At 37.0% G+C, this 121,896-nt stretch overlaps 1 long non-coding RNA gene across 3 annotated transcripts; it reads right to left on the bottom strand.

The window, feature by feature from the left end:
- Positions 1-13,292: 13,292 nt before the first annotated feature.
- LOC147601611 (uncharacterized) lies at positions 13,293-62,516 on the bottom strand. 3 transcript variants are annotated; one of them, XR_015257771.1, is made up of 4 exons: positions 62,344-62,516; positions 37,239-37,346; positions 18,425-18,524; positions 13,293-14,247 (listed from the first exon to the last, which is right to left on the bottom strand). It is a non-coding gene; the product is annotated as an uncharacterized LOC147601611 (long non-coding RNA). The 3 variants fall into 3 exon arrangements; XR_015257769.1 differs by lacking the exon at positions 37,239-37,346; XR_015257770.1 differs by lacking the exon at positions 37,239-37,346 and having other exon boundaries at positions 13,293-14,236.
- Between the last annotated feature and the right edge of the window lie 59,380 nt (positions 62,517-121,896).

Below are 121,896 nucleotides of genomic sequence, written 5' to 3'. Positions count from 1 at the left end.
CTCTATCAGGTCTCCCCGGAGCCTCCTCTTCTTCTTACCAATAACACATTATTTTCATACAAACATGCCATGCTATTTTTTTTTACTTCATGGGACTAATTTCTCACTGCAGATGTTTTTTCTTATGTTGAACCTCACACCCATAGAGACTTAGGCCACACTACTTGCTGTACGTCTGTCTTAAATTATTCTGTGAGGAGAAATTAAGTGCTTGCTTAAGTCTTCATCTTTGGGACATTAGAAGCATTGAAATTCACTAGCTTTATTGGTACAATGACAATGTGTGTTCTTCATATCCCTAAAAGAAAAGTTCCACAATTTTTGCTATTTTATAATTAATTCTTGGGTTGATACATCTATCCTAGTAATTAAATTCTGTACTTGGTTGCTGTTTCCTCAGTAGTCCTTTGTTTTGTTTTGTTTTTTAAACATACCAATGCACTTTGTTAGTCCCTGATTCCTTTTTTTTGTTAGACCATATATTGTTTTTATTCTTAAAATTGCAGTTCTGCAAGGCCTCAAATTCCTGCTTACCTTTTTCCACTGTGAGTTTTCCCTGGGGACAGAGGAACCATTTATTCCACGTAAAACCAAATCATGTGCTTGATCTTACTTTGTAACTACTTGGTAGCAGCCTATCAGTATCTGGAGTATTTCTTTGCATTCTTACCTGTGATAAAATATTCAACCATCTTCTTTAAAGCTTCTTCTTTAAAGCAATCTTCTACCTTTTTCATCTTCATGAAGGCAAAGATGGTATTCCCTGAAGACAGCATGAAGAAACTATTGCACTTTGGGTTTTTAGGATCCTAGCTTCTAATGTTCATCTTTGGCTATTAACTTTTACAAAATAACTAAATCTTGTCATTAGGAAAAATGAGGTCCTTCATTAACACCGTGACATGTAATTTTGCTTGAGCAGATGTCGTGTTATCTGAAAGAGAATGATATTCTGCTGCCTTTTGTTTTGACTAAGATGGATACAGCTGCTACATTTCAGTTTGTGGCAGATTTTTTTGGGAATGATCAGTGTAGGCCTGGCCTACGTCTCGTTAATGAGCCACATACAGAAGATTTGTCTGTTATTCTTACAATACAGCATTGTGCCTGCCACTGTCAGATTTCTGTTAATGCAGTCATTCTGTGCCTCCTTATCAGTGATCCTGATACACAGCAGGGTGATGAAATCTGAAATTAATTCTGCCAACCAAGGGTAGAAAGAAGTACAGGTTTCCGTAGTTTTGGGACATGAACATATACTCCGTGCAGCACATTCTAATGTATTTCCTTTGGTTGTATTCTTACTATAGCCAGGAATTGTATTATTTGCCTGCAGTAAGGAAGGTTCCTCGTGAGTGTAAAATATTTAACTGCCTCTAAGGAATTAGAAGGGTGTGTCTGATATTAAAAGAATAATTTAAATTTTGGATGGGATTTCTAGCCAAATGTCATCTGAAGAAGTACATTTCAGATCTGCTTTCAAGATCTACTTTACCTTTAAAGATAGTTTGGTGTGTGACTATTGAATGACCTTTAAAACTAAGCAAATGTATGTTTAATGCTGATTGGACTGTAATACTTTGTCAGAAAGAAAGGTTGAAAAGTTATTACTGGAATTTTAAAAAGGTATTTAGAACAGAAAATGAATTATTGAAAAAAATTAGATATGTGCAAGTGCACACAAAGTTATTGTTTCTACTCATTGGCCAGCCTTCCTGTGAAAGCAATAGAATGAGCTAGAAAACCCTTTCTCCAGGATGAAGTGAAGCACAGCAGGTCTATGAGAACTCCAAAAAATAGATGTTCACTTGCATCATTGCCACAGTTGTTTTTTTTTATATTACTTCACAGAAAAGCTTACTCTTCAATCCTCTCTTTTGAAATCCAGAAGTTGGTTGACTTCATGCTTTCATGATTTCAGGATCTATCTACTTTTCCTTAGAAGCATCCTGGCATCAGTGTGTAGTCATTATAAGTTCCTATGGAGCTCAAATCGTTTCATCTCCTCCTCTGATCTCTAAGCTTTTTAAGAGCATCTCTGGATACCACCATGATGGCATGTTTCCCAAATGTGTGTTAATTCTGGTGCCATCTGACTTGGATGAACTTTGGAGGTTTTTTAATCATTTCAAAATATTATCTGTGGTTGGTAGGGCTTAACACTTTCTTGGTAAGAATGACATGAGCCAGTACAATGTAGGAAAATGCACACTCCTTCCATTATTGAGAAACAAATCTATTTTTAGCATCCAGAGTAACATTTATCTAAACCAGAAAAGTAGTCCACATTTTTCCTTTTTCTCTTTTTGAAAAGTTTCATGCAAATGAAATGAAAAAGTAATTTTTAGACTTTCTGAGCTAATGTTATTCTCACAGTTACCCGCTGAAGAGCCTATGAGATCACCACACCTTGACTTGTTCAATTTTTTTTTCTATTTTCTTTTCAGTCAGAATCAGTGTTATGTTAGGTAATGTGAAATGAGAACTTACATATGCAATTCAAGGCAAGAACAATGCCTTCAAACTTTTGATAGTTTACTATTAGCATTTACCTGACATTAATTTGCTACTAGAACTGATATGATACTGGCATGGGGAACTCCTGCAAGAGACAGCAAGTTCTGAAGATGATCATAAAATAGTTTATTAACACATGACAATGCATACATTACGAAGGAGAATAGAAATTCTACTGGTAATATTCATGGCAAAGCTTTGTAACTTAGACACCTCAAATAGTATTTCTAGGGTCATTAATTTGAATTACTTTGGACAAAATAATGCACTACACCATTTATAGTTAATCACTATAATGTAAAGACAACTTTTTTAGTAGAACTGCACAAGGCATAACCTGATAGACAAATTTATAGACTTGGTTTTTTTTCACATTGAAAGCAAACTAAGTATGAACATGAAATGTTTTCTAATTTTAGTCTCCTTACTGCAGGCAAATGAAACAAACTGCTGAGAAGGTAATGAAAACAGATTACTTAATGGTGAAAAATCTGAGTGTCAGTCTTTCTCTACCAGTGGTGCCACTGCTGGAATTTAATGGGGTGGCACCAGTGTGTCTGAATGAAGATTTTGATCCTAGCTGTTTAAAAATAGGGTTGAATCTAATAAGATTTCCTCAGTACTGCTAACATTTTTTCTTTTTCCCTTTTTTTTTTTTGCTAGATTGAGAGTACAAAAATAGCAGAACTCATTATCAACAGGAAGAAAACAGAATTTCATCCCAATTTCAAACTTCCTACTCTAGCACCACTTACATCTCATGAGAGTCTATAGAATTCTGGAAGAATGTTAAGAGGAAAATTTGTGTCAGATGTTGTTCTTATCTTCATGATGTGTCAAACAGATTTAACCTCCTAGCATTTTGGAAGATTAGGGGAGGAAAATTCGTCCCTGCTGTAGAGACAATGTGCTTAAAATGACCAGGGATCACTGAAGCGTTTTTCTGCACATGCAAATTTTATCTCTCCCTCCCCTTTATAAAAACCTAGGTAGGTTCAGGAATTATTCCAGACAAAAAAAAAAAAAAAAAAAAAAGAGTAAAATACATGTGATGGAATAGGCAGATGGGGCTGCATCAGTTTTTACAGGAAGTTCTTGGTTTTAGGGCAGGAGCTTTCTCTGTCTGTGTCCATCAATTTCTACACATATTTGACAAATGCAGAAGTTGTTCATTACATATCCTGTGACTGCTTAGCCTATTGGGATGCAGTGAGAATTAGGTTGAGAGTAAAAACAAAAGCATGATATTCCAATGCGTTTAAATTATTACTCCACATAAAAAAGCAATAGCAGAATAACTGCAGGAGAAGGTCTGGTGCACCCTGTTCTAAATTAAGACTAATAATTATGAGTTTATATTAGTGCAGTAGTGTGAAATAAAAATAAAACCAAGTTTATGATTAATTTTGAAAATAGCATTCTTTCTTTATACATAGCCTTATAATGGCATTCTTTAAAGATGAAGTTATTTCTAAAACATTCAAATAATATAAAATGTATGTATGAATCATGTCTGAACTGTGGGTATTTTAATTTGATATACTTTCTCTTAACTATTTCAGTGTCAGTAGCTGTTTATATTAAAGATCACAGTATTTTGTATCTCAACCTACATTATTGTACCTGAACAGAACTTGTCTTACACCTTCAAACAGGAAAAGGGTTTTAAAAGATCTTCCATCTTAAATCTTATTTTATTTTTACGTATGAAAATTAAATGCCTGCATCACTGGCAAAAGCTGGTTGGCAAATTATTATCCAGCATCAGAGAAGGGACCCCATCCGTTTTTCTGTAACACAGTCTAACAAAGCAAGCAGTTGAATCTATCTCTTCCTAAAATAAGAAGAGAGAAAATTTCCAGGAGCCGTTTTATGCTGGTGGCACAACATCTAGATGTGAAAGAACTTTTTTGCATGGATGGATGGATAGATATAGTGAAGAACCATCACCCAACCTGCTCTTTATCCAGGGCTCTGGCAATTGTTCGCTTTTACCAGTCCCTGTCAGGGGGGAATAAGGTCAGGAGTTGACTGATGGCCCAAACTGTGTATTTAAAGGTGATCTAGACTGCCACACAATATTTACATGGTGAGGATAAAAAAGATGACTCAAACCTTACCTGTTTCCCATCTCAAATCAAAACTTTCACAGCTGGCCTGGTAGCTGGAGTAAAGATTAGTCAAGTTTTTACAAATTCTACACTTTAATAACCTGAGCTTGAGCAGTTAATAAATAGAGGATAATGGACAAAATCAAAATGGGATCCTCAAATTTAGAGTATCTTGCCAAAGTAATATTTCCACCACGGAATACAGCGTGCAGTGGTCAGGCAGGTAAATATGATTTATATTGAACGTAGCAATAGACCTCCTAATCCTGAAGCCTAGGTGCTTGCCCCAGCTGTCAAATGAGTCATGTAGCTGCATTCACCGGCTCATGCAGCTTGAACAGTATGCTTCAGAAACACAGGAGCTCTTCTGGATGAAGCTTAATATTCCATTATCTACCTGTGTGCACATCAAACGCAAAATAAACAGTCCGGTAGCGTATCTGAAATTCTACTTGGATATATTTTGCTGTGTTTCTCAGTCATGACAGAGACCTTTTATGGGAGAGAAAAATGAGCTTTTTAAGACCCCAGAAAGAGAGATTTGTTACATCCAAAACACAGAATGACGAGACAGAAACAAGTGGCCTACTCACTCAGGCATAGGAAAGCAAAGGATGTAAAATGTGCAGTGGAAATGTAATGAATTCCTCCATTACAAATTATTGACACAGGGAAATGTTTTTGAACATGAATTTTGACATAGAAAATTGGATGGATTTTTTGTTTGTATGTTGCATTTATTGAAAATGAAAAAAGCTCAGTGACAGCAGTATATAAATGCGTATAGATATGTTGCCTAAGGTCTCAATTTTTCTTGTCTTCAGTCTTTTTTCTCTCACCCCTTCCTCAGCTAGATAGCCAGGGTTTCTGCTTGCTAGCCTGAGAAATCCTTTTCACTCATACATCTTCTGCTTGTCAGGAGCTTTCCTCCTGTTAGGCTGTGCTATTTCCTGACATGCTAGAATCACTGGCTACTTTTGTGTTAAAAAGCAATAGCACCTCTTCCCATCAACATCTCATTGCAGCTGTGACACCAGCTTCCTGAGTAAGCAGGAAAGTTAAGTGATCCAAGTAAAACTTTGTAGAATTTGCAGTAGAAAAGTGCCTTGATATAAAATATCTACCAACAAACTGAGGGTCACTGGTGGAAGCCTGACCTTTCTCAAAAAGAAGGGACCTCATAATAAAATCTGAAAAAGGGAATTCACTGTACATTAAATAGCTAGAAGATAATTAGCTGTTTGAGGATCATGTAAGTATATGATTTAGTACCTTAAAACAAAAAAAAAAAAGTGAGCGCCACATACACAAATAATATAATAAAGTATATATTTGACTTACAAGTGCATCTGTACAGGACACAAAAGTATTTGTATTCCATATTGTGGAGTTTTTTTTCTACTGAAAGACTGTTAATACCAAGTAGAGATCTTTGTAGATTCAGAAGTGAGGTATACGCACATTACTTGCTTCTAACCAGTTTTGTGTAATACTGTACGAGGACTGATAAAAAAACCTGCTGAAATTAAAAGAGAGCTCCCCATCAGCTACAGCAGGCTTTGTGTTAACAGCCTATTGACTATTTTCAGGTCAGGGAGGAAGGAAGGAGGATCCAGGGTGATATTTTCAAGTCACTATGGTCAAATGGAGTTTTGTGATTGCTTTGAAGGAGACTAACATTTCCCTTTAGGACTGGATTTTCAGCTGGGTAGAGACAAAAGCTGCTTTACCAATCCAAGGTGTCAGAGGTGACTTTCAGAGCTACTTTGTATATTTATTGTTTTCTATATGCATACAAATACATTTAACTTTAGCAAGGTCAGTTTTTGCATATTTTTTTGACTCAACAACATTCATTCTGCAGAATGCATACTATTTTGGATTTTATCTCTGTTTTCTAAGCCAAATAAACTTTGCTTCTTTTAAGCAATCTTGACTATATTAATTTTCTTGGGACTAATTAGTGCATGTAACTTCCAACAGAGAAGAAAAATTAACTTCTTATTTCTGGTGAGAGGTGTACTTGGATGTTCTGTCTCACGCTGTCAGTTGAGGGACCATACGGTTCACTTTCAAGTGTGCCCTAAGCCTTACGGAAACCTACTCAGCAGAACGCTGTACACCGCAGCGGTACCACTTTGGGCAAACAAGCCTGTTTTTTTTCGCACTGGTGGCAGTCTATAGCCCCATGAGCACAGCATATTGCATCTGCCCAGGCAAGTAGAGCAACCTGCACTGCCCTCTGCCTTGTGAATTTATGCAGTCTAGAACATACTTAATGATTTTAAAGGGCAAGATTGAAGGGTTAAGACCCTCTTTATGATGTTTTTCTGATTGGAAGAAAAAAGAGCTATGGGAATTATTTTTTTTTGCATGTTTGTACACTACAAAATACAAGTAGGATGAAGAATGTACATTATGAATAAGAAGTTACTTTTGTACAGCTATGAGTATAAAATACTTTCTACTAAAGTGTGCACATACATGCACACATAATACATGCTTTATATATAGATATATGGATGTTAAATATTTTTTAATATTTGCACTTCAGGTGGTATGTTACATATTAATACAGTGACATGCATGCAGCCACTACAGAGCGCTCATCTCCTCTGGCATTTAAATGGCATACGCTCTTCTCTCCTTCGTATGATGTGTCCTTTTGCAGCTGAATCTGCTCAGGGAAGTCAGTTCTTAAAAGAGAGGCCATCACGTTGGGCAAGGAGTAGGCAGGATTTCTAGGGCTGAGCTCTGTGTCACCGGGGTTGGACAGGGGCCAACTGAATGGTGAGCCGCGCCAAGCTTCCAAGCCCTTCCAGCTGCACTCACATCTGTGCATCATTAGAGCAGCGGAGGATACTGCAGTCATCCAGGGGCTGTTTGTGAACAGCTCTCTAAATATTTTACTGCCTAGAAAAGAAAATTTCTCTTTATCTCCTCTCCACTGGGTTCCCAGGTGTGTGAGGTGCTATGGCAGTGATTATGCTCATACTGCACATGAGGCAATAAGCCTATTTCTTAGTGTGTTTTAATATTCCATGTTGGTATCCCAGAACGCTTGCAAAGCAAACCTTGCTGGTGTTTACATTTATTTCTCCATTCTTCCATAAAGATTATGATTTTCTAAGTAAAGGAAGACTCTTTATCAACACTCTTAAATACATCACCACTATTTTGTTGACATGTCTTTTGCAATGCCATAGAAGTGCTTACTTGAGAACTGAAGTGTGGGGATGTTACTGTACGAATGGCAGAGCTTTATTATGAAATACTAGTTTCTTTCTGTTAATATTTTCTATGAATACTTAATACAAGCATAAGCTTGGTTTAATCTGTCTATTTGAATTAATAGTAAAAAGGCATCTATTTGGGTATTTAGAAGTTTAACAAGTGCAATAAAAATAGGCATCATCATATTCAGTGCATTTGTATGAGGTATTGTTACCCTCATTTAAAATGGAAAGATTTTATATTGTGGCTGAAAATTAGAAGTAAAATCTTGGCCATACTGAATGCAATGAGAATTTACTGTTGACTTAAATAGAGCCAAGATTTCTTTTGGAGTTATTTAAAAATCATTAGTGGAAGCTTTTGCAAAGTGAACTAGTGTTTGCTTAATCCTTGTGTTTTCAGTGGAGAAACATATTTATGAAACATGCATGAGATGTCTGGTTCTTGGCAGGAAGTGTCCTGGCTGCTTTTCGCTGCAAAGCTTCTCAGCCTTGGCAAAATAGGAGTAACAAGCTTTAAACAGATTAATAGTTTATCTGATTCAGTGATCATCTTCCTTTAGGACAGAGTTAAAACCATTAGAATCCTTTTCTTGATATCACTCAGAAAGCAGTCACTGAGAAGTGAGAAAGCTGCATTTAGTGCAGATGTGCTGTCACTGAAATTAATGCTTTTGGGTTTTACGGTGATGTACTTTTTGTGTATTATTCTAGGGTAGGTACGTAGCCCTGTTTTTGCTAGTAAGTATATATAGACTATATCTATGAGGATTTGTCTTGTGATAGCTTTTCTTGTGATATTCTGAAGGAGGATTTTGAAATATTACTTCTCACTATCTGGGGTTTTTTTTTCAGTTTGTTAGTTGATTTTTTTTAATTTTTATATTCAGAGATATTGCCTGTTTAAGAAACAGTAACACATGCAATCTAGAGGGAAATGACCAGTTGTGAGAATCTCTTTTTTTTATATATATATTTTTTTATTTGGTAAGTATTCTCTGAATACTCTTGTGGTTCTTGACATCAGAGATTTAGAGGATACATCTCTTTTGTCAGCTGCTAAATTCTCCTGAATTTCCCTCCTTATTATGTAGTGTACTATACAGTTTTAGAAATTCCACACTCCACCAGCAGCTATAAATCTTTATCCCTGTGTTTATTCTAATCTGATTATTCAAAGTCTCAATTTTAAACATGTGCACTATGATAGCTGCAGGATACAGTGCATACTCCTAATACTAGATTGGCCTTTCCCAAAGAACATGCAGTCTGAATAAATAAGATAGAAAGGAGTTGGAGAAAGGGTACATGTTAATCTATAAATGAAATAATGATTTTGTACAAGAGTACATAACCATACTTTCATTGAATGTATTGCTTCACTTCCATTTACTTTCATTTATTGGGCCTGCCATATGGCCACACTTTTTTTTCACAGCCGGTGATATAATCTGCTTTTCTGTGCCAGTGTCCTAGCCCTTGAGGTTGTTTATCCCTGAAAAAAAAAAGAGAAGATCAAACTTGTAATCCACTGCAGCAATAGTCTTCCAGACTCAATCAGATTTCATGTTAATCTCCTTGACAAGCATGAGTGTAGCTTCCTGTGCCCAAAGAAAAGCTTAGAGTTCACTGAATCTCTGGTTCCTAGCATAGCTGGTTATAATTCTCACTTTTGAACTCTGAAAGCTGAAAACACAGCAAGTTGGTCCAATTTATTTTTAACACTGGAACTGATAAACATTCATAAAATTACCTCAACCCTAAACTCAGCAATGCAGCCACACTGGGGATAAAAAAAAAGTTGGAAAGATACATTCAATCAATTTATATACAGATCAACGTGATGAAGGGAAGAAAAAAAAAAGGAGGGGAGGAAGAAACCTGTAATTATTTTATTGTTTTGTTTTGTACTTGATTTTAAGCAGTTTCAAAATTACCAGCCAACCGAAGTCCATCAGACAGCATAGACGTTGAACAAGGTTTCTAGACCAGTGCAGGAATAAAAAGGGACGCTATATAAGAAACTGCGACCTTGTGGAGTGCTTCCATGTGAAGGCTAGGCTCACCACAAGCCCTAGGGCCTGTCTGATGTGTGTCATATACACCATGCCCTCCACACACATGTCTTTGTAAGAACTACATGTCCTATAGGTTAGTCCTAATGCAAAGTAGGTGCAGGTGTGCTTAGAATCATCTATATGTGACCCCTCTTCCCATTTTTATTTCTGATTCTGTCAAGCATAATCAAGTTTGAGGCAAGGATGAGTCATTTAATTTCTTTATGAATCCATTAACAGCCAAAATGGCCGTTCCTCTGAAAAAAACTGAAGAGAATGGAAGGAAACATGGACATCTCTGTGAAGATGTCACTGTCTGTCAAACTAAAGCCTAACCACATAATTCGAAAGAAAGTTTGTATGTAGCTAGAATTCTTATATCCCTGTCTCATTAAGTGGGATTAACTATTGGTGGTGGTATTAATGAGGGAATCCAAAGTTGAATACTTTGTAAAATAAATTTAAGTAATTGACCTAATAAAATGGAAGGTCAAATAAGAGTAAACATTTTGTTAGCCAGAGATATCTGACCATACTCCCATCATACTACATCAAGGACTACAGGAATATCAACCTCCAAAATTCTTATAGACTCACTTCTCCTGTATTGTATTTTTTCCTATCCCGAGCAAGTCCTTCTGTGAGTAAAATAAAAGCTATTATACATAGGTCAGCACAAAATGTTCAAGTACTAACAGGAACTTTGTTTTCCTTCTGAGCTATAGAGAAATACACTTACTATAGAGAAATACACTTATTATTGCAGAAAAAAAATGAAAACCCAAGTCTTCTGGTGAAGAAAAAGATACAAAACATTTCTTGCAGCATCTGTACTGTCTACTAGGTATAAACTGGAGTAGCTAATAAATTATGGGAAAGGTTGAGAGTAATTTGTCAAGGGTTCAACAGAAATAGGAAGTTGATTATTTCTCCATTGGCCTTATCTACTTTAACCAAGGTACAGAAAACCAAAGTCGTTGTAAGAAATCCCAAAACTTGGTACTTGCATGCAGATAGTCTTTGCCCTTATCCATTGCTAGAAGGGGGAACTAAGAAGAAAACTACAGGATAAGAAGTGCTGTTGGATACCCGGCCAGGCTTAAGGGCTTGCTTTCCATCTCCTGTGGCTGCCAAGATAGGGATGAAAAAATGTGATAATTTTTTTTTTCTTTTCAATGACTCTTCCGTTTTACAAGACAAATGGAAAACTTGAAAGCCGCTCGGTGTGTTTTCACTCCTTTATGTGAAATCCCAAGGGATCATATGCTGAATTTTAGTTAAGCAATTCTTTTATGTATATTTCTTCCTGGTAAACTTAAGAACAGTGGTTTAAAGGAATATAAAACTTAAACTTTTGATAATTTCTTTTGGTACTTTAAAGTACTCCTTTTAAAACTGTACCTAAGACAAAACAGGAACTATATTGCTAAGATAACCTTAGCACACAAGCTTACCAAATTGTTTGAAGTGTGTTGTTTTAAATATGATTCAACACAAAATAGTTATATACTAGTAATAATTGGGGCTTTTTTTTATGTAGTAGTTGTACTATAATGTAACTGATGACTATAATTAAATTTATTAAGAAATTCTATTATTTCGGTTCTCTCTAGTTTCCAGCAGTTACTGATATTTCTTACTTGACTGTATGAGTATTCTGTGATCGGTATCTGCCTGGATCGATTTTATCTATATATTAGGACAGCTCACTTCATTATATGCTTATGTAGTTCTGTGTGGCTCGATAAAATACTACTTGGCTGAAAACAGTAAAACTTGCTGATCTAGTACAGACCTCCAAGGTCAGTGGAATCAATGAAAGGCATTATCTTTACTAATTTCCATTTTGATATTAGAAGAAGCATTTTTAAAAATAGCAAATGTATTCTGTTAACTTTCAATTTAAAACTCTATCATGATAGAAAATGTATATGGATATCTTGCGATTAATGAACATAGTGTATATACAACATTTGGGATCCTGGATAAGTGCCTGTAGCTGAGGTTCAGGTGAGCCTCGGTTCTGGAAATGGATAGAGCTAGTAGCACATTGTCTAAAGAGAGAACACATCCTTAAATTAAACAAGTGGGCACCTATTTAATGTGAAATGTTATTTTCTGACTTAGATTAAGACAGCTCCCCATCCTTCTGCATCTTGGTTCTGTCTCAGTACAACTTCTTTTCCCTGCCAAACAGCAGCAGATGCTTATGCTGCCCAGATACACTCAGAGCTTCCTTTTGTTGTTAAGCCTAACACAGATCCAGAGGCTCTTAAGGGTCAGCATAAAAGGTTAAGAGATCCTGTAAAGCCCTAAAAGGCTCCTGCATCGCAGTTTATAATCAAGCAGGAGCAGGCACAACCTTCTGGCATGAAGCATGGCAGAGAAGAACTGAAATGAGCAGCCTAAAAATTGGGTGATGAGTGACCTAAGGAGGACAATGGTCTCCAGTAACTTGGGTGCACTTACACTATCAAAATGATTGTAATCTTTATTCATTTTAAATGGATTTGATTAACTCAAATTAGCTAACTTAAAACACTGGGAATTTTTACTTAGACATCAGAGCTTGCATTAAAATCTATAGTTAAGCTACTGTTTCCACTTACATTTCTGACCCAATTAAAGCATCATTGCTTTATCTTCAGTGCAATTTCACCACTGCTTTTAGTGTAAGTTTGACTTGTCCTCAGAATATTTTGAATAACCTCCTAATTAGGCCAAGATGACCTACTTTGAACTTAAAAATATAAACTTTTTTTTTTTCTAAAATAAAGCATTTCTCTTACTGTGAGCTAAATGTTTAGAAATTGCTTTAAGAACTGACTGGGGCAGACTAGAAATAGATCAAATTTAGCTTCCTAGCAAGAAAAAAAAGTGAAACATTTCACAGTTTTTGAACCCACTTTAACATAGAAAATTATATGTTTTCAGGTTGTCACATTCTAAGGCATGTGTTTCTTCTGTGGTAACACATTTTATTGCATTTAATATGCAAATTGAGCAAAACCAATTTGGTAGTAGTACTTAACGATAAGGAATGATGATAAGGTGATTTGGGAAATAATTTAATCAGTGAGAAACAAAATGAGTAGAAATGGAAATAAATGTCAGAATTAAACTATCTCAGAAGGAAATACTATAGTTTATATATAAACTCCGTTGTTTGGTGACTGTTTTGGAGCTAATCTGGCAGTTTTGTAGCTACCTATCTGCACCACTTAGAGCATCCTCCTACCAAAGCTCTTACCAAACTACATCAGCACTTTTGTTAGAAGACCTTCGAGGAGCTTTTAATTCATTTGTAAAAAATTATCTCAAGATGAAAAATGTCAGAAAATTTAAGTCCAGAAGCAATACTTTCTGTTTGTTAGTTAGTTTGTTTATTTAAATGACAAATACAGAAGAGGAGGAGGGAAGTCAGCTACTTTAAAATCAGGTGAATTTTGAAAATATTTATGGAGAGCTTTATTGTCTGAAGTGACTTTTTTTTTCAGTTTGTAACCAGGAGTATTATTTAAGAATAATAAATATATTGCATGAAGAGAGAAATAACTGAGATAACAATGTAATCCAATTTAATAAATGTAAAACAGCATGCACAGCTTCGCTTCTATCACTAGCCTCTCTGAAACCAAAACATGCACATGCGTATCAATAGGCAAGTTATTTGCTTTGGTGTGTTGTCACAGGATCAAACTCTTTAAGTCTAGCTAATGTGCAGCTAGTTCCAGCTACAAATTTAGCGTGACTATTTGACAAAAAGTCTTTTACCATGAAGCACAATGTAGCCCATGAATCCCATCATTCCAGTGGCAAATCAGCAGCACCTCAAGTATTTGTAGAGGTTTGTGGTGAATCACAGACTAGGGAACATGATTATTGAGCATGGATACATTGAAACGGCGTGGAACTCACTCTTGCTGCTCACCCAAAATTGCCTTCCAGATGTCTGCACAGTTGACCAAGAAGATTGACTTTGATTGCACTTTCTCCTAGGTACTTCACATGTGAAATTCACAATCCCATTGTTCAGTGCACATGAAGCTGTGCTTGCTTGGATTTGTCTGGTGTCCCAGACAAGACAGTCCTGTTCTCTGCAAAGCTTTCTGGAGGAGCAACACTTTGGAGCTCGTGATATTTTCAGCAGAGAGCAGAGACCTGAGCAAACAGCAGCACAACAGACATTATCTCCTTCCATAGCTGGGGTTTCCTCAATGCCGTACACATCCCTCTTCCTCTGAGAAATCACAGGTGCCTTCCTGTTCTCCACTTCTGAACACTTCCAACAGATAGCTACAGGTTTCTTATGAAGTATCTGCAGATGGACTATTAGAGAATGTTAGGGACAAGAGCAGGCAGAGATGAGAAGAAAAGGCGATGGACACTTGCTCTTATTTATGCTTCCCTCATTGGCTCTATTTGCTGAGGTCCACATTACTCCCTTCCATGATGCAGTTGGATGTATGCATCTTGCTGCAGAATTCACATTTCACTGCATACTAAATCTCTGATTCCAGACTTCCTAGTGACTATGGTCCTTTCTTCTCTCAGTTGTCATAGTAAAGGCTGATGTTTATTTGTTACTTTTTGTACACTGAGGCTTTTCACCCCTGATTTGTTCTTTTTGTTACTATTTCCTTTTTTTACGCCACACTGAAAATTAGTACTCTTTCTCCATAAATTTTCCCACTCCCATCACTAAAATGCATTGTAACACTAAGACAAATACTGTATTTTCAGAACCAATTCACCAATTTTCATTTTTCCTTCATTATTTTTCTATCTATCTCCTCAAATTTCAAGATGTATGCGTGTGTGCATATGTATATATATTCTGGAAGTGACTATAATACCACAATGGCAAATACTTAAGCAACAGCTTATAATAGCTCCAAAATTCTTGTAATTAGCTATAACCAACAGAAAACAAAGATGAGCTTACCCAGTTCTACATTGCCAATACAATAAACAGTGCTACTGTGGGACTTGTTTGTCATGGCTGACAGGAGACATCAAAAAATAATATTTGAAGGAAGGACAAAATAAAATTCCTTGATGAATTATTCCTTATTTTATGAGAAACTATAATAAAATTCTGGTGAGGCATTATGGTATCACTAGTTCAATTGTTTAAATTTATTTGAGTCTAACTATTGCAGTCTAACTATTAATGTTTAACAATCCCACCTAAATTTTCAAAGCTTTGCATGCAGCAGAGTCTCACTACTCTTGTTAAAGTCAATGAAAGCAGTGTTTCTAAATCCCAAGCAGCTCCTTGGAAGTTTAGCAGTTATGTCAGAAATCCTAAATTTTTGTTAGGGAGTATGATTGCATTAGAACACATTAGGGAGATCATGGTAGCTTCATAGAAAATCTCAGCATTTTGGAAGGAAGAAAGGAAATAAGTCAGAACTACAACATATAGAAGAATTCCAGGGTTCTATATAAGCAGATAGATATTCCATATATAGTGACATTATAGCCACATAAGAAATGGTATAATAATTTGAAAAAAAACTTCTAATAAGCAGTGCTGAATATTTTTTCAGTCTTCCTCCAGCTATTCTATCTCCCTAAAAATTATTTTACTATTTATTTAGCTCTTAAATAGCATGGAGCAACTGTAAGAGTAATAATAGTAGTACTAATAATAACCAAGCAAGCTTGCTACACAAAAGATTTCTCCTTTTTTTCTCAAATGTAGTCTTTCAAAAGATTTGCATGTCAAACAATAGGATCAGTCAGACTCTCTCTCTTTTAAGACTGTTGCAAGGATCTAAGGAGAAGATGTGGGAAAGGTTACAGTCAGATGCTCTGCACTAAGGCAACGAGACAGAGAATTAGCTTCTGGGAAAATAATATCTTCCTTTCTCTAATACAATTCCCTACTCACTGTTAAAAATGACTTTTTCTGTGATTCTGAAAGTACTCCATTAAAATCCACTTATTCCAGGAGCAATTGGTTTGTTTGCTAAACATTAGTAATAAATATTCACATTTAAATAAAAGGTCCCTAGCATTTTTGAACTGACAAGTATAAAGGAATAAACACAATAAAAGGAAGTTTTGTGAATAGTAGAATTATTAAAGCCTCAATGTCTGCAGATTTTGATGTTATCCCCTAACTTAAGCCCAAGTTTTCCCTCATCTCATGACATCCACCAGAAGCATGTGCTGTGGCTAGCCGGGACATTAGATGCATACTGTGTCGCTGGTTGACTGATTCCAACCACGGTTCATAACTTCTGAATTTCTGTCTCTCTTTATATCAGGGATGCATATTTGGGTCTCCTCCTTCCAGTTGCCAATTTTAATGAAGCTTGTAGTAACCTAATCAGAAAACCAGAAACCACTGTCTTCTGTCTCATAAAAGTGAGTCAACAGATTTACGTATTGTTAGGGAAGGAGAGATGGGCAGATGCAGAAACAAAATCTTAATTTGTTTTGCATAAGAAACCTTAATTTCCTTTCAAAAGCTGATTAGAAAAGAAAGAACAATCAATTACCAGATAGATTTTATTTATTTTGGCACAGTTTAAGTTCAGTCAGTCATGATGGTACTTCTTAAGCATCGAAAATATGTCAAAATGTTTCTCATCAGTGGGGAGAGTTTACTAGATTTGTATTATAAAGTGGGAGTAGTATTAAGAGCCTGTTACTGTGTGAAATTGGCTTTACTGGAGGATAACTCCATGTTTTACAGAGTTCTCTGCCCCAATGAACATTTACCTCTAACTGTTGATGTCATTCACTCAGCTTTCAGGATTACATGTAGCATTATACTGCTTATAGTCTATTAGCTGTTTTCCTGGTGATCCCTGATTCTAATTGGTGCCATAAATAAGGCATCAGACCAATAGATATGGAAGAGTTATGTCAGAGAAAAATAGTTCCTGCATGAGCAAAATTCTCTTTATTAGCTTCTGATGGCTCATTACTACAAAGTACTCTATTCTATGTCAATGTACTACTGAGATAATTAGTATTTTAATATTCTAATTCCTTTATCAAAATAGAAATATTTAGCCAGTGCCCAAACTGTAAATAGAGATTTGTTGCTGTTGTTCACATAATTTCTTTACTAATTTTATGTATAAAGGTCTCCTCTTTCAGTACCATGTTAAAAACATCCATCGTGGAGTCTCGCAGGATGCAGAACTGCAAAATCTCATTCTCAGGGCAGCATACAGCTTTTAATCTTCCTGACCTCCTCCTTCTTTCAAGAAATACTGAAAAACATTGGGAAAAAGTGTAATTTAGATCTGTAGTACTTTGGATTTATGATATTGATCATGTGAAACTTTTTTCCTAGCCACTAAATTAGGATAAAACAAGGATTATTCTAACAGTGCCTCTGCTATAGTTAGGCTTCCAGATAGAGCACTGGGAGCTCAGTACACAGAATAAGAAGCAAATACTGTAGACTAAGGAAACTTGGCAAAATCAGGTGAAAGTACTTGACAAGGTTATGGTTTGAATGAATTTATTAATCTAGATTACTTAATTAGCATTAACTGTCTTTAGTTCTTTAGACTGCAGTTTTATTCTTTTTTTGCTAGTTTTCCACCTGTACATTGCAGCCTGTGCTGTCTTTGGTCTCCATATCCTTAGAACAACTGATGCTTCCTCTTCCTTGTAAAATAATGTTGACAAAAATACACCAAAAAAAAAAAAAAAGATAAGACTTTCTCTTCAATGTCATTATTTTCTGGATAAACCCTTGCACTGAGGGTACGGACTCCATATGGAACTTTTAAGGAAATAGTCTGAAAATAAGCAGCATTGGTTGGCTGAATTGCTGAGTTGCGAATGACAAGCCTCAAGTATTGCAGTTTGTCAATCAAATCAGACACTGTTTATTTGCTTTTTCTGTAGGAATTGCTGTCAAGTATGAAAGTAATAAGTATGGAAATTACAGGAACAAAAGCATCAAGTGCTAAATAAAATAAACATTTTGCATCAAGTCTGAGAATCTCTACACAAAGGTCTGACACGCTTCTAATAAGTCCATTTTCAGAGGTAGGAGATCTCAGCTAAAGGAGTCGTTGAAGTCAGCCAAGGAATGCTAAATTTTGTTGTAGAAATCAACACTATGTTTCGTCCATATCCATCCAAGCTTTCTACTGTTCTTTGGAAAAGTAGTAAAAAGTGTAAGAGGTAGTCTTTATTGAAACTTGAGGGCTTTAAAGAGCACAGTCAAATGCATAAATCAAAGCAAGAATAAACAGGAAGTCCAACAGACAGCTGTTGGGTAGTTGCATTGCACGTTAATGTAACTTAAGTGATGGTCATATCAGTGCTGCTTGGCATGGGCCTAAAAATCAAATTTCTAATCAAATTTCTCCTCTAGTTTTAGTCAGTCATGAAGGATAGGGCTTCACAAACATGTGTTGTGATACCACAACAAGATTGTTTTTAACTCCCTAAGCACACTCATAAACTTAGTAAGTAGTATAGGGTCAAATCCAAAGCCAAACTGAAATCCAAATGGTGCATTTCTTACCTTTAGCTCCAACACTGCAAGCCAGAACCTCACCTACAATTAATTATCATAGGTCTGATAAATTCACCAGGTGAAGATCTTCCTTTTATTCTTTCTGAACCTGGAACACAAGTCATAAATTTCTTTGCACTTCATTCTTTACGGAAGTAAAGTTGTATTTGAAACAGAATCATTGTACTCTCTTAAGCTTTTCATCAAGTGTAGAGATAATGCCTGTGCAATATAAATGTGAAGTCTACTTTACAAAAACACATAATATAGAAACACTTTTTTCTATTGAAGTTTGTATGAAGAAATAGTATTTTTTATTAGACTGTAATAAGTTGGAAAGGAACAGGTATTTTCAAGCAAGTGCAAAGACCAATAGCAACTAAATATGCTGAATTACTCCAAGGCCATCATCCTTCCATATACAATTTTCAGCACAGAAACTGGAACCTACATTGGTAACACTGTGTGTGCATGAGGCCTCCAAATTAACACACGCACCATCACAACACTAGCAGCCATCAAGTTATACTCAAAAGCTGTGATGTGCAGGCCACAACCGCACCACCATCCTCACTGTTATCCTTGCCCTACTTTTATCCAAAACATGCAGCTACAGCAGTACTATAAGAGTATTTGTCCTTTATCAGACAGAAAAAGTGTTCTTGCCCAGAAGACTTATAACCTATATGAAATACGTAAGAGGGATAAGAAAGGATATTTAACAAGGGCGATAACTCATCCTCTTGCTCACATGTTTACTGATAGTTAATATGAATGCTATCAGTGTTTTTTGATACTCAGATGATAGATAGGCTGGTATTTTTTGTTCTTCTAGAAGAAATAAGTCTTTATATGGTGGTATTTCACAGACTTAGAGAAACATGGCACAGCTGTGAGACAAATTACCTTGGGAAGCATATAAGCAATAAAGGCAGAAAAACTTCATACAAAATACAAACAAAGATGAAAGTAAGAATGCAAAGTTTTGCACAAAGACTTTCACAGATCTTTGAAGTGTTAATTAGTGTGAATAGATGTATGAATAGTTTTCCTCATTCTGAGTTCTTGTTCATACGGTATTAAATATTTGGATTTTAATAGACAATTATGGGTGGAATTGTAATCATCAAAAATAACTCTGGCAGGGGCAAACCTTGGGGCTGCATCCAGCCTGTGTTTGGAGTATCAAAGGAGCAAATATCCTCAGTTAATTTTTATGGTCCTTTCACTCAATTTTCATGCCCAGCTGTTAGCCAGTGGCTTGATGTGGTATAAACACCTTTCTTTGGCAGACTGGGTGCAACACCTTTACGGCTTTTTAAACCCACAAAGATCCTCCGTGATGATTCAATGCAGCCCACACACTTAAGTCTTAAATATGTTAGTGAATTAATGCTAAATGACTGTAGCATAATCAAAATTTTATGTTTGTAGTGTATGATTTTCTTCTTCTCCAAGGTTATTACAGTAGGGCAAGTACTGTAAGCCATAAGGGTATACAAGATAAGTCATAAGTCATATGGGCCAACAAAGGCAAGACTTGGCCTTGCCTTTGACAAAGGTTGTAAATTTGACAACATTGATCTAGACACATGGGCACAGCTATTATTTAACTCAAGTACATCTCCTGAAAGCTCTACAGGGGACCACTGGCTAAAGCTGTTCTTTTCTGGCAAAGTCTTTGAAATAGGGCAGCTCTGCAATTACTCACTTAAAGGTAGTGTAAGGTGTACCCAGACTGAAATTCACGCTGCAGCATGCAGCTGTGCAGAAACAAACCCAGAGACTTCATTTTAACATTATGATTGAGTTTATTCTGCACCAGTGAATACCATTACTCTAAGCGTGCTTCCAAAATCCTGTTTATAGACAAACGCGTGGGGTGTTTTTAACTGAAAAGCTCTAACAGAGGAAAAGGAGCTGCAGCAGTCAAATAATGAAAAACCCAAATAGATATCTTGTTTATTCTTGTTATAATTGGTCCCCTGTAGTGTTGCTAATAAAATAACTGACAGCTAGAAAGCAAGTGAAAAAACAGAACATCCACTCTTTTCTTTGCAGCTGCTTTGAAAAGGCCCTGGGCTTGGATGATGAATTGTTGCTAAGTGAGAAAAGAGTTTTCCTTTAAAACACCAAGCCTTCCTTTAAGCTTTTATCTGATGTTCAGGCAGAAACATTATGTGCAAGTTGTAAAGCAAAAAATTCATGTAAAGCACTAATATGTTTGTAGATCAGGGGAAAAATTGGACAAATATGTAAATACCCTAACACTTATAACACAGAGCAATTCACTTCCCTGTCATGTTTCAGAGCTGATGCTATGTGACTAGACTTAGTAATTAACACAATGAATCAAATAGCGGGGATGCCAGCAGAATTTCCTTCTACTTGAGAAATGCAATATATGCTTTTATAAAGACTTCTTCTATATATATTTATATAAAGCTATTTAATAAAGGAACAAATAGAAATAAAACTGAATGAGGCACAAATTTTTCACCTTACAGTCCTGGACGCAACATGAGAATGATTATGAGTCTTGGATTACTTCTGATGTCTTAGAAATCTAGTGATTAGTTTGCTACTTTCTTAAAAAGTTACTGAAATAAGGCTTCATGCAAAGAAGGGTGTTTTTTAGAAAACTTGTCATGAGCTTAAATAATTGTTTGGCAAAACAAAAAATACGTTTCTCAGTCCATACATCCAGCAGACATTGACAAGTCTAATCTTTCTGATTATATCTTCAATAAATCTTAATTTTAGAAAAAAACCTGCCATTTCAAAGTCTTCTTTTTAGGTAGCAGAACAATAAAGAGGATGATGGAATTCCTATTTCATAAATCATATTGCAGAACATATATCCAGCTTAAAAAGAATGTCTTCAGTAATATTTTTCCAATCTTGTTTCAGATGGATGAATTCTTTAAAGACATTTTTGTATCTTGTAATAATCTAATGGTTTCCCTATCTGTTCAATAATTCCTATCTATAATTATACCTCTCATGCCAAACCTTTTTCACTTGAACCTTTATGAAATTCTGTTTTTACTGTTCCTAAAAAAAACCAGTGCTCTTAACAGTGTGACACATACCATATGTCATGCCTGGAAACCTGTAGGTGAGACTATTGCTGTGCCTTAAATGTTTTTATTACTGTTTTCCTAAAACTTTCAGCCTAGGATCCAAGTCCAGTATAAGCACAGTGGTAGAATGATACAACCCTTATTTGCTTCATTTTGAGGACAGCCCTCAATGTCATTTCTTCAGCTTCTCACATACCACAGAAATAGGATAGCCTCTTATTTTCTTTCTATGTTTAAAACCACTGAAAGCAAACAAACAAAAAAAAAAGCCCCATGAAAATTCGTGGAATAGTTTACACAAAAATGCAAGTTTTGCAATACTGGGAATTTTTCAGTGTGAATAGGTTTTGATGGTTTCCCCAGCCTGAGTCCTTATCTTAGTTGCACCATATATTTGGCCATTATCAGACAGAACTGTATGACTTGAATATATTTGAAGGAGCTACAGCTCAAAGAGAATCAAGGCATCTTGATGGCACGTAAAGTGGCATGATTGCCAGATCTGGTTGCCAAAATGCCAGCCAGTGATTTGGCTCAAAATAGTGCATTTTCTTTCTTCTGTTCCCTGCAATTATTCTATTGCTAATATTCTGGTATACATTAAACTAGCTTAGTGATCAATATTGCCTTGATATCAAGATTGCTTATATTCTCCCTTGGTTTCCTAATGTCTAATGTATGTACACCTTATAAGGGAGTTTATGTATACACTCAGGGAACTGACCCTTTGGAATGGGGCTGATGTAAAACATATGGTTTTAGCTGAACTGTACCTTTAGTTTACTCTTATTGTTGTCTGAAACTGCTTTTTATGAGCTGCTCTCCAAGAATTATTCCATTACAAGGTTTAAGACTACAAAAGAAAATTCCTTAGTCATTAGCAGAAATATGGAAATTAGCTTTGGCTTGCATCCAAGTTGACAAGTTAATAAATATTAAAAGCTAAAGAGAAAAATAAGAATTCTTGACTCATTTAATTCTAAATGATATAGCACCTTTTACATCCTGGTTTTATACTATGCCTTGGGAAATATTCACATGAAATATTAGGTAGGGTTATTTTGTACTGTCATCTTTAAAATACACTGGTTTATGACATATTATGTCCATGGAAAATGGTAATAGCCATGAGTCAGAGAATTATTTAAGGATATAGTTCACTTCTGATGGGACACTTAATTTCAATGTTACTATTTTGGATCTAAAATTGTTTTTTGATTTAAAACTAGGCATATGCATTTTGCAACAAATAAACACAAACAGCATTTATATTTAGGTTTAATTATAAACCGAAGAGTCAAAGCTAATCTTTTTTTTTATAAGCAATAGAATACCGCACTAATCCCAGTAGCTGATGTATAACGTAAGAAACCCTTAATAATGGAAATTAAAATAAATAAATGTCCAGCTTGCCTGCTTAGGAGAAGAGGTTAATAAATCTCAATGCAAATGCATTGAACTTCATACAGAGCTGTACCTTAGAGACTGTACTGTTGAAAAGGTATATGCAACATTTCATAGTGTTTGTATTGCATTTCTTCAAGAACGCAAATCAGAAGGGAATTTTTAAGTCTGTTCTGATAGTTTGAAAGTTCTTCTTCATTTTCTTTTAAATGAGTTTACCTGCATTTTCACATTAGGTTTCCTGAATATTTTTTCTCTATAACATTTGATTATATGTTGTTCGTTTAATCTATTTATTTGCTTTTTAAACCTAAGAAAAGAAAACATCCTTCCCATTTCCTCTTTTTATCTTCTCTAATACTCAACTCTCTCTATATATCTCTGCAGTATAGTACCTATGCATACTATTTAGAACACGCTTTTTTCTATACAAACAACTCATGTTTAATATAAATGAGCTCAGATTGATTCAGATACAGTAGGAGCTAAAGAGTGATGGCTGATGCAAACAGGAAGGGTGATTAGTATTGTTCTTGCTGCATGATGAATCATGCATTAAAACAATGAATTGTCCTTTGGGCTACGAAACACATTAGCAAACAACATGATGGCAAATATATAATCTTTTATCTGATGAGGACAGTATACCTCACAGAGGATGGTAAGACTGGAGAAGAACAAGCAGGATTATCAATGGGATTTTTGGAAGCTGACTGTGTGGAGCAGAACAGCTGCTTGGTCTCTGAGACATACTGCTCGAAGTAAACCTTTTACAGTGATCTCTCTTGCCACTTCTTTTTGAATAGTTACATTTTAATCATCATCATTATCATTATCACCACCACCACCTTTCTTAGATGAGTGAAGGTCAAATCAAATCAATAAAGGTTGGAGGCTGGAAAAAAGCAGTAACTCCCTGGTGCCAGTCTCACAGATGAAGCAGCAGTGATCTTTCAGAGCAGTAACCCACATCTCAAAGTCAGCCTCTAAAAAGGCAGCATCTCCCCTGTTTGACAATCCTGATGCTCTTGTTCTCTATCCTCCAAGTCTGACATGCTTCAGTGGTAAATAGTTCTGAGGTCACAGCATGCACCCCCTCTCTCTTACAGTAGTACTTATGGGAGAATATGCTTTGGAGGCCACTGTACTACTAACTGTTGAATTTTTCAGTAACACATTTATGACACATAGCAAAACATGCCTGTAAATGAAACAGACCATGAACACCTCTCCAACTTCAGGCCACCTCTCAGGTTATGGGTCACAACTTTACAGCTAAACTACCATTTCAGAACAGGTTGGCTGCACGTACCACAGTCCCTGGTGCGACTGTTCCCTGGCCTGAGTTAAACCCAGTACCACGTCTAGATGTGGCCGAGAGGGTGCTGAAGCAAAGCTGCACCTTGGACTTCACTGGCAATGTGACAGCACTAGCACGCACTAGTCCATAAACCCTGGCCTGTTTGATTTGTCAATGTAGTTTTCTTCTCCTATGTCTGTTGTCTTGTCTTAAATAATAATTTCCTCATATGAAAAACTGCTTTCCTTCAGTGTTTAGCAAAATGGGCTATGCTACTACTGCAGCTAATAATTATTTTTATATTAGCCTGTAATGGAAATAGTTCTTTGGCAATATTTTAGTAAATTTCCTTTATATTAATATATCACACTGCTTGAATATCGCAAATTACATTTGTATTTATGAATAGCTTGTGGGCCAATTTCATTGGCAAAAACCACCTCCAGCACAAATGCAAGAAAATAATAGAATAAACAAAGTCTTTTACCTTTAACTACTGTTTCCAGTGATCTGGTGGGCTGATGACAGGAAAAATACTTATGTTGACACCTCCTGAATGTTAATCAGCAGTTCTAATTGTATCTTGGTTTTATGAAGAGTTCAAGTACCTTTATTTTTTATTTATAGATGCTGTGATGTACCTGTTCACCAGTAGGTGTTCAGAACTATGCCAGAAATTCACATGCAAATGTAGGGAAGTAAGACTTTGGATAATGAGGAACATAAAACATGGTTATAACTGCACAATTTTCACTTTGCATAAAAATAATACCCAACACCCGACCACAATTTTAAAGCTCTCTCCATTATTCCATCTGAATAGATAATTTACTTTGGTGTTAGGCTATTTTTCGCCCAATCAAAACTAATCATCCCGATCAACTCTAATGACATAATGTTTGAAATAGGATTATTTTGCTCGATATACTGCAGGGCATTAAAAATTATATTTCCTTCCAGGCTAGACTACATTAGTTCTTGTTCACTTGCTTAATTTCAAGGGAAACTTTAAGGAAACAGGCACTAATTCTCATTTAATTGGAATGCCAATAATCTCAGCTCTGAAGTACTTCAACATTTCAGCTTTCAGCAGTAATTTTCAACTTTTCATGATGACTTTTTGTGTTTAAGACAGATAATGATTTTTTTTTTCCATATCATTGCTGTGTCTTTAACAGAGATTTTTTTTGGTGGAAAAAAATACTTTCAGAAATGTTTGAAGTGTCACCGAGTGGTGCTTTCAAAAATTTCTAAATTGCTCTAAAAAATCTGATTTATCATATGCATACCAAGAACACAAAGAACGACAAAAATTACCATACTGAATCCCAGCAACATACAAGCTACTGCAATACATGTCCAACAGGTGCCAGATGTGTGGAAGTTAAAAAAATCTTACATTTAGTATTCAAGCCTCTTTCTTCATTATGGGCTTCCGTTAAGACTGAGGAATCCAGGGTTGGTCCTGACTTTCCTCCTCTGCTCTGAAGTCATTTACTTTTTATCTGTCTTGCCTGAGACAGCTGTTTCATTTCACCGATAGATGTTATGTCACCTTACAGCTATCTTGGGCTTCTTTCACTTTATGAGGGCTGTTTTCCTCTACACATTTTCATTTCAACTCTTGTCTTCTTATATAAATGATGAGCTCTTTAAAAACATAGTACTGTTATCTATTGGCACAGATCAAGGAGTGTCTGCAATCCACAAATGAAACTGGTATGTGGGTTGTGGTTATCTCAACTCTATTCTATTCTAGACACCAGAATCATAAACTTTGATATTTCACAGAGGAAATGAAATGGTCTTATATTTTATCTGGCACAACTGTACCCTCATTTGTTTCAATTGCCTCAAATTACACTGGCAATATATACTGTTAGTAACAAGACCAGTTATATCAAAGATAATAATAAAAATATATTTGTTTCAGATTGAAGTGAATTTTCGATTTGGTTGCTTTCCAAAATAGAGCAGTAGTAGAGGAATTATATTAATCTGCACAATTTAAGCTTTAATGGACTAGGAAACATGCTTTTACATTAATATGATTTAAACCTAAAGTACTGCAGTTCTATTAAAAATAAATCAAGTTCTGCATGCACGTCTGAATAACCAGAGTTTTTACAACTTGTATTGCTTTTTCTTTTCTCTAAAAGAAGAAGACAATCCTGAAGGGATTGACATGGGGACTGCAAGCTGCGGTGAATAATGAAAAACATATCTAACAGCTGAGGTGTAAAGCAAGTGATCTGAGTATAATCATAGAATCATAGAATAGTTTGGGTTGGAAGAGACCTTCAAAGGTCATCTAGTCCAACCCCCCTGCAAGGAACAGGGACATCTTCAACTAGATCAGGTTGCTCAGAGCCTCATCCAACCTGTCCCTGAATGTTCCCAGGGAAAGGGCATCCATCACCTCTCTGGGCAATCTATTCCAGTGTTCTACCACCCTCAGCATAAAAAAAAATTTCCTAATATCTAATCTAAATTTAGCGCCCTCTATTTTAAAACCATTACCCCTCAACCTATTACAAGAGGCCCCGCTGAAGAGTTTTTCCCCATTTTTACTATAGGCCCCCTTTAGGTGTTGGAAGGCAGCTAGAAGTTCTCCCTGGAGCCTTCTAATCTCCAGGCTGAACAGCCCCAACTCTCTCAGCCTATCCTCATAGGAGAAGTGCTCCAGCCCTTTTATCATCTTCGTGGCCCTCTTCTGGACCTTCTCCAGCTGGTCCATGTCCTTCTTATGTTGGGGGCTCCAGAACTGGACACAGCGCTCCAGGTGGGGTCTCACCAGAACAGAGTAGAGGGGCAGAATCACTCAGAATCAGATGCAGAACCAGGGGCAGAATCAGAGTGTCTTTAACACACGTCTGCTCTCAAAAAATATGCAAGGAAACTACACTAACTTGTAGGATTTGTCCTTTTTTTTCCACACCAATTGGGTCTTTTAATGCCTGATTCAAGCAGAACATCCAGAATCAGTGTAGAAGTCAGCACACATTGGCCATGCTCTGTGTCCATACATGTTTTTGGGCCTGTTTCTATGTGGGTGCTTGGATACACAGCCTTACTCTTCTTTATGTTGCTCTCTCCTTGCCCAAGTTTCAGTACGAACCCACTGGTTTGCTCTGTCTGCTGCAGTTAAGAGGCCCTTTTCTTTATGCAGGAGAATGAAAGAATTTCCAAGGGCTGTGGCAGAAAACTGGAGAGGGGAGATCACATCAGTCAGGTTGCCAAAGTTTTTGATCACAGGGAAGAGTGTAATAAGAACAGCAGGAGGGAAGAGAGCAAACAGGAACTTGGATACTGTAGTTTCATTTTGGAAACATCATAATTTTTCATGATTTTTTTTTCTGATACAGCTTCTGTGGAGCTACAAATGGGAAAATTGCTAGTATGCTGAAGAGTGTAAAGCAGTAAAAGAAAACAGTGAAACTTGGCTTCCAGGAATCAATGGAAAAAAAACGATGGGAGCTTATCTTAATTTGACATTGATTATTAAATGCAAGCATCAGAGAAACTAAAGGTATGTTGAACTTCACTGTATAAACAAAAATCTAGTCTTTATTACCTTAAATATGTGGGAAATTGGACCCATGGCTTTTAGAATAGTAAAATGCTGATGCTGGTGGTATAGCAGTATATTTTTTTGCTTCTTATTTGAGGACTATTTTTCTACTTCAGTATTAAATCATTTAATGGTATAATTTATTTTATGTATTAATATGAAGGTCATAAGTATAGATACATGTTTTATTAAAACAGCTTTTATTAAGTTATAAATTATATTGAAATTTTTTTTTCTTTCATATGGACTTCATAAAAGTTTCAGTTTTACAATGCTTTGCCTTTACTGAATCTTTAGTACTTGTCTTCCACTTCTAGAGTGTGATGAATACAGCTTCACTGTGTCCTGAAGTACACTTAAGCACACTGTAAGTGGGTATGACAAGCTCTAAATATTCAGTAAGTATCTTAATTATAGGACTCTACAGAAAAGAAAAATCCAGATGTTAAGACAACAATGCTACGGTTATAAAGCCAAGTGTTTGAAAGTAAAGATACTCCAGTGTGCAGCAGAATTTATCACTCTTTCTGCTAGTGATGATATTTATTAAGCAATTGAATAGTCCCCTTTTCTAACAAGATCTGTGCTCCTGTGAGCAGTGGTGTTGTAACCTATTGCTTGAGCAGTCTCTGGAAATAAAAATAATTAGTAACAAACTAAACACAATTCAGTCATGTCCGCTGTTAATAGTCATTCCTGAAGCTTAGCTGATATTTCAGCTAATGTGATAGTACTTTTGCACCTGAATTAAATACTATTTTAAACAAGAGAAGAAAGAAAACAGGTTCAGTTGATGAGTAATCGGTAATTAAAAGACTGTCCTAGTTCATGAATGACATTTGAATGTAGATATGAGGTTTGGTACCAAGTGCAGCCAAACACTCTGGGAGAAGAAATTTTTCACAAAGTGTTCACTACTAGTGATTAATGAAAGATAAATGTTATGTTCAGAATATTTTAAATCTTCAGAAGTTCTTATGAATATTGTTTTAATAAGATTTAATCTCCAAGTTTAACTGTTAGATAACCTTTTCCTCTTTGGAAACACTAAATCAGTAGAAACTCCCTTGCCTAAGACCTGGCACTAAAATTGTTCAGAAACAGTAAATGCTGCAGTAATTGCAACTATAACTACATGAATAAAAGACCTTAGGTGCGTGAGAAGATAGGATTTCTGAGTTATCTTCTGGCCACTCAAATACTCTGAGCATCTTGAGGAGATAAAAGCACACATAAACCGAGTCGTTTGGTCTCCAGCACAGCTGGGCTGAGCACTGGGGAAGGAGTCTAGCTGGGACATATTTCTGATCAGGTCATTTGATACGAAATGCTAGAGGTAGCCTAAAGTTGTGTTTATTGTCCTTCACATTCTGTTTCTTCACTCATTGCATGGATTACAGCTTGACCATACTGGAGGAATTGAGACTTCTTTCTGCTACTTTGCCAATATGTTTATCATGTTTTATTTATATGACTTACATCCCTACCCTGGCAACTCTTACTTCTAAGACAAAGAAGAGATGGCCTAGTAACCTATTTCTTCTTAATGACTCTGTGTGTTAAATGCCAACTATTTTAGTTATTACATGTAAGTTAATATGGACAAAGAAGTAAGCAGATTTAGGACTTTCATAGGTAAAACTTGGAAAGGGCTTACTCAGAAAATCAAACCAATCTGTACTTTATTTTGTAATAAATGTGAATGCAGAAATTATTTAGGCTGAGAGAGCACTCTCTAATGAAGTGTCATTAGCTGTGTATTATATAGCCATACTGAGGATCCAGAGGCTGGATCTCAGACTACAAGAGACTGAGCACTTCGTGATAATTATTTGGCATTTTCTCTGTCTCAGGCAATTGTTCTCTTAGGCAGTAATTAATGAAAAGTCTATTTAGGAATCACAAGATTTTAATATAACAATGAGTATGTAGTCCAGCTTAGGGTATAGCACAGATGCCTCAAAATAATTTGCTTTAACAGATAGCACCTAGACTCAATGCAGAACATTTCAAACCAAGTTGCATCTTAGTCTATGCTTCTAGAGTACTACTTACACTTTAATAGACTGCCAAAAAAAGTACAATCTGTACAAAAATGTACAAACAACAAAAAGTAATCTCTTACTGGCATCAATGAATTTTGGATTAGAAGTATTTGATTAGCAGTTATTCACTTGATCTGAGTTTGGAACATGAAATGATGATTCAACATAAAAGAACAATTTAATTTCTTAAAAGCTCAGCACATACTTAGCATTAGTCATGTAAAATTTACATGGAAAGAATTTTTTGTTTGTTTGTGGCAGGATAATTTCCTGTAGCCTAGATTTCTTTGTCTCTTAGAATATATTAATGCTATCCAGTTAATTTTTGTCATTAAACCTTGAAGAATTTACTAAAAGGAAAAAATTATAATTCTATCCCTTACACAGAATTGAAAATTTGCTAACCTAAGATTAGGTAGAGCACAGTAGCATGTGCACAAGTACTTAATTACATTAGTGATGCAAATGTTTTGCAAAATTATGGTTTTGTAAACACAATGATCTTGTTATTGTAGAGAATTTGTCATAGCTGCAATGTGGAGGCTCAGAGTCTATGAGAAATGAGTCACACTACCATGTTTAGTGCCTAAAACAAGGATTTCTTTAAAATCCATTGAATCCCCAAAGTAGTATTAAAAAATCACTATTTAATTTTACATGGTAGATTCTGTTAAAAATCTATTCTGATTTTATTCTTGTTCCGTATGGATTACTTTAACTTTAGCATATTGTAACTGCAGTAATTTTTTCCTAGCTAAGCTTCTGGATCTTCTAAATCCCCAACAATGGAAAACACCTGTGAGTATATAACTAATTTCACACCTCCTACACTAAAACTTGGAATATATATTCACGCATTTAATTTACAAAATATTAGAAAATATATGATGTGGCGTGAAATATACTTCAATGAATAGCTAGGATTCTTAGGAAATAGGGGATTATTTCACATTTACACCTGGCAGATGATAGTCTGCATCTTGAAAATTGGTGCTTACGTGTCTAAAATATTAATATTATTTTCTATCCATCTGAAGCCGTTTACTCAGTTTCTTACATAGGTATTTTAACATGAAAGTGTTGATTATAATTTGCTATTAATAACACTACTTTTTGCTTTCTTTTTTTTTGGGGGGCCGTATTTTTTGAACATGTCCATATTTTTGCTGGATTCTGTGGGAATCTTAGGTGAACAAACATAACAGATCTGACAGTAAAATACTTATATTGCTTAAATACAAAGTATTATTGCTTGATTAGCAAATAAGAGAATCTGAAAATAATTCTTCTTTAATGACCTTCATAACAGCGTGGTTTTTGCCAGGGGCAGCCATCCCAGTCTTACAGCAATCAATACCCTTCTCTCAGGGAGCAGAGAGGGCTGGCTGCTCCCTAAGGAACAGAGGGCCGGGAGCAAGTCATGGTGTGAGAGGCATTTATGTTGTGGAACATGTAAAAGAACGTGAAAAAAAAAAAAGAAAAATAATATTTTTTAGGTTGAAAAATCATGTTCACAGAAATTAGGATGCACTAAGATGCGTAGTTGCTTGTGCAAGCCTCATTCCCCTTCCCTGTGTGAGCAGGCTGTGCGCTGAAGAAAGCCAAAGTATTATGTAAAAATAGTCTGTAATCAGTTAAGCCATCATAAGATTTTTACATAAAGAAGCATAGAGCACATATTTAGCACATCTTAAACACGGAACTGTGATTTTAAGAACTAAAACGCCATTGTTTGCACCAAAAGTTAAAGTGTTATTTCTTAGTTTTCTTAAAGGAAAGACTTCATAGAACTCCACAATCCTATTTTTCCTTATTTGAGCTTTAAACCTCTGACCCATTTGTGTTGAGTTTCAGCATTCTAACCATGTGCTAAGGGAAAGGTGGAATTTCACTATGTTTTGTAAGGAATACATTAGAATAGCCAGAACTTTAATAGATACCTTTTATAACTGTAAATCTAAATAAAATTATTTTTTTTTTCTGAAAGGATAACAAGCCTGGGTTTGTGTCCAGAAACACTATACATCCTCCAGCAGTTCATGGCATCTCTGGTATAGCATATAATGAGGAGACCAATTCTGGAACATTTGCTGGGAAGATGGCCAAAACTTTTCTGAGGAATCCAGCCACTGCAGGACAAACCATGATGTTAACCATGTTTAATAAATAAATAAATAACACCCCTGCTAAACATTAATCTAATTTCAAAGTAATTTCTTTTTTTTTTTTTTTTTGTCATGGATTTTCTCTCTCTTGATTATTGTCTTTACATCAAAGAAGACATAAAAAGGGCACAGAATATTTTATAATGGAAAACCTTAAACTACTCTCACTCCAAGTTTCCTTATGATATATGTTGGTCCATGTAGATATAGATGCATATATCTATATACATGCATACATACATACATACAAAAATGCACGCATGCAGTGCCAGATCCTCAGCTGCTGGAAGTAACAGTTATTACTTACATCAACTTGATTTGTCACAGAATGAGTATGTGTACCATAAGGACTTATACAATGTCACAAGTATAAATAATAAAAATTAAACAATACTATCCTGTTTCTGTATTGAAATCTAAATATAAATGCATATATATATCCACATGCAGACATATAAAAAAAATATATATACACAAATATGAAAGAGACTGGTTTGCAGCTATCTGTCCATTTATCTATGTAATTTAAAACAATTTCTTTAATACCATGATGCTTTACTGCCATGAAACTCATTTCATATTCCATCAGTCCCTTTGAAAATGATGAAGTGAGATCATTTACGCTGTTCTTGTTAATGGGCTGGGCTTTTTATTCTTACTACAACAAAATGAGAGAATAGCTTGGCAAATTCATATCCATTACTACAACAGATGTACTGCAGTGATACTAGTCAGATCATGTTTAATACTTCTGCTAATAAAGAAAAATATTCTGTCATTTGATGAAGTCTGAAATGGGAAAAGTTGGGGTATTTTTTTTCTGTTATGCAAAGTTTCACGTTCTGACTGAAAGTACTCCTGACCTCCAAACTTAACATCTTTTTGTGAAAACTCCTGGAAAGTTCAAGAATGCTTAGGCACACATGGCTTTGTTTGGGACTTGTGGAAGTCTGAAGATATCTGCTTTTAGCATAAGGTTTAATTAATAATACTTTGCAGGCATCCAAATGTCTCTAAGCCTTCTGCAAAATTTAATTAATACTTGTAACAACCTGGAGAGGTAGTCATGGAAGATAAAGAAATTCTTTCACATGAACAGAAATGCAGCTGCCCTTGGACTGGCAGGAAGCAGCTGTTTAACAGGAGGTGGAAGCACAATTTAAGGCTGGAGATGAGCTAAAAACACAAGGAAATTTCTGTAGTAAAGGTCTGAGGTTGGTTGAAGGGCAGACATTGTGGTGAATGCTTTGTTGACTATAACATGATTCCATATGCCTGGCTTATGATAACTGTAGTTTGTTGAAGATTAGATTAGAGATCTAGGGGATTAGAGAAATAGACACTTTACTAATGGATGCCTTCTATGTACTTAGAAAGACAGATAAATAATTAAATTAATCAGATTCAAACAAAATTATATTTTTATAAAAATGATGGGCTAAACTGTACTTCTCGTTTCTCCAGCATAAGCAAAGCATCGCAAATCAGAGCAAAGCTATTCTATTAGTTCTGGAGTAGTCTATTGAGGATGCACGGAGGAGCAGAAGTGGTATTTATTTAAAATAAGGCTGTCATTTTAGTTCTCAAATAATAAGATGTCGACATAAAATCAAAATAAGGTAATTTCCTATTATAAGGATTGCTGTCAATAGAGGTACATTAAGCATTTTGAAGGCCTTGTTTGTAGGAGTGACTGGAGGTCTTTAGACAGGTAAATGTGTTCACAGAGCAATCCTCTGCATATGCACTTTGGAAGTGATGGGCATGTATGTTGGAGTTATGAGAGAAATTTCTGTATATAGAATAGTCTCTTTCCAGAGTTTCTGGCAGTGAAAGGTTTCAAGAAAAGTGGCTTGTCAATATGAAAAGACAGTCAACACCCACATGTTTTTATCTGGATTAGAGAATTTGCCTGTACAGTGCGGGAGACTCTCCTCCCACAGCACTGGCTGGGGAAATTTTGGAGATTTACAACAGTCCCAGGCCCATAGCCTGTACCTTTGAATGACTCTGGCTGTTGATGTGGCTTTATTAAAGCATCCATTGTAGTCCACTTTCATTAGTGCCATATTAAAGGCTTAGAAGCTAATACAACTTTCCATTTTCTGCTGTTGTAGTTCATACAATATTAATATATTAAATATCATTACTTTCAAATTACCTGTGATGAAGGGAGTCGGCAACATTCCCCTGGGTTATCTCCTTCATTTAAAGAAACCTGCTTCTACTGCAGAGTTGTAGTGGCAATAGTATTTTGACAAACAGCTATAAACCAGGAAAAAGTCCTACTTTCCAGTTTTAATCCATCAGGAAGCTTTTAGGGATTCATCTTGTCTGAAATATTCATAGGCAGCAAAATATCCTGAATGCCCTACAGAATTTGTGCAGAGTCAGGCAGGTGATTGATAGTGAAGTTCTGTTCTGAGTCACTCACAGTATGTAATTCTATTTGTCTTGCCAAACACTAAAGAGCAAGAAACTCATAAAATGTAAAGGTAAAGAGGGCTGTATTTTCGCCCATTTAAGAAAGAACCTGGTGTCTCCACTTCACTGTACTTCGCTGAATGTAACAAATTTCCATTAAATCAAAGGAGAAAAGCACAGTGTTCCTAGCGGAGCACTTAGAAGCTGTATTAGGCAGGTGTCATTTATGGTATCATATATATTTGTGTATAAGATTTCAAAAAACTTCTGTACAATTTTACATCATAAATGTCTGAGATAAATCAATAGATAGCTCTCTCACTTTATTTGTAATGACATTGAAAATATATTGAAGATTCTACCATTCAGTCCTTAAGTAAAAAAATCCAGCAATCCCAATACTCCACTAAGATACCTTTACGTCAGTAAATACTGTCTTAATTTACCTGGTTATACTATGACAAAGGAGATAATAAAATACGTACATCAAATTTAGTTACCTACTTTTATTAAAATGCCACGTGTGGGTTTTTTTAAAAAAATATTATTTTCAAGAAAATGCTGTTCATATTTACATGCTTTGTCATTAGTTTATTTCCATCTCTCTACTATTATGTAAACTTGTAGGGAAAGATTCCTGCACTGCTACAAAAATATAAATTAAACATGAAGTGGCAGCTTACACTCCGCCTTTCGTTGTTTTTCTCATTTTAAGCTAGGCTATCAAACTGGTTGGACATTTTATACAGTGTTTGTTTTTTTGTTTTGGCAAGTGTCCATGTAACTGCTTTCCCAGTGGACCTCAACTGATAACATGCAACCATCTTTCTTTCTGTTGAGTCCCACTGCATCTCTGTGAAAACCTGTTTCGACAGAACTTGTACAATGTTCTGCTGCCAGGACACTACTGGGAATAAAACCCAGCCATCCCCAGAAGTGATATATGTGCTCTGTATTTTCAGAGCTGGACACACTCAGCACCACATTCACTGGGAAGAAAGCTATTCATGCGATAAGGTAAGTGTCCCACATAGCGTCCTTTGCAGCCATCAAAGGTATTACAGCTGAATTGTCTGTCTTTTGCCACATTTCACCAAACCAGGAAATTAATGAAATACTGGTAGAGATCTTCACTGGCTTCCTCAAAAATTCACAGCATTCCCCAAGGAAGCGGACTAGGAAACTTACTGCTTTCCCTACCACTTTAACACTAATAAGGTACCCAGTGACAAACAGTTGGTTTGTGCTGGATATTACTACGTACCACTTGAACACAAGGTGAGAGGGACTGAAAACCCTCCTCCAGTCTCCAGCAGGGAAAAAAATTTCCTGATCGCAGCTGGCAGTCTGCATGTCATGGACATAATCTGGGAGACCCAGAGTTCAAACCTGTGGAAATTTGTTGGCCTTGTCACCAGGAATAATATGTATTGCTGCATTAAAATGTGTCCCATGTTTTCTAAGCATGTGTGTTGTAGGATGTGGGAAGGGAAAAATATGCATGCTTAGAGACCTCTGTTTTAGACTGACTCCATAATTTCAGCTATTTCACCTCTTCTGAGGGCAACTGACTCTGTGAAAGACTGCAGGATTTCCTACTTGCTCTTAGGATTTGTCATGTTTGGTTTCATTCTACTTCACACAATGGCTATGTAATGCAACAGGAACCATATTTGTTCAAGACTGAAAATGCCTCTATACAGAAACAAAGCAGGCATTTAAAAATGTGCTTACAGTCGAAAACTGATCGTGTAATCAAGATAAAACCAGTTGTAGCTGGAAGTTGGTACAGAAAAAAGGGAAATAAAAAGAAAAAGCAATGAAAGGCTTACCCACCCCATACAGAGGGAAAGTCAGATTAGAGGTAGGAAGGCAAAAGAGGGAAAATTAAGAACACAGGAGTGCAGAACAACACAAAAACCAACTCTATCTCTGTAAAACAATTATTTCTTATTCAGCAGCATCTTTTTGTTGCCATACAATATTTGTTCTTGGACAATATTAATCTCTTAGCTTGTTTATTGACTAATACCCTGTTTTTTTTTTAAAAAAAAACAACATTATTTTACTTACATCTTTTTCATTATTTGCCTGTTTTGCCTGTTAAATGAGTGGAGGAGAGGGTGAGATTTTCTACTTTTATATAGAACAATTTTATCTGCTGGTAAAATTATGCATGGGAGAAAACGGCTCATAGAATTGCCACAAATTACGCACCAATTCATCCTCCCAAATGTAGTCTAGATGAACCAACAGATATACTATAAATTCAGACGTGTCTCCACATGCAAGTCTGGGGGTTTTTTTTTTTTGCATTCTTATTCCTCAAAGCCTCATTGAAATCAGTAATGCGAGCATCCTCTTTCAATCAGCAGCAAAGACAATTGAAAAAATTACAAAAAACAGTAAACTGTAAAAGTAGGATTAGTGCCTTCTGGCAAGATATTAATGGTTCTGATTATACTCATGTCTCAGTAAAGAATCAGTGGGCCAGATCCTCCAGTGGGCCAGATCCTCAGCTCATATGAAGTGATGTCAACAGAGCTGTGCTGCTTTAATATCCTAGGTGATGATCATACTCTATTTAGGGAAAGCGACGTTACATCCTTGGTTCCAGAATCTAATTACTTGGAAGTGCTGGGGAAGAACAGAAAAGTCTGTTACTTAATAGGTCTCTGTCTGAGCAGATGAAGGGCTTATTGCCTGCAATTAGTGCTCTAGAGTGCACTGTAGTTAAACAGAAGGATACCTGTGAAAGGTGCTGTTGGCCAAAAATAAGTCAGCTGGTTCTCTGCTTAAAATGTGGAAATAGAAAGAGGGATAAAACTCACACTCAATATTGCCTAGATTCTAGGTCCCATCATTAAGCCCATGTAACTTCTACTCTGTGATCAGGCTGATGGTTGAAACTCTGCTTAATTCCAGTGTGGCTGGTACCACTGTCAACAGAGAGATACAGGCTGTGATTTCTGTGCTCTGGGCAAGTGTAAAGGAAGATGGAGTAAATGCCTTTTGAAGTCGTTTTTGTGGGCAAAACTGAATGGTAAAAAGGTTAATTATTTACACTGTCTGCCAGCACTGTAAGAACAGCATGTGTTCAGAACGGGAGTCAGACTCCTGCTGAGGAATATGATCAAGATAAAACAAATGCCAAGAGACTGATAAAACAATGCAAATGACAGTACTTGCCTAGCTTGGTAGAGCAGATGGAACAAGATAGAAATACTAATAAGGTGAGGTCATTCTATGAGGATGTCACCATATGGAGGCAAGAATATTAACAACAAAGTTTGAGAAAGCACAAAAATGGAAATATCACATGAATCGAATACATATTTACATAGAATGAAGTTATAGATAGATAGATGGCGAGATATTTTGACGAGTACTTTCATGAAGAGCTCAGTAAAGGTGATCAATCATTGGCTGAGCTCACTGTTGAGGAACTGAATTTTGACAAGTTCCAAGAGGCATAATGAATATTCAAACAACAAATCTTCTACTATCAACCCACTGAATTCCACTGAAGTATTAAACACACAAAGGGAGAAGTTGAACAAACTTTTGTTGTTTGGAGGTTTGAGAAGGACTTCTCAAGAAGAGGTGGCTATATACCAGTTTTTGAAAAAGGAAGACGAAGTGGAAAAAGTGTGAAGGTATTCTGCTCCTGTTTATGCCTGATAACAGCCTACCTCTGAGGTTCTTTTTCATTACTGATTCATCCTAGAAAGGCAATGTAAGTCAGATCACTGTAGAATCAATATAAATTCCAGCAGAAGACATTAAAATTCAGCTAGTACTTGAGAAAAGAAAGAAATATAACCAGAATATACACATATTTTTATATCATTTTCAGAAACAGGTAATAAGGTCCCATGCAATGACCTGTGAAATACAAAAAAAAAAACTTAGAAGCTCTTAATAAAGTCATATTATTGCCTTGGTTTTTTATCTTTGGCTCAAAAAAAAAAAAGCTGCAAAAGCAAGGAGTAGTATTTCTATTTCATTTGACAGCTGGTTGTCATATTTTTGACAAGCCTAAATAGACAGTCATAACACCCAGTTTCAATAATATGATCATTTGCTATCTAAGACCATTAATTATTAAAATTGGTGAGAGAAGGAGTCTAGGCATGGCGAAAGAGCTCAAATACTTCTCTGTCTGTGGAGAATTATAGCTCTATTTAGCTACTAAGAAAGACCCTACTTCAGTTGTACCAGGCCAGGTGTTTCAGATAACACAAACTTGGTCACTTGGCTAAGGAAGGAAAGTACAGAAAACTACATGAAAAAAAGGAACTTGATTTTTTTTTGTGTCCACTAAGGCAATATGGGGAGACAAAGTTCTAATAAGGAGTGATAGGAATTGTATGTGAATCCACACGTAGGTGAAAAAGCTCAGATGGAATAATAGAAAGAGATTAGATAAGTGCCTTTTAGGATGGCTGTTATGATAGTCTTTGATCCCATGTCCACTGAAGAAAAGGATGAAGGGAAGGGCTGTATCTAAAAGCAGCAAATATGAATGACAAATAATAAGAAAAATATCCCAATGTACTCCAGAAGAAGAGAGAGTCAGTCTGTGAGAGAGGTCGTATAAGGCCTACAGAGCCAGGTTCTCAGTGAAATGTGAGTTTAAGCAGGCCTCAGGCATGGTAAATAAATTTTCTTTGTATGTGCCTCCAACATTAGGAACTGAATGTCAGGCTGATGAGGGGGCTGCACCAAATGTCCTGACTTGTGTAAGAAGTCTTCTCTGGTAAGGGAACTTTCTTGAGACAGTAAATAAATGTGATTATAGTGACTAAACACAGAACAACTGATCTTAGCCAAAATCTAGCTATTGACTTAAACTTTGCTAACTGCTTCGTGAAATATCCATGATTTTTCGTCCTCAGATGTTGTTTGGAAGTGTTTTTCGGTACTGTCTAATCAAGTGACACTCATATGCGTATCCTTGTGCAATATTTCTGCCTTTGTTCTATTACCACAACCATCATCAACCATATCACCTACCTCTGTTGTAATACTTTTTCAGTGGAGATATACATATTGCACATATACTTTCGCAGAACTTCTTATCCCTTACATTTAAAAAGAAAAAAGGTAGTCTCTCATTTCTCTTTTTGAACAGCCTCTTTTCTTTTCTGACAATGGCTGATACAGAACAAAGACTGCCTTCTCGTAGAGCTTTTTTTTTTGCTTACCACATTATTCATAGCTTCCCTGTTTTTCACCTTCGGTATTTTAAAAGGCAGAAACTGAACTGCGTTCAATGCATTTTATTTCATCTGAGAAATAAAGAAATACAGGGCTGAAAGCTGAGAGACGGACAAAGGGTTATTGGAATCTATGACTCTACTTGCAGCTTTGTCTTCTGTATGGCTTTCCTCTTAATATTAAAAGTTAATCATTCAGTAAAAAGTATAGCAGAGAAAAAAATACTCAAAAGTAACTTTTGCTATATTTGATAAATATTATAACTCTAAGATGTGCTGTCATTTTATAAACCTATGTGGAGGACTATTTTGACTGCTTTTATATATACGGTTTGACAAATAGATATGTTTATGTCTCTGTGTATACAAACACATTACAGAGTATAATTTGTAAAAAAAGAAATACAGTCGCCACATACAGGGCCTTCGTCTCTCACTTTAAAGTTACTGCTTTTTTAACTCTGTGGAGCTATTTACTTTGAAATTGTTACAAATAGAAAAAAACTTTTTCTGATCCCGATAACTTGCATTTTGTGTTTGGTATCTGACAAATCCCTTTCCGATAGTTTTTCTTGATGTTATTCTGCCTCCAAATACAGAGAATGTTACAATTTTTGTCTGACTTACAAGAGTTTAGGAATGCGTTTTCACTTCCTTCCCAGGGGGCATTGTTATCCTTTAGCAACTCTATTGTCTGATGTAGCAGAAGGAAGCTTACCACTTTGATGTGAATTCCTTTTAAAGCAACACAGAGTATTAAACTAGTGATAAAAAAAAAAAAAACCACAGCGCCATTTCATAGAGCATTCAAGAATTCAGCTTCAGGAAAAAAAAAATCATACTCATGGCCAAAGGATAGAATAGCAACATTAAATTTTATCTTTTGATGGGTCACCTAAAAATTTGTGATAGGAATGGCAGCATAACTGAGAGCATATTATCCTTATAATTAAACTGTGATTCACCTAGTAAAAATTTTTTTTTCTTAAAATGCACACAAATTATCTACTTCAGTTTAACTTTGAAAGAGAAAGATGACAAGTTAATGGGAGCTACAATAACACTTCGGTTGAGACTTAATTAGTGGGAATCATCAGACCTTTCATTTTGCATGTTATTAATCTTTTTCTAGTGAAATTGTTTTAGCAAATCACGTTTTACAATTTTCCGCTTATGTTTGGAAGCTCAATTGAAATTCTCTGGGATTAAGTTTGTTGCTCTGGTTTATTGTCATGTGTGGATGAAAAGTTAAATCACACACAGTTACCACCTACTTTGGCACAATTGTATATGAAATGCTTTTGAACAGAAAGACCAGAATTAGCATAACTACCAACTAAGAATGAAATGAATTCTTTCTAGAAGGATACATATTGGCACCATCATGTTTTTCTGCATTGCTTGGACTCAGTAGTAAAGCTTAACTTCTTGGAATGTATACAGTGCAGCCACAGAAAAAGAACTATGTAAATGTCTATGTCTGTGCAAAAATCTGCTCCTGAAAACCTTCCTTGGAAATAAGCAAATGTTAGACATGAAATCTGACTGAATGGTTAGGCCCAGGGGGAGTTTGATCAGCAACATAAAGTCCAGTTTGGAGGTCAGTCACTAGTGGTGTATCATAGGGACTGATACTAGGACCAATGCTGTTTGACCTCTTCATTAATGATCTGAAGGATGGGGCAGAGTGTACCCTCAGCAAGTTCACCGATGATACAAAACTGAGAGGAATGGTTGATATAGGAGAGAGTCATGCTGCCATCCAGAGGGACATGAGCAGGCTGGTGAACTGGGCTGACAGGAACATCTTGAAGTTCAACAAAAAGAAATGCAAATCCTGCCTCTGGGGAGGAGTGTGTACCATTGTGTGCTGGGGCCACCCAGCTGGAAAGCAGCTCTGCAGAGAAGGACCTTGGGGTCATGGTGGACAGCAAGCTGTCTGTGAGCCAGCAGTGCACCCTCACTGCAAAGAAGCCCAGCAGCATCCTGGGCTCCATTAGCAGGAGTGTTGCCAGCGGGTCGAGGGATGTGATCCTTCCCCTCTACTCAGCACTGGTGAGGACACACCTGGAGTGCTGGTTCCTGTTCTGGACTCCCCAGTACAAGAGAGATATGGACTTGCTGGAGAGAATCCAGTGAAGGGTCACAAAGATGATGAAAGGACTGGAGCATCTCTCCTGTGAGGAAAGGATGAAAGAGCTGGGACTGTTCAGCCTAGAGAAGAGAAGGCTCAGGGGGGATCTTACCATTGTGCAAAATAACTGATGGGAGACAATGAAGAAGAGGGAGCCAAACTCTTCTCAGGAGAGCCCAGTGATATGATAAGCAAGAGTCGCAAATTAAGAAATGCGAAAATCCATTTGAACACAAGAAAAAAACTCTTTACTGTAAGAGTGGTCAAACACTAAAACAGTTTGCCCAGATAGGCTGTGGAGGATCCATCTGTATAGATATTCAGAAGCTCTGTAGATGTGGTTCTGGTCTACCTTCTCTAGCTGACTCTACCCTAGCAGGATGGTTGGGCTAGATCTCAAGAGGTCCCTTCCAATCTAAATGGTTCTGTGTTATTCTCTGCAATTTGATGGCATAGTAAGAATTTTGCATTGCACCATTCGTTCAGTGCTATGGATCAGTAATAGTTGCTTCAGAACTTATTTTTATCTTGTTAATATTTCTGGACACCTTCCTCACCCTCTCAGTTGACATACTGTGGGTTTTACCAGCCAATTCAATGGCAGCCATTGATACTGAGTCAAAGACAAAGGGACTCCTCTGTAGACAGCTAATCCTAAATCTGTGAAACCATGTCTCATGCCAGGGACAACAGACATTCGTTTTCTAAATGAATATACCTCAGAGCTGAACTAGTGATGCTGTATGCCCTTAGCCATGGGCGTAAGCATTGGGAACAAGCTGCAGATGTGACATTCCTGGCTGGGAAAGCAACAATTGAAATGCACATTAGATATCATATTCCAACCCTTGGCTGCTTAAACTCATGCCCATCTGTCAGTATGGCAGTATGCCGGTTAACAGTGCTATATGCAAATTTTTCAGGTCTCAGGAAAAACTAGAGATACACTTGGGTTGGCAGCTTGTGCATGACACTAAATATAATATCTTCTGCAGGAGTCACTGCTTGGAGGATGGCTTGAATATGTCTGTCTGCCTCTTCTTGTGATTTTTGCTTACCGGCATAAATGCCAAAGATGTGATAGACAAGGAGAGAAAACTAAGAAAGACTTTGGGAGCAGTAGCTGCGAGAAGGACAGTTTGCATTTTGTGTGAAAGTGTGACGGTGTGAAAGATTCTTTAAGACTGCAAGCAATGTAAAACACAAGGTTTGAGTTCCAGGAGTATACAGAATATTTTCTTCAGAAGCTGAATGTACAGCATATACTTCTATGAAAGGATTTCAGGACATGATTTCAGCTATAAATATTCCAGACTAGCTCTCAATGCTGCTTTGTGCAGCTGAGAACTTAAGCTGCAGTGCAATGAGTGGTATCAAGCTGTGATTGTTAAAAAAATATTTTGCTAGTCAGCTTTTTTGTTATCTCTTTATACAGATAAATTTCAACCTGCTCATGAACTGTTTGCTTGCTATCGATAGCATTTCAGAAGTAAAGTATCCTTTAACAGAGAGAGTCTGGCTTTTGCTTCTTGGTATCAGCTCTGCTACAGCACGGAAATTAGGTTCTTAACATGTTTTACTAGAGATGAATTTAAAGTTTGGCATGAACTGAAGTGCTTTGTTGAACTAACACTGTGAGCATAATCTTCATAAATTGCTTGCATTAATCAAAAAGTGCTAATTAGTAAATAAGCTTCATTTTTGAAAAGGCTGCATTCATTTATGAAGTTAAAGAAAAAACCTCTTCCCCCTAAGTGGCCTGTGTAAAGAGAATGACAGATCACAGCCCAAATATTGAGGAGAGCTAAATGCTGCTCCTTATTAAATGTTTGCAACAGCTAGATCTCACCGGGAGGAGGTGGAACTGCCTAATGCTCAATTATGCATTGGGTGTTGGATTCTGTGCAGAAGCAGGGCAAAACAGGATTTGAACCAGCAGCATAGCTGTTGAACTTCATGGAACATTGTTTCTTCTGTACTTTTTCTTTTTCATACTATGAAGCTCTAGCAGAGAGACTCAACCCTTATCTGTCATGATTAAATGGATCATGTCCATTTGAGCCCATGGTCAAAACCTGTTGTCTGGGACCACTGAAAAGAACAGACTTTATTTCACTTGAATCTGCGGGTATGCGAGCTCCATGGAAGCAGGTATTGTCATGTTCTGTAAGACTGAGGCAATAGTATAAGTGTCCACTGCTCTTCCATGTGTGAAACAGCCCTACTTATGTGGAGCTGGAGGAAAAGTAAGGACAAAGCACCAGAGGTGCTTCCACTGTTTGAATAGTTTTGCATCAAAAGGCTGCAGGTAGAAGACTGACAGTGAACTGTAACCATGGCGATGCCTACCAGTTTTTCAGTTTAAAAACAAAAAAAAAAAGGAAAAAAAAAGTATTTATCTTTTAGGAAAATTGCTGCAGTGACAGCATCAATCTGCTGGTTGATCCACTTTTCAGCCCTGTGCGTGTGCATATTTTCCACTCAGGATGCAGGAGGAGCTTGCACATACAGTCTCTAAGCCCTTGTGTAGTTAAGCCACTGTCAGTGTGGCCAATTTAGAATCACAGAATGGTTTGGGTTGGAAGGGACCTTTAAAGGTCATCTAGTCCAACCCCCCTGCAAGGACCAGGGACATCTCCAACTAGATCAGGTGCTCAGAGTCTCATCCAACCTGGCCTTGAACATTTCCAGGGATGGGGCATCCACCACCTCTCTGGGCAACCTGTTCCAGTGTTTACCACCCTCATTGTAAAAAAATTTTTCTTCATATCGAGTCTGAATCTGCTTCCTTCTATTTTAAAACCATTACCCCTCATCCTATCACAAAAGGCCCTGCTAAAGAGTTTCTCCCCATCTTTCTTATTAGCCCGCTTTAGGTACTGGAAGACCTTCCAGAGATGGCTCTATATGTGAATGGTGACATGACACAGTTGTGCCAGCAACATGGGATTTCAGATGGGGAGTGGATTTAGTCCTTCTTGTTCTTTAATCCCAGCCTCCCCATCCCCTGTTTACATAGCTTCAGCTGGTTGCTGTATTAATTAGATTTGGCAGGTAGGCTCTGGGAATTGGAGAGGAGATGCCTGCCATACAGTAGAAAGGATGTAGGTATTGGCAAGACTGCAGCAGGAGTGGCAGACAGGAGCAAACGAGCAGGACAGACACCTTCAGCTCACCCCAGGAAAACAGTGTGTGAAGGACAATGACATTTTCATTGCAATAGGAGGTGCCTGTCTGCTTGTCCATCTGCCTACACGTTGCTCTTTCATTACTCCAGTGAATGGTGAGAGGAATGCTTTCTATATTTGATACATGAATTCTCACATCCACCCCCCCTATACCCCAGAGTGGAAATACTTATGTTCCCATTTTATAGATATGAAAGCTGTGCTTTACACTGAAAAGTGAGATACTTGCAAAATTTGCAGTAGGAAATTTATTTTTGAACAAATTAAGCTCTGCAGGGAGTCCAGTATGTATGATCTAAGCTAAGCAGTCCACTCAAATAAGTACTGATTTCCCAGAAACATTTATAATGAAATGATTGGAGAGAGAAATAGAATTTCTATCTGAATTGTTCATCCTATTGCCACTCAAACTATTATTGAACTGTTCATCTTGAGACTTACCAACAGATTTGACAGGAAATACTCTCCCGGAAATTTTATGAGATCCTCATTCTTCCTGCCAGAATGTGAATATTAAGTACATAAAAGTAAGCCTCAGCCTGTAGCTTTAAATATCTTCCACCTTTTTTTTTGTAACTCTTTGAGATGCACATTTACTTCCTATCATCAAACTTCTATTGTCTTTGATAGTAGTTTTCCCAAAATAAATCAAACCCTGCTGACCTTGACCAACACAAATTTTCATTAGAAACAATTGAGTATTTTTTTTTTAAATAAAAAAATCTAAGCAGGATTTGTCCCTCAGTGTTTGAATGTATGAATTTGAAACCGTTTTATAAACAGTAAACAGAATAACTTGAAAAGAAAAAAATTGTATTTGAAAAACAGTGATGATGATAATGGAGATAGTTTTAATCATGAGATTAGATTTTTTTTTTGCATTATTTATGGTCTTTTAAGATCATACAGTTCAGTTAAAAGATTCTAAACAGTGATACAGCAATAATTTAACAATGCAGATGTGTTGTTTTTATTTTGTTTATGTTGGAAAAAAATCAATGAAAGAAAAAAATGAAAGAAAAGGCAGATTTTTCTTTTACAGGAATGACAGATGATTTTATCTTTAATTTAGTGCATAGTTTTCTGCTTAGTGTTTTTAGAACCTGAGTTTTAAAACACTGTAAAATATAAGTGAGACTAGGTGAGCCTTCAACTATTGCATATGTCAACACAAAAATAATAAAAAATACAAAATAAAAAAAAAATAAAATAAAATCACGTTTTCAAAGGAACACCAGAGAGCTTTCTGTGGCAGTTAGCAGCTACATAAAAGCATTCTTTTGCAGATATTATTGTTGATAGGTTTGATATACAGCATGGTTTGTCTGAGCCAATGGGATATTGTCCCCTTAACAAATCTCATCATGCCAGCAGTGTTGCTTCTATAGGATGGCTTATCAGCTCCAACCAGAGTCTGCTATACTTGCACTAGCCTTCATAGCCTGAGAGGAAAATAAATTGTTCCCAAGCAGTTAATAAGAAAGAATTATTGTGAGTGAGATGCATGACATTATGAGAAAGCATGGTGTTTTACTGACTAAATGTTTCTTTGCAACCATTCTCATTTCCTCTCACTTGGCAACATTCCCTCTTCTCTCTCCCTCCCTCCTGTGAAAAAAAAAACCCACCTCGGGTTCAGTGTAAACAAAATGAACATTTCATTTCTGGAACAGAGTCTCTTTAAATACTGTTACTGATGTGCTGTTCTATTTCAAGAAGTGTACTTATGACATTTTCTCCTCTGCATTTTAATATAGACATTGGAGCGGGCTGGAGAAGCATTCCAACATTGCCTGTGTTATGACAACATGCATCTTCATTTTTGCTATCTATGCAGTTATAAATGAGCATATAGAAATATATTACATAGTATGTGAATATTAGATCGGAATACAACTCTCCTTTTTCTGTGGGTTAGCAGAGCCACTCCTGGAAAATTGGGGAGTTATAGTCCTGAGGATAAGCAGTTTATGGGCCAAATGCTTCTCACTTTACTTAGGTAAGTGGGTCCATTTAAATTAATGGACCAACACAGGTAATAACTGTGAGTGGCATTTGGTCTTTTAGTCAATTCCTCGCAGTCATCTTCTAAGAACAAAAACCAACGGTGTCTGCATTAAACTGTGAGTGCATATGATGGCTAATAAATACAAAGGGAAACATAAGCATGCTGTCATATAGCTTCACTGTCTTTTATGGTGGTATGTTCGTAAGGTCTTGATTAGCCAAGCAATTAAGCATACTTTTAGCTTTACATCCAAATCATATTTTAGGTAAGGACAAATGCAAACTGTTTGCTTAACTGTGACTTTATCCAGAGCAAATAGGGAAATAAGATATTGTATTTTTAGTTGCATTTGTACAATTCTGACTCTTTGTAATTCAGCCATATTCTCATTTGTTATCCGAGTGCTGTCATGCAGGGTGTATCAGAAAGAAATGAGAATTCTCATGCAGAAACCACATCTGAGGGAATTGTTCAGTATTTTATTGCTTTGAAATGGAAAGTGACTGTGAAGATCAAAGTACAAGGGAAAAACACTGATAAATACAACACTATTACAACTCCTGAATGTTCTGGACTTCCTTAGTATCTGTAATCTGTGGATCTCAAAACATTTTCAAATATTATTTAAACCTTTTAATATGTTTGTAGACATAGTTACTTAGGTTTATAGGTAGATAATACTACAAGCAGAAATGATCACCTAGTCCGCGAGAGGCACTAAATGACACAGCTGCCTATGTTAGCAGGGGACTGACTGAGGCAGTACCGCACAGTTCTGCAGATTTTTGAGACCACATGGTCCATTTCCAATATACCTGGAGATTGAACTTGTACCCTTCTTGTCAGTATTCCACTTTCTTTATCCTGGCTTTTGTCATGGTTAGATTTAGAGCTTGTCAAACTCACAATGGAAATTTCAAAGATCGTGAATTAAAACAGATTTCATTGTTTTAATGCAAATCTGTATAGATTCTCCTTTTTTTTTTCCAATTAATATTGGGTTTGTCAAGACAATATGAAAAATCAAAGTCTTCTTAGGACATGCAATAATTTCACTACAATATTTTGATAGCTCATAGGCAACTTTTGACAAATTCAAATTTCTCAAAATCAGCTCAACCAAAACCTCCTTTGACTTCAATTTAACAGGACAAGAAGTTTCTGGTCCCTTTTCCAGCAAAGCAGCTCACTATATGTATATAAATGTGTACATATAATATTGAAGCATTGCACCAAATGTGCGTAAGTTCACATACTTTTCTTAGGAGTCTAACTGAATCTTACCTTTTCTCACTATATTTAAGAAAAGAAATTATTAGATGTCTTAGGAGATTTGCAGAAACAGTAATCACACAGTGCACCAAATCCGCATGTGTTGGTGGAAATAGTCACAACAAAATGTATTATGTAGAACAACCAGGTGATTTGATTAATTTCTATTCAAAATAGAAAAAGAGTAGGAAGATTTATTTCTTTCTACTATGCTGCACTACTAAAGCGAGTAAGAAGAGAAAGCGAAAAATGGATAAATTTATTTCAAATAGAGATTGAGACAAGAAACATTCACAAATTTGTACCCATGCTGTTTTCCCAGAGCTTCACAACTAATTGTTTTGCAATTTTCTTTTGTTCTTATGTAGGCCATCCTCCATATGGCTCCATATGCCTGAGTTTTTTCACCTTGAATTTGTTCTTTGTGTTTTCTCCTCACCTACACATAGCCTTTCTTAAAAATTGTATCTGAGAACTTTAGATTTCTCTTCCTTGTGCTATTAACAAAATATCAAAAATTATCTGCATTAAAACACCTTCAAAATAAATTTGTGGTTTAAAATGCATGCTCGGTCATTTTGCAGAAATTTGCAGTCCAAGTTAGTATACATCAGCATATTTCTAATTAATTCCACTCCCTGCTGATTATTGAGTATTGCCATGTCCAGTTCAGAACTTTGAAACAAAATGCACAGAGTAACTAGGAAATCAGTGACCGCCTGAGACGATTTTCATGCAGAGAAACATCTGGCGCCCTCATGGGAATACAGTTGCTCTTCTCACTGATCAAACTGTGATAGTTGTGCATAAGGGAAATGGAAGGGAAAAAACTTACAAAACAATGGATACAGTTGAATGAGATATTTTCTAAGGCAAAGGACTAGCTTCTGGCTAAGCTAAATGATAATCTCTTGTCCTAGAGAAACAATTGCCTTTAGCAGACTCTAGTAATAGCATAGCTGGTAAAATCAGCAGTCCTAGTAGGCAGGTTTTTTATTTATATCTCACTCTTAGGACTGGAACAATGTGACAAAGTTACTTCAATGTTGATAAAAATATTGATTTTTGTCTAACTGAGGTAGCCCAAATTTCCCTGGGAGGAAGAAGTGCACTGGACCAAGCATAGGAAATGTAATTCAAATCTTAATGTGAATGCTGAAGAAACAAATCCAACACTGGAAAATAAAATACCATTTAAGTCCCTTGTGTGTTTAGAGTCGCTGTGTTTAAGTCTTATCCAAATTGTCTTACCTGTGCTTAGTGACTGTGACAATTAAGCTTAAAATTAAACATGTCCAAAATAATTTGGACACATTAAACAGGGGACACATTATATGGGTGCAGCTGGTGAAAGTATATTCCAGTGGAACAAATCTGCATTGCAAGGCTGTACAGTTTTCCAGTAAGAGAATGAACTGCAGGATGTCTCAAAGCAGAAGAAGGACAGGTCTGGTTTCCATTCCCTATTGGAAGAGGGGATATTGTGAGAGCAGGTCTTAGAACCGATTCTAGCTCCCTGGTGACCATCAATCCACATCAGCACATAGACAAATGCATTTGTGCATACAATTCAGCAAATTTTTATCTATCAGTACTGGGAACAAATTAATATTAAAAGCTATTTAAGAAAAAAAATATATTTACTTGGGTCTGTCCTGAATAAGAGTGCTAGCTTAGATAAGGGCTCAGATTTACTATATATTTAATAGTAGATAACCCTAAGGGTGATAGCTGATATCCTCCATTAATAAGAAACTCTTTGGTTGCAGAAATATTCATACTATGATACAGAGCTTCAAGTGAAAAATCAACTTACTTAATAAAACATAGGTCTACCTTTTAAACACAAAGTTTTAAGAACAAAAGCAACTCTATGGATATTGCAAAAATGTATACAGCATTTAGTATATATAGTTTCTATTAAAGCAGCATAAAAAAAAAAATTAAGAGATGTTTCAGAAACTTCCGTCCCAGTTCTTGCAAGTGGGTAGAGCAGTATAAACTATTATTACCACTCAGCAGGTGACTGGCACCTCCCTGCAAAGCCACAGGAATGAAACACAGGGAATTTACCCTATGTCATTTAGTATAAATTTGGCCTAATCCACTCATATATAACAACTTCAAAGTGTATCAGAAGGAATCATCTCAGCAGCCAGCCCTGGCATTCACTTTGTTGGTCTAAAGCAGGTATTGAGCTGCAAGTTTGTGGTTGCATGACTGCTATTATTTTCCTTGCTTGTTCTGGACACTTAAATCTCAAAGCACCAGCTGATCTGCTGGGTTTGGCACAAGGTTGTCTGTACTGCTATTTCTTCTTCCCACTGTGCAACCCCGTTTTATGTCCAGGTAACTGCCCATTTTATGTGCTGAATAAGGCTCAGGGCCCATGGAAAAATAGTATGCGGTTACCTAATTTAAGACTATGCATAACAGCACTTGTTGTCCGCTACTTCTATAGGAAAATGAAGTCCTTTTGCCTTGGAGAAACACTACAGTATAGCTGTCACAGAAAAGACTGTTTAGTGGAGAAGAGGGATGATCCAGCAAGACTAAATACTCATTACCTAAATGATCTCTTGCCATGGTCCAAACAAATATTAGTCTCTTAGATTGTGTGTGGATTTTTTTTAATCACCTCCCCTTCACATCAATTGCATAGCTCACTAAAGTTTTTAATTAGCTCACTCTTCCAAGCTTTCTTTCTAGTAATTTTTATTTGATTTGCTGAACTTTGTTAAATGTGCTAATATGTGACTTACATGCCAGTTACAAGCTGCAGCCATCAAAACCTGAACCCAAACAACATAACAGAAGCTTATTATTAAGTTCCTTATTTACTGCCTGCCGGATGTAAAATACCATCTATCCTACTTTTCAAATTAAGGCACATATAATTTTCTTGCATACCTTTTCAGACTGCTAAGTGTCCTCCACCTGAGCTAGGCAATAATGCTAATCAAGCTAAGGCTTAGGCTTAGACTCACAACACTTGTCGGCAGAATTAACAAGGAAACTTAGTTTTGGCATTTCTTGATTTCTAAATTTTCAGCCTGAATATTCCTTTTCTTTTTTCCTTTTGAATTTAACTTTTTTTGAATCATTTCTTTTCACCTGAATCGGCTAATCTGTGGCAGCTATTGCAGCTATTGCATCTCTTAGTTGCCCTTGATAATAATAGCTGGTACCCAGGTATGTATTTGCATAGTGAATGATCTGACATCACTTTACTGATGCTAGTTTATGCCAGCTAAGAGTCTGGCCTACTACTGCCAGCTAGGAATGGACTAATTTATTTGCTCTGGCCTGCCTTCTTTGCTTAATAGTAACCCTTGTTCATAATACTAATGTACCATCTCAAAACTTGCTGAAGCAAAAAAAGTTTAATAAAAAATACTTTTGCTCACTGGTGACATCTGTCTGTAACCTTCTCCAGAGGCTGTTCAATGTGAAGCCTGTAGTACCCCAATAAAATTATTTTAAACTCTTCTTTGTAGAAAATAATAATATTCTGTATTTGCTTAGAAACCTCGCTTATCTTAGGGGATGCTAATTAAAAACAAGTGATAAAATAGTAAAGGATGAAGAAAATAATAATAAGAATGGAAAGCAAAATAAATGGTAAAGAAAAAGACGAGGACTTACAGGAGCTTGGTCGTATCAAAAGCAAGGTGAAAAAAAAAGAAGAGCGGAATGAAGAAAACAAAATAATTATTCATTGTGCTATTGTGTTTCTGCATGAAGGAACAATATTTAAAGCTCAAGAGTGAATATGTTTTAAAGATTACGAAATTAATGTCAGAATGGAGACTTATGTTTTTAGTACAATGTTCTCCTACCCTGGGAGTTGGAAATGTAGAGTGATTATTAGCAAGGTTTCTGTTTTTGTTGAGCAGGTATCTTCTATTATTACTTTGTTCCACTATATGATCATTTTTTTTTTGCATAATTTAGATCTGATATATGCAAGTGCCTCCATTTTGAAGAGACCATATGGAGAGCTCCATGAGTGTCCAGGGAACCAGAGGTATGCAATGATTAACCATGGTTTCTGTTATTTGTTGAGCAGATGAAAAGAGCTGGGAAATAAAAGGCATTTCATGATGGTTTCTATGTCCTTGTACTGTCCTTTGTTTGGTTGTGCTGCACTAAGAGGGAAAAAATGGCTAGTTTTAATATAGCAAAGGAAATTGCATAGCCATTCACAACATTCAAAGTCAGAAACAAAGGAAAAGAAGGCACTGGAAGAAAATGCACTGATCTATATAATAAGTCAGTGATGATGAACTGCAGGAGAAAAATATAGAGATAGAAATGTATATATTTTCTGGATCTGTATTTTACTGGATCTAAATTATGAATAAACAGATAAAAGGAGAAAAAAGAGAAACAGAGAGGGAGAGATTCAGAAGACATGAAACATAATTTCAAAATCTAAAGAGAAAAAAGTATTTGTAAGACTATCTCTAAGATGTCTAAAATTTGTTAACCTCTGTTTAGTTAAGGACTTAAATAAATCACTTTTATTTATTTTCTCTTTCAAAAGAGAGAAATACAGCATGGTAAGATTTTTACTTCATATGTCAATTTAACATAAGCTAATGTATATACATGGCCTACATTTTAGAATATGCAGGTACTGGTATTTTAAGTTTGAGTACTAACATGGTAACAGAAAGTCTACAATCAGATCATTTCCATAGACTTAATTCATCATATTTGGCTTTATGTAATGCAGCACAAAGCATGAACAACATAGGCTCTACTTTGGGATTATCTTGAAAGACCAAAAACTGGCTAGCCCCACAGCTATGGGCATGTTATGTAGCTCTTTGACAGGCTGGGCAGATAGTAAGCACTGGTGACACAACTTATTGAAATCATAATCAGTGCCACTGTTGGTGATTCGTTGTGCCTAAACCACTTCCTGCATAGTCCAGATGGAAAACTAATGCCATTGTTATGATCTGATTTTGGATGAGGGGAAGGGTCCTTTGCGTTCTAGGTGACCTCGGACAAGTCTAGGAGGCTAGGGGCAGCTAGACCAACCTCTCACTGAAGGTTTGACCACCTCAAGCGAGATTAAGACACAAACGAAGTCAAATGCTGTGCAACTAGATTTAGTTTTATTATAAAAAAGGTGAATAATAGTAGCAATAGGACAGAGTGAGAAGAAAAGGTGGAAATTAAGCAAGCATTCAGGATAGATTTGCCATGGATCCATAGCATCCTGGGGGTCCAAATCTCTCGGTGCCATCCAGAGGGACCTTGACAGGCTGGAGAGGTGGGCCTGTGCAAACCTCAAGAAGTTCAACAAGGCCAAGTGCAAGGTCCTTCACGTGGGTCAGGCCAGTCACAAGCACAAATACAAACTGGGTGAACAACGGATTGTAAGCAGTCTTGAGGAGAAGGATTTGGGGGTGTTGGTTGATAAGAAGCTCAACATGAGCCGGCAACGTGCGCTTGCAGCCCAGAAAGCCAACTGCGTGATTTTCCCCCTCTACTCCACTCTCATGAGACCCCACCTGGAGTACTGCATCCAGCTCTGGAGCCCCCAACAAAAGAAGGACATGGACCTGTTGGAGAGGGTCCAGATGAGGACTACAAAGATTATAAGAGGGCTGGAGCACCTCTCCTATGAAGACAGGCTGAGAGAGTTGGGGCTGTTCAGCCTGGAGAAGAGAAGGCTCCTTATTGCAGCCTTCCAGTACCTAAAGGGAGCCTACGAAAAAGCTGGAGAGGGACTTCTGACAAGGGCATGTAGTGATAAGATAAAGGGTAATGGTTTTAAACTCAAATAAGGTATGTTTAAATTAGACACAATGAAGAAATCCTTTACTGTGAGGGTGATGAGTCTCTGGAACAGGTTGCCCAGAGAAACTGTGAATGCCCCATCCCTGGAAGTGTTCAAGGCCAGGTGGAATGGGGATTTGAGCAACTTGCTCTAGTTGAAGATGTCCCTGCTCGTGGCAGGTATGATCCTTAAGGTCCCTTCCAACCCATACCATTCTATGATCTATGATTCTGTGATTTTATGACCTATGTAGCCCACTGCTGTTGCTCCTATACAAATGAAGGTTTTAGTTTATGTTCTCAAAATGGGAGATATTAATATCTTAGGCTAGAAAATATAAACAAAAGGTACAAAGAGACTGAGTGAGGTAAATGAAATTATTCAAGTTAATTTAGAAATTGGAGAGAGAAGAGAGAGAATATAAAAGTGAAAATACCCCATGTAGACATTAATTGTGTTTGATAACATGAGATGAAAGGAATAATTATTATGAGTTTGTTGACAGAGCAAAAGTAATAAGGATAAATGGTCATTCTTAGCAAAATGAGAAATTACATGTCTGTTGTCCTACAGGTTAGACCTTGGACTCAGGTTCAATATGATTTTTTAATAATATTCAGTACAGAGTTTAATACTGCGATAGTGGAGACAATAGTATTTAGGTTTATTAAGACTTCAAAGTCTTGAAGGAAAGAATTGAGCCTCATGTAACTCATGAGGGTTAACTTGAAATAAACTTATATTTCAGATTTCATAGGGAAAAAACATTCACAAAAAGCAATAGGTTATGAAACAGTTGCCATTGTCAGACACTGTCCTCACTAGAAGGCATTTGTTTGTTTGTTTGTTTATTATGTCGTCATCGAACCTTTGTTGTCTCTGCCACTTCCTGAGTAATTTATGAATCATCTGAACAGCACAGAGCCCTTCTTAACTCCATTGGTAATGCCTGCTAATACAAGGACTGTCCATTTTTTCCTCCTTTTTGTTTCCTTTTTTTTTTGGTATAATAACCAAAAGCTTAACTACTATAGTAGTATAGATCTTAGCCACTATATGGTAGATGTCCCTTGAATGTTTCCATTGGCTTGCAGCCTCTAAGTACTTTGCTAGCATTCTATGCTGCTTTGAGCTTTGACTTTTTGAAATGCCCACACTAGAACAATTTTAGGCAAGTGCAAAAGCAGAATCACACTCTCCAGAGAACTTTCCAGTCTAACCAGTTCCTTAGTGAGTTTTGAGGACCATTTGAGATGGAAATATGTTGAACAAATGTTTTAGAAACATAATTTTGGGACATGGTGCAAGAAGTGGATCTTACACCTATTTTCAGTGTCAAAGTGTTCTTTTTAGATCAGTCTTTTCATTAGATATCAAAATTTCATCCAGCATCTCTGCTACTTTGGACTTCATAGACTTGGTTGTCCAGCTTTAGATATTTAAGCAAGATGATGAAATGAAGAATGAAACAGTAAGAGGGAAGAGATTTTATATTTGACATGTATACTAGACTTGTATAGTTTCTGTGGAAATTTTTATGATTGCTTTTTCTTTCTGTATGTGAGATCACTGTGCATCATGTTCTAGTTGGCCTAAATACACAGCACGTATCAAAAAGAACAGAAAATGCTCCTCTTAGAAATTGATTATAGACCTTGAGAATTTTAACTGAAACAGAGACAACAGAAGAAAGAAGAGATCCATAAACGCTGACAGAGAAAGGAACAATGCCACAATTCATCTCATATGACATAAATACTGGCCTTAGTTTGTCAATCCTAGTAGAGAATCTTTATTTACTCCCCAAGCCCAACCTTTACATTCTTTAAAGACAGTACTATATGTAGAACCGGTGACATTTTGACAGCTGCTCAACAGTCCATTTTGAAAACTTGTTGTTTGAGAGATTTTATGATAAAAATCATATGTTTAAGGGTGAACCTGTTAATGAAATGGCTTAATACTGCTTATAATCTTGTGGTTTTGAATAGGTGTTACTTATGTGGATTTTGGACTGAAAGCATGTTTCGTTTAGCCATTCACAATAATTGATGGAAATAAAATATCTTTCCCAGTCAAAATCTTTGCAACTGCTTTAAAACTGATGGAAGTGATTCTATGTCTATGGTACCTGTATAGATAAGAATTCTGTGGTATCATTATTATCCCTCTTATCCAAAATACAAATTTTAGACTTATGTATGGACAGATGATCACAACTGATCCTTCTGGGTTTTTTTTTTTAGATATCTACTTTAGGATGCTTTTAAATAGAAAAGCCTGCATTTAGTGTGTTGAACTCTGCCTATAGTGAATATAGACATACTCTAAAAACCAAGTGTTTAAGAGGGAGCAAAATACCTTGTTATTTCTTTTAAGAATATATAATTTTCCCTAGATGTAAGACCAGCTCTGTACACAGATCTTGAGACTTGTATCTTAAGAAGAATTACATTTCCATTGTCCTGGTTTCAGCTGGGATGGAGATAATTTTCTTCTTTCTAGCTGTTGTATTTTGGATTTAGTATGGGATTTGGTACGTATGGAATGTTGGTAATACATTGATGTTGCTAGTTATTGCTAAAGACACCAAAGATTTTTTTTTCAGCTTCTCAGGTTTCATTAATGTGCAGATGCAAGAAGCTAGGAGGGGTATAACCAGGCCAGTTGACTCAAACTGGCCAAGGAAAATATTCCATATCATAAATGTCATGCACAGCACAGAAGGGGAGATTGGCTGGTGGGCAGTGCTCTCTCGCTCTTCTTCGCACTACTCAGGATCATTCTGGGATCGCTTTTGGTTTTGTTCATGATTGCTGCTCAGGATGGGCTGTATCTGTCATTGAGTGGTGAGAAATTGTGCATTGTTCATTTTGCATATTTTATTCCTAAAAACTGGGTCTCTTGTGCAGGCCCTTTGACTTTGCTTCATTTAATGGCAAAACTGGCTTTCAGAAGGATATAGATAATTTTCTCCCCTTTCTCAAAAACTTCTACTGCTCTGTTGCCCCATATGATGATGTCATAAGTGTATTGCAGGTGTTCCAGAGCTTCACTCTTTTCCAGTGCAGTCTGGATCAGTCCACAGCAAATCGTGGGTCTGTGTTTCCAGCCATGGGATGGTTGACACCCATATATCGTCACATTTTAGAAAATAAGAGGGAAGAATTGTTTGAAAGAGTATATAAATAGTCTTTAAGATGGTTTTTTATACTATGAAATGCAACAATGCTTAAAGTATATTATGAAAGCTATACATATTTATACTATTGAGATTCTTTTTTCCTCTTCCCCTTGAGAAACTGTCCCCTTTTTAAACCCTAATAAAGCATTTTAAAATATCCTTTTAAAATATTTGACAAGGAATTTCAGGCCTTCATTCTTTGAATATCTGATGAACATGCATGCTACCTCTAAGTGGAAGCTCTTGCTTTCAGGAGAGAGAAAGCATACAAATCTGATCTTAATATTCTAAAGGGGATACACCACAGAGTATTAAGTTCCATCAAAGAGTATTTGGGGGGCATATTCACAACAGTTTGTGTCTCACTGCAAGTCTCAATAATTTAAGAAATTAAAATCTTAACTTTAAATGGATTGTGAGGCTTTCCCATGAGAAAATCCAAAGTATTAATAATGCTGCTGTATATATGGAAATTGATCATCAATTCAAGCAACAAAACTGCTGATTCTGAGACTATCTTGCAAAAGTACTGAGGCACTAAAAGGTGATATTTGTTAGTGAGTTAATCATATCAAGCCTCTGAATGTGTCTTGTTCTTCACTTCTATCCTCAGGAATACTACAAAGTGGTACTTGTGTTTTCTCTGAACTCAAATTCACCTTTTGTTACTCCTCTCATTGCTGCATTCTCACTCTTATTCTCATTAACCATCACTCTTTTGTGCATTTGATTATTTTGGCTTCACAGGAAACAGGAAAACAATACCTGCAACAAGACAATGAAGAAGAGGGAAAAAAAATCACAACACAATTTCAAGATGCAGAAAAATGCCTACCATGACATGATGGTAACAGCAAATATTGTGTTTTTTTCAAAAGGGTGACCAAGACTTTTTTTTTTCCTGAATCAATTTTAAGAACATGTTGAAGTACTATTATCATTGCAGGTTTTCCTTTCGAACTGTTTTAAATGAGGATTCCTGGAGAGATGTTAGTTGACTACAGTAAGCAGAGCAAAGATGTGCAAACTGCAATCTGGGACTCTCCATTCCATGGAGCATCCCATAGATATTGGAATATAAGGTCACACTTGCATGCTTTCTTCCTCAAAGTCCTTAAAGAAAGAAGCATGCAGCTCTTAAAAAACTTAATTTTCTATTCTTATGTATGCAGCATTTGATGTTGTTCCTTTGTGCAAATAATATGATAATGTCTCTGCCTTTGGGAGACAAGATTCTAATAGCTGAAGGGAAATACAGTCTCTCAAAGGAACTGATCCAAAATCAGTTCGGGTGTAAACAGACAAAATCAATTGTTTTCCATGGAGTTGTATCAATTTGGAACTAAATTAGGTCTATGATTGGTCCAATACTATAATCTTCAGTCAAAATTACCGTTATTATAATCAAAGTTTGTAGGATGTAACTATTGAATATATAACTCAGAGAGCTGCCTGTCCCATTGGTCTTCCAGGGGAAATTGTGAGTGTTTTTGCCTTTGATCACAAGGTCAAAACATGTTTTTGCCACTTGCCACAATATGAAAATACAAATAATGAGCAAAATCTGTAACGGGTGTAAGTAAGTACAAACTAAATTGCACCACATCTGAGTTTAGCCGCTTAGTCTTTTGACTTATATTATTACTGATGACATAATTAATTTTTTCCCCCGTAGCATTAATGTGCAAAGAAAACACATATAAAACAAAATAACCAGTCATGTTAGGTATAGCTTCAGGGTTTGTATATATCAAATTTCATTCATGTTACTTAACTAGTGAGGGCAGCAATATATATGTTCTTTTTGGCCATGGAAGGAATTGTATTGTTCTGTTCTAATAGACTGCTCTGTCTTTTCAAGTTAAGAACCTTTCTGTGTCAGTGTTGTTAATTCTTACGATTTTATTCCAACTCTCATGGTTTTTCTTATCTTTTTATATGAAAGCTCCAGCTTCCAGAGATTTGTGACTATGTAAAAATCAATATTTTTTTTAACTTCCAAATTAAAATTCTTGTCCTCTTTGTTATAATAAAGCTTATCAAAATACGACCTGAGTGAACTTCAAAAAAATAAGAGAGCCAAAATATTTTTAAAATCTATTTTAAAATCCAGTTTTTTAAAGCCAATTTTATTTTTTATTAAAGTCAGATCTGAGATATTTTGAAGACTTGATATTTATAAACTTCTATCTCCTCACAGCTGCCAGGTTTCAAATCTTTCCTTACCCATGACTGGCAGATAGTGAGAGAGCAGAAAATGGGCATGCAGTCGCCCAGTTGGCTTTCTGTCAATTATTTATAGATCACAGAAACATTAGAGAAGTCCAGGCAGCTGGACTGTGTGTAAGACTTTCAGTGAATGATTCCATTTAGAATGTTGTTTCAGGGAGATAATGTAATTAATGTAGTTGGGAGATGAGAAATCTCACAGACTGCATCTGGAGGTTTCTCCTCAGGAAATCCTTGTAGCTCACTGTTCCTGTCAAGCAGGGTAATGTGCCTGTAAACTGCCTTTGACAGAAAACATATCACTGCATCAGCAGAACCAGAAAATGACAAAACTTCACCATGTGCAAAAGTGAATACCAGTGTCTTTGCACCAAGAAAACACACTCATATGAGAAAAAGAAATCTAAATTAGTGGGAAACTTGTAAAGTGCATAGAAGGAACAGCCTGAGCCAGGAAGATGTTCACTTTGAATAAGTGAGAAATATCAGTATTAGGCACGGTAAACACTTTCTTTGCACAGAAAACAACACAAAAAGCCACTACAGAAGGTTGTAGTTTTTCTTTTTCTCCATGGTAGCTGTCAGTCTGCAGTGAAAAAGCAAAGAAATCTGAGGACAAATATATACATTTCCAGATTAATTAAAATATTAAATTTACAACCTTGAATATTCAAAAGTCTTCAGAGGAAATAATCTGATTTTAATTCTTATTTGGCTATTGTTTTTCCTGCCTTTCAAGTCACATTTTCAAGCTTTCACTTTTAGCCATGAATCCAGAAGCTTAAATAAACTTAACTGTAAAGAAACATTAAAGATTTGAAAGAGAAATCAAAATAAGAATACTCTGCTCAAGGGCCAGTGGCTCACTTCTGTCAAACTGAAGCAACTCCATCCACTTCTAAGCTCTACTAAAGCTGAACAAATTCTCTATGCATACAGTATTTCATCTGTGGAAATTATTAAGGAAAAGTAACTATATGATAGCCACTGCCACAGACATATCTCTGATGAGAACAAAACCTGGTATACTATTAATTAAAATGAATTATGTACAAAAAGAAAAATATTTTGCATCCTTATATGGAAAGAAAAAGGTAAAATCAAATTGCTGGAAATCTCCCTGAAAAGGATGGTTATTTCTTTATTAATTACTATTAACAAATGCACTCACTATTGTTTACCATAAAAATAACTGGAAATTGCTGTTTACTGTTCTGCTGTGGGACTATGGAAATGTATAGTATCTCTAAAACATAACAACAAAATATATGTCATATTTTAAGGAGAGATTCTTGTTTTTAAAATCCTGAAAACAATTGCAAATTATTGCCTAAGTAAAATTAAGCCTACTTATGATATGAATACTACGATATTATCTTTCAGTCTACTGGTTTTAATAGAGGGTCTTGCGGAGATGATTAACTAGTGTAATTTCCTGTGTGCTTTAAATGATCTTTTAACTTCCTCTGCAACAAGATGAGAAGAAATTCTTCATTGCTCTGCTTATCCAGATCTTTGAAAGAGCAAAAGGTTTAACAAAATAAATAGAATGAGAGGCGAAATAAAATGACATGTTATTTTAAGTACCAATCTTACATTTCAGAGTGAGTCTTTAATACACAATTTAGTCATTTTAGTAATAATGGTAATTGTATTTAATAATGCTTAGCTTACATATTATGCTTTCTGACTATATTCATCTTGCTTGAACATATTCAGAGCTCTCTTGTAACAATCCTAATTTGTTATAACCAAAAGATGGCAGCACTCCATGCAGTATACATTGCCTTCCCCTGTTTATTTCTATTCACAGATCTCTTTGCAAATTCCATTCTATAGCACTGTAGTTTAAGTTAATCTAGGCAGAAAACTATTTAGGAAGCTTTCAAATGAGAACATATGCTTATTAATTTGGTAAGGTTAATGTGATTTGAGAAGCTTAAAAGTAAATTCCTTTAAGTTTAGTTTCTTTACCATTGTTCCAGACTAGTTAACTGTCAGTATTAGATAAACAGAACTGGCAAGCTCCAACCTGAAATCTATTTTAGGAAAACTCATTCTCCTGACCTGGAGACTTAAATATCAGATAGTTACTCTCATATGTTTCCTGACTCTTTTAACATTTTTTTTTCTGTTCTCCTTTTCCTTCTTGCCCTGTTTCATTCTTTACTGTTCCCCAGTCTCCTGTTGGGCAGACCTCAGCATTTGGGCCCAATACCAGCTCCCTGATGTAAACACCTCCTTTATTGTATATCACTGTCCCTCCTGTGGCCACAGTTGCTTATGTGTTCTTCAGTGCCTGGACACTGTTGTACACACAGGTCTAAATCCAAGTTCCCCTGTGAGACCAAACGTACAACAAGGTGACTCTTACCCAGTAATAACAGAGTTTGATGGGGGCAGATGCTCAGTGACTGTGTGGCCTTGCCCATGTCACATAATACAGAAACGTTAATGAGGAGGCTGATGGCTTCAAAAGACACTCCTCACTATTTGGAATTAAGTCCAAAGCAGTTATAGGGACATACAGAATGATCACTAAGAAAGCTGGATTTTCAGTTTGATCTTAAAAGGAGAAAATAAGAGCTGAACTGCTATACAGAAAAAATCAAGGGGGAAAAAGGGATGTAGGAAAATAAATCAAAACTTCACTGTTCAAAAGGAGGAAAAAAGTGGAAGGGTTAAGAAATGAACAGCACAAATTTTGCACAGTCACCATAAAAAACGCCAAAGACTCTATGAATATCGTGATCCTAAACAAGAGGATAAAACAATGAAATATTACCTTACACGAAGCCTTTGGCAAGAAAATGGCACCATTAGGCAGATGGATGCGAGAGCCACATCCCACATACAAAATTTTGAAAATATACAAAAAATTAATAATAAATAATTATCTATGCCCTACCTTATTCCCATGTAGATACCTCCAAGTAAATGAGAGAAATCCTTCCAAATAGCACAGGCTGCTAAGCTGTAAAAGGAACAGGTGAAAGTGAGTGAGAAGTTTAAGCACAATGCAGAATAAGCCCATTGTGACAGGTACGCCCACCTAATCTAGGAAGCTTCTAGAACCACATACACACCTGGAAAGCCCCCAGAAACTTCTGGCCAAGCCCACTTGGTGACTACTGGACTACTGGGGTCTTCAGCCAATGAGAACTGACATGACCGTATATGACCACAGATTAGATTCAACCAGGGTATAAATGGAGCCCGTGAATCACAGCCCCCCTGGGTGAGCCTGAGCCAGTCCTCCTCGGAGCAGTGGGTCTGTAGGTGGTGACTCTTCTCTCAGGCTAGGACACTGCCTAAGGAATCTCCTTGAGGTTGAGAGCCTTCCCGTTTTCTTAGATGACTGATTGCACATTTTGGATCATTGGCCATAAAACTTAAGAAGTCTTAAGTCTGTTGTGTAGTATTAATTCCTGAGTGACATTTTGAACCTGTGGATTCTTAATGTTATTGGAGTCTTAAAGCAACTTATTTTAAAGTAGGGCTAAGTTTTAATTTGTTATCAGTTTGTTACAAAGAAATCCTGTTTGAGCTTATCGCCTTGTCTAACTTGATTTTGTAAGCCTCTGCAACACTCATGCAAGAGAATCCCAGAGGCAAGACAAAGACAGGTCAATCCAAAACACAATTCATTGTACATACAATGGGAAGCTGTATGGGGGAGTAAGAAAAATGTACAGAAAATGAGCTTCAGTGCAAAGAACACGAGAAGTAGGGAGACTTCAAAAGTGAATTTATGACTGTATCATGGAGAATCATATGAAATAATATTGATGTGAGAGACTCCACTATGTGTAAGGAGCCACATTCCTGGGTTTGGGGTTTTTTGCTTATTGTTTTGTCATCTACATTTTCCCCACTGACTCTAATTAGACTCAAGCCAAATTTTATTATTTTCTGATACTTAGGCCTACCTATACTTGTGGTTGCTAATGATTTTCAGAACTGTGTCACTGTGTGTATTAAGTGAGGATACTAGGATCTATCAGATGTAATTCTTCCTTTCTCTCTTCTCGCCCACTCTGTTACAAATTTCTGACTGCATAAGGGGTTTTGTTAACAGAGGCTATGCTGAAGAAGTGTGATTTGCAGGCATTGCCACTTTGAAGCTTGTTCCCTTTAATAAGAAAACAAGTTTTTTGACCTTAAAAACTGTTGCATACTGACCTGAAATCCAATGCCTTGGGAAAGAGGAAGTAGAAAGAGGGCTAACCATGGATATTCTGGGACCTTAGGATATTTTAATGTAATATATTTTGAGTAGTTCCTTTGCTACCTGGAAAGTGCTGTGTTTCATGACTTAATATCTAGAGATAAGGAGCCTCACAAGAAAGCATTAAAAGCACCTAACACTGTCTTTTCTTTTGATATAGAAATAAATATTAACCACAAATCAATATCAATTAGCAGCTTAATTTTCCAGAGAATATATAAACAACTAGTAACAATGTGAAGTATTAAACTCAAAATGAGGAAATATTCATTATGTTTAGTAAGAGGATTCTAAAGGTTGGAAGGAGATACCACACTGTGTTGTGGTTTAGCCTGAGTCACCACACAGTTTCTCACTCACCCTCCCCCTTCCCAGTGGGATGGGGGAGAGAAATTGGGAAAAAAGGAAAACTCATGGGTTGAGATGGAGACAGTTTACTAAAATAGCAAAGGAAAACTACAATGATATCAAAATATAAGGATACTAATATATACAAAATGAACAATACATGATTTCTCACCGATGTCCAAATGACAGACACAACCCGTCCTGAGCAGTGATCATGGCAATGGAAACCAAGCAGCAAGCAAAGGAGTGAAAACGGAGCCAGCAAGGTAGAGGGAATGATGCCAGCGAGCAAGAGAGAGGTGGAAGAAGATGGATGCATGCCCTCCCCATGGGCAACCCCTACTTATATACTGGGCATGACTTCTACGGCATGGAATACTCTCTTTGGCCAGTTTGGGTCAATTATTGTGTCTGTCTTTCTCCCAGCTTCCTGCATCTGCACATTGGCAAGACTTGGAAAGCCAGACAGTGTCCTTGGTCTCATTAACAACAACTCATATCATCAGGGTGTTTTATCAACATTCTTCACACACGAAATCCAAAATGTGTTGGCTACTGAGAGGAAAATTAACTCCATCCATGCCGAAACCATGACACTATGAAAAAAATAATGATCCAAAAATCAAAGGCACATGAAATTTCTCACTGACAGGAAGCTGCTTTATGTAACAAGATGGTAGAGGCAGTAGATCTTATGATAATATGAAAAAACACCTGGGAACTGGGAATTTTAGGAAAAATGTGACAAGGAAAAAACTTAAGCCATATTTAAGATAATGCAATCACATTTCCAAACGAGAATGATGTAATAGAACAGGATGCCTCTGGAGTTAGAGCTTTACATGCGTCATGGGTGAAAATGCCAACTGAATGCTTTACTTACCTAGAATGAATAGGATTATCAAAGAACCTGAAGCTAAGGGTAAGAAAGAAAAAAATCATCTAGACTTTTGAGAAAGTTACATCCAAGAAATTACTATATTTCTATGAAATATATGAAGAAAGAAATACTTTCATTGTATTTCTATATCATATGAGTATAGCAGGTGACCTCCTGACTGCACAGGAAGGGAATAACAGAGAACCAAATGAAGCAGAAGAATGTTCCAGTCATGCCCCATATAATAGTGGCCATTAGCCCTGGGAGCAATTAGCTCTTCTAATCCTTAACATTTAAATTCTCAGAAAATGTCCAGCATTTAAGAATATCAGCATGTGAAAAGAAGCTATAAAGCAGATTGTGATGAGAGAAATGGAAAAGTCAGTTCAATTTATGCAGCATCGCTTTACCATTATGTTGAATAAAGTGCAGTTTAATTTTTAATCAACTTTCAGATCACTCTCTATTGTAATTCAGCACAAGATAAATGAAACAACTATTGTATTGCAAAGTGACCCTTTCTTGAAAAGACAATTGTGCTATAAATCCTGTAGTACATGCCCTGTAAACCTACGTTTATTCCTGAATTCATCCCTTTCAATACTTGCTGCGTATAACATACCTTTCATCAACTTACCCACAGTAGTAGTAGTAGTAGTAATAAGTAAAGACAATTCCTTGTGAAGATATTTATAGGAGATAATAAAAGAGGACTTAACAAACATTCATTAACATAGAGACTTTCAACACCTTTACATAATCTCTGCAAGATTGTCCGCCTTCTGCTGTACTTCATCTTGGTTTCCATAGGTAGTATTACAAAATAAATCTGCGTCCAATGGTCTGCACATAGATATTCCCTAAAATGCCCTCATGTTTTTCAAATGTAGATGTTAGTGCAAAGCTCACTGAAATCTTTAATCTCAACAAAAATCAAACTCTGTTAACATGATCTCTTTCTTTTCTATCTGCCTTCTGTAGTAGAGAAACTTCAAAAAATGGAAAGTACTTTCTTTTAGTTTTGGGGTAAATGAGGATAAATACTTCAGATTTTAAAATTAAATAAAATCTTGGGAAATATTACTGAGCTTTCCTTTACAAGCTTTTCCAAATTTTACTTTTTAAGCTTGGAGGTTAACCAGTTATTATTGACTATTTCATTGCATAGTTATCTGTAAGTACTTTTTTTTTAACGTAAAATAAAGCTCCAGAAGCTTAGATTTCAACAGTCAGTTATTCTTATTAGTTTTCTTTTTAAGTAAACATTACCCAAATTGTAAAGATATCATGAATAAGTGATTAATTTGTGGGTTAGGAGAACCAGTTTTAGAGTCCGACTACGGCTTTATGTGAAAACCTGAACATCCATTGAACTGTCTGGACTTCTGTTTCCTATTTGTACCTTTTGGATAGCAATTGCAGGTTTTCCTGTGTTGAAACATTAACAACTTAGCCAAATCTCAAGGTTTAAAAAAATCATAGTAAGGGGCAAAAATTGTGACAAAAATCCACACTTTTTGTTAGCAACTGTGGTCTGTTTTTTGAATGTTAGTTTGTAAAGTTCTCCCCCATAGACAAGGAGTCGAAAAGTAATTTTAGATTATTTGTTTCTCAAAGAAAATAAAATCTACAACCCGCATGCAACTTCAGGCACTAGTGGTTTAAAAAACCACTACTTGTGGCTACACTTACAATGAAAACTTTACAGTTGATGACAGCATTATCTGTTCATAATATGTCACACAGTCTGGCCTATATCATGTTTGGCACCTGTGAGAGCAACTACCACCATGAAAATGAGGCGGTAGAAGTATGTTACGTCAAACTGGAAGTGACCATAGAGCCACTGAATTTTGCCTCTGAGTGACTGAGCAAGCCCTGAGTACATTTGTAAGTTCTTCCTTTTGGCTTAGTAAGCAAAAATAGGAAGTAATTTTTTTTTTTTTTTTCAGGGAAAAAACAACCAAACCCACTCAAAACCTCAGCATTGTTTAGAAACAAACTCCTCTCACGGAAAACAATGTATCAGCTCTAGTAGAAAAAGTAGTCTTTTTCCCCAGCTGTCCAGTTTTAAAAAAACCCACCTTGGCTTTATTTCTATTGTGCTTAGCCTCATAAGAGCAATATGTGCCTTTGTAATCAAAAAGCATGTTTATTGTAATTCTTTATTAGCTTATGCAGGCTTTTCTGTTCCCTGCAGCTTCTTGGAATGCAGAAATGTGTTAGTTTATTTGTCTGAGCAACTGTGATACCACAGCCCCCTGCCAACATTCTCTTAGTTGGCTGCCCACAACAGCAGAATAATTTTAAGATGGCATTGTTAGTTTTTAAAGACTTTTAAAAATTGTTCTAAGGTTCTAATTGTTCTAACCTCTGTTTGAGGTTTCTTTCCTCTATAGCTATGTTCATCTTCTTAGGAATTTAGGTGTTATCTCTTAAGTTAGAGTAATGAGAGCATACTTTAGGTCTAGTAAGCATGGAATTGAAACATATTTCTCTCTGGCATTTTTCAGTTCCTGCTTGCCCTTTTTAAAACAACATCTGGTCTATTTGTCATTTGGAGGGTGTTAAGAAACTACTGCTTTAGCTGGGTTGTTTTTTATAAATGAGCTCTTAAAATCTCAAGTGTCGTCCTTTCTTTCATGAGACATGATTTATATTATTCTCACTATATACATAAAACCTACTAACCACACTTTTATTTTTTTTTTCCTGGTTTTGCTTTACATGAATATATTGAAATTACAAGGTTTGTTTCCAGATCAAATGACTGGAGTAATGCAGTGCAACTCTTCATATGAAGTATCCTCAGACAGTTTCAATATTGTAATTCCAGAGTTAAACAATCTCAGAAGGAAAAAGAGATCAAACAGTGACGAAAAAAAGCATGACATAATTTACAATGAGCTAGAGAATTCCTATTTAATGAAGGTAGCCTTTTGTCCAGCTGCCATCAACTAGGTGCACAATCTGTAAGAAGTATCAGCAGAACCAGAGACAGCTCTAATCTAGCTTGTTTAAGCATAGAAAATGAATCCATGGCTGCTAAGCTACATTGCAAGTTTTGCAATGCAGAAATGGGACTCCGAGTAGTCAGGAGGTCCACTCTCGATCCCAGCATATCCATAGGTAAGATTACAGCTAAATCACTTACACTGATCTGTTCTGGAATCAAAACTCCTTTTGCTGAGTGGCTAAATCAGAGATGGTGGAAGGAAAAGTAAATGCACCAGGCCATGGTGTTGCTTGATGAATATGAGGAGCAGGCCAATGCTAGACAAGCAGAGAAAGTGGAAAATGAAACTAGAACAAACAGTGAATTCTAAACTGTGGTCCACCAAGGCAGTGATAGAAAGTGCAATGCTTCACCCAAAGTCTGCAATACAGGTACATTATAGATGTCAGCAGAAATTTTGCACAAGATGATCATCACAACACATAGCTTTACAGCATGAAGAAATAGTTTTACAGGCAATTCATTTTTGCTTGCTAATATCTCTTTAGGCATAATCACTTCCATCTCTGCTACTACAGGATTCATGTATTACACTCTGAGCTTAGTGCTTTGCTGTATTTATGGAAGTTGATCATAAACACCAAAAGAAAGAATTATGCCTTTGTTGGAATGCATCATTACTTTCCATTCCATTATGAAATCAGAAAAACTATATCGTCTCTGCATGAAGAAACTGGGATTGATTGTGTTTGCTGAAAATATTAAACTAAGTAGCAGATAATATTTTTGCCTAATGTGAATTTGCACTTGAGAGTAGAGAAATATCTTGTTTATTGCTGAAAACCTACCCTAACTGATACTATATACATCTTATATATACTAAATATGTATTACATATACTTTATTAATATTTGTCAAGAAAGGTTTGATATCTGTACATCAAATAATTGAAGTTCATTTTAATTATTAGCAGCCATATGAGCATGTAAACATCTAATCCACAGTCTCAGAAATGACATTCATCTGAAAGCCTGAAATATCCTTCATGCTACCCTCATAAATGTCAGCCTTAGCAATTATTAATGTGTGGGACATGAGGCAATTTAATCCCCAGTTGAACCCAACACTAGATGCAAAATAACAACAGTAATATCTATTATGTCACTCTGCATCAATTGTTAATGATCCATTTTACTAAATTAAAAGCACACTTACTACATGTACTTGTCCTGAAAATGGAAAATCTACCACCATAACAATTGACCTAACAATTCAATTCAATCAGCAAGTACAGAATTAATGAAATGGACCAAATTTTTTCCTTCACTTGGCAGAAGCCATTGAGTTGTGCTCATGTAAAGAGAAGCAACATCTTCTATATGCTATTAGTGCTTATGCAGCTGCCCGTTCAAGAGTGAGGATTTAGTCACTAAGCTGAATTTAAGGTTAACCTTGCTGAAAAAATTGAGAGCTGAAACTTAGAATATATTGTTTCTTATTGTCATGTCAAAATGAGAGTAAGTAGAAATATGGAAACACTTGAGAGTTAAAGAAGGAATAAAAGTATTTTTATAAGCCTGGAGAATTAAGTATACAAATTATCTACCTTGTATATAGCAGTACATGGAATATATATGCTGTAGCCCTTTAGATCTCAGGATAGTTGACCCTTGACCCTTACATATTGAAGTGTTGAAAGACACAGAGAGCATTAAGTGTGAAAAAGTGAAGAATAAAAGACACATGAATATAGTTCTGAGAGGAAAGATGTAAGGGAGAAACATAGGTGGAGGACTTGAGCAGTGCAAATTTGCACAATCATGCGAGAAGAAAGTTTAAAAAAGTGCTGGTGAGTCACTTTGCAGACTCACCAGCACATTAGGATTTCAGGGTTCAGTGAGGCTTGGCGATGTGTACTGGGCCTGTGATAAACTGAAAGTGGTTCTGCACATGTGCACTGGAGTGCATTACAACTAAGCTGTGTGTGCTTTCAAGTACATCAGAAGGAATTTTATTGAATAAACAACTCTGAGGCTCCTGTACCTTTATTTTGTGCTGTGATTAGTTCAACGCTTATTGCAAGTCTATCTGATCTCAATTTTTGTTTACTCTTGTATTTTGTCTTTATGACACTTGTAATTATATGCTCTTGAGTTCTTTCTCTGCTTGTTTGCTCTTCTGCAAAACACAATATTAGCCCTTCAAAAATCCATTTGTTTCTAGTAGCTAGCTTCGAACCACTTATTGGTCATGTCACAAATGAGTAGTCCCTAACTAGCCTATCCTTTAATTGTTCAGATTCATGAAACTTATTTAGACTACTGTTGCATTGTCAATGATCAGTGTCCCCTTTTGAAAGCAGGTTTTGTGTAAGAAAATCAGCCTTGCCCAAGCAATGTAGAAATCTTGCACAGGGAGAGTAGTAAGAGAAGACTACGACCTTACACTCCCACAGCTTCTATCTCCCTTCCTCCATCTACCAAATGCTACTGGAACATCTGAGTCTGACACAAGCAGTTATAGGGTCACAGAGACCATGGTGCCATGCAGAGTGTGTTCAAAGTAACTGGAAAGCATGTTCTACCAGAACAAATATGGAATTACCATGACTGTTTCTTTCAGTTTCCTTTTGGACCAGAGAGGTGAATGTCTTCAAGTTGTCCACTTTTGGCAGATAACTTGACTACAACTATTCAATATGATCAGGCATATAAATGCTTAGTAGAATGTCATATGAAGTTAATCTAAAATGTGAAGATGTTACATGATCTCAGTCCTGAAAACAAAGATACTACAAATGGTTTGACCACGGCTTAGCTGGAGCAAGCTCTCCAGGATTTATATTCTTGCTTAGCAGTGATAGCTACACTGTTTACCTTCAGGTTCTCCAGGTATATACTTTATAATACACATGAAAGATAGTTTATCTGTCTTAAAATATCTGAGTATTTATGCTGCATATAATGGCATTAGGTTTACAGTCTATCTCTTTGCTGTTCAGCTTGGTCTTTTTTTCACTTGCTATGGATCTCATGTTAGCTCTTCAATTACAGATTTCAGGGAATTGGGGTTTATCTTTGAATGTGACTCCGCAATTCATGAATACATAACCTTGTCAGAACAGCTGGAGCGTGTCTCTTACCTGCTCTGTGGGATGTGCTAAAGACTTTTTTTCAGAAAACAAGAATTTGTTAAAGTGTGATTCCAATACAGAAAAATCACTATAGAGAACGGACCTTAGAAGTGGTATTTTAAAACAAATTGTTAAGTGATTAATGCTATGTTTTCTTTTGGAAGCCTTTAGAAAAGATCTGGTCATCTGAAGTCAACCAGAACCTTGTCTTGAATTGAATTCTTTTCGATTTCATAACATTTTATTTAATACAAAGTTAAGAACAGCTGAACTGAGTACATTTCACAAGGAAATGTTCTAATTTTTCATGAGTTGTTTTGACATTGACAGCATTTTTCTCTTCATCAGTGAAATTTCAGCAGAGTTGACACAAGAGGCTGCTTGTACTTACCCAGCAGCTGAATGCCAAATTGCCATGGCGTAAAGCCAAGCTTGAATGGCTTCACTGCCGTTCATACCTGAGCTTGCTGCAATTAAGTCCACAGTTTTTCATTTATACAAGAGACTGGTGTGACTGGTAACTATCAGACAGATCTGTTAATAAGACATTCCTAACTTTTCCTGTAACCTACTCTAGGTATCAAAAATTATGAACTTGTACTGAATTGTGAATCTCTCAATCATACTCTGATAGCTCCATAAAAATGTCTCTGAGTGTAGGTGAAGGCAGGATCAAGAATCTACCAGCAGAAACTCTGTCCTGCTGAAAACTTGTCTTTTACATCTTTTTGTAGCTTTTCTTTTCCCTCCAGTGAGAATGTTCATTTTCATGGGTAGTGGATTACTACCAATAATGAATGCCACAGAAAGGTTGCATATGTCAGATTTCAATGTGGCCAGGATAACTTACATACCTGCCATAGTGGTCTCTCTGCGAAAAGGAGACCAAGTAACTTCTGCCTTCCATAATCACCATAACTAATATTGGTATTAGCATTATCATCACTGTAGCTTCTCTCAAGATCAGATTCAAATCTCAGTTCTTTACTGAAGCAGTAATGCAAAACTAGACCAAGCTGTCCAGCAAAACCGGGGAATGTAGAATCTCCCTCCTTACTAGCCTTAGCAGGCTATGACTCTCCTTTTGTGGATTCAGAGTCTCTATTCTCTTGTCTCTAAGCCAAGAACACTTTCTCTGTTTGGAGAGGGCATGGTAAGCACAGTAGAGACAAACTTGCAACACATAAATAATTTATGGAAAGTTGTACGAATTCTTAAAACCCAGTAATGAATTAAAAAGAAAACCAAAACAGTTCACACATCATACTTTTAAAATGTAGTATTTTTTAAGCCAAGTCTTGCATGATTTGTGAATGTTTGGGTTAGCAATGCTACTAGTATTTTCAGCAGCCTGTGCTAACTTTCTAGTTAGAGGTAGAGAAGTGCACCTAAGTGAATTGTTTCAGGTGAATTAGCAGTTTACAACACGTATATGAGGGCAGACAAAGATATGGCTGCTAATCACGGACTCCAGGAAATAAGGTTTGTGTTCCTATTTTTTACCAGCATTTTTTTTTCTACCTCATTCTCCACTGTGTTATTTTCATTATGTGAGTGTGAATCTGTGAGTGCAAATAAGGAATAACAAAGTAGAAAGTTCAACTTTATATCAGCTCATAATTGGAAGCAGTGAAGTCATCTGCAAAAATCACCACCAGCAGGGGCCGAGATAATACTGTAAAAAAAAAAAAAAAAGTCCATTTTGGGACTAAGGGTGAATATAGGAAGATTTAGTTGGGAGTAACTTCACTGAGCAAAGTTTAAAAATTCTGTACATTTTCCCAGGTATAGATCTCATTCCTATAGGTCTCATTGGTTTCTATTTTGGATCTTCAGCAAAGATATGCTACGTTATTAACTATTTGTTTTAATATTTCAGAACGGAAAACCTGTTCAAGTACTTTGTATTTATATGTTTCTTTTTTATAGAACAAAGACATAATTCTGACATCAGAGTACATCAAGTAATGTCTCTGATGCCACTAAAACATGTATTTTAATGTAATTGTGAGGCAGACTAAGAGAAGCAGAGGGCATATGTTAGTAAAAGTAGCTATAGGAAGCAGCCAAAATGATAGAACACATTAAAGGTAATTGCAAGGGAAATGAATCCATGGTAGAAGTAAAATACTTAAAACATTCCCTGGTGTGAAAGTCTTCTTTAGTTGTAATGGTGCTAGCAAGTGCTCCTGTAGTACTTTCTTATACTGTATAGTTTCTACCGTCAGATAAGATAAATGGAAATGTCTTTTTGTTCATTGACAGTATTGTCCCTTCTGACTGAAACATTTTATTCAAGCCTGAAATTTTAACCCTGCTGACATGAAATCATAGTTTTCTGTCATCATGTCAGTGACCCACATTAACGCTATAAAAATGTTGTAGAACAGCAGCACCCGAGTTCTAGTTTTTGTAAAATAAACCTTTGTGGAAATTGGGCCAACAGCATAAATTTAGCACGGACCTTACTGCTAATGCTCTATCCAAAAAATGCTTATCTTAAAAGCATACTGCATGCCACAGACAAGTCATGCGATACATAGAAGGATTCATTTTTTGGTAACCCACTTCTAGTATAGCAGCACGATGCTAAAGGATCTGATACTCTGAGGAAATTTATTTACATTTTAAAATAATTAATCTTTAACAATTTAAATTGCACTCTTTATGGAGTTATATTATATTAAAGAAAATTATCCAGGGCCTCATGTAGCTGGCAAATCATGAAAAAGGTTTTGATTCCTTTGGTCATATGAGGTAGGTCTTATATAAGTAAACATTTCAATGAAGACCAGAGTTGATACTCAAATGAGTCAAATTCTTCGAATGTAGACAAGATTGGAAAGAACATAAAAAACTAATTTTACAATTTTCTTCAAATATAGACTGTTAAGGTTAAAATTCATAATTTCTCTTCCCTGTTCCCCTGTGTCTTGTAGCAAACAGTACTTTACCTTCTGCACACTGAGGTGTGTCTTTGTAGCAATTAACAATTGCAGTGACATTTTAAATATTCCACATGAAGGGAGAGTTTATTATATCCTCTTTATTTTCCTATGTATTAGTATGAACCAGTTACCTTACAGAAAAATGTGTTTTGCATTTGGCTTCCTCCTTTACTCTTTGTCAAAAAGTCTTCTCTACTGCTAAAACAATAAGCTTGTTTTGGTATCATTTGCAATTCAGGTGATGTTCTTGGAAAAATGCTGCATTTCTACAGTGCCTCTTGTATCTATTTAACACTTTATTGATAGTGAAGTTCTGACAACTTAAGAATTAAATAATGAAAAATTAATATCCTGTTTTTATAATGTTCTCAGTTTGCTTTCTTACTTCAAGTGTAATGTTTTCTCATCACAAGAGTCATCAATAGATGCATGTGGAATTAATCTACTGGTAATAGCAAACATGTTCACACTCACAGCAACAAAGGAATGGCAAAATGATAACTCCCCTATATATTTTCTGTTCTAATTTTGGAATTTTGTTAGCTTGTAACCTGAGCCAAAGTCATCCTGAGCTCCTACTGAATAGAAAACCCGTACTACTTTACCTGTTGCTGCTGCTTGGAGAATCATTCCAAAGCTGAGACTTTGCCTGTGAGTTTTCCTAATGGAGCAAACTGCATGCATCCCTCTCCATTTTTCTGCACCAGTCCTTATTCTATCAGCAGCTGACTTTGTTCACTCTTTAAAGGACTAGACAAAATTTGCCTTAATAGTCTATACTCTGAGAGAAAAATAATGAGAATCTTAGGGTGAAAGGGGTGGGAAAATCAGCCCAATCATTGGCTGTTGTAAATTTATGGAGCTCTGCTGCTGTCCATGAGCACAATTATCCAGATTAAAGAAATGGATTATTTCCTCTGTGTTGCCCAGCTGAACATCTCGTCCATGATTTTGTTTTGTAAGAGAAGTGACTGGCTAATGATGCTCCTTTTATTACCATTTGTGTTTTCTTGGTGATTTTTGAAACAAGGTTAGGCTGAAATAATGATAGTAACTGCTTTTAAAAGTTACTCTGTACAGATAAATACACTTTGGTTAGAATTAGTTAAATTACAAACAAATAACAAAATGAGCAAACAAACAAAAATTCCAGGTAGTTCTAACTTCTCTGTGTATGTAATTTTACAAATTTCTTTCTCTGAAAATACACAGGGTGGGATACCCAAGACTGAGTGTCCTGGTTTCGGCACGGATGGAGTTAGTTTTCCTCTCAGTAGCTGGTGTATTTTGGATTTTGTGTGTGAAGGATGTTGATAAAACACCCTGATGATACCAGTTGTTGTGAATGAGACCAAGGACACTGTCCTGCTTTCCAAGCCTTGCTAATTTGCAGATGCAGGAAGCTGGGAGAAAGACAGACAAAATAATTGGCTCAAACTAGAGAGTATTCCACGCCATAAACATCGTGCTCTTAGTATATAAGTGGGTGTTGGCCAGGGTGGGTATCTGCCTTCCTGGCATCCATCTCTCTTTCTTGCTCACTGACATTGTTCCCCCTACCTTGCTGGCTCCCTTTCGCTCCCTTGCTTGCCACTGAGTTTCATTTCCGTGATCGCTGCTCAGGACGAGCTGTATCGGTCATTGGGACATTGGGTGGTGAGAAAACACACATTGTTCATTTAGTATATTTTAATATCCTTATATTCTGTTATTATTATACTTTTTCTTTACTATTTTAGTAAATTGTCTTCATCTCAACCCATGAGTTTTCCTTTCTTCCCAATTCTCTCCCCTATTCCTGCTGGGGAGGGGGAGGATGAGTGAGAAACTGTGTGGTAACTCAGGTTAAACCATCACAGTGAGTTAACAACAGCTCCGTGAGGGAGTGAGGGACTGGGCTGATATGCAGAGGACCTGGAGTGAGGTGAACACAAAATCAACAAGACGGAGCTTAAGCAGGATCACTTTCAGGATTTCCATGTAAGCAAGGAAGTGCCTTTTTGGGGGGAAATTTCACCCCACCAGACCCTGTCTGGGAAATCAGCATGCTGGGGTGCCTCTCTGAATGGCCTTTACAGTAATGCACACACCAAGGGAAATAAACATGAGGAATTAGAGATCTGTGTGCAGCTGTAGGACTACAATCCTGTCGAGATGACGGAGGCTTAGTGGGACAGCTCCCATGACTGGAGTGTCACAACAGAGGGATACAGGCTTTTTAGGAGGCACAGGCCAGGAAGATGAGGGGAAGCTGGTCTTTATGTGAGAGAACAGCTGGAATGCATGGAGCTCTGCCTGGGGATTGATGATGAACCTACTGAAATCTTATGAGTAAGGATTAAAGAGAAGATCCATGTGAGTAACATTATGGTGTCTGCTAAAGCCATCTGATTAGGAAGAATAAGCGCATGAGGCATTCTACAGACAGCTCTGAGGAGGCTCAAATTCACAGACCCTGGTCCTCATGGGGAACTTCAGCCACCCTGGTATCTGCTTGAGGAACAACACAGCAGGTCATAAGCAATCAAGGAGGTTCCTGGAGAGAATTGATGACAACTTCCTGACCCAAGTGATAGAGGAGCCAATGAGGAGAGGGGCTTTGCTTGATCTCATACTCACAAACACGGAAGTGCTTATTGGAGATGCAAAGGTTGAAGGTAGCCTTATTTGCAGTGACTATGAGACGGTGGAGTTCAGGATTCTGAGAGGAGGGAGCAGTGCAAAAAGCAACATCACAACCTTAGACTTCAGAGAGCAGATTTTGGCCTCTTTGAGGATCTACTTGGAAGACTCACATGGGATAAGGCCCTGGAGGGAAAAGGGGCCCAAGAAAGCTGGTTGATATTCAAAGCTAGCCTCCTCTAAGTACTGACAGGGTGATTGAGCGCTGGAACAGATTGCCCTGAGAGACAACATCTCAATTCTTGGGGATACGCAAAAGCCATTTAAACACCGTCTAGGTGCCACTGCCTAAGCAGTGGGGTTAGATAAGATGACTTCCAGAGGTCCTTTCCAACTTCAACCTGTGATTCTGCAATTCTGAGATTCTGTGAACTGATACATCAAGATACAGTTTACTTGACCTACATTTTAAAATGTATGTTAAGATGGTATACAGGATAATAAATTTACTAAGGCAAATATTGGTCTTATTTAAACTGACCACACTATTCCCTTCCAATCTATCCTATAATCCCATACTTGATATTTGGGTAGTTTTATGCTAAGAATTAGTAACTATTTCTAAAAGAAAAATGTGTCCATAATATATAACATCTAGACAAAGTGATCTATTCTGTTATTAACACAAGTTATCCTCCAAATGGAATCGAAGCAGGGAAATAATCAGAAGGTAGAACTACAGCTGTGTTTGGTATATGGCTAATCAAAGAAAGAAATTGTTTGCTTTGATTCTCATCCTATTGTCCTGCAAAGAATTAACCCGAGCAGCTGACAGTCTAAGCATTTACCTTGTGAATATGGAAATCAAGGAAAAAGGAAAATGCAAAAATTACCATAGCAAAATGACAACTGGCCCTGAAAAATGGAGTAACCTAAACAACAATTTACTTCCTCAATGTGAGTTTCAAGGTTAAAAAAAAAAAGAATTTACAGCTTGGCAGATTTATCAATGCTTTTTGTTATCAGTGCATGGTCAAGATTTATGCCGTGTGTAGAAATTCACCTTTAAATTATACGAAGCTTCTCTTACTGGTGAAAATAATTCCAGAAACTTGACAGTAGTGGCAACAAATGCCTATGTCCCACTTGTACATAGTGGACATATGAATAGATACTGATAAAGCCAATCTGAACTCTTCTGCTAATCCTTCCTGAGGCATTATGTTTTTATTATTCAAACTGGAACTGTGCAGTCTCCTAGCTACCAGGCTCTATTATTCTGTGCATATGTGTGTGTTTGCATGTGTATATAAATACATAAGTAAACCATAGAAGAAACTAGGACTAACTGTTCCAAGGACTAAATGTTCCAAAATTCCTTAGCAGTTAGTAGACAAGAATCTGTGTGCCTTTTTTTTAGTTATTCTTTTTTTAAAAGAAATGAAATGTTTAAAAACAAACAATTTCCCTGACTGGAGAATGATTCCATTTCCAAAGTGTAGCAGACTAATGCATATATGTCTGTAAAATCTATTTTTGGGCACTCAGACACTGATGTAAAAGCTCTATGTACTAGTGATGTTCTGAAAGTTATAGTACTATACATCTAGAAGGAAATTCGGGCCCTGATGCAGACAGATTAGCAAGATTTCAAGCGGAGGCATCTCTGTAATGTCATGCACTCTGTTGTGTAAACGACATTGTTTTAGCATTTTTCTCATAAAATATGTAACTGAATTTTTTTCCAATAGGGCAATAGATGATTAAGCCTCTATGTGCCACAAAAGAAGACATCATCTAATGACACACTCAATGTAGGAGCTGTAATATGGGGATTCATCCAGCCTGAACTGCTAGCCACATGTCGTAGTTCAGCCCCGATCGGAACAGAGACTATGCAGTCTCTCTTTCACTCCCCCCACCTTCCGAGAGAATAGGGGGAGATAATATAAGAAAAATGGCTCGAGGTTTGAGATAAGGACAGGGAAAAAATCCTTAAAGTTACCGTTATGGGCAAATACAGACTCGACTTGGGGAAAACTATTCATTTATTACTAAAAACAGCGGGATAATGAGACAGAGAACAAGATAACCTCCCCCCACCCCTCCCTCTTCTCAAGCTTAACATTATCTCTACTACCTTCCCCCCCCCGAGCGGCACCAGGGAGAAGAGGGAATGGGGGTTGCAGTCAGTTCATCACATGTTGTTTTACGCCGCTGCTTCATGGTTGGGGGAAGAACTCCTCACGTTCCTCCCCTGCTCCAGCGTGGGGTCCCACCCATATGCCACAGTCCTTCATGAAACTGCTCTGGTGTGGGTAATTTCTTCCAGGGGGTGCAGTCCCTCCAGAATGGCTGCCCCAGTGAGCCCTCCATGGGCCACAGCCTCCTTCAGACCTCCACCTGCCCCAGCGTGGGGTTCTCCACAGGCTGCAGGTGGATCTCTGCTCCTCTGTGGACCTCCATGGACTGCAGGGGGACAACCTGTTCCACCATGGTCATCATCACAGACTGCAGGAGAATCTTGGCCAGGAGCCGCATTATTCCTCCCCCGCCTTCTGAACTGACCTTGGCGTCTGCAGCCATTCCTCTCATAAGAAAAATTCTTCACAACAGGCAGGCAGACACCTCTCAGAATCTCTTCACATCATCCATCTCATCTCTTCCACTTCTCATCCATCTCATCTCTTCCACTTCTCATCCATGCACTTCTTGCAGCGGGGCCGGGCTGAGTCAGACAGCCGCCCGGTGGGAGGCCAGAGGGTGAGGCCTGCAAGGCCCACAAGGCTTCCGCCTCCCTCTTTTTGCCCCGCTCAGCTGCTTCACATCTTCTTCTTTTTTTTCTGTTTTCCCCTTCTTAAATACGTTATCGCAGAGGCATTATCACGGAACATTCTGCTACCAACTGGCTCGGCCTTGGCCAGCAGCGGGTCCGCCCTAGGCCCGGCTGAGTCCATTGAACAAAAGGGAGCAACTTCTAGCAGTTTCCTACAGAAGCCACCACCTTAGGCCCCCCTCACTAAACAAAACCAGAACACCACAATATACCTGTCAAGGTCCTGAGGGCACTACTGGGCCTTACTGGCCCTGATCAGGCCATTACACATTACTGCAAAAGAAATTTGAGGGTTTTCAAGTGACTACAAAGAAAGTTCTGGCCCCTTAAATGTTCCACAACTGTTTTGGTGGGCCAGAGACAATCCATAAGAGGAAGAGAAGAAACAGGGATCTGAGAAGGGAGTGAATGACTGCAGATTTGGGCTCTGTCAGTGGTTTGAAATTGAAAAGAGTTTAAGAAGAAGACTTAAGGATTTTACCCATGTGCATTCTGTTCATAGTGCAGGCCGTGCCCATAGCTGGGCTCATAGTATTATACACATCATCAGTATAGACTCCTAATCTATGTGACATTAAAACATTACTCTCCCATAAACCTGAAGACCTCAATTTCTGGACCAAAGGGGTTAGCTTCCACCACTAGGATGGTTGCTCCCAGTGCAGCAACTGGAGCCCAGCTGCAGTGTGGCCAGGGCAGCTCTTCCAGTTGCCTGCTGCTGCTCCAGGGTGGGGACGTGGAGCAAGCACCAGCCCATCTGTTCCCAGTTGCCTTCCCTTTGCCCTTGTGGGTCCCCTCAGACTCTATTTCCCATCTCTGTGCAGTGGCACCAGGTGCTCCTCAACTGGCAGAGGTTTTGGCGGGCAATAACGTGCTAACACTGGTGTCAAAGCTAACTGGGCAGTTCATGGCCTTTCCCCAAATGGGGCACCCCACAGACCCCCACTACTGCAGCCTGTTGGGTGTGCCCAACCGTGTGGGAGAGCAGCCAGAGTCAGGGTGGTTCAGAAGCAGCTGTGGGTTGTCCTGGAGAGGAGCCGCTGGCTATCCACCCGTGATGTGTGTGAGGTGAGTGTGACTATGTCACACTGCCCTAGACCCGAACATTTTCATCCTCATATTTGTGTTGAGCTGCCTTAGGAGGTAAATGGGGAATTGCTCTTTCCTTCACAAGGCCAGGTTGGATGAGACTCTGAGCAACCTGATCTGGTTGGAGATGTCCCTGCTCCTTGCAGGGGGGTTGGACTAGATGACCTTTGAAGGTCCCTTCCAACCCTAACCATTGTATGATTCCATGATTCTAATGGGCAGAAGAATTCATGACCAGTGTAACTGTTTTTGTTTTTTGTTTTTTGTTTTTTTTTTTTTTTTTTTCCTAGAAGACCTAATAACCCTGCTGCAGCAAGCCAAGAGAATTTCCTCAGGGCAGCTCCTGAAGGTGATTCCTGAAAGGTCCCAAACATTTCTTTCACAGCAGTGTGGTTAGAAGTCACCCTTTGTGCTTTGAAACCTCTAAGGGGCTTAATACACAGCAGAAAGAGAAATGCCCTGCCATAAGAACAGTTTTCATGTTTTCACGCTTTTTGCAATAATGCAGAGAACTGCTAAACATTGCAGATGTCTGTGAGCTAACTATCTCTTTGTCAGAGATGAAATTGCAACTTCTCAGTACCTCCACCTCCATTAACATGCTTCCAAGAGAAGCAGAGCTTGAAAAATGTGTTAAACATTTTTTGCTGCACCATAAAATGACTTAGCTCCCACTTAATTTTATCCATGATTATTTACAATAAAATTACTTTCATCGGCCTATAAATCCTTACCTGGTACATTCTTTTTCCAAATTGCTTTATTAATCCTTAGTTATCATTAATTAGAAATGGCACAAACAGTACAATCATTTCCTTAACTCTGGCCGACAGCTGGGCTTTAATAGACTACAAAGCATAACTTTGGTTTCTGGAATTTATTTTTCTCCTGCATTAACAATGTCACATGGTTGAAGAAGGCAAAAAAAGAGGAGAAATATTTCTGAGTGTCATTTTTAACTGTAGAGAGACAATGTTTTATTATAACTACAACAAATTAAAACTCATGGTACATACTTAAATAACGCAGGCAGGCAAAGCAGCTAGCAGCTTTCTAGTCACGGTTAGTCATTTAAAAAGAAATTCATAGCCCATCATTTAGGTATCAGTTTACTGGTATGCTATCAGTAACACTGGTCACTCCTTGCTGTTTTTGTGGCACCCACAGATTATATCATGTGTAAAACAAATCACGTAGTTTCCCCGCAGTGACAACTGAGCAAGCAGAATGCTTACATTCAATGGAGCAAGATCTTGGTAATTGCTTGGCTCAGGAAGAGCATGATTTTTGCCTGGATTGGTGCATCCTGTCCATCCACTTGCTGACCATGTTTCTTTGACTTCTTTTAGCCACCTGCCGGAAGTCTTATAGATGACATAAAAGGCATGTGAATAACAATGAGTACCAAGGATGGAGGAGCTTTCAGCTGCTATATCTAAATAGTAAGCAGAAGAGTGAAGAAATGCTGATGACACTTAAAATGCTTGAAATCTTTGCATTTTGTGCATATCACAAAAAGCAATTTTTTTTTTCTGAACTACTTTGTTATTACTTTTAATAACCTGCTCCAACTAATCTGTTAGCCGACAGGGTAAAAGAGCGATTGGTTTCCCAGCTGATATTACTCTACTCTCATGTGTGCCACAGGTCCTGCTCCAAAACACAGAAGAATTAAAGAGTTTCAATTTTCTTCTCTGTCCAAGCTTTCACTGAGACTGCTTTGGAAATTTGTGAACATTACCTACTTCTGAATTAAAGAAATGCTTTGTAATTGGATCTGGAGTTCTGCTAATATAATCAGGACAAAGGATATAAAATTGTACAAAATGGAAAACCTACCATTTAGAGAGACATGAATTTACAATGCAGATGTAAGAAATATGGCCCAAGGACTATGAAAATGTTCTGATGGAAGAATCATAATGGAAACTTTTACAAAGAGTTTGTGTTATTGACATTTTCTTAAAAATTTATGTAAGTGTGCAAGGAAAGGAAAATGAAGAATTGCATATAGACTAGGCCATAAGTTAGTAGTAAAAGAGATCCAATGCATAGCATTCAGGAAAACGGAGAAAACACAGTAGAAAAAGAAACATATGATTGAAGTGAAGTTTGTTGAATGACCAAGGTCATACGAACTTGATAATGAAACTTGTATTTCTTTTAGACAAGGAAAATTAATTTTTGGAACAGTTTTAAATAAATTTCCTATTTTATTAATTCTTAACTAAGCTAATAATTTCTATAATATTTGTTCAAGAAGCAGGGTTTCATATCTAAAGCTAGGAATAAAAGTCTAGCTCTGCCCCCAACTCCTTGTGTGACCTTGAACAATTTGCTTTTCTCTGGATTTAAGCTTTTGATTCCTAATGTGTACAGAGGCACATCCTTATCTCAGTGATACGGTAAAGATGTTATTGTCAGTGATTGTTGAAATGCTGTAATCATGGGATATATGTGCCAATACAGCTCACTCTATGGATGGATAAATACTATTTATGTATTTATAAAAATAGAAAGTTAATTGATGCGGTATTCTTTTTCATCCCACTCTCTGATCAGCTTTGTTTTTACAGTCCTGGAAAAGTAATCTCTATAAAAAAAAAACCCAGCTTCTCTTCTGTCTACAAATCCTTATGCAGATTACCATTAGCAGAAATCAATGATATAGCTGGAGTACGCAAATATTTCATCCTCCCAACACTCCTCATTCTAGTTTGTATATTTTGAAATGTATTCTGCAGATTGAGAGTTCTTGAGAACATAGACTAGCTTTCTAGCTCTCTGGTTGTTCAAAACCTACTATAAGGACCTAGTCTTTGATCAAGGCATAGACACGCGTGTGCTAAAGATTAATTACCTAATATAAGTGTTTCATAGTAACACATATTTATGTGTATTCTGTACTTTTTAAATCCTTTTTTGACTCTTTAAAATGGGTCTGAAAATATTTACTTGCACCTTGGATGAGATTCTTGAGATTAAAGTGGTCATGGTAGTTTTTGAGTCTGGAAAGCACCAAGTGTTATGAGAGGAAGGTAGAATCAGGGGGAGTACAGCTACACCTAAAATTCCTTCTCGGTACATGCCATTCCTGTTGTTGCAAACTAGGAATGAGCTTGGCCCTTTCAACCAATTACTGCTGAGACAAAAAATCGGAAATTTTTTTTTCCAGTTTTATTAAATCAACCCAAGCTATGTAGAGAAAAGAATCTTCTTTCTACATGCAACATTTTGCTGCACACTGTAAACTGTCAGAAACACTTAACTTCATGCTGAAAATGTTTTATATCTACTCTGCCTCTCTCTTTATATTTGCTATTGTGAAAAAGAAAGGACAAGTAAGGCAGTTGAAGGTTATCCTCACACCACACACACACAAAAAAGAAAAGAAACGGAAAAAAAAGAATCTTTTCAATTATAAACAGTGAATTCTATGAAACAGCTGCAACACTTTTCTGAATTCTTTGTTTCTGACTGCCTTCCCTTCATGCCTTGAGCAACCAAAAGGATTAATTCTGAGTAGTTATTTAAATATAGTTACTTGCTAAAAATCCTCTGCCAAGATCAGAGAAAAAGGATTAGGATTAAACTGTTCTAATCAAAAGTAGTGTGGGTTGCTTTTTTTTTTTTTTTTCTTATAGGGACTCTTTTGCTTCAAGAAACAAGTATTAACACTGTAGGGACTGCAGCATTGTATGGTGTGTATTTCTCAGTGCAAATAACTATCTTCCTTACTAAATACAGAGGAAAGTTTTATATGTCACCTTTGTCTATAGATGTCTGGTGGATGTATTAAGGGATATTAAGGATAGTATTAAAATACTATGTTTTTAATTAATGTTGACATTATGTGTGTTTCTATTTTTGTCAGTTTGTAGAATGGCTTTGGCTTGCATGACTTCCCCACAGAAGTCACATAAAGCAAGTGTATGACTCCAGCTTCAATTAGAGCTCATCCTTGCTGTGACTGTAACTGTAATAATAACAACTGAAATGTTTTCCTATCATATTTCCTTCCCTTCTGTAGCAGATGAGGTACAATAAAATAGTGTATACAAAAGATGTCAATGTACAGATGGCTTCTTAAGATCACGCTGTTCCTTTAGGTCTTAATTTCCATTATTTTATACTGGTTGTTTTTTTTTTAATGATTGCTAGTGAATCTTTGCTGACATAATGATTCTTTTTTTTTGTATTTAAATTCCATCTAGGTATTTAGCTAATGTGCACATGGATGTGAAAACACATTTTTAAATGAAGAGTAATGGAAATTTTAATGGAAAATAATGTGGACGTATTGGTCTAAGCCAAACTTTAGAAGGATAGACAGCAAGTTGCAGGGGCCATGGTAGATTGATAGCTTTTTTTCAGCTAAACTTGTTGAACTGGTACAGTGTATCAGGTATTTCCCATTAGTATGCAGCACAGAAGTCAGGAACAAACTGGTATTTCTGGGACAAATAGAGATTTTTATTGCCTGGCTACCAAAAGGCCATCTCCATCTAGCACTTCCTGAAAGAAGTGTTACTGCCTTTATGTCTCTGTGGTCTTTTGTTACTGCACCCACAGAATTAGAGGATAAGGATGTTTCAGGCAACACTTCTACACCTGGAGAGGAGAGAAAGGGGCTTCTGCTGCAGATTACTTTTAATTATTCCATTGCCCATTTATAACCACAAGAATTAAAATGTCAGTGGAACAAAGGACATTGTACTGCTTTGGGGAGCTGAGGTGTTCTCAGCTGAGTTCATGGAGTGAGGAACAGCCTCACTGATTAAGTACTAGGATGTAGTCACTACTGATGTGGTTTAGGAGAGAAGTGCTTTGTCCAGTGGTAGAAAATTGGCAGAGAGGGAACCTAACTCATTGTAGTTTAGCCCCCACTCAGGACTAAACCTTATGCAGTCACTCACTCACCCTCTCCACCGTCTGAGGGAATGGGAGAGCGATAATATAACAAAAGGCTCGAGGTTTGAGATAAGGACAGGGAGAAATCATTCAAGTCACCACTAAGGGCGAAACAGATTCGACTTGGAGAAAACTAATTCAATTTATTAATAACAAAACCAAAGCAGGATAATGAGAAAGGAAAAAAAACAAACCAACTTCCCCTCATCCCTCTCCTCTTCCTGGGCTTAACTTTATTTTGGACAATCTCCACCTCCTCCCTCCCCACCACCCTGAACTGCACAGTGGGATTAGGGAATGGGGGTTATGGTCAGTTCATTACATGTCACTTTCTGCTGCTCCTTCCTCCTCAGGGGGAAGAACTTCTCATATTCCTCCTCTGCTCCAGAGTGAGGTCCCGCCCACAGGCTACAGCCCTTCACAAACTGCTCCAGCATGGGTCTTTTTCCACAGGGTGCAGTTCCTCAGGAACAGCTGCCTTAGCATGGGCCCTTCATAGGTCCCAGCTTCCTTCAGACATCTGCTCGCTCCAGCATGGGGTCCTCCACGGGCTGCAGGTGGATCTCTGCTCCTCCGTGGGCCTCCATGGGCTGCAGGGGGACAGCCCGCTCCACCATGGGCTGCAGGGGAGTCTTGGCCAGGAGCAGCATTACTCCTACTCCTCCTTCTTCACCAACCTTGACATCCACAGCTCCTCCTCTTACAACAGGACTCAGGCAGACACCCCTCATACTCTCTGACATATCCTCTCTTCTCTCCTCTCCTCTCCTCTCCTCTCTTAGCTGGGCCAGCCAGGCCCAGACAGCCACATAGCAGGAGGCGAGAGGGCAAGGCCTGGAAAGCCCATGCCTCCCCTTCTCTGTCTGCACTTCTGTTTTTATTTTTCCCCTTCTTAAATACATTATCACAGAGGCATTATCACCACTGCCAATTGTCCCGGCCAGTGGCAGGTCTGCTCTAGAGCTAGCTGGGTCCACCAGACAGGGGAAACTTCTTGCAGCTTCTCACAGTAGCTGTAGCCCCTCCACTCTGCACTCCTGCTACAAAAACCCAACACATAACTGAGCATTATCTACAGGAGTCGGAGAGACTATCCAAAATGCAGCTCTGTGTTGCTCTTCCTTAATTTGATAATTTGTATGATTGTAATACTGGGTGAGTATACTATTAAATATATCCTTCCTTTCAGAAATCAATTGTGATCTTATTTCAGGTAAATAAGGACTACGGTTCATCAGGTTGCTAAAACATCTAGTAATAGATGAAGGTTGGCTCAATTGGTGTGGGAACACTGATTGTTGGAATCGTTGATGAGGAAACAGCTTGGAAATGAGTTCGGGAAAATATTTCTGCAGTCCCGTAGAGCAGTGAGCCCCCAGTAGGTTGGAGATAATGTTAATCTCCTGGGGACAGACGCTCTCTCTTTCACAGTGTGTGCCTACAGTTCACAACACATATGAATCAGAATCATAACTGGGCAGTATTAGCAGTAGTACAAGCAGCAATAATAATGTTTAGCTGCCTGTTTCATCCTGTGATGGTTAACTAAAGTTCAGGGCCTCTTAATAGTTTCAGTTAGGTGGAGAAATTGATAGTGAAGTTTTTTAGGCAGTGTTATGTACTTACAGAAAAAGCACAAGTTTTGTTTCCCTGAAATGGGAAGTTTCAAACTAGAAACCGTTTGCATTTTGCTCTAAAGTTTTGTTCTAGTGATTTTCTTGTGTGTTTTCATGGGCTCTTTTTTTAAATGCCTTTCTACTGTTTCTCTCTCAGAGACTTGTGCAAGCCCAGCTCTACCTGTGATACTTGGGAGACTCCCTGGATCCCTGGAATGTCTCATTACGGACTTAGTTTTCAGGAGAGGCCCTAGTTAATGTTAATAAACATCCCCTTTCTAAAAATGTGTCCTGACCTCATATTTTCCCTCTCTCAGTTTGATAGGAAAGAGACTCCAGCTTCTGCTTTTCAGATATATGCTGCTGGATTCTGTTCAGTTGGAGTCTGAACAGATCGTTTTATTTGTGCCTACTCTGTGGATTTAGTGCACCTTCAGATGAAAGATTTCACAGTGATTTTCTTGCCCCAACACCATCTAGGTTTAGCACTGAAACAAAATAAAGATTTATGAAATAACACTGAAGGTACAAACCTGAAAAGACAAGTTTAGAAACAGAAGAAATTAAAATACTTAGTAGCTGGTTATCGCTCCAGTAACTTAACCTCTTATCTAAAACCCCAGATTTACTTCTGCCCTTAAAATCAGTATTTGTAACAAAGCACATTCTAACCATTGCCCTCTGCTCTGAATAATCTTTCCAAGCATTTCTTAGGTAGGCTCCTTTGGGATACCAATGCAATTGCCTTTAATTGTTCTTTGGGAAACCATGTGCTCTGATTTTAGGTTTCCTGTCAGTCCTACTGGGCTAACTGCTCACAAACAATTTAGACACTTATGTTTATACTCAGATGTAACTAACTTACACATGAGTTGTCATTTGATATTTTTATATGTTCTGACTCTCGACATCTCTGGAACAGCACTGGCACATGCCATATTATTAACATAATTGGCTGGTCCAGTTAGTAGTGTGTTGTCTTGTCAGAGTATGAAGAGAAAATCTACCTTTTCCAGCTTTTACTACAAGTTCACATAACATAAACTGACTTTATGTTTGCTATATTATACTCCGTGTCAGATAATTGTCCAAATTGTCCAAAATGAAGGATTATACCCTAATCTACCACTACAACCAGTACTATTCCTCCTTCTCCTTTGTATATAGTACAGTTCATAATGAAATTAAATAGATAAAGTGTCAAAAGCTATTATACTCTCACATTTGTAGCCAGGTTTCACACAGACCAACTCTTGCTGAGCCTTTACTTCCTGTTGTGCCCTATGCTTTTCCTCTGTCAAAAGGCCAAAAAACAAGGAGTCTAGCATTTCTCTAAAGAAGTAAGTTTAATCTGCCTCACACTCACACTGCTTGCCACAGTCTCCCATTTTTTTTAAGAGTTGGGATGGTGCTCTGCATGTGTCTAAATTCTCCTTGAGAAATACCTGGGGATAGTGTGGCTGCTTTGGATTTTCTTTGACAAAATAACTGATCTCATAGTGCATGGAAGGTGGTGTCTCAGGCTGACCTTTAACGGGAACAGTGACATCTATGAAAGGCTTTTCCTTTGGTCCAGCTGTTGGACCTTGGTATGCGTTATTAACCAGAAGGTACATAAATCTCTTTGGTCTTCTGGCTTATCCATACACTTTCACTGACTTGTGAATCTATTTTTATGCTGAGCATATTCTGGGTATTGACAAATGCTTTGTTTCATTTTTATATATACAGATGTTTGAGTCTTAGTGCCTTTTTGCTTGGAGCCAGATGGAATCTATCCAAGATATGACTAGTCCTGTGGAGCTTTGGCACCTGACTGCTCTTATATTGTCAAAAACAGCAGTAGCTCAAGGTCCTTCGAGAGCATACACTGCTGGATTTTCTGACTTCCTGGCAGGCTGTTTTCTTTATGTGGTCTGTGCCCCCCCCAAAATGTTACTTTTTCTTCTCTAGGAATGGAAACATGTAGGTTCTTACTATCAGTTGTAGTGGTGTGATTTTTTTTGATATTTAATTGTGGGATGAGATAGTGGACTTGTATAGATAAGCATGATGGGAAACTTCCCTATAGTGCAGTGTTCCCTAGTTACTGAATAGGTCCAATGTGGATGCCAATAATTCTTGAGAATGCTTATATCAGTGAGCTCTGAAAATGTTCAGTTCAGTGCAGATCAGACTAATAGATTGTCTTTTTCATAACTCAGCAAGGATTTGGGATTTTAAAGCAACCTAGATGCAGGAAAATATTTAGTTGTCTAGCTGACACCTTCAGGTTTGCTTTTCTTCTTTTTTAGCCATATCAAAGATGCATCAGGAGTGATGAGTTCTCAAGGGGGTACCCAGTGTGTTCAGGTCTTGACGAAACTGAAAGGATGCTTTTCAGCTTTGTTGAAGCTAGGTTCCTAGGAAATTTATTAGCATTTTACATGAAAATCCCTTGGTTTTAGAGTTGTATCGAGGTGACAGTGGCCAACAATAGGGAATGTAGTCTGTTTTGCACAACTTATTTCCTTGTTTATTTAAAGCTCTATTTTCCTTTTCAGATTTCCTATGCATTATTGGCTACAGTCCTGTGAGCTTCTACCATCATGGATTGCAGATGGATTGTATACTAGATGCTTATGAGAAAATGTGGTGTGAGAGCTTAATGGTGAGTCTCAGACCTTTGGAAGCTCTCTTTTGCAGAGATTTTTAACTGCACAGTGTAGGATGCCTGTTGAATGCTAAAAGGAACTTAGTAGCATGTATATCCATTTCCTTATTTCTGCACATGAAATGTACATGATCTTAAGTGTTCAGATACATATGACAGTCCAAGTCAGGCCCAAAGGGACTGATCATTGTTGAGGGGAGTAAATCATGAGATAGTCAATTTTCTGGACAAAGTGGTAGTGCTCTGTCAACAGGGAATAGTTTGAAGCTGTGAAAGCTTGTTCTGAAGTGACAGAATCAATGTCCATGACATAGTTTTGAATGCTTTCCTATTAGGCAGTCAGACTGGTTGCTAGAGTACCAAGGGATCATCTTAGCTAATCACTGGCATTACCTGTGACAGGAGTCTGTGAGGCCGCAAATAACTCGCCCAAGCTATTTACTTGGGAAATGTTGTCAGATGCTGTTCTTTTAATGTTTTATGCAGACTCAGATTACTCCTTACCAGAGCACCAGAAATTCAGACAGAGCAGGAGCAGTCTGGGAAACCACTCTTACTGTTGGGACAAGTTTTTTAGTCCCTTTGCCAAGTGCTGGTCTCAGTAACATGGTGAAAATCAGAAGGATTTGGTAAGAACAGACTGGACCTCTCCTGTACATTTTAAAAATACCATAATGTGTTAAATAGTATCTGAATGATGTCTGACCTGCAGTGCAAACTGGAAGCAGTGCTACCTTTTCATCTCATGATGAATATACACTGCAGCTCATCTGCACAGATATATCAGGTCCAGTGCTTACTGGCTTTGTTGGATTTATGGTACCTGCCCAGATCAGCTACTCCACTGTACGTGTACATATATATATACAAAGTGTATTCCATTCCACAGCTTGGGCCTGAAAGCCTGATGAGATGCCTGGCTAATGGCACGAGGGACCCATAGGCTGCCTCATGTAGCCAAACATGCATAGGACATGCCAGACTCTTCTCTGAAAGATAAGGAGAAGGTGCATGCTAGATTAATTGTTCTGGTGGTTGTACCTTGCTGCCATGCAATATCTTTCCTGATAGCCCTGTGGAGCTTCACCTGTTTTGGAGAAAGATGGCCTAGTAAACTACCAAATGGATGCACTAACATGTTAAGTAAAATACACACGCACAAATCTGTATTCATATTAAATGCACAAACTTAAAAAAATAGTAAAAAATCTAGTTTTGTGAAGTATGTGTCTTGTTCAGAAAAAAACATTCCTCCACTGGCTTCTCATGTTTAATTTATGGCCCACTCTGTGTCTTGAAAAACACATAAAATTTAGCATTAGGTATTTTTGTGCTGAGGGTACTCAGCAGTTTTTGGCTGTAAACCTCTGAAGGAAATCAACAGGAACACTAGCAACAGGAGCTGTGTAGTTTTGCTTTTTTCTAGAATCATAGACTCAAACAATAGTTTGGGCTGGAAGTGACCCTTAAAGATCATCTAGTCCAACTCCCCTGCAAGGAGCAGGGACATCTTCAACTAGATCGGGTTGCTCAGAGCCCCATCCAACCGGACCTTGAATGTTTCGAGGGATGAGGCATCTACCACCTCTTTGGGCAACCTGTTGCAATGTTCCACCACTCTCATTGTAAACAATTTTTTCCTCATATCCAGTCTGAATCTACCTCCCTCTATTTTAAAACCATTATCCCTTGTCTTATTGTAACAGGCCCTGCTGAAAAGTTTCTCCCTGTCTTTCCTATAAGGCCCCCTTTAGGTACTGGAAGGCCGCTGTAAGGTGTGCCCAGAGTCTTCTCCAGGCTGAACAACCTCAACTCTCTCATCTTGTCTTCATAGGAGAGGTACTCCAGCCCTCTGATCATTTTTGTGGCTTTCCTCTGGACTTGCTCCAACATGTTCACGTCCTTCTTATGTTACGGGCTCCAGAGCTAGACTCAGTACTCCAGGTGGAGTCTCACAAGAGTGGAATAGAGGGGGAGAATCACCTCCCTCAACCTGCTGGCCATACTTCTTTTAATGCAGCCCAGGATGCGGTTGGCTTTCTGGGCTGCAAGTGCACATTGCTGGCTCACGTTGAGCTTTTTGTCCACCAGTACCCCCAAGTCCTTCTCCTCAGGGCTGCTCTCAACCCATTCCCCACCCAGCCTGTATTTGTGCTTGGGATTTCCTCAACCCATGTGTAGGACCTTGCTCTTGTCCATGTTGAACTTCATGAGTTTTGCATGGGCACACCTCTCCAGCCTATCAAGGTCCCTCTGGATGGCATCCCTTCCCTCCAGTGTGTTGACTGCACCGCACAGCTTCGTTTCATTGGTGAACTTGCTTAGGGTGCACTCTATCCCACTTGAATTTCTTGCAGTAAATTTAATTGTCTGTTAAAACTGTTGATAAAAAATACAAAAACAAATAATATTTTTAACAGTGTCATTTTTCAAAGAAGTGTTCAGCCTCTGTCAGGACAGGTGACTGCTCAGCTCACCTTTGAGTCTGTGAGCAGCACTGTATTGTAGTGTAACGAACTGCTACAGAAACCGTGAAGAGAGAAGCAAAACTCAATGACTTAGCAAACTGCTTGCAGTAAACTGAGAACATGTACAACTTACTATTCTGTTCAAACTCAAGGGCAAACTGATTGGCTTCCAGTCTCTAATATTTATGGAAGAACTATGTATTTAGGTATACCAACTGTAAGCTGCAGTAGACTTTTAAACTCATATATCGGTGTAGAGTTTTATAACAGATGTGTTTGACTAATAAGTGATGTTGGAGCAATACACCTTACAATATGACCTTAGTAACCATGACTGATGAAATGTTAAGCCCAATTCTGGGCAGTGTTTAACACCTCCACACAACAGAGTACCAGTGGAGCCATCCAAAGTGTACACTCTTAATATACTAGATCTGTGTATCATTTTCAAAGTGTTAAAATAAAGGTAAAGTCAGAGGAATTTACAAATACAGCTGCCCCTTTCAGCCCAGTAGTAAAAAATTCCAGGTTGGTTTTTTTTTTTTTTTCACGTATATGATCATAGATTTATTATTTTGAAGTACAGATTGGGTCTTGATTTAGTTTTTATTAGCTTGGAGAAACTGTCTGATTGCTTCTAATTTCCTTGTCCAAATGCATGGGATTTGTGCCAATTTCTCTTCACACAGCCATTGGCAGTCTTTTTTTCTCTAGCTTTTTACTTTTGCCTGATGTGTTGTGTTTGCAATGACCAAGCCATCCCAGCAGCTGTCTTTTTTTTTTTGCAATTACTTGCACAGACTCATGGGATGCAATTATTGCAGAAATAGTCACTGTAGTAGAGTTGTTAGTCTTATACAGTGTACGTTATTAATGTATTTATTTGGATGCATTTGAATGTAAAGGCTTGAATGTGTCATTTGATTTGGAGTCCATGTTTCACATATGTTCAGGCCTATGGCATACTCAATTATTCTGAGTTTTATCTTTGATGCACTTGAGTTATTCTTGTCTTGCCAGGTTCTGATGAATTTTACGAGTGCTGCTATCATGAAAGCAATTCTACTTCTGATTTCTGCTTCAGACTTTCTCTCCTTTGTGATGATAATTCTGAGATACCTGAATGAATTCACTCATTCAGGTTTTTCAACTTTGATGTAAATTTCTTGTTGCATATGAGAATTTTCCATTTTCCTTTATCTGTTTTTTTTTCCTCCTGTTTGATCACCAGTTCACAGGTAGTAGCTTTGTTGTTAGATCTGCTAGCTATGGTCCTTTTTCTTCCAACAGAGTTGATACAATCTACAAAGTAAAGATTATAGATCTTTTACCACTAGCTGGTACCTTTTCATACCAGATTTTTCAAGGACTTTGGACTTACTATGTTCAAGGAAAATAAGAGCAGAGATGCTGCCAGGAGAAATCTGTCTTTCAGTCAATTCTTCTACAGAATCATTTACTTAATGTGTACCCTATGAAGAGTATCCTTTTCAAACTGCTCCTAAAGCTTTTAATTCAAGTTCTAATGCAACCTGAATTTGCAGTTTTTAGGAGGGAAACCTTGTGCATTTGCCTGTGAGGTTGAAAGAACTGTCTTTCTACCTTTTCTATTGATGGAATACTACTTTACATAAAAGTCTCTAATTTTATCTTTGCTATTCATTTATTTTTGAGGCCTGAAATATTTAATGGAACTATATGCCTATGCTTACTACAAGGAATTTAGATACTCAGGATATGCTGTGTGTCAACACTCCTTTCTGACCTGGATTCCTGTTTGGTGGAATCTATGTTCTTATCCAGTGTATGGAGCAGGCTCTGAGAACCATGTCTGCTCTGGGAGCAGGACAGTACTCTAATGAGCAGGTTATACAAACATCTGCAGCCTATTCTGTGCCAAGGAATATATTGGTAATAAACCTACCTCACAATCAAAGTTTTCACAGGAGAGAAACAGAATTATCACCTCAAAATATTCCACAATTCTGTGGTTAGGGCAAACTTGTGATGGTAGGCAAAGGATGTGACTTCTAGTCACCTGAGACAAAAATAATGGTTTAAACCTGGATCTGCCAAATCCTGAAAGACTGCTTTAACTTGGGGCTATTTATTGAGTAAATAAAGGAGGCAAGAAAAGGGGGCTATTTGCTTTTTCTTCTTTCTTGCAAGGACTGACCTGATTTCATCTTATAATCCCATTATTCACAGCTGTGGTTCTTGGAAAGTGATGGATATCTAGCTTTATCCAGATGCTGAGTGTATAAAAAGTTTGTAAACATGCTACATAGTGGAGTTCAAGCAGAGCTGGTACACAGAGTGATTCAGAGATACTTGGATGTTCAAAGTGAGACGTTTGCTTTAATATAGGACTGCAAACAAACTAATAAGCCTTGACTGGCAGCCAGCTATCCTGCCTAGTGAGGTGTACACACAGCTACACTGCATGCTAATGTGGCCAAAAATATATGCCTTAGCCTGGTCTTTTTCACACTGTTATAATTCTGAGTCTGGACCTGAGTGCCCTCTTGCCTAGATCCCAGTATTTACCATGTCCTTTAAGGACTGTACAGCAAGACAAGTTCTGTCCTGGCTTTGGAGGCCATGTAAATATATTGTTGATTAGTCTAATACTAGTCTACTCCCTCCCCCCGCTCCTCAGTTTAATATAGGCTTATCTCAAATTTCCTCAGATTTTATGCAGCTGCTACCCAACAGTCTTTCTTAGTATCAGTCATGGTTAGCTCCTGCTTCACAAGTTGTCATATGCCTGACCATGCAGTGAAAACCCCACAGCTTTTAGAATGATTTATTATTAGTGAATAGCTGAGAATTTGTGTACCTGTGGCTTGGGAAAAAAAAAAAAGAAATTGAGAATTAATACTTTATTTGGCTGTCAACACTCAGCCGGGAGTTGTTAGCAATCATTAAAAAATCAGTGTACTCAAGTTCCTTGCAGTCCCCCAAATTCCACTCCAAATGCTTACCTCTGTTCTCTTTCTCTAAAATTTGCTTATTGCCTATCAGTTTTACTGTATGTTTAATAACCACTAACTTCCTGAATTTAGTCAGTGACCTGTTAGTTGGTGCACCTGGTGCAAATTGTGGGAAAAACAGAAAGGATGGGATTCATTAAGGGTAGTGTTTGTGCTCTGAGCTCCATTCATTGGACAGGCTGACAGAGTTGGGGCTGTTCAGCCTGGAGAAGAGGAGGCTCTGGGGAGACCTTATAGAGGCCTTCCAGTACCTCAAGGGGGCCTACAGGAAAGACGGGAAGAGACTGTTCAGTAGGGACTGTTGTGATAGGACGAGGGGTAATGGTTTCAAAATAGAGGGAGGGAGATTTAGATTAGATAGTAGGAAAAATTTTTTTTACACTGAGGGTGGTAGAACACTGCAGCAGGTTGCCCAGAGAGGTGGTGGATGCCCCATCCCTGGAAACATTCAAGGCCCGGTTGGATGGGGCTCTGAGCAACCCGATCTAGTTGAAGATGTCCCTGCTTCTTGCAGGGGAGTTGGACTAGATGACCTTGGAAGGTCCCTTCCAACCTAACCATTCTATGATTCTATGATTCATAGTCAGCGGAGATGTAGGCTTTATAGTGAGTAGCGTCTAAAGTGCAATTCGTCTCATCCTAAAGCAGCGGTCTAGGAGAAGTGAAATGAATCAAACCTTGAAAGTGCCTGGTACTCTCCACTGACTTGAAAGGGAGCTAGTGGGGACTAGCCTCCATGTAAGCAGCCAGATATCAAATGTTAGATGATTTGAGCTGCATCCCATGCAACTACCAGTATTTAACAGGTGTGTAAAAGTACCTGTAAATTTGTTATATACACTCCTATTTTGTTTGAAGGCTAGGTGTCCAAGTTTGTAATCCTAGTTTGGACAGAAAGTGTTTATTCCAGCAGACGTGGTATCGCATATGCAATGTAAACTGCTGAAATTTGGGCACACAATTACATTCCTTTCTGTTCTAGATGCATATGGTCAGCACCAGTTTGGGGAGAAGAGGTAAAGAAGGTAAAAAAGTAGAAAAGAGGAGGATTGTTCCATGCAGTTAAACATATCTGAGTTGCAGCTATGAGATTTCAGTAATAGCTTATAAATAAACTTGCTTAGCTAATGTTGCTAAACATTATGGCTGTTGTGAATCTAGTGCCAGAATTCTTAGGCATCTAGTGCTTCTCTTGCCTTGCAAAGGAGTTTAAAGTTACAAAATTACTATTTTCTCCCTGTGACTGCATTCCCAAAACTTGAGTTTAGTTTAGCGTTGAACCTTGCGTATCTATTTCAAGTTCCTCATGTCGAACTTTAAAACTTACAAATCATGCTTTCTGGATAGAAAATACTTTCCTCACTTCATAAGCAGAAAAGGAAAGAAAAGAAAAAGGTTAATATAGAAATGTAATTTATGTTAAACCCTTTGCCACTTGTGATGGCCTCCTGTAATCTGAAATTTACATCCTTTTCCTCCCCATATTAAATAAGAGAGAGAAAGGAAAAAAAAACCCAAGCCCCTTGATTTTATGAAGCAAAGAAATCATGACAGGAAATGGGGAGTTTTGTTTGTTCTTTGGTGTGAATTGGCACAGGCACTATGAAGAAGTTAAAATACAGAGGTTAATTGAAAAATGTGATAAACAAAGCCCCTTGAAGGTCTCAGAATAATTTTGCCTGGCAGCACTGACAGCCTGCTACCATCGGGCAATAAACCTGCTCCGAATTGCTGGAGATTAAAAAAAAAAAAAAAGAAAAGAAAAGGAAAAGAAGAAAAGAAAGAAAAAACTCTGAAGTTAATTGTTTTTCTGTTCCTTCCACCTCATTTCAGCCCAATTATAACTGGGAAAAGTAATTCTGTCTAATTTGCATTAATGCACCTCTATGGAAAAATAGCTAAGATGGTGAATGTGAACTTTTTTCCCCCCAGTTTATTATGGACATATTCAAAATAAAAAGAAACCCAGCAGAGCAAATTGCTGTGGAAAACACGTGGATAAGGACCTTGATTTTTTTTTTAGTTATTTTGCTGCCAGAAAAATTCTAAAGATTTAATGTTAGATAGGAGCATTTCTTTAACAGACATTCTTTAATCACAGGACAGAAAATGTTGAAATACCTGCTGGAACTCCATGATCTCTGGCTAACCTCCTGTTATTATTAAGGAATAAAATGTTCTGTGGGTTGTGATAAACTTAGCTCTTTGCCTGTGCTTGTATGTTTTTCATAATAGCCTTCAGAAAAGCTGCATAAATCTTCACCTGTGTTTTGAAAATAAGTTGAATGCAGGGTCCTATTGTGTGTACAGTTTAATGGTGTAAAAGAACACAAAAAAGCAGCCGCCACATTCATATGCAGTAGCATGTTTCCTCTCAGAATCTCAATTCGCATTTTAATAAACACATTAAGGAGGCTCACTTGTTGTTGGACCCATGATACATCTAATTTCTTATTGAGATGGTGAAGGAAACCAGTGTGTTTTGCTCTAAATTGTCAGTCAGTGTATGAACTCAGTCTGCCTCTTCTCAGTGCCATTTATATTAATAGGTGTGATTATCCATGCAGGCCTTATTTTCAATGTACTGTGTTTATAGTCCCCATTTGTACATCTTGCTGGAGCTAACGTGTTCATAACGATGTGGAACAGCTGGCCACAAACTGTTGTTTCTCATTAAAAAGACATGTTTCCTGAGCTTTTGGGGATTCTTTATACTAAACAATACATACTATTGACATTTTGCCCTTTTCATTTTCCTTTAGCTCTTTACTGCAGCAGGATAGCTAGGGTTCAGGATTCTGAAAGAAGACCTGAAGGGCTTTTGAGAGATAGAGCCAAGGAGAAAGCCGCTTTGGGTCATTAAAGATCCCAGGGCACGCTTTGCAGGAAAAGTGTGGGAGTTATTATTGTCCTGGACAGGTTCCAGCTATAGCTGCATTGTAGGGTATTTAATCGTGTATTTTCAATGAGATGATCTTCCCTGGCAAGGCTGCTGTGCTATGCTATTGAACCTATAATGACCACTATATTCTGGTCCAAGAATGGCTTTATTCCAGAGGTGGATGGAATGGTTCCTTCATAGTGACTTCAACTAGGATAAGAAAAATAATGAGTACTGTACTAATTACACCAGAAGCTTGGTTTCCATTTATATTGCTCAGGATCTTGGAAGGTCCACCTGAAGAATCATTAGCTTTGGTTTTATTGGTTAAAGGATTTTATACTGTGCTGTAATAGTTTTTTATGCTCATCTACTTAGTCTAAAATTGACTGCTTTTAGTATTTTCTCACTTTAAAAAGAAGCAAACCTAAACTTGAAAGCATCTTCTGTGATTTGAAGGGGTAAACATCATGGCACTAATGGGAAGGAGGGCTTGTGAAGTTTCCATTCAGCAGCTGGTTGGAATCAATTGTCAATTAGCAGAGCTTATGGTACCCTACCAAAAGACTAACTGAAGTCTGCTACAAATTTAGAAGTCTGTAGCTATCTTCTCCTTGTGCTGTAAACTGTGTGCTTGCTGTAAGTTTTGATGGTTGTTTAATACTGGTTTATTTAATGGGAATGGGAATAAACAATCATGTATACAGAATTATACTATCCTAATTTAGGAGTGAGAACTTTAATATTAAGAACAAATTGTGAAAGAAAGGAAGACAGTACTTCAGCATAATGTCCAAAACACGGTATTTCCTTCATTCCATACTTACACACAGAGAAAAGATGTCTCAGGCTTTCCTCAAGTTTGCAACCATTTGCGTGGTAATAAGTTTCTGTGAAAAGAACTAAAGTTCTATGTGGAGAGTCAATGGTCGTGTAGCACTGGGATGTACCATATAGAAATACATACTTCTGTTACTAAGTTGTAGTGAGTGTTTTTTAGTAGTATTTTTTGTAAGAAAATAGCATGCAAATTTTAGAGATTGAATAAACAAAAGATATGCTTGATATATATTTTCAGCTGTATTAAACTAGACATTTTGCATAAATTGTAGCTATGCATGGGATCAAACTGTGCAGTGTGGTAAGTGTATTTTAAAATAGATAAAGACTAACCAGCATACATGTGCAAAAGACGGAATATCCATATCCATGTGTAACTTACACAGGACTTGGTCACAATGCCTGCAGACAGAAGTCACTGCCTGATGCAAGTATTATGAATGGCAGCATCTACTCCAAAGAAAAATCATGGACATGAAAGAGAAAGCAAAATAGAGGTAGGGAAATCCTACTTGCAGCCTATCTGTTCAAAGCTGCAAGAATTGCAGATTTAGCCAGAATTCTTCCTGATACTCCCTCTGCAATCATCACTTTTTTTCAGACTCTCCAGTCCGGGCTATGACTTATGGTCATTGCAGTATGCAAAAGCACATTGTACTTTATTGTCACATTCGAATCCAATATAAGAATGTATTCAACTGAATGCCTAAAAAATGTAAGAGATGTATATATATTTCCATGCAATTTAATATATAGGATTTTTCTATTGTGTTTTAAGGAGGAATAAGATTCAGCAAGTAACAAAAAATTCTATAAGGATTTGTGCTCTTGCTATGTGAATGGCTTTTGTATAAATCTCATTTTGCTTTCATTTTGCTTTCAATTTGAATTTGGCCAACCCTGAAGTTCAGAGCCATGGCATTATTTTTGCTATTTATCTTAAAAAAATCCCAAACAGTTATTTGGGTTCATGTGTCATCATCTGAATAAATCTTTAGAATGCCATCAACAGAAGACACTTGAGATATATGAAGGAAAAGTTTGTGAAGTTTGTGAATTCTTTCTATCAGACCCTTTCTGAAAAGCAGGGTCTGATATTTTCTGATTTTAGAGATATTTATTTGCTGTAGTGATAACAGAGTGGGATTAGAGCAATGGACACATGCAGAGTCTGTCAGAGACAGTTTTAATTCCTTCCACCCAGGGGTTCCAGAAGGGTCAGGGTGGTTCTACATAGAGGTTTCCCATTATTGTGTGTGGAGATATTTGGTGAAAGGGAACTTTGGTGTGCCTTCCTGGAAGAGTTGAAGGCCCTGTACATTAGCATAACTCTCACCACTTTACTTTGGCCCCTCATCTTGTATATTTTGCAATCGGAGGTGGTTGTGCCATCCAAAAGTGCAACTTCTTGTAATTCTTGTGCCATTCCGTTTGCGACACATGTAGTTGAGGAGCATGCTGATTCTTCTGCCATATCCGGGGAGGAGAAAATATGTCAGTAATATTGTAGTTAATTCAATCTGCTGTCAAGAGAATTTAGAAATAAAAATAGATCCTGAAGAAACCCCACATTTGATGTGTTCTTTCTTTCCCCTGTATTGCCTCCCTCCCCTCATCTAAGATTAAAATCTGGAACAGACAATCAGGGCCAATTCTTCTCAGAAAACTGCATCTGTGGCTTCATCTCTAAGAAGTTATTCAGTTTGTCTGTACAAAAGGTTATGAATTGTAAAAAAGCATCAGTGCTTTCTTATGTGAAAGTTGGAGGATTGGCCCCAACAAGGACCCAATCAACCACTGCTCGTCACTCTCCTGCCCCATCAGGACAGGGTAGAAAAAGGAAGAGTAAGGACAGAGCAGTAAGAGGCAGTCTGTGCTGGCAGAGGTGCACCCCAGAAGGGACTGTGATCTGTGGATGACTCATGCAGAAGCAGCAGCTTCCCTGAAGGGACTGGCCTTTAGGTAGCCCATGCCAGAGCAACATAGCACAGGAAACTAGTATGAAGGAAGAAGCAGTGGAAGAAAAGAGTGAGAAACAAGGAGAGGCTGAAAGGAACCACTGCATCCTCACTCCAACCTTCTGCACTACTTGTTGCCTTACCAAGGGGACTGAGAGTCTGACAGCTACGCTCCACCCCCGACCAGACTGGTGGTGGTTTGGTGCAGGCTCCAGAAGAGGTAAAGGCCTGAGCCATAGCTGGGTCAAGAACTCCTCTAGTTTCAGTCTGTTCTCTGAAAACCCACAAAGGAGCAGAGTGACGCAGTGAGCATCAATGCATATGAGCTTGAGTCATTGCTTTGATCATGCAATTAACACATGAATAGCAAATGGCTTTTCCAAGACTGATTTATCAAGGAACAAAGAAAGTTGGGGGTACAAGAAGTCTCATGCATGCCTTTTCCATCCCATGTAATTTGACTATGAGCCAACACTTTATCCCACAAATATGACAGCCTGAATGAGCCTTCTTTGAGCTCTCCCTGCTAGGCAGCATGGCTGCATGGCAGTAATCTACCCTTGACACCTCTCAAGGTTACTCCTCACGGGAGAGACACCTTTTATCAATGGTAGATCTCTGGTAAGCAACTGATATCACACATAACCTTGTAGTATGGTAACTTTGACTGCATATTGAATTGATATTAATGAAACATTATTTTGCATAAGATAATTCCATTAGTCATAAACTGTTGTCCAAGTCTGAGACTAAGATCAGACCTAGCCACACCTAAGGTCCATTGCCCATTTGTGACACAATAACATGGAGAAGATGAACAAGCGGGGAGGAGAGGAGGTATCTGCAAAGAAGCTGAGCCTGGGAAAGGGAGAGGAAGGGTATTTTCCCCAAGTGTTTAAATATTTGTTATCTTTGTTTCCCGATACTCAAATCAGTAATTCAATATTTTAAATTAAGTTAAATTCTCCAAGACTCTTTTGCCTGTGCCAGTGCTTGGCGAGTGATTTCCCTGTCTTTTTGCCAACCCATGAGTTTTCACTCTCTTGTTATTCTTATTTTCTCTCCTGCCCCTCTGAGGGAGGGGAGTGGGTGAGCAGCTGTGTGGGTGCTTGGCTGCTAGCTGGAACCGACTCACCACAGCAATTCCGAATCCAAACCTAGATTATGGCTTTCTATATTCTGTTGTAGTTGTATGTGTTAAAGACAGTATGCCAAATCTTTTGCTTTTTGTTTTAAGTAGTTAGGAAGGTTCCTCTTTGTCATTAAAACTTTACAAGTTCTCTGTATGTACTTGGATCTTAATAAACTGCAGCTGTAACAGCAAAGGGAGGCATTTTTTCAGGTAGACTAATTCAGCTATGTTAGTTCTGTTGCCAAAAGAGGACTGTAGTAATTCAGGAGAGATAAGATTTAGGTCTAAAACTCTAAAATATACTACATCATGTAATCCTGAAATAGAATTCGGCTCCTAAAGTATGCATATATTATGTATTATGCTTACTTTTGGAATCTTGACTACTTTCTTTTTGCTGTGTTGCCTTCTGTTGCAAATTATTTATGTGCAGATTCAGTAACCCAGAACACCCAACTCTGCTATTTTTCTCTGTAAACTAAAAAGTTTTGCCCTTTTTGTACAAATCTACAGGGAACCTTAAGAAACTGCTTTTTTTTTTTTTCTTGCTTTTTTTTTTTTCCTGTGTGTATTGTTGTTACTAATGGCAGACTGAAGGCTCAGGGAGAGGAGATTTTTATGGAACCAGAATGTGATTTGCATGTCTTATAGGAAGTAGCTCTACATTAAAATGGTTCAGTCATCTTTGTTTCCCTGACTTCTCTCGTAATTTGGATTATCTGAATATAGATGGCTCAGGCTTGCTCACAAGAATTCTAAACAAATAATTCCACAAGATCAAAGAAAAGTTTTTTCTCTGTATTTAACTTCTTAAAATGTCTCTTTTTTTTTTTAAACTTATATTGTTCTTTTCCTTATGTTCTCACCATTCAAATCCCTCCTCATACCAGTGTGGCATTGTTGATAAAATGATCATTGAATAGGAAGGCAAGCCAAGAAATCCTACCCAGGAATCAATGAGTGTTAATAGTATATACTCATTGTTAATTGCTATACATTCACTTCTTTATACCCTTTTTGCTCATCCCGTTTTCTGCCTTTCAGGCTATTAACTCTTAAAAAACCCCAGCTTTGGCATAGATATATGGTAACTGGAGACAGGCTTAGTTTCCTCTTGGCCTCTAGTGCCAGCCAAGATGCAACCAACTGATGTGAAAATAACATGTGACCAACTTTGCTCAATGCTTGGCCCTGTATCTCAACTATTCAAAAGTTTTCAGTGTTTTTTCCTACTGTGAGCAATAATGTGAAACAGTCATAACAATGTTACTTATTGTAGGCCAAACTGACATCAAAACAAAATTGCCTCCCAGTAGGAGAAGTGAACTTATGGTGGTAAGCATTATATGGCAAAACAGACATAATTAGTTACAATAAAACATTAATATTTTAGCAGTCTATGATCCTATTTGCAAGACAAGCACTTCTTTATATACAATGACAGGAAAATAAGGAAAACCCTAAGAAGAATTCTCCTTTTAGTATCTAACACAGAGAAATTGGAAACATGTGCTTACAATGAAATTCCAGGTATGTACACATAGAAGAAAAATTCCATATACCATGTGTTGTATTTTTCTCATATTTGACCATGCCTCTTTCATTAATAACTTCTGGCCTTATACATTCACTTGATTTTAAGCATGGGAGTCCCTTTGTCACTGTTAGAGTTACTCCTGAATTCATTAAGCATGTACACTTGATTATGTAGATGTGCACTTAAGAGTTAGCATGAGGTGACTGAATCTTAAAAGGTTCATTCAGGAAACAAAGCATTCACATCTAGTCTGATTGTGTCATAAATATACGCACCTTAAGAATGGATAGAGTATTGCCTGTATGTCTGCTTTTTAGTTTCTTTACTAATGAATGTTTCTATTATATCATAAAGTTATCTATCTCTGCCAGAGAGGTCTGAATTCTTGCAGGGGTACTGGGAGATGTTAGGCATATTTCCATATTTGTAAGTTGGTCTAAGTGGAGGGGTCGGTGTCAGGGCTGAACAGAGGCCAGCTATGATAGCTATGCCTGGCAAACTCAGTCCAGGGATTGAGATAATTTCTGTTACTGTCAGCCAAGACGACAGTCAGTTTGGCTATTTTGGTTAAAAAGTCAGAATGATTTTTCTATCCAGGTCACTGTCCCTAAAAAGTTTTTTTATTTAATTGACAATATTTATTTTGGCAATTGCATCAGAAGTTTGGGATTATTTTATGATTATTGAGTTTAAATCCTATAAATGGATAAATTAAAAAACAACAGCTAAAGAATGTTAATTCTTGGCTGGTCTGTTTGGGAAAACTATTTATAATTTGGGCGCTACATAAAATCTTTAGATTGTTCATTAATTTGGCATTCAAACTCTTGTAATCATCTTTTACTACAACACTTTTTGTGGTGATTCTAATTTGCTCGCATAGTCACTTGAGATGTCAGTTATTCTTAAAACAAATACATTAAGCAGCTTGGAAGATAAGAGATGTTATTGTCATAAGCAAGTCAAGTCATTAATTTAACATCAGGAAGGTGTGATGTTTGTGATGACATTAAGGTGAGAAGGAAAGTAATGATAATTTGAACAGTGACTGCATAAACAATTCATATTGTATACACTGTACTTAGGAAAACAATACAAATTTAATGTAATCAGTGATAAAAATGCAAACAAAATTAAATAATAAAAAACCCCCTCAGATGTACTTCTACAGAAATAGAAAATGAATGCTGAAGCAGAGTTGTGTGAACAGCAAGACTCTAGTGCTCTATTCAGTAGAGATTAGTATTATTTTTTTTTAAGTAGAACTCTCTAGAATAACTCTAGGTATTTTATGTAGTAACTCTGTTGACAGATTTCTTCTTTATAAATTTCCACACATCAAAGAATTTGACAATTTTAAGTTGTAGAAGTATGTAGAAGTGTGTAGAAGTATGCTTAGAAGAGTGCCCCAGGAGACAGAATTTTTGAGTTTAATCTTTCTTTGCTACCAATTTGCTCTTTTCTAGGGCAAATCATGATGGAACATAATACAGAGCACCAAAGTATTGAGTTTTTAAGCAGGACAGGCTATAAGCTCCTACTGACTTCAGTAAGCATTGGGTGCTTGAATGGTTGTGCCTGATCATATCTGATAAAACACACTCGACTGGAAAAGGCAGGTTATTAGAATAATGCTGGAAATATTAAACATATGTTGGATGGCAATGCTGGATAATTATCCTCCTTCTATTCACCCAACGATAAAACATTTATGTGGAGTCAGAACTTTTGAATGGTGACTACAATGCTCAAATTTACTCCTCTGCTCAGTCACTAGAATGCAGTGGTGATTTCAGCTGACTTCTAATGTAACCTAGAGGAAAGGAAGTGGGAACCAATAGAAACACAGTGGTGTAAAACAGTTGAGAAAATACAATTGCTTGGGAATTTTCTCACAGTTTTCCCATTGTTTGAAATGACGATTTATTGAAAGTGATTGGGATTTTTTTTTTTGTTATATTTTTGGCATACTAACGTAACAGTTTCAAAGCAACTTTCACTTAGGAGATGTTTTGGCCAAAATGTATTTTCTAGTCAAAACCGCAAATATGCTGAGCATAAATACTTAAATGCTATTATTATATTCTGACAGCCTAAATTCTACTCCTCCTTTTGTTGTATTTGGAAGAGGTAAAATTTGTAATTGAGTCTCCCACAGAATGAGTGATTGCCCTAATCATTTACTTTTACAGTCTGTTTCTCCTGTTGGAATTTTTCTTTTTTTTTTTTTTTTTTGGTACATAATAAATAGTATAGTTCAAGTCTCTATTTTAACAGAACAGAATAACCATTAGGTTGAGATTCTCTTTCTCTTGAGTGTTTAACAGTGGACATAAAGTAGGTAAGTGACTGTGGCAAGTCTGCAGAACAGTTGGATTGTTGGTCAACTCATATTCAACTGTACTCTAATGTGTAGAAAAAAAAATTCTATCGTATCCCAAGTGAATGCTTTAACAACTGTCAGGGCAATGTGATTTTGTTTCCTCAAACTATTCATGCATTACAATTCATCTGCCAAAAATATAAATACCCAAAATGCATCAGAAGCTAGGAAAAAGATTTAGCCCAAGTGGTAAAATCGTCATAGAATCATAGAAGAGTTTGAGTTGGAAGGCAATTTCAAAGGTCATGTAGTCCAACCCTCCCTGCAAGGAGCAGGGACATGTCCAACTACATCAGGTCGCTCAGAGCCCAGTCCAGCCTGGTGGCCTTGAATGTTTACAGGTGAAATTTCCACCAGTGTAATTAGTAACATCACTGCAATCTCCCAGCATAGATGTTATATGCAGTTGTAATGTGGGACTTCTGTTGCTGATTTAATCTTAAGTGACATTGATATAACTATTCTACTGCAAATTCCCCTAAATTTGTCAAATCAGTCAGCAGTTTCTGCAGGTTGAAAAGACATTCTTGGGAAATGAAGGCTTGAAAAAGTAAAAGTAATCATTTGCCAAGCCTTAATGGGTATTCTGGTGGCCCAGATCAAGGTGACAAAAGACATGTTCTGAGAATAGGCCTTTACCTAAAGTTGAAGGTAAATGTTCTGAAGCAATAATTTTGCAGTTAAGAGCCAACTCATTCTTTCATGCTAAGATGGAATGTCGTTTTCTTTTTTAAAATAAAATCTGAATATTAAGTCCACACTATTTGGAGCTCAAGGACTTGTCATTTGAAGTAGATTTGATTGATCTGCCCAAAACAAATACACGTTTCTGACAAAGTGCTAATAAACCCCTTCTGGCAGTCACAGAGTGCTTCTTTCAAGATCTTACTGTTTGTTTTGTTGAAGTGATGAAATTTATAGAGAACTGTTATAGGGTTCTAATTGAATTTCACAGTAGTAGCCCTGGTGTGACCCAAAATGGGGGGGAGGAAAATCCTCAAAGCTAGTCTCTGTGGAACCACTGATTAAAAACACTAAATGGGAAAGAGAGGTCCAAGCTAGAAATAATCAACGTGAGTCTTAATGAAGATTTTTGAGATAAGTTAAGATTGATAATGTCTACAAGATATAAGGTGGATTGAAAGATTCACAACAACAGAATAGTGTTTATTAAAACACCTTTTAAGAAACCTTGGGAAATAACAAAAGCTGCCTTTAAGGTTTCCTATTAAAGTAAACGCTGGGTGAATTAGATAATTTTGCCACCTGCAGCTTTAACGGAACTTTTTGCTTAGCTTTGATTACAAGGTTTAGTTGACTTTCAAGAACTTTAACAATCATTGTCATAAGGCTTTTTATGAAGTTGGTGACTAAAGAGCTACATAAATCTTATTTTCAATAACTTTAAACAGACCTGGAGTGAGGTAGCAAACTCTCCTGGTTGTGTCAGAGCAATTTATGAGCCTCAGACTAGCTTTCTGATCAAGCTAGATAAAGATATATAAAAGCTAACTTTGAAATTTCTTAGGCTATATCTAGGCTTTTCCTACATACAGGAAGTTTTTGGAGATCTATCGTTTCAGTTCCCAGTTCACGATATGGCCTTTACTATATTGTAAGTCTGTGCTGGGGTAGGATCTGAACATGGGATAATTTTGTCTTCCCTCTTGCCATTATTGGGCACATGAAAAGTCAGCACAACCAACTGTACCAGGTCAAAGAGCAGGTGAGAGAGAGAAGTTCTTTGCACACCTAGTAAATTTTTTAACTTCATTTGCAAATAAGACATAGTCAGTGCTGAGATCTGGAATGATTATTAATTATTGGAACAATTATGGTGTCTGGGAGTCACGATCTCCAATGAGGTGTCTGCTATACCAGGTGTTGGACAACAGTCAAACAGTCTAAGCTATGCATTTTAACTCTTCTGATGTAATTTCAATATACAAAATGCTTTATTCCCACTCTTCAAGAGGACACAGCAGAAGGTATTTCCTCGCTCCTAGTGCTAACTCAAATATCAGGTATTACAAAGAATTTGTTGCCTGCACAGTTGAGTAAGATGGTTAATGTAGCCTGGGAAAATAGGTAAACAACAAGGTAAGAGATTATGTGCAGTTGTTGCCACTCTTTGCTAGGCTGACAGCTTGGAGTCCGAGTGGTAGGGACTGGAGTAGGTACAGTTCTCACCAATGTACTCAAACAGCTTCCAGGCATGAGGTGGCTTGTGTCCTGTTAGTTCCGGTTGTGGCTAACACTGGTGCCACTGTGTGCCACTAAGTATGCCTAAGAAAATAATTGCTTATTATCTTGTTGTACATCAACTGTGTAAGACAATTATATTAAAGAATTATCTGCATAACCTTTCTATCAGCCTCTGGTCAACTGTACACTTTTTGGTGCAGTCTTTATAACTGTCATTCAGTCCTTGACTTAAGGGTTCAGCAGTTGCAGTACTCTGTTTTTAAGTCTGCCTCTTAAATTAGCTGGAAATTCGTACTGGTGTGGAGATGGTGTCTGACTTTCTGAGCTACAAAGAGAGACATATGTTCTTTGAAGTCTGCAGGTTTTGCCTGGTAGTTTCTGACAGTAGATTGAGGAATTTGGTTTTCATCTGCAACATCCTCACATTTCTTGTGTCATAAAATAGAGCTTGCTGATTTGAAAAACTGATTTTGGATTTTGTTCTCACGATTGACAAAGGAAATAGCTTATGTATGCTGACCTTTGTAACAGCTTGTGAAGCCTCTGCATTTGAGCTGATGCCTGAGAAAAGCTAAGGTGAAGAGATGCCACAGGAGTGGATTTTTCGCTCTAGGAAAACAAGCTTTTTGCATGAGAAAGTGGAAAATGTATGCTTTTGAGCAGAGAATGCTTGTTCGTTTGCTTTTTGTGATTCTGTTAGGCTTCAGTCTAATCACTTTGTCAAGGGCAGCTAGACCCTAGGACCTTCACCCTAATGTTTGATATGCTGACATAAATAAAACAAATAACAACACCATTTTGTTATTCTCCAGTATTCTCTCAAGCTTTGTCACTCTCAAAGTTTTCTACTTCAGCAGCCGCAGACTATGACCACTTCTCAGCTCAATTTGCATCACACCTACTGAAGCCAGGTGACTGGGTGAGGCGAGAGGGGTAAGCTTGCTGTACTTTCAGCATCCCTCACCTTCATTTTACTACTTTATGTAGCTCTCCTCCACTGTTCCCCTGACAGTGCAGCATCAGTGAAGCTAAATATCTGACTGGATAAACATTATTTGTAATTTAAATGTTTAACTATTTCACTACATTTTGTGGCAGTTTTATGGGAAGCCTATAGTTTTTTTTTAAGTCAAATGTAGTTTTCTATTTGTGTGTGTGTTTTAGCAGATGGCAATATAAATCACAATCTAATACTGCTGAATTGAGATGCATAAATATTGCGGATATAACTATGCTTCCATTACTCACACTGCAAAGATAAAAGCCTTCTTTAGCAATTTGTTTGTCTTATAAACCAATAAAGTAAATCTGATTTGAGTGAATCAATGAAAGACTAAACTAATTTAAATAAATTTTGACATTAAGGGAGTACACTAATTGATGGCTAATTTTCTCTATATATTTTGTTTCATGTCAGTTAGATACTCACGTTTCATTGCTAATAATATATTAACTTTATATGTACCATTGATGCAATTTTGAGGATATTATGATAGCAACTGAATTTTCTTGAGAATGGATTAAATCATAAACAGGATTCTTGTAGCAGTCAATTGATTCTTACTATACAATAAATGCCTGTTAGCTGAAGTGCAAGTTAAATACTTATTTGCAACTCATAATGCAAAGCATTAAGTATAAAAAAAAATGGGCTGCATTATAAATTCACAATGTGGAACCAAAAATAGGCAGCTTCAGAGCATGTTATATATCCTTAGCAAGCTGCTAAAATATGACATGGGAAACAGTTTACACTTGAGCAATTATCTGATAAAACCAGTGCTCACAGTGAACTGACTGCAGTATGTGTAGACATACAGTGCGTATATACTTGAGCACAAGTACAGACCCACAGAAGGGCACGGTATATGTCTGCTTCTATATGTGCATAATAAAACAAAAGTTCATAATATGTGTGAAAACTCAGTAGGCATGTAAAAACTAGAGATGACAGATAATAGAGGATTTGAATAAAGAATGCTTTAGTCTGCCTTTACAGTGATGTAGATTTCCTGTAAAGTCAATGGAAGTATACTGAAATGCAGCTGAAGTAATGCAGGGGTGTATTACGTCAAAGCATTATTGATTATTGGGATTTATTGCTTCCCACTCATTTAATGCAAATAAAATGAAGATAAAATAAGCGGAGTTTTATATATTAGCATTTATTCAACATGTTTTGTCTTTTTTTTCAGACTCAAAGAATATTTTCTCTTCCTTTGGCACATTGGGAGAAAGGATGTATGTCTTCCTTTTGAAATGTGTTGAAAATTAAGTGAAATGCATATCAGCAGTGATTATTTGTCAGGTAGTAAGAGACTACACAGATGAGGGAGTTGAAAGAAAGCTCTTCTTAGTCACCCTAAATTACATGAGCTGCCATTTAAGGAAAGTTTCCAAAGTAGACTGACATCTTTGATTATCCAGCTTTTTGAGCCAGGCCAAGTTCTCAGCTGGCATAAATCAGCATAGCCCCTTTGAAACACAGTGCAGTGTTGACTTTCATCAGCTGCAGATCTGGACCTCTGAGATCCATGTGTTTCTGCTTTATATATATATATATATATATATATTTGTTGTTGTTGTTGTTCTAGCTGTTAAATTAAGGAAAAAAATTGCATGTTTTTTTTTGCCCTATTTGTCTGTCTGATTCTTTGTCTCCAAATTAAAATAAGATCTTGTAACAGAAGGCAGGTAGTCGTAACTAGAGGTGGTGTTACCCACTTTGCTGCTACAATATTCAATATATTTCATTGAAAAGGTGGAAATGATAGCCACTGATTATTTGTTAAGAAATAATCAGAGGAATTCTGAATGGTTGATATATTGAAGAGGAGATAACAGCCTTTTATAAAATATTAGAGCAGCTGTTAGGTGATCTGATTACGTTAGCTGCCAAGAACCCACAGGGAAGTCCTTTCACTCCATCTGTGCAGCCAGAAAGATGAGAATTGGCATGGGAGCTGTTACTCTGGCTCAACATCACTTTACACTGAGACAAACCTCTTGTGATTATTCATGAAGGTTTGAGAACAAGCTGGATGGGAAACAGTTTTCTCTTCCTGGTTATAATTTAAAGACACAGAGAAACCTTGTCACACTTGGATGGGAATTTTAAAACCTGGAAATATCAAACTGGAATAAAATTGCAGCAGTCTGTTAAGCAAAGCTAATTTATTTCTGTGTGAGTATAAACATACTAATCTACAACTGACAGTAGTGGTAGGCATTAATGACCAACACTTTTCCAAATTACATATCCCATTTTCATTAGATGTCTAAAAGCTTATAAAAACAAAGTCAGACAAAGAAATCTTTCATTATCATTGTTAAAGTCAAGATTTCCTCTATCTCCATTTAGTACTGAGATGGAGGAGAACATGAGTTTGAAACAGGCAGGATGCAGGCCAAAGAGTAGGGCTCTATTGCCAGGTATTTAGAAGTTCCTGGGTATTCCAGGTACTTGAAATGAGGAATATCCCAGTTGGTATTCAGGAAAAGCTAGATATTTTATGTTTATTAAGGCCTGACATAACACAGAAAAGCTAGGGGAGTGGCCATTAAAACATAATGTATTGAGAATAATAATTCTTTTGCTTTCCAGAAAGAAAAGAAAAATAAACCAGAAAACATAAAACTGGCTTGTTGTATTAGCAGCTCTGTAATGCATGATGTTTTTTTTTTAAATTTCTGTATTCTATCTTTGGAATGCATCAAGGGATTTGCATTGACTTTATCTTCAGACACAAACAAATAGACTAGCTACATGTTGAACTTGATATCATAGATTGCATATGTCCTACCTACACTCTTGTTCTTTCCTGACCTAAGTGAAGTTGCTATTTTATTTTCTAGGAAAATTTTCATAAAAACTAACTTTTACTCTTCCTGATTTAGGCATAAGCATTAGCATCAACCTCTGGAATTCTCTAATTCAATGCCATGCACTGTTTTCTGTGTGAATGCTGCAACAATTATATCTTTATTCGCATTTGCATAAACATCCTTTAACCTTGTGAAATAGTTTTCTGGAAGGAAGAGAATATGATAATATATTTCATTTGCCATTTCTGATTCAGGAAAAATAAAATGAGCCATTTTCATTCTAAGGGCATAAAAAGAAAGTGCAGTTTGAGTATCAGTTGTGGGTTTAACAGCAGCTAATCTCACCCATGAGGTTATCAGCTTCTGGGTGATCCTGTTTAAATCACCTTTGATACCACAGCAGGCCTTATGAAGCATACGCTCTGTGTAGCGTTGCCAGTGAGAATTAATATTATTCACAGCTATCAATACATGCTAAAACAATAGAGGTCTGTTCAGGCAAGTATATTTCCTTATTTCTGAGAAGAATTTATCTTTATGTTTCAACAGTGCAAAGACCTAAGACCAGAAATGTGCAAATTGGTAAAGGCTGAACATTGTAATCCTTGCTTATGGGAATAATTCATCCTTGAATGCTTCAACAGCTTCACTTTGAGTACCTGAGTTAAATCAGGAGATTCAGTACTTCTATAAACTAATAAGTAACTGAAACATATTCAAGCCATTCAAGCAATAATGGCTGTAAAGTTTAAAGTACATTTTGTTCACAGTTGAAATTTTCAGACTGACAAAATAGAATTTAGAAACCTACTGTTGAATTTAGGTCTATTTGTAAAAAAACACTCGTGGCAAGAGGGTTTACACAGACAGTTAAAATGTGGTGCTACATGTCCTGATCTCGCCTTGCATAACTAATAAATGCAACAACTGCATGTGAATGCTGTGCATCTGATCTCAGCTCCTCCCCATGGAAGCTATGACAAGGAGTAAGCAGAGCTACTGTCCCTGCAGAAGCAATCACCAGCAGGAGAAAAAGAATGCTGCCAGAGGGCTGCTACAAAAAAGGACAGTGAAAACTTGGTACAGATATTTGTTTTTTGGAGAGTAAACAATCTTTTATCTTCATAGTTTAATAATGAATTTAGTGCTCTCTTGGTTTTGCATTTATTATTCACTTATTGGGAAAATATTATCTGTAAGGTCATGCTTGATGAAAAATATTATAATGTAGCATAACATTCTTGACAAGTCATTGAAAGCTGGATCTCTGGCTTCATGCTAAATGATAGTTTTGGGGAAAAAATACAAAATAATATTAAGTGGAGACTTTTTTTTTTCTTGAAATGGAATTTCCAGAAACATTTCACTTCAAACAAAAATGATATCTTTCATTTTTGCTTTGAAATTTTAATTCTATGCTTAAATTCAAATAAAAGTATTTAAGTAAAAAACTTAATTTCAATTGAAAAAATGTGCTTAGAAAAAACAAGCTGTTTTAATTTGAGAGTGCTGACCATGTTAAAAGGCCTTATTCCAATCATTTTAAAGATAGAAAGTTGTTAGAATTGTAACTTCTCATAGATGTTTTTATTTCATCAACATCTCCCACCAACAAAATCCACAAACCTATGAGAAGGTTTCGGCCAGGCCTGTTTCAGTTACATTGGAGTTTATATTGCCTGGGAGAAAAAAGGAAACATGATATAAATAATGCAGTTCAGAAATTTGGTGCTTCTAAATATCAGCTCTGTAGTAACATATTAGTCAGCTGTAGTGAGAAGTTTACAAATTTGAATGATAAGTGCTTAAGATGTTGGGCAGAAGAGAAGAAAAGGTGCCCAGCTTGGCTATTGAAACTGCAAAGCAATATGACCTTGCCCACACTGTCAAAATATGACTTCATTGAATCTCATCCTCTAGCTAGGTGTTATTTCACCAAGACAGATGATGGATAATTTTTCAACTCCTATATTTCTGGAACATTTGCTTCTCTGACAACTATAGAAAATGAATGTATTGCCTAAAAATCCCTGTGCTCAGAAGCAGTCACATCTCATTTCACTCTTCTTCCCTCTTTTTCATTTATAGATGTAGACAAACTTTTTTTTTTTTTTTTTTTTTTTTTTTGGTTCAGGATGCTTACTTTCCAGTTTTAGGAGTTTAGGGAGTGTTTGTGTTACCGTATTTTTTCTATGGAGAAAAAAAGAAGTAATTCTCTTTCTCACTTCATACCTCACTCCCCCATCACACATTTTCATAAAAACAAGAAAAATCATTGGTGTTTATATTTTATCTATCCCATATACAGACATTTTGCAATGTATTTGCCTGTATGTGACTAAAAGAAAACTAAAATGTATTACCATGTTTGGTTTGTAATAGCTAATAAATTAGTGAATTTTTATGAATGCCATATAGGAAACGGTAACTCAGAATTCCAAGTTAGATATTCAAGAGTTTAGAAAGAACAGATTTAAGGTAACTTTAACAGGGGAGGCTTTTAAATATCAGTTTTAGCCATGAGATTTTACAGGTTTTATCCCCAAATGTCCCCTGATTTATTCACTGTATAGGCTAATTCTCACTCATGGGGAGGGACTGTTGTTTACAGTTCTTTGCAGCTACAGCATTGCATGCAGGCTTTAGATGCTTTGGTACAGAACAGCTCCTAAGTCCATGTTGTATACATACAAGCTATCAAAAACTTTTTTTATGCCTCGAAAAGAAACTCCAGGCTCAGTTTGACTGGGAGACTGCAGCAACAGCTTCCAGAGTTACACTGAACTGTTCATGCATATGGCAAGACGCTTGCGTCCCACGTTACATTCCCCTACTTCGTGCTATTTATTCTCTGACACTGCATGTAATACATGTACAGGCCCAACTCTATCCCCCTCCACCATCTAACTCCATACTTTTCTCTGCCCAGTTTCCATTCCCTACCTTACAGTTTTTTTGCCTAGATCCACTGCATCCTTCGGTATGTAGGAGAACTGAGGCTCACTGAAAATATACCTATTGTTTTTCTTCTACATTGTCAACAGTCAGTGTGAGGTTTCTAGCCTTTTTATTACATAGTAGATCAGGACTGAACAAATAATTAGTTTCTTCATGGGCACTTTTGTGATGCCTACTAGCACAACCCAGGATTGCTACACAAATGGCAATGGATTTATTGTCATACTCCCCTCCTAAGAGAAGAAAATGGCATTGTGCAGAATAATTACCCATGCCCGAGTTGTGATAGCTGGGCCTATTTTTTCATAATACAGCTGAATAATGGATCTACAGCAGGTCTTGGGAAGATGGGGCAGGAGTTGGGGAAGAGATGAGCTGAAAAATGATGTGGGACTTGAAACAGACATCTCACCAGGAAGTGGTACCAAGGTGGTAAGAAGAGGGCTCAGACCTGAACCTCTCCTGCAAGCTACCCTTCATGTTACCTTGCAATGGAGCGTTTTTGGATGCTAATGATATATATTTACTACACTTACAGTTGCAAATGCTTATTACTTCTGTTCCTATGTGTTCTCTGCACAGAGATTTTTGTCTTTGAGGGAGGGTAACTCCTATAACTTTTGGAAAGGGAAGATATATTGTGTGGTTAATGTCTATGCTGACTGAAATTCAAAGACACGACGCATCTAGTAAATATAATAACATTGTAATAATAATAACGTAGAGACTACACATGTTTAATATAAGAGAGTGGTCTGAGAGAGATTGCAGGAAGGAAATTCTGAATCTATTTTATTACCTTAAAATATTGCATGATTTAACTCTTTGAGTTTCCTATTATGTTAAATTCCTCTCATTCTAGTAAGAGATTAAGCTAAAGACAAATATCAGCTGAGGTTTTTATTTTAGTCATTCAGTCTTCCTATAACAACTGACCAATTTTTAAGCACTGAAACCAAACACATTCCTTTGCTGAGGTCATATTGATGTTTAAAAAAAAGACAAGACTAAAAAAATGTTCAGAATCATATTTAAATATAGGTATACTATATAAGTAAGTATATGCTTACTCATACACAAATAGATACACATATATTCAAATGCTACGTGACGATCTTCACAAGATTTGTGTACAAATCACAATACAGAATAGGAGAAGACTAGTTGTGTGGCTGTACACAACATCTTGATTGAACTGTTGTACCCATAGCTTAGTTTGGAGTCAGAACTGCTATTTGATTTTAGTATTTCTAAATTTGATTCATGTCAAGCCTATTTGTAGTGTATAAATTAACTATGAAGGAAAAAAATCTTAGTATGGAAATCTTGTTGTCTGGGTTATTAGCCTTGGATGTTCTAATATGTAGGCCATTAAAGAACACACACTGTTTTCTAATAGTGTTTCCCTTCTTTTCTAACTTTTTGCACTTTGTTTGGGACTACTTTTTCGCTTGTGTAGTTCCCTCTCGTATTCTAAGGGATATGGTAACATAGATATGTAAGATAAACATGCGAGTCAAAGTAATGGACACCAGTGTAAGATATATCTGGAAGCCTCAGAAAAGCATGGTTGGGATAAGGAGTTTTAAGCAGGCATTTTGTTCCCTGACTTATCAAACTAAAAATGTTTTGATACAACAGAAGCAAGACGTGCCATAAAATGATGAATTGGTAGAAATAATATATTTGGTGATAGTAATCTCATAATTTTTTTTGTGTTCTTTTAGTGCTTGTATCTTAGGTAGGTTTCTGTTACTGAGCTTGCTGTCAACATCTGCTTCCATCTAATGAAAAAGGTATTGCTTGATGTAAAATTCTGACACATTTATGTTCAGAGTATAAATTCACTTTGATTTCCTTTTAATTGTGAGACAGTGATAAATTACTGTGCAATTATCACATTTAAAATGGCAAGCTGAAGCAATGACAAGTCTTTTTAGATTTTTCTTTCCACTTCTACTAATAAGTGAACATGCAATAGTTCAAAAATACTGCTTCATTTTGTCACTGTCACAACACTATTTGTACATCTGTTCTCTTTCTAGTTTCTGAATAGCTTCCTCATTCTTTTGCCCCTCTGGAATTTTTGAGTTCTTTCATTATTGGTCTTTGTCTGCATAGTTACTGTTAAGAAAACTGATCTGAACTACTGCAATCGGATTAAGCCATTCTGCAGACTTATTCAGAAAGATTAGCACTGTTTAACCTGTTGCTAAACTAAATAATTTCAAATTTCTAACTGTAGTTACTATAGCTGTGCTGAGTGTCCTCACGTTTGCAAGCTCTTAGGCTGGGCCTTAAGCTCGATTACTTTGCATTTTACTGTATAAAATAACTACACTGCTCAAACCATCTGGCCCAGGATCTATGCGTAACTGGACAAAAGAGATACCTAAAAAAGCTTGAATGTAAAACTTTCAGCTTTTACAGCCTTCTGGGGTGAGGATGTCTACAACCTAACAGTGCTGAGTGAAGACTTTTTTATTTTTGCTCCATCCTAAGCTCCTGATGCCTCTTTCCTGCTTGCACTTAATTGTGAACTGTATTTATGAATTTTTTTAAAAAGGCAAAAATCTGTATGTGTAAAGTGTCCAGCACATCTAGGATTAAGCCTGTAGTATAACCAAGGACATGAAATGTTAGACACTAGTAGACACAGTCAAGTCCATGTATGTTATTGAAAAACATTTCCAGCACTTACTCCCTCACAGAAACTTTACTTCTGTTATTGCAGTTCTGACACCCACAGAGAATGAGAAACACCTGCTCATGCTGATAATCTAAGCATAAATAAGAGAAGATTGCTGTGCCTATGGGAGATGGGATAAAGTTTCCTGTACAGTTTCCCTCTCCCACAGGAAGTGTCATAAATTCTCTAATATAGTCTAAAGAAATCACCAGCCTCTAAGTTTCATATTCAAGGTTATGCCTCATTTACTCAGCAATGTGGAAGGCTGTCAAATTACTTTTATGCTGATTGCACTCACTCTGTATTATAAGACTTTTATATTAAGAACCCTCTCTTTAAATGTTTGAAGTAACTGAAGTGATGTTAAATACATGGTTATACATTTAATAAAAGAGCTCATGATTTGTGTAAGAATTTCAAGACATGCTGGATGCTTCTTTAGAAACTTGCATTTAAATGCTGAGGGAACATAAGCTGCTGTTTGTATTAATTAACAGCTCTGTGAAACAGGTGATTAACCAAGACTTTTTCCACTGGTCAAAGAGAAAAGAACATTACAAATCTGTGTTACTATTAGCAAGTAACTGTTGAAACGTCTACATTGTTAATCAAACATAAATACTCTTTATAAAATAATTTAATTAATTTGTTTAATTGAGGATATACAAATAAATAATTCATTTAAACATCTGCAACGATTTCCTACCTAGAAAAATCCTAGGATTATTTTTTCTCTCACTTTAGTTATATAAAGATTTTTCTGAAGTCAATAGAATTACACTAGTAAAAAATCAGTTTGAGAAGAATGTCAGACCTCTAGATCACAAGATATTTTAAAATTATTCAAGCACTAGTTCTGATTTTCTAAATGTTTAGGTTTAGTTATAAGGATTTAATTCCTGGAATATACAATTCTGAACAAATAATCTCATTAAATCAGTGACTAAATAGAGAAATACCGTTAATTTTTTTCCGTTATAGAGACCTGAAAAGTGAGGCTTCAGACATCTCAGAAGTGAAAAGAAAATCTTAAGAAAGAATAACAGCTGGATGAGGCATAGTAATGTTATAATGTGTTCTGGCTGTTATCACCAAGGCATCTGTTTTGGAAGGTGAAATATAGAAAGGTTACAGTGAACTTGCTATGAGTGAGTATTTTTAATGAGAAAATGAGTGAAAATTAAAGGCAGTAAGTGCTTGGGAAGAAACCAACAACCTAAAATAGAAATTTAAAGAGCAAATGAGGAACACTTAAAGACAAGTTCTTGGGTATTTTATGAATCTGAAAATAGCATAAATGATTAAGTGTGGAAACTGAACCTTACCACTACAGTGAGTGGGATATATCTCTTCTAAATTACATGTCTGAAAGTTAGAAGTCTAGCACTGAACTCCCTGCCCTAGGCTCCCTTTATAGTCAATAGAGAAATCTAGGCGTCTCTGGAGGGTGATTCATCTCGGTCTAAAATAGACATCTGAGATAGGTCAAATGAATTGCCCTCTAGAGGTGCCTATTTCTCTCCAGTTCAGACTTAGATGTCTAACTTTTAAATATCTAAAGCTAGGTGAGATGAATCCCACTTCAAATCATCTTGATCTTACCTTGTTCCTCCATTGAACAGTTGAACAGGCATTAGTAACAGAAAATCTCTAAGGCATGTCACAATGTAGATACTCAATGCTGATCAAGAAGTGAAGAATAATGTGGTCGATTGACTCTGCAATTAATGTTTTTAGCCAATGTTTTTAGTGTAGAACTTGTCCAAGTCTCTGTGACTTGTAAAGCCTCTTACATATCACTCACAAGAGGGCATCTGGATGAAATGTGCCCTTCTTGATGCTCATTAAAGTGGTGTGAGGTCCTGGCTTAATCCTAAATAGACTGTGCTCCTCTTGCTTGATATATGAGATTTGACTATGCTGCTGTGAACAGTGTTATGTCAGTAACTAAACCAGACAAATTCAATCAGAATTTCCTTCTTTGAGTATTTCTAATTCTTCATTTTATATCCAGAGAGGATGTAAAAATCATACTTCCGGGTTGTTCCCTTGTAATTTTTTGCCTCCTTTTCTGGAAAAGGGAAAGCAGAATCTTGCAGGTAAAGAGTTAGACTGCAACCCAGTTGAAGGCTTAATCTTCTCTTTCACTATAGGCAGAGGGTGAGACCATTTTTTTGTTCCTTCCTCTGGCCTCTGTATCTACACCAAAAGTAAGTTCTGTAGTACAGACTGTCTAGTATAAGGTGCATGCACAACACTGGAGTCACGAGTTTGGGAAGAGCTTTTATTGTAACAGACTATATTTCATGGTAGTTAAGATTACACTTCTGGGATATAACAAATATCCTTTACCCATAAAACCAGGCCTTCTCTGATTCCTTGTTTTTACTTTTATAACTTAATGTGATTTTATTTTCTAGCATACAGATTGGTATGGAATTTCCTTCCATAATTCACTATTTTACTTGCGGTTAATCCAATACAAAATCATCCCTTTTCCTTCATTGTCCTAGAGCATGGAACCAAAGCTCTTCATGAGACTGTAACACAGTTGTCTTTGGAATGCCTTATCTGCCTAATATAATGGACACACAGACTGCTTTCTGTTGGTTTTCCAGCATCCTGATGATTCTTTCTGAATGATCAGAAAATGTCTTATTTTAACCCGAAGTCAAAATAAATAAGAGGGATTAAAAAGTTATAATCATTTGCTATTTTTCTTAGAAATGATAGTATATTTATTTAGGTCTTCTGGGAAACTTAGTATAATGGATGAAATTAAAAAAATAATTAAAAAAATAGTTGGTAGAATACTTCCATAGAAGGAAAATATGGTTTTGGTAATTTTTAGTAACCTATTGAGAATTTTATTTAGAAATGGACAAGCACACTATATCTTGAATGTGCATATCAAATTAAATATCATTAAATTGTATACATAAATTAATTAAACAGTTGGGAAATTCAATTTAGTAATGGATCACTGGCTCTAAACTACAACATTCTACCTTGGGCTAAATTAAAAAGTAACCACTTGGTGTTTTGACATCTCATTAGCAAAACTGCCTTTGCCACACACTGGTCTATTTGAACGATAGAAAAGAGTGAATGCTAAACATGTGCGTAAAGGATTTGCTGGAAATAGAATAGACTTAATCTGAAAGGAAAATATAACTGGAAATGATGGCTAGATTTGTAATTATTTGAATGAAAAATAAAGAAAAGCTTGGATTTTCATATTCTTTCTGAGAAATGCTGATGGGTCATTTATTCAGGGAATGAATATACTACTGGCAGTTCTCAATATTGTAATGTGGATAAAGAAATGAAAGAAGAAGGAAAATTAGAATGAAGAAGGAAACGCTGGGCTTTATTTAGTTTGCTTCTTTGTGCCATTAGACAAAAAAAAAAAGTTAGAGATAAAGAATAAAATCTATTGTTCTTTGCTGGCTTATTGGTTCAATATGTACCAGGCACACATTCAGATTCTGTTTGCCTCATGGGAAATTCACATGACCAAGATACACAGAGAGGGAGTTGTTTGAAATGAATTACCTGATATGAAAAAAATAAGTGTATGAGAACAGTAAAATAAAAATAATTTGCACAAGCTGCAACTGCGGGTTCTTGATTTTTCTAAGAATTGGTCCATAATTTCTGCACTCTTTTGTAATGTTTGTCCCTATAATTTGGCTTCTTCTTTGAAAAGCATCTAGAGTCATTTGTAATGATGTCTTACGTCAAATTTAATTTATCTTTATTACCAAGCCTGCTAGACTGTGCTCCATCTATACCCTTAATTGCTACTCAGTTTATTCTAACCCAGTTGATCACACTGTCCTTTTTGACTTTACTTTTTCTAACTCTGACCATTTGGACAGCATCTTATGTTCTGGATCTCTGCCCTGACCTGAAGTAGTGAGTGGAGTCTTCACAGACCTATACTGTAGGACTTCTCCTCTCCCTGAGGTGTCTTTGTACAAATGTGTCTGCTTACAATGAATCCATTTCCATTTTTATGTTGCTGATATTCCTCTTTGCTCCTGACTGTTGTTTTTGTTTTTAATCTGGTTCTGCCCTTTAGACGTTTGGAAATCTCCTAAATCAGCGCCATTTCATACAGATTTCCATTTCATCCAGATTTTCAAACATATATGTAAACAGTGCAATCAATATTGATGTTAAAATCTTCTATCATGTCAAGAAAGGGAAAATCTGAACAAAATGGAAATATTCCAAGCCTAATATTCTCTGTGAGCAGTCACCACTAAGACAAATTTTCCCACATTAGATGCACTTCCCAGTGTTTTCCAGCTATATTTTTGAATTTGCCAAATGACATGCCAACATGTGTTTTGAGATTCATGTAAGT

Source organism: Chlamydotis macqueenii, chromosome 2 (genome assembly GCF_036417535.1).
Source record: "Chlamydotis macqueenii isolate bChlMac1 chromosome 2, bChlMac1.mat, whole genome shotgun sequence".
Lineage (NCBI taxonomy): Eukaryota > Metazoa > Chordata > Aves > Otidiformes > Otididae > Chlamydotis > Chlamydotis macqueenii.
This window is presented reverse-complemented; position numbering and strand designations above follow the sequence as displayed.